This window comes from Spermophilus citellus (assembly GCF_964194105.1).
Source record: "Spermophilus citellus genome assembly, chromosome: 9".
Taxonomy (NCBI): domain Eukaryota; kingdom Metazoa; phylum Chordata; class Mammalia; order Rodentia; family Sciuridae; genus Spermophilus; species Spermophilus citellus.
Window position 1 is genome coordinate 128,632,382 of NC_138191.1, and position 140,448 is coordinate 128,772,829.

At 47.9% G+C, this 140,448-nt stretch overlaps 6 protein-coding genes across 10 annotated transcripts; 2 read left to right on the forward strand and 4 right to left on the reverse strand.

Annotated features, from left to right (window-relative positions):
* The first annotated feature begins 14,798 nt into the window (after window positions 1–14,798).
* Window positions 14,799–25,217, forward strand: AGMAT (agmatinase (putative)). Its single transcript, XM_081306017.1, has 7 exons — window positions 14,799–15,339; window positions 17,092–17,294; window positions 19,381–19,429; window positions 20,784–20,979; window positions 22,171–22,350; window positions 23,203–23,287; window positions 24,871–25,217. The coding sequence occupies exons 1-7, from the start codon at window positions 15,068–15,070 to the stop codon at window positions 24,942–24,944; spliced, it is 1,059 nt and encodes a 352-aa protein (XP_081162143.1). The 5' UTR covers window positions 14,799–15,067; the 3' UTR covers window positions 24,945–25,217.
* A 1,522-nt stretch (window positions 25,218–26,739) lies between these two features.
* On the reverse strand, window positions 26,740–66,200 carry DNAJC16 (DnaJ heat shock protein family (Hsp40) member C16). 5 transcript variants are annotated; one of them, XM_081306014.1, is made up of 15 exons: window positions 66,081–66,200; window positions 63,927–64,111; window positions 59,521–59,587; window positions 55,947–56,283; window positions 45,090–45,274; window positions 42,366–42,470; window positions 41,207–41,365; window positions 37,270–37,400; window positions 35,127–35,310; window positions 33,943–34,125; window positions 33,723–33,799; window positions 32,301–32,381; window positions 32,044–32,142; window positions 30,024–30,194; window positions 26,740–29,343 (listed from the first exon to the last, which is right to left on the reverse strand). In XM_081306014.1, exons 2-15 carry the CDS (start codon window positions 64,091–64,093, stop codon window positions 28,944–28,946), a joined length of 2,346 nt encoding a protein of 781 aa, XP_081162140.1. In that variant the 5' UTR covers window positions 64,094–64,111; window positions 66,081–66,200; the 3' UTR covers window positions 26,740–28,943. The 5 variants fall into 5 exon arrangements, with proteins under 5 accessions (XP_081162140.1, XP_081162141.1, XP_081162138.1 ...); XM_081306015.1 differs by lacking the exon at window positions 66,081–66,200 and adding an exon at window positions 65,902–66,021 and having other exon boundaries at window positions 26,740–29,340; XM_081306012.1 differs by lacking the exon at window positions 66,081–66,200 and adding an exon at window positions 65,902–66,021.
* A 5,181-nt stretch (window positions 66,201–71,381) lies between these two features.
* CASP9 (caspase 9) lies at window positions 71,382–92,094 on the forward strand. Its single transcript, XM_081307331.1, has 9 exons — window positions 71,382–71,659; window positions 74,777–75,128; window positions 83,107–83,141; window positions 83,932–84,108; window positions 84,472–84,561; window positions 85,557–85,704; window positions 89,909–90,088; window positions 90,636–90,745; window positions 91,748–92,094. The coding sequence occupies exons 1-9, from the start codon at window positions 71,528–71,530 to the stop codon at window positions 91,835–91,837; spliced, it is 1,314 nt and encodes a 437-aa protein (XP_081163457.1). The 5' UTR covers window positions 71,382–71,527; the 3' UTR covers window positions 91,838–92,094.
* Window positions 92,095–92,098: 4 nt separating this feature from the next.
* On the reverse strand, window positions 92,099–105,502 carry LOC308656331 (chymotrypsin-like elastase family member 2A; the record flags this gene model as incomplete). The annotated part of the gene is made up of 8 exons (XM_081307332.1): window positions 92,099–92,885; window positions 95,809–95,961; window positions 96,665–96,810; window positions 98,613–98,749; window positions 99,217–99,342; window positions 100,576–100,673; window positions 105,090–105,178; window positions 105,463–105,502. The coding sequence occupies 8 exons, from the start codon at window positions 105,500–105,502 to the stop codon at window positions 92,868–92,870; spliced, it is 807 nt and encodes a 268-aa protein (XP_081163458.1). The 3' UTR covers window positions 92,099–92,867.
* A 12,748-nt stretch (window positions 105,503–118,250) lies between these two features.
* LOC308655376 (chymotrypsin-C-like) lies at window positions 118,251–123,432 on the reverse strand (the record flags this gene model as incomplete). The annotated part of the gene is made up of 7 exons (XM_081305484.1): window positions 118,251–118,591; window positions 119,437–119,582; window positions 120,875–121,011; window positions 121,685–121,807; window positions 122,738–122,835; window positions 122,932–123,023; window positions 123,393–123,432. The coding sequence occupies 7 exons, from the start codon at window positions 123,430–123,432 to the stop codon at window positions 118,391–118,393; spliced, it is 837 nt and encodes a 278-aa protein (XP_081161610.1). The 3' UTR covers window positions 118,251–118,390.
* Window positions 123,433–128,687: 5,255 nt separating this feature from the next.
* Window positions 128,688–133,389, reverse strand: LOC308655586 (chymotrypsin-C-like; the record flags this gene model as incomplete). The annotated part of the gene is made up of 7 exons (XM_081305642.1): window positions 133,246–133,389; window positions 132,785–132,876; window positions 132,591–132,688; window positions 132,015–132,137; window positions 131,205–131,341; window positions 129,780–129,925; window positions 128,688–128,933 (listed from the first exon to the last, which is right to left on the reverse strand). Exons 1-7 carry the CDS (start codon window positions 133,283–133,285, stop codon window positions 128,688–128,690), a joined length of 882 nt encoding a protein of 293 aa, XP_081161768.1. The 5' UTR covers window positions 133,286–133,389.
* Window positions 133,390–140,448: the final 7,059 nt, after the last annotated feature.

Here is a 140,448-nt window from a genome sequence, read left to right on the forward strand (position 1 = left end):
GATCCTCAGCACCACATACAAAGATGTTGTGTCCACCGAAAACTAAAACAAATATTTTAAAAAATTCTCTCTCTCTCTCTTAAAAAGAATAAAAATAAAAAATAAAATTTGTTCTTCTTAGATTTACATTACAGTAGAGTGTATTTTGACATACACATTCGCGGAGTATAAATTCCCATTCTTGTACATGATGCCGAGTTCCTGGTTCCGCTGGTCATGTATTCATATATGAAAGTAGGAAAGTATGGGATTCATTCCACTGTCCTATTACCATCCCCTCGCCTTCCCTTCATTCCCCTTTGTCTAATTCAATGAGCTCTATTCTCTGACCCCCACCCCTTATTGTGTGTTAGCATCCATATATCAAAACATTCGGCCTTCGGGTTTTTGAGGATTGGCTTATTTCCCTTTTTATGATAGTCTCCAGTTCCATCCATTTACCAGCAAATGTCATAATTTCATTTTTCTTTATGGCTGAGTAATATTCTATTGTGCATATATACCACATTTTCTTTACCCAGTCATCTGTTGAAGGACACCTAGGTTGGTTCCATAGCTTAGCTATTGTGAATTGAGCTGCTATGAACATTGATGTGGCTGCACCTCTATAGTATGCTGATTTTAAGTCCTTTGGATATATGCTGAGGAGTGGGTTAAACGGGTCAAATGGTGGCAAACCTAGTTTCTGAATACAAAGACAGAGCAGTGAAGGTTAGCACACTTTTGTTCTATTTACAAGAGAAGAAATTTCTCAAATTATATAGGAAACATTTGGGTATCCAGAAACCCAGTGTAATGATTTATAGGCTTGATGGGATTTCATTTATATAAAAGTTTACTGGAAGGAAAGTGACCACAACACTCGGAGCCACCAAGAGATCTTTATTACAGCAGTGCAACAGAGGAGAAGAAAGAGAAAGAGAAGGGGGGGGGGAGAGAGAGGGAGAGAGAGAGAGAGAGAGAAAGAGAGCGCAAGAGAGAGACAGAGAAAGCAAGAGAGAGAGCAAGAGAGAGAGGGGCCCGGCAGGAGGGAGTTTTTATAGCCCAAATCTAATGGGGCCTCTGGGTCTGCAAGCTGCCTTGTTGGCACGAGGGGGGTTAAGTGTTCGGCCTTGAGCAGGGGGTTGAGTGTTCAGCCTTGAGTGGGGGCTTGGGCCTTTGGGCTTGAAGCAAATAGTTGATAAAGAACCAGACAGAGGGTTTGAGTGGCCAGGTCATCCTGCAGCTAACTTTGTTTGGCATGCCCTGCAGACAACTTACTCAGCCTGTCCTGCACCTAACATTTACAAAAACCACTATATTGGAATTATGAAACTCAAATGTCTCAAGTAAACTTTGACTCAGATAAAGAACTATGGTTTTCTTACAGTTTGTTGTTCTTGGAGTTCACTGAATTGTTTGAATTGCTGAGGTTTTAATTTTCATCAAGTTTGGGAGAAATTTGAGGTCTCCAATTGCACATGCATTAGGCCACTTGATCTGACCTTGAATTCAATGATGCTTTATTCTTCCTGCCTCCTCTTTCTTTTGTAACTTACTAACTCTTGGTATCCTCTATTACTGTGCTTTTCAAACTTAACTAATTTTATTTCTGTTTGTGGTGGGGTCTCTCCTGGGGCCTCATACATGCTACACAAGAGCTCTCTCTCTCTCTCAGTCAGACTTACTAAATCTTTTTTTTTCTTTTCTTTTTTTTTCAAAGAGAGAGTGAGAGAGGAGAGAGAGTGAGAGAGAGAATTTTTAATATTTATTTTTTAGTTCTCGGCGGACACAACATCTTTGTTGGTATGTGGTGCTGAGGATCGAACCCAGGCCGCACGCATGCCAGGCGAGCGCGCTACCGCTTGAGCCACATCCCCAGCCCCAGACTTACTAAATCTTATTTGGTTTTGTTCCGTTTTGTTTTTTCCTTTTGGTTGTGGGGTTGAACCTAGGGCTTTGCACATGCTAAGCATAGACTCTACTGATTCCTAGCCCAAACCTACAATTTTGGGGGGCAGTGTTTAATCTACCTTTAATCCTGTCTCTTGTGGTTTCAGACATTATAGTTTTCATCTATAGAAGTTCAATTTTATCTCTTATGTCTCTAACATTTGGAACATGGAATATAGTTATGGTAACTTTCAATGTCATTGATGCTAATTCTAACATCTGTGTCACTTCTGGCTCTCTCTCTCTCTCTTTCTCTCTCTCTCTCTCTCTCTTTCTTTCTTTCTTTGATACCAGGAATTGAACTCAGGGGCGCTTAACCACTGAGCCATGCCCCCAGCCCTTTTTAATATTTTTTGACACAGGGCCTCACTAAGTTGCTGAGACTGGCTTTGAATTTGGGATCCTCCTACCTTAGCCTCCTGAGCCGCTGGGATTACTAGCATGTGCCACTGCACCTAGGGTGTCCTGGGTCAGTTTTAATTGATTGCCTTGTCTCTTCATCATGGGTTATATTTTCCTATCTCTTTGCTTGCCTGGTCATTTTTTATTAGTTGCCAGACATTTTGAGTTTTGAGTTGATTGGTCCTGGGTATTTTTGTATTCCTGTAGATCTTCTTGGGGATGCCATTAAGTTACTTGGAAAAATTTTTACTCTTTTGAATCTTTTAAGATTTGTTAGGCAGAACCAAAGCAATTCAAATTATTTTCCTAAGGAAGACCTTCATAAGTACTTTTCCCAGTGCCCCATAAATTATGGGATTTTTCCAGTTCAGCTGGTAGTAATAGGTGTGATCACCAGACACCCTTCCCTCTAATCCTATTATCATCTCCTCCTCCTCCTCCTCCTCCTCCTCCTCCTCCTCCTCCTCCTCCTCCTCCTCCTCCTCCTTTTACATGGTTCTTGTCTATTTTGCAGTGCTGGGATTGATCCCAGAGCTTTGTGCATCCCAAGCTCTTGCTTTCCCACTGAGCCCCACAGTACCTCTTTCCCAAACCTCAGCTAGCTTGCTTGCTTGCTTCCTTCCTTCCTCTCTTTCTTTTCTTCCTCAGGATCTTGCCATGTCACCAGGCAGGCCTTGAACCCTCAGAATCCTGAGTGGCTGGGATTGCTGGTGTGCACCACTCTACCACGGGGCCTGCACAGTGGTTTCATTAATGAGGTTCTAGGCATAAAGTTAGTTAGAAGAGATCGAAATAAAACACACAGACAGTACCTTATTTATATTGCTAGGTCCGAGACGGCTCACCTCTCTGGTTCCCACCTCTAGCCGCCCAGCAGGGCAGCGAGGATTACTCTGGGCTAGCAGGAGAGAGAGAGAGCGAACACGCCTGGGAGTAGCCTTTTATTTGGGGAACAAGAGATTCAGGGGAGAATTCCATCCAATGAAGGTTGAGGGGGGGCTGCACTCCAAGGTCAGGGTCAGTGATTGGGTCCCCGGGGTCAGTGGTCAGGCACACCCAACACGGATGGGCTCTCTCATCAGGAAAGGGTCGGGAAAGCTTCGACACAGCCAAAGCGCCTCAGGCCCTTATCGGGAGTCACCCAATCACGTGTCAGAATGGCCCCTGACACACCACCATGCCTGCCCAAGGCGTTTGCTTACACACAGGTGCCCAGCAGTGGTCTGCTGAATTCTAGAGGCATGTCCTGAAAGAGTAAAAGAAATTGAAGTTAAAATGTAAAGGACCAGGTATTGTAAAGTTTCTAAGCTGCAAAGCCTGAGTTAAAATGTAAAGGACCAGGTATTGTTAAGTTTCTAAGCTACACTCAAAGCCTGAAATTCCTGTAGCTGTTAGGACAATTCCTGGGACTGCCCAGTAGATAATCCCCCCTGACCACTTAGTTGCTTAACAACTTGGACCCAGTGCAGCTCAGCACGTAGGCACCTCAGGGTCCAAACCAATCAGTTTGAATGTATTCCCCTCCTTAGGACTGACCTATCACTCCCGCCGGACCTGTTCCCGCCAATGAATGTGCTAATCATGTTTGAGAGTTGTTCTTCGATTTTCCCGCGCCTCATGATGATTTGCTCTGATGTATGCAAAACCCCCGCCCTCCCCCAAAAGTGTACTTAAGCACTGCTTAGCCCCTGCTCGGGGCTCTTGGCTGCTCTCCCTTCTTGAGTGAGCCTAGAGCCCCAGCACGCTGGATCCTCAATAAACCCCCTTTTGCTGTTGCATGAGTCGGTCTCTTGGTGGTCTCTTCGACGGTCCCTTACAGTCCTTTACCCGCCTCTGGGGTTCTCTCCTGGCCCCCTCCTCTCTGATGCTCTAGCTGCCTCTGCCTCCTTGGACTCTCAGCTCTGCTCAACTCAAGGATTCCACCGAGTTCTGCTTCGGGTTTTCCTTCTGTGCACGGTAGCCTGGGAACTCTCAAGGCAGTGAACTGGGACAATAATCGCACTGATCTTTTTTTTTTTTTTTAAAGAGAGAGAGAGAGAGAGAGAGAGAGAGAGAGAGAGAGAGAGAGAGAGAGAGAGAGAGAGAGAGAGAATATTTTTTGATATTTATTTTTTAGTTATCAGCGAACACAACATCTTTGTTTGTATGTGGTGCTGAGGATCGAACCGGGCCGCACGCATGGCAGGGGAGTGCGCTACTGCTTGAGCCACATCCCCAGCCCGCACTGATCTTATTTGTCGTCCATTTTCAGAACATTACTTTCCTCTGTGGCCCAATGTCCAGTGGGTCTCTCTCTCTCTCTCTCTCTCTCTCTCTCTCTCTCTCTCTCTCTTAATTGTCTTTTGTAGTTGTAGATGGACAGAATGCCTTTATTTTATTTGTTTATTTTTATGTGGTGCTGAGGATCGAACCCAGGGCCTCACGTGTGCCAGGCAAGTGCTCTGCCCCTGAGCCACAGCCCCAGCACCAATGTCCAGTGGGACTTAAGAACTTTTTTTACCTTTCTTTCCTTTTTTTGGTCCTTCTTTTCTTTGTTCTACCAGCAAAGTAAATAAAATCTGTTTCTTTGTCTCTATTTCTGAAAGCAGAAGTCCAAATATCTTGCCCATCTGCAACACTTGGAACACCCCCAAATCACTGCATATTGAAATTTCTTTTCTTGTTTAGTGTATCTTTATTTTATTTTATTGTTTTGTGGTACTGGGGATGGAACCCAGTGCCATCACACATGCTAGACAACTGTTCTACCACTAAGCTACATCACCAGTCTGTTTTTCTTTTGGTTTTGAGATAGGGTCTTTTTATGACACCCAGGCTGACCTCTAACTTAAGATTCTCCTGCCTCAGCTACATGAGTAGCTGGGATTGTAGGTGTGCACCACTGCACCAGGCTGTTGAATTTATAACCAGTTATTTCCAGGGGAAGAAAGCTTTTGTCCTGCTTTCTACCCCTGGCAGACTGAACCAATGCCTGGCACTTGGCTCATGCCCAGTGAGAGCTGGAGTAGATGGATAAACTATTTTGAGCAAACAGCTGTTGATGAGCTTATGGTGATTTCTTGCAACATTTGCTGATGGGCTTTTGCAATCTTCTTCTTGTCTGCCAGCAGAAAAATGGAAGCCAGGCAAAATGGAAATTTCTGAGATTTGTTATTCATGATTGGAATTATCTACAAAAATGTACCCTTTAAGGACTGGGGCTGTAGTTCAGTGGTAGAATGTTGAGGGCTACAGCGGAGTCTGGATGACACATGGCATTCTGCCAGAAGGGAGTGGTTGAGAGGTGATGCCAGGGAGCCATTGAGGTGATGATGGTTATATTAAGCTGTGTATTCAGTTGTATATGGACCCCTGCTGTCCGGCCATAGGGTGGCTCAGGGAATAGGGTGGTTCCTGCTGCCTCTGGCCCCGCTACTTTGGAGTTCCAGTGGAGTTCTCCTGGAGGTCTGAGTGGGGTAGGTGTGGAGCCTGGGGGGAATGTGCATGGAGTCCTGGTGGAGTTCAGGCAATAAAGTTTCCTATTTGAACATACAAGTGCTTTATGGCGGCAAGGTGATTTGTGCCCAGCCAGACTGCTGCAGTAGAACTTTTGCCTACCATGTGCAAAGCCCTGGATCTGACCTCAGTACCCGCCCCCGCCCAAATAAAAAACCAACCCAATCAAAAACTGCTTCATTTTAGCTTGGTGCTGTAGCAGCTACTCAGGAGGCTGAGGCAGGAGGATGGATTGAGCCCAGAAATTCAAGGCCAGCTTGGGCAACATGGCAAGAGAAGTCTACAAAAAGAGCTCCAAAACAATTTTTATAGTAGCTTTGGGAAAGGTGTTAACACCGGGGATCCATTTGTCCCCTTCTTAGTTCTTCAGTAAGTGATGAGGTTCCTTTTCTACCAATCTCTCTGACCTAAACCAAACAGGTCAGGCCATCTCTAATTGTCCTGGTACAATAACATCATTGTCTTAGCATTTTGGTTTCTTATCAAACATAAATATTTTACAGGGTAATCAGAAGTGCAAATGAAAGTATGTCAACCATTGAATTCAGAAGAAGTTGAGATGTAAAGGCAAGTTGTAAAAGAGAACAAATATTTTATGGTCTCACTGATTTTGTTAGACCACAGGACACATTGTCTCACAGGCGCTTGACTTATGTGAACCTGAAAGGGTAAAGTTTCTAAGCTGCAAAGCCTGAATTAAAATGTAAAAGACCAGGCATTGTAAAGTTTCTAAGCTGCAAAGCCTGAATTAAAAAGTGAAAGACTAGGTATTGTTAAGTTCCTCTGCTACACCCAGAACCTGAAATTCCTGAGATAGTTAAGACAACGCCCTACTGGCCATTTAGCCTAGGGCCCTGTGCAGCTTGTCAGGTAGGCATACAGGGCTGGAACCAATCAGTTTGAATGTGTACCCCCCTTAGGAGTGACCAATCACCCCCGCCCGACCTGTTCCCGCCAATGAATGTGCTAATCATGTATGAGAGTTGTTGTTCAATTTTCCCACGCCTCATGCTGATTTGTTCTGATGTATACAAAGCCCCCGCCCTCCCCAAAAAGTGTACTTAAGCACTGCTTAGCCTCTGCTCTGGGCTCTGGGCTGGTCTCCATTCTTAAGTGAGCTAGAGCCTCAGCTGAATTGGATCCTCAATAAAAATCCCCTTATGCTTATTGCATGAAGCCGGTCTCTTGTGGTCTCTTCCTCCAACATTTCGCTGGTCCCTTACAAACCCTCTATCTGAACTTCAAGCATTCTTATCCTCCAAGCACATACAATGTTTTCTTCCTTTTTATTGCTTAGCACACATTGGCTTAAAGAGGCATTTTTGTCTAAAACACAGTTTCCCATGTGTCCTTTAAGTTACAGTCCCTTTAATCATCAATTATTGAGTATTCAGTCTTACTAATAACTTGAGTCAGGTCTATTTAGTCAGAGTATATAGTTTAAAATTAATAATCATCCTTTGCATTTGTCTAATGCCTTTCTCTCTAAGGAGCAGGTTGATGGTGACAGTATGTCATCACTGGGCAGACAGGAAGGATAAGTGGCAGTTCTCACTTTGTAGACAAGAGGAGCTACTCAACAGTAGCTAACTTAGGTGGGTGTGGTGGAGCATGCCTGTAATCTCAGCCATTTGGAAGGCGGAGGCAGAAGGATCCCAAGTTTGAGGCCAGCCTCAGCAATTTATCGAGACCATGTCTCAATAAACTCAGTGGTACAGTACACCTGGGTCCGATCCCTAGTACCAAGAAGGGGGCAGGTAGAAGCAGCAACTGAAGTCCTTAGAGCCATGAAGTGCCATCTAAAGCAATTGTATCTGAGACTGGCTGGAGCTTGGAAAAAAAATCTCAGTGTTTTCTTCAAGAAAACTTTAAGAGTGGGTGCAGGGGTGCACACCTGTAATCCCAGGGCCTTGGGAGCCTAAGGCAAGAAGATGGCAAGTTTGAGGCTAGCCTGGGCAATTTAGAGAGACTCTGTCTCAAAATAAAAAAAATAAAAAGGTCTGGGGATGTGAATCAGTGGTTAAGTGCCCCTGGATTTTGTCCCTGGCTCCCCCCCAAAAAAAAAAAAAAAAGAAAAAATTAAGGGAGGAAGGATAAACCTAACTCCAGCAAAGCAATAAAAAATAAATACATAAATAGTTAATTAAAATAAAATATTAAAAAAATACAATTTTAAGTGGTGTAAAGACTACATTAAGATAGCCTAATATGTATTAAAACTTCGGAGGTGTCAGGATGAAGTCAGATGACTCGGTTATTTTTGTTTATGGTTTGAGAGGCGTCCATTCTTTAGGGTCTCTCCTAAAGTTACCTTGTTACCATAATCTCAGGTGTCAGTTGAAGGGGACAGATGTAAATTGTGTCATAACTGTGATATAAACTGTCATCTGATTGAGTGAGGGAGAGCTCTATCCACTGTCTGAATTCCTCTCTTCCTCTCTGTTAGCAGATCAAGCAGAGGTTTTTCTGGGCCTTCTCCTGGCTTGACATTGAAACTACATAGCAGTGATTTTTCTCCCCTTCAGGGATGGGTCTTTAGATAAATCCATGTTCTTTCCTCCCTTTCTCTTGCTCTAGGAGGCTTATATTATTATTACTTTGTGTTTTTTTTTTTTTTTTTTTTTTGGTACTAGGGATAGAACCCAGGGGAGCTTAACACTGAGCCACATCCCCAGTCCCTTTTTATTTTTTCAATTTTGAGACAGGGTCTTGCTAAATTGCTGAATCTGGCCTCTAACCTGGATTGTCCTCCTCAGCCTCCTAGGTGGCTACATTTACACATGTAAATGAATGGCAGGAGGCTCATTTTAGACAATGAGGGAGACAGACAATGAGGGATAGACAGGGCCAATAACTTTGTATCTGGAGAAAAGTGGTGAGATTAATCTGGTTTCAGATGTTCATGGGTCATGCTGAACTGAGACTGAATAACCAATCACATATTCAAATAATACACACTACTCACTTTCTCTCTCTCTCTCTCTCTCTCTCTCTCTATATATATATATATATATATATATATATATATATATATATATATAAAATCTTTTTTTTTGTACCAGGGATTAAATTCAGGGGCACTCAACCACTGAGCCACGCCCCCATCCCTCTTTTGTATTTTATTTAGAGAGAGGGTCTCACTGAGTTGCTTAGCCCCTTGCCGTTGCTGAGACTGGCTTTGAACTCGAGGTCCTCTTGTCTCAGCCCCTCGAGCCCCTGGGATTGCAGGTGTGCGCCACCATACCCGGCTCACACTGCATTCTGTATTAAAAATGGTATTGTTGGAGGTAACTCCATGTGAGTTTGTGAACTATACCATGAGGTGTTGTTGGGTGTATACCCTTATAGGCAAAATAAACAGCTTTGAATCCGAGACCTCACTCACGAATGCTAAGTAAGCACTCTACCACTGAGCTACATCCTCAGTCCTTCTTTAAAAATTTTTATTTTAGCCTGGTGTGGTAGCACATGCCTGTAATCCCAGCAACTATGGAGACCAAGAGAGGTAGACCTCAAGTTCAAGGCCAGCTTTGGCAATCTAGCAAGACCCTGTCTCAAAATAAAAAATAAAAAAGGACTGGATGAAAAGTGGTAAAGTTCGGTGGTAAAATGCCCTTGGGTTCAATCCCTGTGGGAGACCAACCTCACATGTAACTGAGTTAACTCCCCTGCTGGGGCATGTGGCATCAGGCACCCATGCTGCTAGACTGCCAGGCTCTTCTAGGGTTCTAGTGACCGTCTTCTTGCCTGGGTGTGTCTTGCTACAGCCCCATGGGTGGAGTTATGCTCACCTGTTCCCTTGTAATATAACCCCTTGCCCCGTTTAGGATAGAATCTTCCATGGAAGTGCCTTGTGTGTGTCCCCTCCTCTTACTGTACCCTTGGGTGTGGCCTACCCAGGTGTCAGTCAACCTGCTGACAGTGGACATCATGAAGACAGACTCAGCCCCCTGAAACCTGACCCCTTGCCTCATTTGAATAGCTTCTCCTCGATAAAAGGGGTCAGCACAGCACGTGCTCTCTCTGTCTTCCTGGGGACCCTTAAGGTCAGAGGAGCCATCACAGCAGCCCCAAAGAAAAAGGTATTTGTGTTTCTTGTGTGGTTATTTTGCACAGCCCAGTCAGCCCATTTCAACTGGAGTGACCCCTGAGCGTTTTAGTTGAGAAGAGAAACCCTGCAAATCCCCAGTACCAATACAACCATAAACAAACAAACAAATAAATAACTTTGAGACAAGCTCTCACTTAGTTTCCCAGCTAGCCTCAAACTTATGATCCTCCTGCCTCAGCCTCTTTTTTTGTTCTTTTTTTTTTTTTTTGGTGGTGCTGGGATTGAACTCAGGGCCTCGCAGGTGCTAGGCATTACCTCAACCTCTTGAGTCCCTGGGATTACAGGTGTCCGCCTCTGTGCCTGGCTGGATTTGGACACACTTGGATGTGAGAGATTCTTTTTTTTTTTAATATTTATTATTTTTTTTAGTATTCTGCGGACACAACATCTTTGTTGGTATGTGGTGCTGAGGATCGAACCCAGGCTGCACGCATGCCAGGCGAGCGCTCTACCGCTTGAGCCACATCTCCAGCCCCTGTGACAGATTCTTTGCTTGGTCAAACTTTATTCAGGTTTCTGAATCATCTTCTGGGCCTTTTTGTGTATTTTCTTATAAAATCAAGTTTTAGCAAAGAACCCTACAAAGTCAATTTAGCAAGAACTCCATACTGTGGATATCTGATCATTCTCAGTATCCAATCAATTCCCGCAGGTGAAGTCTGCTCGCCCCCGCCTGTCTTCAGCGAACATCCAGCTAGGTCGACTGAGCCAGGACACTCCTTACCCTGGGTAAAGAGCATTTCCTCTCGGTCACTCCATCGACTGTCCCCCATAACCCGCTCCTTGGCTATAGCCACTCACCATGCTGTATTGGCTGGAGCCGGATCTCTGTCTCCTCTCTGCAGAACCCTATTGCAATAGTCCCATACCCATTTCCACAACCCTAAGTGAAGTCTTCCTTCCCGCGCCTTAGCAAGTGTGATTGAATTCATTTTTCTTTAACATAGGCATGTATTCCAAATGGCATGGTTTGAATGTGGTTCATCCCTAAAGGTCTCCAATGGCCATGTTAGAGGCGGCAGCAACTTTAAAAGGTGGGGGTGTATTGGGCGGTAATTAGGTCATTTGGGGTCACTGTGAGAAGGGATTAATGTAGTTCTGATGGGACCCAGTTTGTTCCCAAGAGAGTAGGTTGTTATAACAAGAGCAAGACTGGCTTCCTGTTTCTTGTTCTACCATTGTGATAGCAACCCCTGTGTAGCCCTCAGCACGGGGCTAACCAACAGGGATGTCCAAGCCTGGTCTCTCAGCCTCCTGCTGAGGGCCATTGCCAAGTAGGAATGACGCATCGAAATTTCCTTGCCAGCGTACCCCATGTTAAATGGACTTGCCTTGGGATTTCGCTGTTGACATTGCATGTAAGGTGACCTTGCTCAAGGAAGGCGGATCCGGGTTTAGAGCTGATCAGGTTTGAGGAAGTATCCCGGTCCTTGGGTTTAGGGCATTCCCGGTTTAAGACAATAGGGGTTTTAGGGAAGTTGGAGGTTGAAGATTATTGCTGCCCGGATTAGGGTGTTCCTGCTGCTTGTTCCCGTTGAGTTCTCGTGAGATTCAAATGGGATATTGGAAAAAGCCTCGTGGAGTAGGTGAATTGGGCAGCAGCAGAACTGGGATTGCCCGAGAGCATGTGTGGAGGCCGGTGTTGAAAGGGTAAAGTTTCTAAGCTGGAAAGCTTGAATTAAAATGTAAAAGATTAGGTATTATTAAATTCCTGTTACACCCAGATTCCTGAGATAGTTAAGACAACGCCCTACTGGCCATTCAGCCTAGGGCCCTGTGCAGTTTGTCACAGGGCCCGAACCAATCAGTTTAAATGTGTACCCCGCTTAGGAGTAACCAATCACCCCCGCCCGCTCTGTTCCCGCCAATGAATGTGCTAATCACCTCTCAGAGTTGTTGTTCAATTTTCCCGCGCCTCATGATGATTTGTTCTGATGCATGCAAAGCCCGCCCCCGCCCTCTCCAAAAAGTGTACTTAAGCTCTGCTTGACCTCTGCTCTGGGCTCTGGGCTGCTCTCCCTTCTTGAGTGAATACGGAGCCCCAGCGCGCTGGAACGGATCCCTAATAAATCCCCCTTGCCATTGCATGAAGCTAGTCTCGTGTGGTCTCTTTCTCCGATGCTTCGCCGGACCCTTACAGTGTGAGTTCGGGAATAAAGATTGCTGTTTGAATCTACAAAGATGTGGTGGCTCGTGATTCTGTGCCAGCCAAGACATTGGCAGCCTCCAAAACTGTGTGAGTTTTCTTATAAGTAGCCAGCTTCAGGCATTTTGATATGGGAAGAGAAAATGAACTAATACACTAAACATGATAAAAAAAATATCAATTTTTTTTTTTTTTTTTTTGGCCAAGGGTGTAGCTCAGTGGTACAGCACTTGCATAGCTCTATCAGGAGTAAGAAAATGATACACTCAGGACAAATGATATGAAAGACATAGTAGAATCTGTGTCTGGGATTGGGGTCTCTGGTAAACTGCATGATTGTGGCCTGCTTGGTGACTAGGAAGTTTCTGTGCAAAGACACAGGATGCCTGGCTGCTATAGCAATGTACTTTACAAGGAAACTCTGTGTTGGAGTCTTTATCAGTTTCAACCTTCACCTCAGGCACACAGCTCCTGGGAATATAGGGACCTGTAGGTATTCTGACGGTGGAAATGTACAGGGAAGCGTTTCTCTGGTGAGCAAACTCTGGGGCTGTGGGGGGGGGGAACAGGTGCTCTGTCCTCCACCCTCGGAATGCCCAGCAATTTCTCTTTGAAGCTAGTAAGATAACTCTACAGGTGCAGTATCTAGTTACTATGGTAATGTCCTTAGAGAAAAGAGGGCTGTCTTAAAGGGCCCGGACTTTGATCTCAATTATCTAGCACCTGGGATTAAAGGAATACTAAATAATAATGTAGTCAGGGTACTAAGGAGCTATGGAACTTTTGATATAAAGAAACCTGGCTGCTTGAAGGGACGGCCACTCTTTTTCTCTTCTTCCTGCCTCTGTATCTCGTCTCTGTGTCTCTTTTTATTTTCCTTACGGAAAGAAAAATCAGGAGAAAGAAAATGATACACTTAGGACAAATGATATGAAACAAATAGTAGAATCTGAGTGTTGACAATATCAGAAATTGTTGAATTTGTTCTGGAAAATGTTCAGGACTCGCCGAAAGGTCTCTTGCAACAATGAACTCATTATTTACCACTAGAGAACTTTGTTCTGGTCCTGCAGAGTGGAGGCTGGGGTGATGTGGGTTCAATGTGTCATCTTTGTATAGAGGTTACAATTTAATTCAAACTTGGGCCATCCAATGTCAGAGATTAAAAAAACACTGAATGGGTCACATAGTTCATCACAGTCACTCCTTTCCTTCCCTGGTGTATTTTTCTTCTTAGAAATAAAGAGGATAGCAGATTAGTGGACTTCTGGTTCTGTGCCCTGTCCCAAGTCCTTTTAAATCTATTATTTATTTATTTATTTTTGCGTGTGTGGCCCTGGGGATCAAGCCCAGGACTTTGTGAATACTAGGCAAATGCTTTATCACTGAGCTACACCCTCAGCCCTCCTTTGAAAAAAACAAAGTTAGGTCTGGGCACGGTGGCACATGCCTGGTAATCCCAGTGGCTAGGGAGGTAGAGACAAGAGGATCACAAGTTCAAAGCCAGCCTCAGCCACAATGAAGCGCTAAGCAACTCACTGAGATTCTGTCTCTAAATAAAATATGAAATAGGCTGGGCTGGGGCTGGGGCTCAGTGGCAGAGCGCTTGCCGAGCACAGGTGAGGCACTGGGTTCAATCCTCAGAACCACATAAAAATAAAAAATATTTTAAAAATACAAAATAGGGCTGTGGATGCGGTTCAGTGGTCCGTGAACTTTGTCCTGGTCCTGCAGGGTGGAGGCTGGGGTGATGTGGGGTTCAATGTGTCATCTTTGTATAGAGGTTACAATTTAATTCAAACTTGGGCCATCCAATGTCAGAGATGAAAAAAAAAAAAAAACCACTGAATGGTTCACATAATTCCATCACAGTCACTTTTGGTACCAGTTCAATTTCTGGTACCAAAAAACCCAAAATTAGCTGGGCACTACCCTGCCTGTAATCCCAGTGGGGCTCTGGAGGCTGAGGCAGAAGAAAAGAAAGTTCAACACCAGCCTCAGCAAAAAGTGAAGCACTAAGCAACTCAGTGAGACCCTGTCTCTAAATAAAATACAGAATAGGGCTGGGGATGTGGCTCAGTAGGAGTGTCCCTGGGTTCAATCCCCAATAACTACACCCCCTTGCCCCCCCTCCCAAAGTTAGCCAGGCATAGTGGCACACACCTGTAATCCACCCAACTCCAATCACAAGTTTGAGGCCAGCCTCAGCAAATCAGCAGGACCATTCTCAAAAACTAAAAATATATAATGGCCTGGGGTTGTAGCTTAATAATACAGTGTCCCTGTGTGCAATCCCCAGTAAAAAAGAAAAAAATAAATAAAAAATAAAGATTAGACTGCTTCCTGAGAATTCCACTTTTTTTTTTTTTTTTTTTTTTTTGCCGGTACTGGGGATTGAACCCAGGTGTATTCTACCACTGAGCCACATCCCCAGCCTTTTTTTTTTATGTATTTCTTTATTTTTCAGACAGGGTTTTGCTAAATTGCTGAGGCTGGCCTCGAACTTGGATCTTCCTGCCTTGACCTCACCTGTCGCTGGGATTACCCGTGAGCGCCAAAGCAACCAGCTCAGACATGTCTTGATACATTATTGTTTAAAAATGCATTTCCATTTCCATTGCTTAATGAAAGATCTCTTTTCCTTCAAACCTTTTGGGCTTTAAAAATGATACTCCGAATGGGAGAAGAGCCAGCCAGAGGCCAGGTGCGGGGGGACGCAGGGCGCAGCTGGGGCAGGAACGGTGGCAGGAGCTGGGAGCCCTGCTGGCTGTTTACAGACGGAGCCAGAGGCTGAAGTTCAGCACGCGCTGGGGGCAGAGACGCTGATCCCGAGGCCCTCCCCCGCCTTTGATCCGCAGGGCGCCCTGTCCTTTGAGCCCGGCGGCTCCCTCCGGGCTGGCACTCTAGCCTTGCGGGCTAGTGGGACCCTTCGGGTGCACTCTGGTCCCGTGGCCTCGCGGGCTCGGAAGCGGGCGGGCGACATGCTGCGTCTGCTGGCGTCCCGCTGCACCCGGGGCCTGGGGTCCAGCGTGCCTGCGCGTCCTGCCACCGGGCTCTGCCTCCCGGGGCGCAGCCCGAGCCGCCAGGCCTCCGACATGCCCCGGAACCACCCGCCCAGCTCCGAGTTCGTGGCCCGCTCGGTGGGCATCTGCTCCATGATGCGCCTGCCCGTGCAGACCTCCCCGGAGGGGCTGGACGCTGCCTTCATTGGGGTGCCCCTGGACATTGGGACCTCCAACCGGCCCGGTGCGAGGTAAGGTCCCCGGCGTCGGGGTTGGGACATGTGGCTGGGACTGATTATGGAGCGTGGAAGGCGCGCAGACAGACACCTCCGCTCACCCTGGGTAGGTTAGAAGGCGGTGGCCCGCTCCAAAATGGTTTGGGAGACCTTTGATTCCCCTCCTTCCTCCACAAGCCGTCCAGGGCTCAACACGTGACTGGAGGGCTGGTCCTCATCCATTGGTCAGGAGGGGTTTCTGGAGCCCCCTCCTGGGACTTTGGTGGGATGGAGGATGTGGGTACCTTCTCTGCTCTCTCTACCTGGCCTTACAGTGGAAGGTGACATTTTGTTTGAGAACAGAAACTGGCTGCCCCTTCCCCAAATCTCTAAGTATAACTGACTGGGGGTGTTGGGGGGAAGCAAAGAAGCTCAAATTAAGGAAAATTTCTCAGGATCAAATAGAGAAAGTAAAACCCCTTTTCCTAATTATTGAGCATCAGCAATTTCTAATTCAGCTCTTCGAATCTGATTGTAACTGTCTGAATAGTCAAAGTCTTATTTTATTTATTTATGTAGGTACTGGGGATTGAACCCAGGGGCACTTTACCACTGAGTTACATCCCCAGCCCTTAATTGTTTGTTTTTTGAGACAGTCTTGCTAAATTGCCAAGACTGGTTTTGAACTTGTGATCCTTCTGCCTCATTTTCCTGAGTCACTGGGATTACAGGTGTGGCCCATAGGCCCAGCTCCAAAGCCACCATTTATTATTTAAATGTCAGGCACTTTGCATAGATTACCTAATTTCTTAGAACAAGGATGTGAAGTAAATACCATTATTATCATATGGATTTGGAAACTGAGTCTTGGAGAGATTAAAATATTATCTAATGTCATTTAATAAGTGGTGATGAGTGGGCCCCTAACTCTGTGTTTTTATTTATTTGCAGAACTGGGAATTGGACCCAGAGATGCTCTACCACTGAGCTATATCCCCAGCCCCCCCACCACCACCACCATTTTTTTGAGGCAGGGTCTTGTTTGATTGCCTAGGCTGATCTAGAATTTGTAATCCTCCTATCTCATCCTCACCAAATTGATGAGCTTATAGGTTGCGCCGCCATGTCCAGCAAATTTGTACCTTTAATTTCTTTAATATACAACCTAGGGCTGGGAGGTAGACAGCTTACTTAGCATGCACAAGACCCTGTGTTTGGCTCCCAGCACCGCAAAAAGAAGGAAAAAAAAAATATAGGGCTGGGGATGTGGCTCAAGCGGTAGTGCGCTCGCCTGGCATGCATGCGGCCCGGGTTCGATCCTCAGCACCACATACCAACAAAGATGTTGTGTCCGCCGAGAACTAAAAAATAATAAATATTAAAAAATTCTCTCTCTCTCTCCCCTCTCTCTCTCTTTAAAAAAAATATATATATATATATAAAATATATATATAATATATATATTATATATAATATATATTATATAAAATATATATTTTATATATATATATATATATATATAATATATATATATATATAAATGATCAGTGGTTCTCAGTAGGGGTGGGTTTGCACCCAGGGGACATCTGGCAATGCCTAGAAGTATTTTGCTTGTCACAACTTGGGGGAGAAAGTGCTACTGACATCTAGTGGGTACAGGCCAGAGAAGCTGTTAAACATCCTGCAAGGCAAAAACCCGCAGAAGAGACCCCAGCTGGCAAAGCCTGGCCTAGCAGAGAGAGCTTTTGCACCTGGGCATGGGGCTGATAGGTGATTCTTTTCCTCCAGATTTGGCCCCCGACGCATCCGGGAAGAATCTGTGATGCTCCGGACAGTCAATCCTAGCACGGGGGCCTTGCCCTTCCAGTCCCTCACGGTAGCTGACCTGGGCGATGTGAATGTCAATCTTTACAACCTTCAGGACAGCTGCCGGCTAATTCAAGAAGCCTATCAGAAAATAGTAGCAGCTGGTTGTGTTCCTCTGACCTTGGGTAATGTCTGCTAGGGCGAAGGGAGTTCTCTGGGCTCATTTGTCATTCGCTTGAGTACTGATACTTCTGCAGAAGATGGTAACAGTAGGAAAGAGAACATTCTAATTCCTTTATTTTAGTCCCTGGGGACAGGATATGTAAAATATTGGAGTAGTGTGGCCGGTAGAGCTGGTGGACTAGGGGAAGGCGGATGAGGCCTTTGCTTTGGTGTATAATTTAAAGGATGCCAAAAAAAAAAAAAAAAAAAAATCAGCAATCAAAATGAATATGGCAGGATAAATATTACCAATTTTTCTTTTTTTGCCTTTGGCTCCAGCATGGCTGGAACAGCATGGTTACTGATCTTGTCTTTATTTTTATTTTTTGGTCATCACAGATTTTTTTTTTTTAATCTTTTGTAAGGTTAGGGGTAGAACCAAGGGCCTTGTCCATGCTTGGCTAGCAAGAGTTCTACCACTGAGCTATCTCTGCAGCCCTGCATTGATTTTGATCTTCAACAATACTGTGTTAAGCCTGGCATAATGGTGCACATTTATAATCCCAGCAGCTTGGGAGGCTGAGGCAGGAGGATTACAAGTTGGAAGCCGGCTTCAGTAACTTAGTGAGACCCTGTCTCAAAATTAAAAGTAAAAAAGACTGGAGGTATAGCTCAGTGGTGGAGCACTCCTGGTTTCAATCCTCAGTACAAAAATAAACAAGCAAACAAACAAACAAAAATCTGTGTTAACATAGGATCGATCTTTTACTAAGTGCTAGGGCTTCCTTTAAATGTTATACCCCATGTGTCTCACCATCCCAGGCCCGGGGAAGGCTGCCAGTAGGGACTCCCTGTGACTTTCCAAGGATTTCAAAGACAATGTTCATCATGACTGTGGGGAGAACTGCAAAGGGTGCCTGTCCTGGTCAGGATCCTCATCAACCCGTAGGGTGACTTTCCCTTCACCCTCCTCCACTCTCACTTTCTTATTTCTTTCTTCTCTGATTTGTAAATAGTTAAAATGACACAGAACCTTTTCTAAATATTCCAATTTATTTTTGCCAAATGAGAGGTCCTAGTCTGCACAGCATGGTGGTAGGGACCTTGGCTTCTAGGTGGAAGGTTTGAAATCTCAGCTCTACCTTTCACTAGCTGTGTTACTGTATCCACTGCTTGGTGCCTCGTTTCCTCGTTGTGAAATGGGCATAGTAATAATGCCTACCCATTGTATTGTGGAAGAAGTATATAATGAATGGGCATACAAGATGCCCATCCTAGCTGGGCATGATGGTGCACACCTGTAGTCCCAGCGACTCAAGAGGCTAAGGATGATTGCACCTTGAAGACAGCCTCAGCAATGTAGTGAGGCCCTAAGTGACTTAGTGAGATTCTGTCTCAAAATGAAAGGGGCTAGGGGATGTGGCTCAGTAGTAGAGCACTTGCCTGGCATGTGAGAGGGTGTAGGCTTGATTTCTGCCACCACAAATGAACACATAAACTGCCCATCATTGTGCCTGGCCTATTTTAGGCTTAAATAAAATATTAACTATTGATTATTATTTTTTAATAATTTTTTTAATATTTATTTTTTAGTATTTGGCGGACACAACATCTTTGTTGGTATGTGGTGCTGAGGATCGAACCCGGGACGCACGAATGCCAGGCGCGAGCGCGCTACCGCTTGAGCCACATCCCCAGCCCCAACTATTGATTATTAATAATTATCAATAGTAATACCTTCGTAGGCCTGCACTGCTTAAAAGGGTAGCCATTAGCTACATATTAAGTTTAAATTAATTAAAATATGCAGTTCCTCAGCCACCATATTGGCAAGCGCTGACAGAACATTTCCATCATCACAGAAAGTTCTCTTGGACAGAGTTGTTCTAGGGAATTACTTGTAAGCAATTCAATTCATAGATTCATCTAATTTTCTCTTTTCAGTGACAGTGACATCTTAAGCATCTCTCTACTGACCAAGATCTCTCTTTGGCTGTGTTTTTAGACCTCTAGTCCAGCTGAAAGGGAGGCAGAATTGGCAAACTCGGGGTTGTTGCACATGATCATCTTACTCATGTTCCAGATGTTTCTCTATTTTATGCTTTGCAGGTGGAGATCACACAATCACGTATCCTATATTGCAAGCACTGGCAAAAAAGTAAGTCCCAAATGGCTTGGCCAAGTGAGGTTTCAAGATTCAGGAGCTAAGGAGCAGCGGTTTGCTGCCAGGTGGTATTGGGTGACTGCTGTGGACTCAGGTTATTGGGAGTGACAGGAAATTCCCAACCAACTTGCTTCTGAGATCAAAGTGAAGGCTGAGGGGCTGGGACTGTAGCTCAGTGGTGGAGCGCTCACCTAGCTCGCGTGAGGCACTGGCTTTGATCCTCAGCACCACACTAAAAATAAGTAAATCAAATAAAGGTATCTACAACTAAAAAAATTTAAAAAAAAAATTAAGGCTGAGCTCCAGGTGTGTCTGTCAGTCTCTGGCCCTTCCCTTGGCCCAGACCTGCTCTGGTGCGTGCCCGGCCCTCTCCACTGGCCTGTTGGGGAAGGCAAGCCCCTTGTGAAATACACAACCCCAGTTCACTTTGGTTTCTGTTTTGCTTCAGGGGCTGAATACAAATTGTGACGGGCACAGCAGTGAAGGGCCCCTGTTTTCTCGTGCCAGGGCCCCTTTCACAGGCAGTGTCTTTTCAGGGATGAAGTCAACCAGGGACTGACCAGTTTTGGCTAATTTAGTTGGAGGAGGAGACAGAGGGCTGAGGCAGTGGGTGGCAGCTCCAGAATTAGTTTTTGGGAAGGGAGTATGGGCAGCTTTGCGGCTGGAGGTACATGGAGACAGATCCTGTCTCCAAGCCGCGCCTGCCTCCCACTGGCAGGCACCACATGTCCCCGTGGGGAGCCCTCAGGGTTGCTGATGGTTCTGGAGAAGAGCCGGCTCACAGCTCCCTGTTGGTGCCGCAGTCGGAATCGCCATGGCTGCTTGGTCTGGCCTTCATCTGAGCTCTCTCCCGGCCTCTTTTATTTATCCATTTATTCATTTAATTTTGGTTCTGGAGGTTGAATCCAGGGTGCTTTACTACTGAGCCACACCCCCAGCCCTTTTACTTTTTCATTTTGAGTCAGGGCCTCCCTAACTTTCTTAGGGTCTTGCTAAGTGGCCAAGGTTGGCCTTGAACTTTCAGTCCTCCCGCCCAGCCTCTGGAGTTGCTGGAATTACAACTGCCACCCTGTCCAGCCCTCCAGCCCTCTGAAGGTGCAGCAGTACTGGATGGGAGACCCTGGGTGGTAGCCTAATTACAGGTCTCTTTCTGCCTGGCTGCTCTCTGTTTACCGCTGCTCTGAGATGCTAAGTGATTTGAAGACACAAACCAGTTGGCACGTGGGTAGTTGAGGCCAAGTCTCTCCTCTGTGACTCTGAACTGTCATCAAGTTTTGGCGACCTGAAGGGTGGCTGTGCTTGGGCCCCACAGGGATGTTTGGCCTCTAAGCTGTCCTGTTGTCCTCAGGTATGGCCCTGTGGGGCTGCTGCATGTGGACGCCCACCTGGACACAGCCGACAAGGCCCTGGGGGAGAAGCTCTACCATGGGACACCCTTCCGGCGGTGCGTGGAGGAGGGGCTCCTGGACTGTCAGCGGGTGGTGCAGATTGGCATCCGGGGCTCTTCCATGACCCTGGATCCCTACAGATACAACAGGAACCAGGTGACAGACTGAATGCCCCCCAACTCCTCTCCGTTGCCTATCACGTGGCCAGGGCTTTGCTAATCAAGTTCAAGGTGGGGTCAAAGGGCTGATTTTGCTTCAAGAGGGTCATGTGGCAAAGAGGAGTGAGGGTGCTAGTGTTAGGGTCCGGCGGAGCGTCGGAGAAAGAGACCACACAAGAGACTGGCTCCATGCAATTGGCAAAAGGGGATTTATTGGGGATCCATTCCAGCGCGCTGGGGCTCTGTGCTCAAGAAGGGAGAGCAGCCCAGAGCCCAGAGCAGAGGTCAAGCAGAGCTTAAGTACACTTTTTGGAGAGGGTGGGGGGCTTTGCATACATCAGAACAAATCATCATGAGGCGCGGGGAAATTGAACAACAACTCTGAGACAGGATTAGTCCATTCATTGGCGGGAACAATCTGGGCAGGGGTGATTGGTCACTTCTAAACGGGGTACACATTTAAACTGATTGGTTTTGGAGCCTAGATGCTTACGTGCCATGCTACCTGGAGCCCTTAGCTATTAAACAACCAGGGAATCAATGGAGATATTTACTGGGCAGTTCAGGTATTGTCCTAACAGCTACAGAGATTACAGGTTCCGGGGGTAGCAGAGGAGTTGTAACAATGCCTTGTCTTTTACTTTTTAGCCCAGGCCTCGCCATTTAGAGACTTTACAATGCCCGGTCTTTTACACTTTAACTCAGACTTTTGCAGCTTAGAATCAGCTTAGAAATTTTACCTTTACACTAGTAAGGCAGAGGAGGCCTGTTTGGGGGCTGGGGAGGCCAAAAGAAACAACCAACCTTTCAGGAAAGAGGTGGGGGTCCCAACACAAGGGACCCCCACCTTCTGATTTCTCATCCTTGCCACTTGGTAGAGTGGCTCTGGGGTCAACACAGGATAAAGATCCAAGTGGGAAGACACCTCCCTTGCTGTTGGGGCTTGCCAAGGCAGTGTTCTGGACAGAACCATCCAGAAGGGGCTCTTGTGAGCAGCCCAGGTTCTGTCTCTTGCCTTAGCAAAGCTTCCCTCTGCTCCCTGTTCAGTGCTTAGCTTTGGCCCTGCTCCCTCCCCTTACCTGTGAACCAGGGACAGCAGTGGAGGCCGAGAGTCGGATGTGATGTGCCCATGAAGAACTGAGCAAGGAGCTGGCCTTGACCTCCTGCTCTTCCATTGCCCCCTCCTCAGGGCTTCCGTGTGGTCATGGCTGAAGACTGCTGGATGAAGTCGCTGGTCCCTCTGATGGCGGAGGTCCGGCAACAGATGGGAGGCAAACCCCTTTACATCAGCTTTGATATTGACGCCTTGGATCCTGCCTATGCCCCGGGGACAGGGACGCCTGAAATTGCTGGTCTCACCCCTAGTCAGGTAAGGAGCCTTCCCCAGGAAGAGTCCTGGGCCAGGGGAAACTTGACACCCCACTCTCCTAGGACTTGTAGTCTTTAGTATCAGGAGAGGATTTCATGGAACTGGACTTGAAACCAGGGGTGCTCTACCACAGAGCTACATCCCAGTCCTTTTTATTTTTTGAGACAGGTCCTCACCAAGTTGACCAGGCTGGCCTTGAAATTGCCAGCCTCCTGTCTCAGCCTCCCCAGTAGCAGGGATTACAGACGTACAGCACTGTACCTTGGCTGCGGTGCCCTTAGAATTCAGAAATTGGAAGGATTTCTGAAACAAAATCCTCACCCTCTGCAGATCCTCCTTCTGGGCTTCCTGCCTGCAGGATGGAAACCCTTTCCACACCATCTTCCTACCTGCCCTCCCTTGTCCTGTCTTCAGGCCACACCTCACTACCTGGGCTCCTCCCATCACTGTGTCTACCCCTTCTTTCCCTGGGCCTGGGATGTCCTTCTTTTCTGCATGAGCTTAGCCAAGGCCTTGAAATGTTTCCACATTTCGGAAGCCTTCTTCCTCCTCCTCCTCTCCAGGCTGTTACTTGTGCTTTTTCTATTCTGGACTTGCTTTTCTTAAAGCCCTTCATACACGACATTGAACAGATTGGCCTGTCTCATCATCAGTGAGGCTCAGGAGCAGGGACCGGGCACTAGTTATTCGTGTCTCTGGGAGGCCACCCGTGTGGCTGCAGTTGATAAAAGCAGGAATTCTAAGGATGGGCATGTGCCCAGAGCAACCTATGGAATCTTCTCCACTGGTCATTTTTCTAAGTTAATGATTACAGTAATGACAACTTACTAGTATGGTTTTAATCTTGGACAGGCTCTGGAGATCATCCGGGGCTGTCAGGGCCTAAACGTGGTGGGCTGTGATCTTGTGGAGGTTTCCCCGCTGTACGATCTCTCTGGTGAGTAAGCAGGAAAACTGACCTGTGGGCAGCTGCTGGCTCACGTTTTCTTTGGCATGGAGGATTGAACCCAGGGTGTTCTACCAAAGAGCTGCATTCCCTCAACACCCCACTCCCGGCCCTATTTTTTTTTTTGAGAAAAAGAAAAAGAAGATTTACTGCTTTGCTAGCAAAGGAGAAACACAGGAGACTTCTGTCCCAGAGGCTAGAGGCTGATTCTGCCCATCAGTAGGAAATGGGGAGGGGGAGGGTGGGAGGGTTTAAGGTGACTCTAAGGCTACAGTCCACTGGTCTGTTGAGTTGTAATCCACTTGTTGATTTGGGAGATAGTCATTTCTGAGATCTTCTGGTACCAGCCCCAAAGCCTAGATTACTTCTTTCCTATGGTGGGTGTGTACTCAGGGACAGAAAATTGTGCCTAAAATGGGGAAGAAAGGCAATCCCTTTTCCCCTGGATTAGGGAGGAGCATCGAGGGGAAGAGAACCACATCCATTTAAAAAATCAAGTTGCAGTGGCAGAGCAGCAAGGGCTGCTGTATTCAGAGCATAAGGTGGCCCACTGTGGCATGTCCCCATTGCCAGTTTCTACATTGCATTTCTATGGAAAAATGGGCGACTACGTCTCCAAGCTGCTTCTTGCTGAAAGAGGGTGAAGTTGGGGGAAGTACCCCAAAGCCCTTGTTCTCTATCAGTGGGGCACTTCCCTGCCTTTTTTGGAGTCAGGGTCTCATTAAATCGCCCAGGCTGGCCTTGGACCTGTGAACCTTCTGCCTCAGCCTCTTGGGTAGCTGAGGTTAGAGGTGTGCACCACCACCTCCAGCCTGGGGAACCTGCTGAGTATGTCTGACAGGGGAGAAAATAAGCCTCTATAAATATGAGCAGCAACCCCGATAAAACCCTGGAGGTGCCAGGTATTAATAGCTTGCCCACATCAGGAGGAGATGGGTGCCTCTGATACGTTTTTTTTTTGTGGCGCTGAGAATCAAACCAGGGCCTCATACATGCCAGGCAAATGCTCTATCACTGAGCCACAGGCCACATCCCCAACCCTAAAAAGTAATTTTTTTTTTTTTTGTGGTGCTGGGATTGAACCCAGGGCCTTATGCATGTGAGGCAAGCCCTTTACCAACGAGCTGTAAGTAAGTTCTTAAAGCATAATGTTTACACACAGTGGGGCGTTGGCTGGTTAAGATCTTCCAAGCAGGTGCTGTCCTAATAATTTAAATTTATTTTTGTTTTTTCTTTTGGCGCTGGGGACTAAACTCAAGCCCTCGTATGCACAGGCATGTGCTGTGCCACTGAGCTACACCCCCAGGCCAATAATTTTGATTTAGAAAAGCTCATAAAGTTAGGCCTATTAACCTCAGAGGATAGATGTAATATAGTACATGCCGTTATTATAAAATTTCCTTTTGGGGAAAAAGATCTAAGTGTAAACCAAGAAGCTTCTGAATTTCAAATACTATTTCTACTTGTTGCTTGAGGAGGGCAGACTGCCAGGGGGGCACCCTCAGGGTGGGAGTTGGGGGGAGGGCAGCCGTGTGCCCCACTCACCCGGTCTCACTCTTCTGCTTTTGTCCTAGGGAACACAGCCCTCCTGGCGGCTAACCTGCTGTTTGAGATGCTGTGTGTTCTCCCTAAAGTGGCAACTGCCTGAACCTTGTCTCTTCTAGACAAAATGGATGCACTACCAACCACTCCTCAGGAGCTTACTAGCCAGCAGTCCGAGTACTGAAGAGGGTAGGCCAGGACAGCTTGCTGCTCAGGGTCATTGGTGGCTATAGAACAAGGACATTCAGAATTCTAACCCAAACACATTTCTAAGGGTTTCAATTGACTTTAAAAACTGAGGCATTTGACACTGCTTAGGTTTTTTTTTTTTTTTTCTTTGATGAAAGATGGAGGAGGAGAGGAAGTAGAGGGAGAATTTTACTCAAGGTCATCTAAAAATGGGATGAAGGAATAAAAAAAATTATGAAAGGATAGTGTACAAAGACTCCACATTTCTATACTCTTCCTTTAAGATAGAGCTCCTTTGAGGAGCTCAGAGCTGCATCTTGGTTTATTTATTTATTTATTTGCGGTGCTGTGATTGAACTCAGGGCCTCACTCATGCCATCACTGAGCCACATTCCCAGCCCCCGCATCTTGGTTTCAGGATCACTGAAAACATAAATGATCTTTGAAGAAAACAACATGCAGTTCCTAATAAAGAAATGTCCCCAGAAGCCCAGATAACATCAGCTGAGCCCTTGATGGACCTTCTAATCCACTCTCTAGGAGACTCAATTTTGCACTATTTACTTTAAGCCAACACACTCTCCTGGCCAGCAGTTCCTGAAATCTGCAGCTGGGCTGTGCTGATCCCAAGCGTTGCTGAGAGAAACTTCAAGATGATCATCTTGCAGTTCAAGAGCTACCCACAGTCATCACACATTAAAATAGTTTATTTGTTTCCAGTCTGTAATATTCTTAAAACAATATCAGCTTCAGTGCCTGTTCACAATACAAAAAAAACAAAACTTAAAAAACAACAAACAAAAAACCCTAAAACATAAAAAAGACACAATTTGCCAAATAAGTTATTCGTTCCTAAGGGTATCAAAAGTGCAAAATAGTCACCTTCTTAGTTATGTCTCCCAAGTACCATCATCTTTCTGAATAAACTCAACAGGGTCAGCAGCTGCCATATGGCGTGTGTTTTTCAAGAGACAATGTAAGTTGAGGCTAAGAGTGTTTTGCATGTTTCTTTATTTTGCAGTGCTAGGGTTGTAGGCAGGTGTAGCCACTCCCCAGGCCCTGTATCAGCTTTAGTAGCTTTTTTTTTTTTTTTGGTGGCGCTGAGGATTGAACCCAGGGCCTTCTGCACTAGATGCAAGCACTCTACCTACTGAGCTGTATCCCCGCCCCTGCATCAGCTTTTAAGTTCTATTTTAAAGGGACCCAAAACAAAACAAGGCTGGGTGTTTGTTTCCAATTTCTATTCCCAAACAAAGCAAATCACTTAACAATAGTTCCCCTGTCTTTCTACACCAGGGAACTCTTAAGCACTAATGGCAGCTGCAAACTGATTAGGATGATAATAAGTAACAGCTAGAGTAGAAGAGGATGTGAATCAGGAGGAGTTCCACCTATTTGAAAACCACAACCCAGCTCTCCTGGGAGACCAGGATGCCTCCCAGGCAGGGCAGTCCTGCTGGTGGAGAGGAAGGGCCAAGGACGTCAGTGTTAGACAAATACCTGAGTGATAAACAAGTATTTCTGAGATGGGAGTGTATTCTACAAAGACTCACTTCAGGCTAGTTCTCATTCCTCTGCTAAATATGATGCACAGTCTGTACAGACCAGAAATACCCACCTCTGAGAACTCTATCAGCGTTGATATTTGAAGACTAGAGAGTTACACCCCAACTGGGTTCGGTGATTACGTACATCAGAATGAGAAGCGGTGGCACTGGCTGAGTGTGACAATGGCTCATACATTTGACACAAAATAAAACTCATGGAAATAACATTCAGGAGGAAAGGCTTGCATGGTTAAGGATAAAGCTCCCTAGCGTCCTTGTGGAACACATCTACCAGCCCCCGACAGAGCTGCAGAATTTTTGGACTGAAATATTTGCCGGGATTATTGTCAACTCCAGTCACCATTTTCCTTTCCTAGTGCAAATGGAAAGTGCAGTGGTCTGTAGGTGCTCTTCATTTTAATGGTACAAAAAGGGGGGAAAAATCGGGGGGAGTTTTTGGTTTTCCATTAGTACCAGAAATTAAAAACAAAAGCCTGCCAATGGAACAAAACACTGTTCACATGAGCAACAGGCCATAAAAAATCCAGACAACGGCAGGGCACAGTGCACCTGTGATCCCAGTGGCTCCAGAGGTGAAGGCAGGAGGATCACAAGTTCAAAGCCAGCCTCAGCAACTTAGCGAGGCCCTAAGCAACTTAGCGACACCCTGTCTCAAAAAATAAAAAGGGATGGGAGTGTGGCTCAGTGGTAAAGGATCCCTGGGTTCAGTCCCTAGTATCCAAACAAAACAAAACCCCAGAAATTAATTTGAAGGACTGGTGTATCAAAGAGCTAAGGAGCTCCCGGGGCTGGGTGCCACGAGACGGATTCTAGAGTGAGCATCCACTTCCAAAGGATCGTGGGAAGAATGAAGCCCTGGCAGTGATTTATTTATATTTAAATAAAGCTCTAGACTGACTCCATGAAGCTGTATGAATTCCTGGGCTCATATGATTTATTATTTATCACTGTAGCTCAAGGTTTAAATTATTAAGGATCCAAGTGGCTTGGTTTAAAGCAATTATGATTAAAGAAATACTAACTCAGTAAATGACCCATCCCTGATTTTTGCCCTTTACTCTACAAAAGGGCATTTGCTTTGACAGACAGACCACTCTTGGAAATTGTCCAAATTCCCGGTGGTCTGGCCCTAAAAACAAAGGCCTGCCCTCAAGGGGCCCAGAGCCCGTGTAGAGTGTGCAGCAAACCCAGAGCTGACCGACGAGGGAGAGGGGAACAGCCAGGGGCAGAAGGCAGGCTGCTTGCAAAATGGGCCTAGAGTCCGTCTGAGCTCACCTGTCACAAAAGACGACTTGAAGACAAAGCATTTTTTGGGTAACAGTGTTCAAAATACAGTTGTTGAGGGTTTAAGTTCCTTGATACAAAGATGTGTCTAGAGTGTTACTAGACAGACGCCACCGGAGTGAAGAGCTTCCTCCCCGACTCTGGCAGGCAGGAATAATCTGTTTTCAGTCTGACATCTACTGGCTTTATATAGCAGCTTATCTACGTTCAGAGAACAAGATCACATGTTATGGCTCCTAATATCCACACCCTACAATCACAGGCAGAAAGGCATCTGAGAACGTACAGGTCAACGGCTCAAAGTCATGACAGTGCTCTTGCTGGGCAGACTCCTCCCCGGGATGGGGGGTGGGTGATGTGATGCTCACAAAGGATCCCTCTAGCCGCTGCCCAGACCTCCCTTCCCCTGGCTGGGGAGGAAAACCAGGCTCCTATGCGGAGACCCCACTAGACCCTTTCCTTTCAAAGCTGTGGCTTGCAAATTGCTGTGGGGGATCCCCCGCAAGATGCACTTCTTACCACTGACTCCCAGAACCACCACTGTGCATGACACTGCTTGGCACCAGGCCTCGTTCAAGGGGCAGGCCGAGAAGGCAAGGTGGTGGTCAGGGTGGGGAGCATGCGCCTGGGCAGAAGCTCAGCAGGGGCCAGCGCGGGCCTGAGGGTGCGCAGGGGCAAGTGACTGGACTTGTGGGACAGGCTCCTGAGGTTCCGTCTGGGTGCCGCTGTTTCTCCAATGAAGGGCCAGGAAGGGGCAGGTGGTGTGAACCCGGGACAGGGGCAGCAAAGAGGAGGGAAGGAGCAGTCTATTTAAATAGTGCGGCATTCAACTGAAGTCAAAAAACCCAAAGGGAAATATTTTGATCTAGAGAATTTGAACCTGTAGCGTGTTTCCCTCCCAGGTGAGGACGGGAGTGAGGGCCGGACGGAGAGGTTCTTCCCACCACTGTTCTAAAAGAGTAATCTAAAATCTATGCTTTGTCCGTGGTGATTGAGTCCTGAAAAATACCTGTTCCTGGGGCATGTTAAAAAGCTGGAGAGTTCACATTTCTTTCTGAAGCCTCTCAGTCTAGCTCGGGCCAGGAGGGGATGTAGAACCTCTGCAGGGACCCTTCCAACAGACGCTCCATCCACAGGGACAACTTGCTCAGCTTTCCCTTGATGGGCCGGGGTCCCAGGCCGCAGGAGGGTCTCCCCCGAGACTCGCCCAGGGGGAGGGAGGGGTCGAGGTCACCGCAGGACCCCATGGCCTCCTCCTCTTCCACTGTTTTTTGGGGTTTGAAGAGGCAGAAGTATTTCTTGTGGCCGTTCAGGGCCAGGACGTAGCCAGTGTAGTCCCGCTCCAGGAAGTGCTTGTCATACTGGTTGGGGATCGGGGCTGCGTCTTGAGCAAATTCCAGTAAGTATTCCAGCCACTCTCTGTGCTTGTCCAGGCTCAGGAAGGAGAAGTGCAGGCAGCTGCTGCTGTGGGGAGAAGGGGCGGACTCAGGGCGCTTCCCACGCCAGTCAGACTGGAAAGGACAGGAAAAGGAGGGGCCTGGACACAGGAAGAAGCCCTAGGGCCTGTGACAGTCCCTTGGCTCACTCACCCGCCCCCACCCATTGCTGGCTCAGAGAGTGGCGGGGACAGTCTGTTTTCTGAAGGGCTCAGGGAGCAGCATGGATTTCAAGCTCTGTTCTGAACAGAGAGATCATGAAAGTTGAGGGGGAAAAGAGGGCCCCCGTGATGGCCCGATGTGTCCAAGACCTCGCTTCATGGATCAAGCCCACAGCCACAGAGGAGTGGGCACGGTGGTCCCCGGGGGCCCTTCACCCAAAGGTGTATACCTGCTCCCTCTCTCCCTTCGGCTTCCACACCCCCGCAGACTCCTTGAAGGCGGTAAACTTACAACCCCTCAGGAAAAAGAAAACTTGGGGCTCTGACCTCTCGTCATTTCCCAGATCTGCCCAGGTTCCCATGACTCCCCAAAGTATCTGACCAACTCCTCCCCTGATAGGCGCTAATAAACCCTACACAGCTCAGCCCTTCGCGTAGCCAGAGCCAGTTCCCTCTGGAAATTGTGCCCCTCCACTGCTTAGCAAAGCATCTCTGATCCGCTGAGGTCTTTTCCTTTCTGGGTTCTCTTTCCTCACACCGCGCTTACCCAGTGAACGAGTACACCTCCAGGGCAAACTTCTGCAGCAGGCTGTTCTTGGTGGAATTGGACAGGATGAGGACCACGTTCATGTGGCCTGGCCTAAGGCGCACCAGATTGCTGGTGTATGTCACATCCGTGAGTTCTGTTACCTCCACGAAGCCTTTCTTTGGAATCTTGCTGTGGGGAAACGGGGAGAAGTTAAGATGTTACCAGGGCAGCTGATGCCGCTACTTTAAAAGGGAACAAGTTGAATGATACGCTGTGTTTTTTTTTTTGTACCAGGGATTGAACCCAGGGGTGCTTAACTACTGAGCCACGTCCACAGCTCCCTTTATTCTATTTTTTCATTTTTAGACAGGGTCTTGCCGAGTTGCTTAGGGCTCACTAATTTGCTGAGGCTGGCTTTGACCTTGGGATCCTCCTGCCTCCATCTCCTGAGCTGCTGGAATTACCGGTGTGCGCCACTGCACTTGGCTGAGAGGCTGTATTTGAACCAGACCATGTTATTTAATAATGACTCCGATGTGGCAGGACAAGACAACCTTGATTTAGTAAGTAGCCCTTGGCCTACAGCAGCCCTTCTCCCGAGGCTGAAGGGTGGCACTATGGAGGCAGCCATTGGTCTGCTTTGTCGCAGAGACCCAGGTCCGTCGATGTTGGTTGTGTGCTCTCAACAGATCAGTCATCAACACTATTATGAATTATGGTGACATGCCACTCTGCTTCTGGGTAATCTACCACCTTCCTGGTTGTAAGTGTGGGTTGCAGTTTTGGCCTCCCATGTGCTGGGCAAGCACTCCTATATCTCTGGTCCTTTTTACTTTCTGAGACAGGCCTCAAACCTGTGATCCTCCTGCCTTGGCCTCCTAAGTCACTGGGATTGCAGGTGTGTGCCACTGTACGTGGCCTGATGTGCTTTTTCACTTCCTGCCTTCATTATTACATCTGTGACTGAGAAAGCAAAATCCCAGGGCATAAAGTAAGTAGGTCGTATGTCTAGAAGCCTAGGAGGTCTTAGCGAACACAAGCCAGCAGCTGCCTTTCCTGGATAGGCTGAGTATCCTCCATCTGAAATGCTCAGGATGAAGCGTTTCAGGTTTCAGATTTTCCCATGTTTATTTTATTTGTTTGTTTGTTTATTTATTAAAGACAAACATCACTTTAAAAAAAAATTTTTAGTTGCAGTTGGACATAACACCTTCATTTATTTATTTTATGTGGTGCTGAGGATCGAACCCAGGGCCCCGCATGTGCCAGGCGAGTGCTCTACCACTGAGCCACAACCCCAGCCCTAGATTTTTCCATGTTTTAAAATATTTGCATATTGGGGCTGGGGATGTGGCTCAAGTGGTAGCGCGCTCGCCTGGCATGCGTGCGGCCCGGGTTCGATCCTCAGCACCACATACAAACAAAGATGTTGTGTCCGCCAAAAACTAAATAAATATTAAAAAAAAAATTTGCATACATATAATGAGATATGGTAGGGCAAGCTCCCAAATCTGCTTTTTTTTTTTTTGATACTAGGGATTAAACCTAGAGGTGCTTTACCACCGCTATACATCCCCAATCCTTTATACTGTTTGAGACAGGGTCTCACTAAGTTGCCGAAGCTGGCCTTAAACTTGGGATCCTCCTGCCTTAGCCTCCCGGGCAGCTGGGATTACAGGTGTGTGCCACTGTGCCCAGTTACACCCAAATCCAAACATGGAATTAACCTATGTTCTGTGTACCCTTTACCCACATAGCCCAGAGGGAACGTCACACTGTGTGTCTGGTGCACCCGCATTTTGACTATGACCCGTCATACAAATCAGGTATGGAACTTTTTACTTGTGGTGTAAGTTGGTGCTAAAAAATTTCAGATCCTGGATCATTTCAGATTCTGGGTCTTAATCAGGGGCGCTCAACCTGTATTCCCATCTCCCACTCAGGAGCGGAGCCAGTCACTCTACACACTCGTGTCCTGACACTGCTCGGGGATCTGCGGGGCGGGCGCCCAGGGCAGCGGAGGTGGTGTGGGAGAAACCTGCTGTTCTCCTTGGTGAAGCTCGGCTCAGTCTTCCCAACCTTCTCAGGGGCTTCCTCTTTGTCTGGAGGGTGGGACTCTCGCTCGTCATTTGAGTCACTAAAGAAGGAAAAAGGATATTGTGTGTATAAATGAACACGCGACGACCCCCAACATGATGACAATAATAATGCACCAGCAAAAAATGTGGGGAAAAACAATGAAAAGAAATTTTATGAAAAAAAGCACCTAAGCTGTGGGCAGCCCTCTGCACTCACCTGAAGGCCTGGACCATGACTGTGCCGAAGAGGATGAAGAGGGCAGAGAAGATGAGGGACAGGAGGGGCATCATCTCCCGCCTGAAACCAAGAGCACAGCTGGGTGAGTGCCTGCGCGGTGCCGGGCTTTAGTTTCTTCTCTCAGTTCTCAGAAGAAACCAACCCAGCCCAGAAGCCGTCATCCCAGCAGACAGCGCTGCTTCTGGGGCGGCGGGGAGCGGGAGGTCGTGCCCTCCGAGTCCTGATTCAAACAGCTCATTCAGGAAGTCTGACTGGGGATCTCAGTGTAATGGGTTGTGCTTAGGAAGCTCTGTGGGGGACACGACAGGATAAAAAGGATTTAAATTGTAAATGTGGACCAACCTTCTGATGCTGAGATATCAGTGATTAAAACGTCTGTGGAATGATCTCAACTTTATTATATGTATGTATTTTACATATTTATTATATATAATATATATTCTTAACCTTCATTTATTTCTATGTGGTGCTGAGGATCAAACTCAGTGCCGTACAAGTGCTAGGCAAGTGCTCTATGCTGAGCTACAGCCCCAGCCCATCTATATCTATATCTATGTGTGTGTGTGTGCATATCTATATAGCTATATATCTATATCTATATATATGTGTGTATATGTGTATATATATATACACATATACATACAAACAGCCAGATAGAAAGAAAGAAAGAATAATCCAGATGGGGTCACGGCATGGAGCAGGGAGGGAATAATGGTTTTACGCGATTTCCCCCAGGGCTGCTGTTCTAAAACTCTACGCTCTTGCAACACCCACCAAAGGCGTGCCATCTTTCAGGGGCCCTGCTGGGTGCCAGGAATTAGAAGTGTGAATTCGAGGTGGTTCTGCCCTTCAGGAGAAAAGGGTAGAACTGCCTCTTCACCGAGAGGCAGCGTGGGCATCCTGCTGTGCCCACTGCGCTGCTTCACTGGTGCACCTGCAAACGGACTCCACGTGCCAGGCCTGTGCGGAGCACCAGAGGCCCTAGCTCTGCTCTCTGGAAGGGCAGTGGGTCATCTTTTCCCAGCCAATGGGAAAGATTCATTGGCAAATTTTTGAAGTTGCTGAAAGCAAGCAGGTGAGCAGTTAATGGAAACTGTAAAAGTTCTTCCACTTGCTTTGTTAAGTGCACACTGAAATCAAAGTAGGCCGGGCATGGTAGTGCACGCCTGTGATCCCAGAGACCAGCAGGCTGAGGCAACTTGGCAACACCCTGTCTCAAAATAAAGTGAAAAAGACTTTGGATGTAGCTCAGTGGTAGAGTGCCCCTGGGTGCAATCCACAGCTCTGCAATTAAAAAAGAGAAAGAAATAGAACTCCAGGGAGGATGGGCTCTTTCCAAAAGAAAATGGGTGACGCTGGTCTCAGCAGATGAAGGGCACCCCACCCCAGCATCATTCCTACCAGTTGCTATGGAATATGCCGTCCCAGCAGTCGGCCAAGTAGTCAGAGGCAGAGTAGAGCCACCGGAGGAGAAAGATCTATCCAGGGAGAAAATGGACATGGTCAGCACTGACCAGAGGAGGGTCCCCACCCCACAGCACTGAGCTGCTGCGACACTCTGCTCTTAGCAGGACTTAGTCGCTGGCCCTGGCAGCCCACCCTCCCTGGTGATGATGCTCACGGGAGCAAGTTCGTCCCTTAGGTCGGGGAGCACAGCCTCAGAGGACAGAAGAGCTGGGTCTCTCCGCAGTTGGTCGAGGTGACCCAAAAGGATGAATTTATCACTCTCACTCCCAGTCCAGGGATCTTCCAGGGTTTTATACACCACCCTTCCTGCCGTATTACGTCTTTCCAAAATAGACACCTGGGAGACAAGGAGAGAAAAATCATGAGAAGTCTCAAAAGCATCATAAGTTATAGTTGTCTGTATTTTTGCAGGGAGGATGGATGAGAGAAGTCGGCAGTAGGCTCAAACATAAATGCTAAAGAGTCTAAAATATTTGCAAGAGATTGAAATCTTTCTCATAAAAGGAGTGGTTATTATTTTCTGAGACAGGGTCTCATTATGTTGCTCAGGTTGGCTGTGAACTCTGAAGTTCAAGTCATTCTTCTGGCTCAGCTCCCAGAAGAATCATTATCATGGTGAATTTTCAAAAGCTTTTGTCAAAAGTTAAAGCTCTTTCTTCCCCCTCAAGAGGCTTCGTTCTATAATTTAATAAATGAAACCTTAAGTGTTTTTTTTTTTTTTTTAGTTGGCAACGGACCTTTATTTAATTAATCTATTTATGTATTTGTTTGTGGTGCTAGGCCCGAACCCAGTGCCTCACGCATGCTAGGCAAGCGCTCTACCACTGAGCCCCAGCCCCAGTCCCCCAAACCTTAGTTTTTTAGAAATTTTTTTAATGATTACCAAAATGAGAACAGAGAATTTCTTTTTTCCCCCAGTGCAAGGGATGGAACCAAGGGCCTAGGTAAATGCTCTACCACTAGCTACATCTCCAAGAGGAGAACGCCATGCTTCTGGAGAAGAGGGAAAAAGGAGAAATCCATTAGGATGAAGCAGAAAAGGCAGAAGGCGGGGGAACTTGCCAGGAGTACCATCAGTGCCTATGGGTTTGTAAAATCTGGCATCTTGGATTCTGCAGACCAGATCTGGGCAACCTGATGAGATGGGCCGATGTACCTTAACCTTTACTCGCAGGAGAGATGCCTTCTGTGGAGGCCTAGGCTGACCTCTAGGAGGTAAAATGACCACATGGAAGACTGTTGTCAGAGTAGCCTTACAATGTCCCCCAGAAAGAAGGAAATGGAAGTGAGGGCAGTGCTTGGGAAGGGGCTGGGTCAAGAGAGAATCCGTGGGCTCACCGCTGACTTCCCCTGAAATGCCTCGCTGTCCGGCAACAGGGTGCGGGCAAACTCCTGCTGCCGCCCACTGTGGACGTGTACGAACCGCACAGTGTCCTGCGTGTTTGCCAGGGCAAAGGACAGGAAGGCCTCGAAGGGTCTGCTCAACTTGGGAGCCTCGGCAGTCAGTAAGACCACACAGTACCTGCATGAGAACGAGAGAGAGGACTATAACTAGTTCCTGGGCAGAATCTGCTATCCATGATGAAGGGTAGGAGGAGTCACTTTACAGAGTGAAGAAGATATTGTGCATCAGGAGAGCTGCCATCTCTTTTTTAAATTCATTTTTTTGTGATCCTGGGGATTGAAAGTGGTGTGCTCCACCACTGAACTACATCCCTGGTCCTTTCTTTTCTTTTTTTAAATTCTTTTTTTCTTCATTTATTGCCTTTAATATGTTGCTGAGTCCACCCCAGGGGCAGATTTTTTTTTTTTTTTTTTTAATGTGGTGCTGCGGATTAGAACCCAGGGCCTTGTGCATGCAAGGCAAGCACTCTACCAACTGAGTACATCCCCAGCCCTCTTTTTATTCTTTATATTGAGACAGGGTCTTGCTAGGTTGTCCAGGCTGGCCTTGAACTTATAATTATTTTGCCTCAACCTCCCAAGTAGCTGGGATTACAGGCGCCCATCATTGTGCCCAGCTTGCGAGCTGCCATCTCTGAGACTTCCAAGTCAGTAATGACCTGTTCCTTTTCCAGACTAGTAATGTTCTCCCCACACCCAACTCCATAACATCTAGGAATTTCTTTTAGGCAATTGGGCCTTGATCCTTGATGCAGAAGGTCCTTTTATGGAAGCCATCTTGTCCCAGTTCTGCTACCACAGGGAAGACTAGTTGAATCTATCTTAGGACAGCGGCCACCAAACCTCATTCTGAAGGAGCTTCCTTTGCAAGGTTCCAATGTAAGCTCAGCCATTCATTCTCCTGAACATTGACTGAGCACCTGCTACATGCCAGGGAAGACAGAGGACTTCCTTGCCCTCAGAGGTCACGTTCCAGTGAGGAAGACAGAAAACAAACAGATTTCACAATAAACAACCAGTGCTCTAAGAAAGAGAGGAGAAAGGGATATAGAGAGGCCAGTGTTGGGGGAGGTCATGGGTTGGTGAGGGAAATGGCACCTGAGAAGGTAACACTTCTGCAGAGACCTGAATGAAGTATGCACAAGAGGCAACAAGGCCAGAGTGTACCGGGTGGACAGAACCACAGCATGAAGACCCCAGGATGGAGAGTGATGGGTTTGGGTGTTTGAGATCACGGCTGGTGTGTGGAGAACCTGCCTGGAGCAGAGGAGGAGACAGGCGCAGAGGCGAGCAGGAGGCTGCATGGGAGACGGGGCCTGCTCCAGGGCCGCAGCGGTAAGGAAGCCAGGAGTGTGGGTTTGGAACACGTTTTATGTAAATGACAATCCTTATAGTTCAGGACACTCTTTAAAAATCTAATTAAAGTCTTTTTTTTTTCCTTCTCTCTCAGACTATAAAGGAATTGGCAAAGTCTGAAAATACAGGGGGATTTTTAAAATTTAAACAATATTTTCAAACAATATGATCAGATACCTTTTACAGATAAAATAATCCTAAATTTAAAGCCCCACTGATTCATTAATTGTACCTAACTGAAAAAGGTATACGAGACATTTCCCTGTATTTCCAGGCTTTTTAGACACTCTGCACAATCACATTCCACATTCTTTACTGAAATCACAGGCTAATCATTCTGACATTTCCTCTGCACCCTACCTCACTTTCCCTATCATTTAACTGTTGTCCTGGCTCTCTCCAGACCTCCAGGGACTCACCCTGCATGCATGCTCTGTAGGGAGAGGAACAGTCATGCTCATGCTTCACTAAGGGACCTGCCTCCTGACACCTGCTAACATCTGCTTGTCTGTCAGGTTCCAGCTAAAGTGTTACATCTTGGTGTGCTCTGACCCCGAGGCCAGGCTGGCACAACCAAAAATTTGGCCCTAAGGTACCCTGGTTGAAAATACCCACTAACATCACAGCTGTTAATTGACAAATGAAGAATAAATGCTGTCACCAGGTGGGTGCTCAGTTCCCCTGTAGTAAACTCCAAGAAAGGAAAAGCCTTGGGCCTTACTTCCTCTGTCGGTGAGATCGTTTCACTGGGCAGAGCTCATGGAACAACTTCTGGCTGGTAAGCCTGGCTGCCAACAGGTACTTGTTTTGGGTTAAAAAGTCTTCAATGACCTGCTTCTTCAGACCTCGAGCCTGGGGGAGAACCAAGAAGCAATTAACTGGATTCAGTTTTCTCACTGCAAGTTGACTTTACTTAAAAGACTAATAAAAACCTGGTGGACCCTGGCTAAAGTAAGAAAACCGGGTTAGATGGGCCAGTCTGAGTAAATGAATACCTAGGATGACCTAGGCCAACCATGCAGGATGAGATGGAATGATGTTGCTATTTGGGTCAAAGCAAAAGTCAAGGGGTCTTTCCATAGAGAACTTCTGTAGGTTGTTTCATGCCGACAATTTAAAAAGTCAGTTACTTTGAATTTTAGGCAAATATATTTCCATTCAGGATCTGTAGCAAGCTATACAATTAAAAATAAACTCCCAAGTAACAATGTTACTACACGTTAAAGACAGACTACAAAATCATATGAGAGCCAAGTGCAGTAGCACAAGCCTGAACGCCTGTAATCCCAATGGCTTGGGAGGCTGAGGCAGGAGGATCGAAAGTTCAAAGCCAGCCTCAGCAATTTAGTTAGGCACTAAGCAATTCAGCAAGATCCGGTCTCAAGACAAAAATAAAAAGGGGTGGGGCTGGGGATGTGGCTCAAGTGGTAGCGCGCTCGCCTAGCATGCGTGCGGCCCGGGTTCCGGGTTCAATCCTCAGCACCACATACAAACAAAGATGTGTGTTCACCGAAAACTGAAAAATAAATATTTAAAAAAAAAAAATTCTCTCTCTCTCTTAAAAAAAAAAAATAAAAAGGGGTGAGGATATGACTCAGTGGTTAAGGGCCCCTGGGTTCAATCCTCAGTACCAAAAAAAAAAAAAAAAAAAAAAAAAAAAAAATCACATGACGACTGTTTTATACATTTTGAAGGACTGAAATCAGAGGCAGCAGGTTCATAGAACATAATGTGATTAAACTAAACCTTAATATGAGATAAGCTTGGGTGCGTTCAGAGTGGCATGGCCGCAGACTAAAAATATGAATCAGACTAAAACTTAATATGAATATAAGCCAGAAATCCATTTTTATGTTTGGAAATTAAACACACTTTGAATAAGCCACTTACCTAAGAAAAAAGCCTATCAGATATTAGAATACATTTAGAATTAAAAGAAAAATACTGTCAAAATTACTACTTGGGAGGCTGAGGCAGGAAGATGGCTTGAACCCAGGAGTTCAAAGCCAGTCTAGGATCTAACAGATGTGAAACACAGCTTAGGATAAGAATCTACAGCTTCATGGAGGAACTCAGTCACTAAGGAACAGAGAACTTCTTGAATCTGATAAAAAGTAAAGTATCTCTGAAAAGCCTTCTGAGAAATACTTATTGAGGAACTGCCAAAAGCAGTTTAAGATTAAACACAAGGTGCCCCTCCCGTCACACCATTTCTCATCTATACCAGAGCTCAGTGCAAGAAAGGATCAAAAAAAAAAAAAAAAAAAAAAAAAGAAAAAGAAAACAGGGGGTGGAAGAAGCAGCAAAATTGTCATTAATCTCAGATGATACAATAGTGTATTTAATAAATCCAAAAGATGACAGAGATCAATTTTTTAAACCAGTAAGTGTTTGGCAAGAGTGATGGATGATCATGCAGCATCAGTATTTAAGTCAACTATATGTTTTATGCCAGCAAACTGAAAATGTAACAAAAAAGATTCCCTTTCTAATAGCATGAAAGTATGAGGTATCAGAAATAAGTTGAGAAAAAAAATTTCTTCACAGGGAAAATCATAACACCTTAGGGAGACACACACACAAAGCACCCAAGCAAATCCCACAGAGTCGTCATGTTTACAGGCTAGAAGGCTCAGATTTGTAAAGATCGATTTAAAGAATTGGTACAAACTCCCCAAACCGATTGTGTTCAAACTGATTTAAACAATCAGTACAAACTCTCGATACCCCAGTAGATTTTTTTTTTCTGTTTCTTTTGATGTAACCTGATGGACAGAATTTAAAATATATATAAAAAAGTACAAAAGACTAAAAATAGCCAAGATGCTTTTTGAAGAAAAACAAAAACAACCCCCCAAACTCTCTCAAAAAAACAAACAAAACACCCAAACTTCCCCAGATGACAAAACAAAGGATATGATTCTCATATCGACTTTCACATTTGTTCTGACCAGAACTTTGTGTGTGTGTGTGTGTGTGTGTGTGTGTGTGTGTGAGAGAGAGAGATATTAAACCAGGGGCACTCTATCAATAAGCTACATGTCCAGCTCTTTTTAAAATTTTTTATTTTGAGGGGCACTGAGGATCAAACCTCAGGTGCTCTACCACTGAGCCACATCTCTAGCACTTTCTAGTTTATTTTCAGACAGGGCTGGCCTTGAACTTGTGATTCTCCTGCCTTGACCTCCAGAGTCATTGGGAATACAGGGTGCAGTGCTAACATTTTATTAGGCTCAATATCCCACCCTACTGATTGCCAGGGCTGAAACCCCACTTTCCACAGATAATACAGTCGGAAAAGGGAGGCTTGTTTTCAGATATCTGTGACTATTCTTTGCTATATCAAAACTCAATTAATGGTAGTTTCTTTAGGGTTAATTGCTGCGTTGACACAATAAATGCTGGATAGTTTATCAATTACATTTTACTTAGAATGGATATTTTTTCATGTTCTATTTTAGTAACACTCCTGATTCTAAAATATCATGCATTGGTCACTTGGAATATTTGTTCAATGACCTTCAGTACATTGATATGGTTAATTATACCTATTGGAAAAAGAATCACATCGCATTGATGGACCAATCTAATCAGAAAGTTCTGAGGAGCTGTCAATTTGCCAATGTAAATTTTCTGTTTTTTTTTTTTTTGTTTTTTTTTTTTAAAGAGAGAGTGAGAGAGGGGAGAGAGGGAGAGGGGGGGAGAGAGAGGGAGAGGGAGAGGGAGAGAGAGAGAGAGAGAGAGAGAGAGAGAGAGAATTTTTAATATTTATTTTTTTAGTTCTCGGCGGACACAACATCTTTGTTGGTATGTGGTGCTGAGGATCGAACCCGGGTTGCACGCACGCCAGGCGCTACCGATTGAGGGACACCCCCAGCCCCCAATGTAAATTTTCTGAACTTCAAATTTTCTTGGAAGTCCGAATTTTATCACTGGCAATGGATGCCATCAGTTGTTTTCATCAAGTTCCAGCCTCACTCCACTCATCTTTGCAGAAATGTTTTACAGAGCCCTGATTCCTGCACAGGTGCTGACAGCTTTACCCACTGCTGTTTGTCCTGTCAGTGCAAATGTCACCACAGTGAAATAGGCAAATTATGTCTTGGTGTTATCATAAAGTCAGCTTTCACCTCAGGTTCCCTCTTAAAGGGTCTCTGGAACTCCCAAGGCCGTGACCACATTATGAAACTGCTGTTCTGTTGAACTCAGGTGCAGCAGGCGACATACGATATTCATGGCAACACTGCTCCTCAAAGCCCCCCAGTGGCCACTGACAGAAGTATGAATTAATAAATTCTAACGTAGTCAAACTACAATATAGCCGGGAAAGCAAATTACTTAGACTACAGGAAACAACTGGTGCTACCAGTGTTACTTATGCTAAGCAGCTTGCCTTGGGAGAGTTTACGTTAAGTATATAGTTCTTTTTTTTTTTTTTTTTTTAATTTAAATTACTGGGGATTGAATCTAGGAGTGCTTTACTTCTGAGCTACAGCTCCAACCCTTTTTTTGGAGACAGAGTCTTGCTGAGTTGTGGAGGCTGGCCTTGAACTTGCAATCCTCCTGCCTTACCTTCCTAAGTCACTGGGATTACAGGTGTGGCCACCAAGCCCAGGTAAATGTGAAGTCTATCTTGAAACATGGAGATTCTCACATACCTGGATCATGTCAGCCGGCTTGTTTATGTGCTCTTTAAAGATCAAGATGGTGGGGGCATATACATTGATGTTGTACTGCCTGGTCATCTCCTCCACCCCTCTCAAACCGACATATACATATCCAAATGACAAATAATCTTTGTATGCAAAAGCGGTCAACTGTGAGAGCATAAGGGAGAAGAAAATGAAGTTTATAGCATGCCATCTAAGGTACAAATCAAATGGCAAGTTGACATCAATGGGTGGAGATGCACATCCCCACACAGCCCCACCAGGTCTTTTACACCCTCCCACACCTCCTGAATGTCATGGCGTTCCAGCACAAAAACTGTACCAATAAAAGTAAACAGCTATTTTTTTTTTCCACAGATAAAGTAAAATAATCATTTTATTGAGATTTGTACTAGATCTAAGGCTGAGATGTTTGGAGAATTATGTCAGAAGGCAGTGGATGTGCCAATGGATGGGCACTCTCCTCTCATCTCAGGTCACAGTGATGACAGAGGTGAGTGGGAAGTGTAGTCCAGGGTCTCACAAAGAGCAGGTGTGCAGTGAGACCAGGGGCAAGCTGGATGTCCGCTGTGAGCCTCAGCTCACATCTTGGTCTCTAGAATATGGATAATATTCCTACCCCTAGATTCCTCTAGGGACGGAGGGCACCTGGGGGCGGAGAGCACTCGCACATGAGGTGATCAGAACCATGAGGTGTTCCATGGGCACCGGTGAGGAAAATGTCTGGGCTTCAAACATTTCTCATGCAATTAACTAGCACAGGCTCAGTGTCCCTTGTCTGAAATGCCTGGGACGAGTGTTTTGGATTTTTTCAGATTTTGGAATATTAAAATATACACAGTGAGACAGCCTGGGGGCAGGGCCGAGCCATGACACATCTGATTTGTTCCATATCCCCTGGACACACACAGCCTGACAGTAATTTTACGCAGTATTTCTAGCGCACCTGCATTTTGATGGTGCCCTATCCACGAGGTCGAGTGTGGAATTTCCCACTCATGGTGCCATAAAAGTGCTTAGATTATGGAGCTTTCAGATTTTGGTTTTATGGGTTAGGGAGGCTCAGATTCACTTGTACTTACAAAAAGACACACAGGTTACAAGTGTTCCACCTAAAATATAAGAACACTTTACCAGATATAAGTACCTTGTACAGCAGTGGCACAGTAGGCCCCTGGTCGAACAGAAGGACGTGCGGTTTATTCTCTTGCTGCCAGCCAGAGAGGAATCGGATGTAATTTTTATTTGTAACCTTAAATTGAAAAGAGGACGTTAGTTTCAATATTTATTCTTTTTTTTTTTTAAAGAGAGAGAGAGAGAGAGAGAATTTTTTTAATATTTATTTTTAGTTTTCGGCAGACACAAAATCTTTGTTTGTATGTGGTGCTGAGGATCAAACCCGGGCCGCACGCATGCCAGGAGAGTGCACTACCACTTGAGCCACATCCCCAGCCCTCAATATTTATTCTTAACAAATATATTATACTCCTGTCATAAAATAAATTATACTCCTGTCGTAAAATAAATTAAAAAACTAGATATGTGTAAAAGATTGTCTGCAATACGTAAAAAATACAGACAACTTTTTTCTTCCCCTGGTACTGCAGATTGAACCTGGGGGTGGGGGTGGGGGGAGTTGTGTTCAAGCACGGAGCCACTTCCCTAGCCTTGCCCTTTTCATTTTTTATTTTGAGACAAGATCTCACTAAGTTGTGCTGGCTGGCCTCGAACTTCTGATCCTTCTGCTTCAGCCTCTGGAGTTACTGGGATTACGAGCATGCACCATTGCACCCAGCTGATTCTTGCTTAATGGTAGAATGTAATTTTTTTTCCCATGGTGGGGATTTGGTCTCCTGCATGCTAATAAGCAAGCATGTACTCTACTACCAACACCTGAGAGTGTACTTCTTAATCTACTAAAGCCAAAGATATTTGATACTTGCCATTTTATTTATTTACTTATTTTTTGGGGGACGGTACCAGGATTGAAATCAGGGGCACTCAACCACTGAGCCACATCCCCAGCCCTATTTTATTTAGAGACAGGGTCTCATTGAGTTGCTTAGCACCTCGCTGTTGCTGAGGCTGGCTTTGAACTTGTGATCCTCCTGCCTCAGCCTCCCAAGCCGCTGGGATTACAGGTGTGCGCCACTTCGTCCAGTTGATACTTGCCATTTTTAAATGGCATAAATAAAAATAAGGTAGCCCATCCCACTGTACATCAGGTAATTTCACTTAGAAGTTCCACATTTGAATTGTTACTTCCAGGTTTCTTGCAGGGCCTGGAGGAACTCTGAGGCTCTCCCAGCCAGGTTCCTGCAAACCCATCTAACCCGCTCACCAAGGAGCCTGCGGCTCACTCCCTCCTTTTCTCACCTACCTGCCAAACTCACTATAGGTACCATTTCTGTAAAGAAGCCTTTTCCAATTCTTAGGATGGGCTCCCAAACACTCCAAAGCCCAGGAGCTGCTCAGAAAGTGTCTTCAACACTATTCTATACCTGGCACTAAACAGATTTTTTTTTTAAATACATTTTTTAGTTGTAGATGGACACAATACCTTTATTTTATTTATTTATGGTGCTGAGGTTCGAACCCAGTGCCTCACACATGCTAGGCAAGCCTTTACCACTAAGCCACAGCCCCACCCCAAGAACAGATGTTTTATAAATGTCTCAGAACTTATCGTAACAATCTCTCGTCTTTTTAGGAGCCTGTGATGCTCTCTGACCTTTTAAGCCAACTCCAACAAATCTTTCTCCTGTGGATAACCCTGGTGGGACAGTCAGTAAACAGCTCAGGTAAAAATATTGTAGAAATTTTTATAATTCCTCTCTGGTATTGTGAATGAATGAATTACTTAAAGTACAATAAGAGCCCTTTCCTAGTTGCTTTGATCCCTATCCTAACACACTTGGAAAAACATTAAGGTGCTTAAATACACAAATCAAAAACTAATATGAGGGCTGGGGATGTGGCTCAAGCGGTAGCGCGCTCGCCTTGCATGCGTGCGGCCCGGGTTTGATCCTCAGCACCACATACAAACAAAGATGTTGTGTCTGCCGAAAACTAAAAAATAAATAAATATTAAAACACTCTCTCTCTCTCTCTCTCTCTCTCTCTCTCTCTCTCTCTCTCATAGTTCAGGACATCTGTTATTAAAAAAGTAAATAAATAAAAAAAAATTTTTTAAAAACTAATATGAACTGTTTCTTTTTTTTTTTTTTTTTTTTAGTTTTTTTAGATGTTAATGGACCTTTATTTTATTCATTTACTTACACATGGTGCTGAGGATTGAACCCAGTGCCTCATACATGCAAGGCAAGTGCTCGATTACTGAGCCACAACTCCAGCCCTGTATGTCTGATTTCTTTAGATCAAGTTTTTCTTCATGAATTTCATCCATATTGTTGTATCAAAATAATAACTGAGTTCATGGAATCTGGTGTTTTCTATAGATATGAACATTCAATGCATGAGCAAATGTAATTTTATTTGAATATTTTCACAAGACAAATAACTCTGCATGAACCAATTCATGAGCCACAAAGAAATCTTTTATCCTATTATGGGATCAAATTTTTTGTTGTTGTTGACTAGAAAACAAGTAATTTTGGCTCAAATGAAATTTTACCTATAACAAGGTAAAATCTGCAAGATGCTTATTAACATGAATGAATTTGTTCAGTCTCTGTACTTCATCTGTTTCAGTCTCCTACAGTCTTCATTTAAATGATTCATTTTAAAGTGATCAATTAATATATCTTATTCTGTTCAAAATGAAACTCAGGTCTGAGAGTGTCACAGGTAGACTGTGGGCAGCCAGGCAACTAGTAAACCACTTCCTGCCATATTCTCCCCAGGTACTCACCTTCTCCACCAAGTTCCCTGGAAGAAGGCTTTCTACAAACTGCCGGAGGTTCTCACGAACAACTGCATTGTGGAAGAAGGAGATTTTCCCATTTATGATTCCTAGGATAGAGGGTGTGCTGTGTGCTCCCAGGTGATGGGCCAGGCGTCTCTCGTACCCAGCATGGACCACGCCGATTCCCACACCTGCAAAGTATGAAAAATTTACATGTAGGCTCTGTGTGCCCCACGGCAGCTGGGAGAAACACTGACAAGGAAGTTTTCAGTGTGAAATTAAAACTGACTTAGCAGGAGAGAATTTCCTCCCCCTTCCCTTCCTTCCCTGGTACTGGGGATTGAACCCAAGGGTGCTCTACCACTGAGCCATATCCCCAGCCCTTTTCCTTTTTTAAGACAGGGTCCTGCTAAGTTGATAGGGCCTTACTAAGTTGCCCAGGTTCACCTTGCTTGCAATCTTCCTCCTGCCTGAGCCCCTGGGGAGCAGGGATCACAGATGTGCACCACTGCACCCGGCAGGAGAGAGCACCATTCTAACAGGCTGGCTTGTATTTTCATTGTTGAAATTCTAGATTGGTCAGTTTTTCTGCAGAAATGGCAATATTTATTTATTTGCTTATTTTTAAAATATTTTTTTAGTTGTAGATAGACATAATATCTTTTTTAAAAAAATATTTATTTTTTTGTTTTAGGTGGACACAATATCTTTATTTATTTTTATGTGGTGCTGAGGATCGAACCCAGTGCCTGGCGCATGCAAGGCAAGCACTCTACCATTGATCTACAAACCCAGCCCCACAAAATGGCAATATTAAGAAGCACATATATCTCAAGTCTGTTACTTCTAATTTTGGGAATATATCATGAGGAAATACTTAAATGGTGAAAGAACAATCTGTACACCATGCTCCTACCCATAAAGAAATAAAACCCATGAATAACCTGAGTGTCTAACAACTTAGCATGGTAAAAACCAAACCTATGAATTGTCAACAGAAAAAAAAATCACAGTCCTCTAAGCTTTGGGAACATATCATCATCATCATCATCATCATCATCATCATCATCATCTTGGTACTGGGTAGTGAATCCAGGGTGCTTAAACACTGAGCCATATCCCCAGTCCTATTTTGTATTTATTTAGAGACAGGGTCTCACTGAGTTGGCTTAGGGCCTCGTTAAGTTCCTGAGGCTGGCTTTGAACTTGTGATCCTCCTGCCTCAGCCTCAGGAGCCACCTTGATTACAGGCATTCACCACCATGCCTGGCTTATAGAAATTATTTTATTGAGATATTAGTAAAATACAGATTCCTGGAAAAATAAAAGAAACTATAAAGTTAATATCACTTGAAAACCCACATCACACTTGACCTGTTAATATTTTGGTATCTGTCGATATTCTGTATGTACAGTATGCCTAAAATAAAGTGGGGGTCATCTGATCCTTATTTCCTTAATAAGAATAACTTCTCTTGTTCTTTGATTCAACCAATGTATCTAGAGGGCTAGTATTCTGCTACTCACTGGAAGATTAATCTACTCACGTGAAAGATTAATGGCCAACAAATAACAAGTGAACATTTTCATTTGGATGTTTAATAGACTTTTAAAATTAATTAATTTATTTAGTTTTGTGGTGCTGGGGATTGAACCCAGGGCCTTGTGCATGTGAGGCAAGCACTATACCATCTGAGCTATATCCCAGCCCCTAACAGACTCTTGAGCTTCAAAGCGCAACTCCTGATCTACGACTGTTCAGCCCACGCCTCTGCCACTTCAGCTGGTGACTCCCTCGTTCCTGTTACTGGAGCCACACATCTGAGGAGTCATCTTCCACTTCTCCAACTTCTCACATCCCACGTCCAATCTGTCAGCAAGTCCTGATGGTTCTCTCTTCAGAGTGTGGCCAGAATTTGACTATTTTTTTTTTTTAAATCGCTTCTATTATCCCGAGTCACCCCCTCTCTAGCCTGGGTGGCTATACTAATCTCCTAGATTGCCTTTCGGTTTTGCCTGCTTTTCTTTTTCTTTCTTTCTGGTTCTGGAGATTGCACCCAGGGGTGCTCTACCATTGAACCGAATCCCCAGCCCTTTAAATTTTTTAAATTACTTTTTTTTTTTTTGTAAGAGTCTTATAGTTACACACAGTTGTTGGGTTCATTCTGACAAACTCATACATGTATGGAAGCCCTTTTTGATTTTTATTCTGAGACAAGGTTTTGCTAAGTTGCCCAGGGCTGGCCTCAAGCTTGCCATCCTCCTGTCTCTGCCCCTTGGTGGCTGGATCACAGGCCTGCGCCACATGCCTGGCTCTGACAGTCTATTCTTAACATAGTTATTGGGTGGTTCCTTCTAAATCATAAAAATGGTTCACAATGCTCTTCAGCTCAAACCCTGCAAAGACTCACTCATTTCACTCAGAATAAAACCCATGATCCACAAACAGGCCAACAGAACCCACTGTGCTGTGGTTCCTGGTCCCCTCTGCCTTGGGTCCACTCCTCCTGCAGCTTGCTCTGTCCCTGCACTTTTGCTCCTATTTGAACGCTAGCTAGTGTGCTCCTGCCTGGGCCTGGCGCTGGCGGCGCTTGCTGGGGTGCCCATCTCCCCTCTCACTCCTCATCAGCTTCAAGGAGCTGCTCTTAGCCACGGGTCAACCTGGCCCAGTGTGTGAAGCAGCACTCCCCACGTGCTGCGGGGCCCAGCACCCTGCTTGCTTTCACTCCTGTCACAGTGCTTACTGTGTTCTTCCCCATCCCTGCCCCCCACCCCAGTATTGGGGATTGAACCTAGAGGTGCTCTCCCGCTGGGCTCCACCTCCAGCCCTTTTTGACACAGTGTCTCACAAAGTTGCCCAGGCTGGCTTAGAACTAGCGATCCTCCTGCCTCTCCTGCCTCTCCTGCCTCTGCCTACGGAGCAGCGCAGGCTTACTGTTGTCTTTTGTGGTGCTGGGAATGGAACTTAGGGCCTTGCAGGTGCTAAGCACGTGCTCTACCACTGAGCTAGACCCTGGCCCCTGCTACCTTCTTCTAACATACAACAGGTGCCACCCTTTCTGTTGATTTTTATTTATTTATTTATTTTGGGGTACTGGGGATTGAACTCAGGGGCACTCGAACACCGAGCCACATCCCCAGACCTATTTTGTATTTTATTTAGAGACAGGGCTTAGCACCTCGCTTTTGCTCAGGCTGGCTTTGAACTCATGATCCTCCTGCCTGCCTTTTCCTTCCAGAACAGAGGCCTCACGAAGGCAAAAATCTTTGTTTCGTTCACTGATGTGTACCTAGCTTCAGAAGAGAGCTGGGCAGAGCAGGGCACACTGGAACTGGGTCATCAAGCTACCTTGCTAGTGCCCTACTGTTATCCACTGAAGTCATAAAAGCGAAAGGAAACACAAAACCGATTTCCCTACTCTCACCCCTACACATATCTGTACTGCACTTCCGATGACAGGTATTCAGGAGTTTCCCTAAACAGCAAGAGATCTCCAGAGGTCACCAAGGCGGGGATCCTATAATTCAAACCAGTTCTGATGCCACCTCTCTACCTGGAGAGCAGGAGCTCCCACAGGCTCAGGGCCGGGTCCCACAGCACTGCTCCCACGTCAGAAGCCAGCTCAAAGCCCCTGGCTGTGATCTGCACCCCTGCCCGACTGGCTCTAAATCAAGGGTTCCCATGATCCTGTCCTTCACTCTGATTAATTTGCTAGAGTGGCTCAGAGGACTGCTTACCTATTTATTACAAAGAATACTATAAAGGACACAGGTGACAAACTGCAGGGAAGTGACACAGAGAGCAAGGCATGGGGAAGGGGTATGCAGCTACTGCCTGCCTGGGCGTGCCCCTCCAGCACACCACATGTTGGCCCCCAAAAGCTCAGGGGCTTTATGGAGGATGGAGGGAGGGCTGAAGCTTCTAAACTTGTAGTCATGGCGTGATTATTTTTGTCCAGCCCCTGTCCAGGATCCCATCCAGAGTGGCCGGGAGACGCAGCACTGTTATCACAGGGCCGTGAGGACTGGCAAGACTTAGGGTCTCAAGTCACAGCAAACAAGTTTCCCCTGACTCCTCTATCTTCAAATTCTCACACTAAGGATTCTTTTCCTCTTTTTGGTGGGCACTAAGGATGGAAGCCAGAGCCTCTCGCATGCCAGGCAAGCACTCTGCCACCGAGCTACCCTCCCCGCTCCTTAACTTCAGGATGCTGTGCATGTGTATATGTGACACTAGGGACTGAATATAGGTTGCTCTACCACTGAGCTATTTTGACAGCCCATTTTATATTTTTATTTTGATATAGGGTCTCACTAATTGCTCAGGTTGGCCTTGAACTCGCGCAATCTTCTTATTTCAGCCTCCTGAGTTGCTGGGATTACACACAACTTCAGGATTCTTAAAACAAGTTGAGAGAGGCCAATAGCAAGTGAAATCATTTACATATACTTGTCCTGATTCAGCAGGATCTGGCTAGATGACAGACAGGCCTGCCCAGAGGCCAATAAACTTGAGCAACATAGCTTTTGTGTATGTGGTGCTGAGATCTGGGTTTGATCAAACCCAGAGCCTCCCACATGCCGGTGAGTCCTCTGCCACTGTGTCACCTCTAGCCCTTAGTAGCAACTTAAAAGAAAAAAAGTACAGGGGACATCTTTCAGTGATGTTATTTCTCATATGGACCTGTGTTTCTGGACAATTTGTATGCCCTGGGAAATTAAAAACACCATATTTTCTCCTCTTTTTGAGAGCCTTCCTTCTGAGCAGTGCTGAACCTCTTGGCTACGCCTGTATTTTGAGGTGCCAAGTGATCCTCGTGCCATTGCGGAGCCCCACACACACAGTGCATCCTTTAGGGATGTTCCTTCCCCCACTCAGTACACTTACATAAACATTTATTTTTTTCCACCTCTGAATATGCCTTAAAGGGCCAGTGGAGGAATCCACAATTGTCAAATCTGGCTAAAAACAAACCTGCTGCTAAACAAACCATGAAGATGCAAAATGATGTGAAATAAAACCAAGAAAACAGAATTAATTGCTATTAAAAAATATATATATATATCAATTTGTACGCAATTTTTTCTCCTACATTATATGAGATTGTTATACACAGCAAACACTTGAAAGAGAGGAATTTTTTGCTTTTTATTTTTGGTACTTGGGATTGAACCCAGGGGTGCCTTACCCCTGAGCCACATTCTGAGTCCTTTTTGCTTTTATTGTAAGACAGGGTCTCACTAAACTGCTAGGGCTGGTGATCCTCCTGGTGAGCACCCTGAGTAGCGGGATTACAGGTATACACCATCACACCAGGCTCTTCTTTTTTTGAGACTAGTTCTCACTATGTGGCCCAGGCTATGAGCCTCTGGGTTCAGGTGATCCTCCTGCCTCAACCTCCCAGGTAGCTGGACTATAGGCATACACCACCACCCCTGACCAATTTTTTCATTTTAAATAAGAAGTCATGGTGAATAATCACTGCATGGGCATCCAAATGGGGTCTCCCTGCATTGATATTTAATTTCAAGGTACTCAACTTAGAAATCAAGTATCATTTCATTACTCTTCTGCAACTCCCAACAAGTACTAGTGTGCTGGGATGTTTTCACTGTATCTCTTGAATTTTCTGGGAGTACATACCAGGACTTCTTTCTCTTTTTTTTAAATACCAGGGATTGAACCCAGAGGTGCTTACCCACTGAGCCACATTCCCAGCCCTTTTTTATATTTTATTTAGAGACAGGGTCTCATGGAGTTGCTTAGGGCCTTGCTAAGTTTCTGAGGCTGGATTCGAACTTGTGATCCTCCTGCCTCAGCCTCCCAGGCCTCTGGGATTATAGGTGTATGCCACCGCACTGGGCCGGACTTTCTTATTTCTGAATCAGTGCTCACAGTGTGGTGTCTAAGAGGGTGAGACTCCTGGGTCCTTACCCCACCATTGTTGTTTATTGATAGTGTGACCTTGAATCTATTCCTTAACCTTCTTCTGCCTGTTCTTACATTCATAAAATAGGGACAACAATAGCCTCTCCCTCACTGGGTTGCTTTGCAGATAAAGATAATCCATACAAGTGTTTAGCACAATGGAAGGTAATGAAATGCTCAACCAGTAAAATTATTACTACATATTCTTCAGTGCCTAATGTAATAATTGGCACACAAAAATTGATAAGAAAAAAGGTTTAAATGAGAATATAAACTGGGTGTGGTGGCACATGCCTGTAATTCCAAGGATTCAGGAGGCTAAAGACAGGAGCATCACATGTTTGAGGCTAGCCCGGGCAACTTAGTAAGACCCTATCTCAAAATAAAAAATGAAAAAGGCAGGCTGGGGGGCTGGGGATGTGGCTCAAGCAGTAGCGCGCTCGCCTGGCATGCGTGCGGCCCGGGTTCGATCCTCAGCACCACATACCAACAAAGATGTTGTGTCCGCCGAGAACTAAGAAAAAATAAATAAATATTAAAATTCTCTCTCTCTCTCTCTCTCTGTCCCCCCTCTCTCTTTAAAAAAAAAAAAAAAGAAAGAAAAAGGCAGGCTGGGGTTGTGGCTCAGTGGTAGAGCACTTGTTTGGCATGTTCGAGGCCCTGGGTTTGATCCTCAGCACACATAAAACTAAAATAAAGATATTGTGTCCAACTGCAACTGAAAAATAAATATTAAAAAAAAAAAGGACTGAGGAGATGCAGTCAGTGGTACAGCACCCCTGATTCAATTCCCTGTACCAAAAAATAAAACAAACACAAAAAACAGAATGTGGGACAAATTCCCTGGTCCCCCTACCTACTCCTCCTTCAGCAGTATGTTGTTCTGCATTTGCAAATGCGAGGTCCATGTTAATTCTCTGCATACACTAAGGGGTGCACTCCCTGAGGCTGGGGATGGCGCTGACCATTTCTGGGCCCTCCTTCCCGGGGCAGCTGTTGATGACGGCTGCTTTTCTACACTGGTTATTTCAACGTTGCACAGCTGTCGACTGACCCTAAAGAGTCGTGACACCGCTGCTCCAGGCAGAACTGTTCTACTTCCTCCCCATGCTGCATTTTAGGGACCAATTCTAAGATGAGGTCCAAGCTTCCCCAGATCACTCAGCTAATTCTGAGACTGTGCTGCTCCTGTCGATTCAAAATAGAAATATTCTTTTTTTTTTTTTAAAGAGAGAGGGAGAGAGAGAGAGAGAGAGAATTTTTAATATTTATTTTTAGTTCTTGGGGGACACAACATCCTTGTTGGTATGTGGTGCTGAGGATCGAACCCAGGCTGCACGCATGCCAGGCGAGCGTGCTACCGCTTGAGCCACATCCTCGGCCCCTCAAAATAGAAATATTCTCTCAGCAACCTCCTAAGGTGTGGTATTACCTCCTAGATGGGGAACAGCCATGGGGACGGTCCTGACCTCATCTCAACGTCACCAAACTACAACCAAGTAGAACCAGCTGTCAAGAATCTTCAGCCAATGTGAATGTTCCAAAAGGGAAAATGTCCTATAAACCTAATTAATCTAACACATTTTTAAAATTAGTTGTTGGTGGACCTTTATTTCTTTTTATGTGGTGCGAGAATTGAACCTAATGCCTCACATGTGCTAGGCAAGTGCTCTGCCACTGAGCCCCAGCCCCTAACCTAACATGTTCAACTTCCCGTCTTCCAGAGCTGCACTGATAACGACACAGGGTATGCGGCACACTTGGTGTACGCGAGCTGGCGTCATGACTGTGCCTGTGTGTGTCACGGTGACCACTCAAGCAGTAGTTACTTCTGACCACTTCTCCCCTGCTGACTCAGCTCTTGACTGTATTCTCTGAAACCTGGTAGCTCAAGTGCAGAGTTCACCTTGACCCCTTTCTCCTCTTTTCTCATGTCTTACATTTCAATGGTTCCAGGAGAGCCTGCACTTTCCATCTCTCTCTCCCTGCTGCCCTGTCCAGGTCAGTGGCTGCTCTCTTGCCAGGGCTGGAGCACTCCTTGCCTCCATTCTTACCTTCCTCAAATGCCCTTCAAATGGCCTTCCCAGCGGGCTTTCTGAAGTGCAGATGTGATAACGCCACTCCTCTGGGTACAGACCCTATCCTGTACTACCGGCCTTATTACACACTACAGCATCAAGCCCAGCTCCCCTGGCCTGGAGTCCAGGCTCCTTCCTGCTTGGCTCCTCGCTGCTCTTCCTGCTTCCTCCTCTTTCACCCACGCAGCCTCGCCCGGCCACGATGCTGCAGCTGGTCTGTGGGTGCTCCTGTTTCTCTGCTGCCCTGCTCCTGTGGCTGGACGCCACTCCTCACTTTTCTGCCCAGCCAGCTTCCAGCCCTCTTCAAGGCTCAGTCAGTTCAACATAAGTCAAAAGCCGTGCTCTGCAGTTAATCCGTTGAAGATAGTGGAGTAATTCACCTAAGAGAGTTTTCAAAAGGGGTTTGTAAAACAGACACTTAAAAAAATTTTTACTCTGGGGGGTGGGGTTGTGGCTCAGTGGTAGAGCGCTCACCTAGCATATGTGAGGCCCTGGGTTCGATCCTCAGCACCATATATAATTAAGTAAATAAAATAAAGGTATTGTGTCAACTACAACTAAAAAATATTTTAAAAAATTTGTTTTACTCTGGTGTAAAGCATAATGGTGCATGCCTGTAATCCCAGTGACTTGGGAGGCTGAGGCAGGAGGATCAAAAGTTTGAGACCAGCCTCAGCAACTCAATGAGAGCCTGTCTTAAAATACAAAGGGTTGGGGATGTGGATAAGTGGTGGTGCCCATGGACTCAGTCACCAGTACCACCCCTGCCCACCTCCAACCCCCAAGTTTACTTTGGTAAACCATAAAACCCAGTTAATCAGAAATTCCCTAAGTTTCATTTATTAGGTGCTTAATATCTATTAGGCACTTGGCATAAGTTTTTCTCATTTAATCTTCATAATGATATGGCTGGTTTGACATTATTGCTCCTGCTTTAGGGGTGAAGAAACCTGGGTTAGGCAATATTTCAAAAGGATATAAAGACAGTAAATGACAAGTTGACATGTGAACACTGGTCCACCTGATCTCTAAGCCCACAGCCATGACCACTGTGCTGTGCTGCCTCACACCACCTGTGTTTGTCTGGCATGTTTAAAATTCAGTTTGGGCCCTGATTTGATTTTGGTCCTAACCATGCAGTGGCTTAGTGTTTATGCTCTAGGACAACATCAGCTCCTGGATTAGTTATCAGTATACCACTGAGCACGGCATAAGACATACCTATGCCTTGTGATGAAGGAGCTGTTTGATTCTGTGACTTCCACCTGATCTATACTCTCATTCATTCACAGTTGGCCACACTAAGCATCCACTGACAGCCCACCACATGCCAGACCCTGCTACACTCTGCCCCTCAGCTTCTTCCAAGGGCAGCTTCAGTCAGTCTCAGGAAAGCACCCCACCAAATCTGAGTACCCAAGTGCTTCTGGACAACAGGTTCAATATCTGCTGTAAAATAAATGAACCAATGATTTCCAGCAGTCTGCTCTCTCCAGAGAAATCCAGGCCCCTCAGCCCCTAGGGTTGAGTTTGTTCCCTTTTAGGTACTGAGGAACTGGTCTGCTAATGCCTATAAAACACAGCATACACATACTTAATTCAGTAATTCCAACTTTTAGGAAATAGTAGAATCACTACTATCTTCCTGGCACTAAGAAGTAAATATGTGTGAAAGAGAGGTTAATGTGTACCCTGCAGCTATTGCAGACTGCTATGGGCTGAATGTGGGTTCTCCCCAAATCCTTACGTTGAAGACCTCACCCCATTTATGATGCTATCTGGACAGGGGCCAAAGGAAGAAAATTAGGTCATGAAGGGTGACATCCTCATGATGGGATTATTGGCCTTATAAGAAGAGATATGAGATACAGCAAGATGGCCGCCCATAAGCCAGGAAAAGAGTTTTCACAAGAATCCAACCAAGCTGGCCCTTACCTTGCCTGGACTTACAGTCTCCAGAACTGTGAGAAAGAAACCTACTGTTCAAGCCACCTAGCCTGTGGTGTTTTATTGTGGCAGCCTGAGCTAAGAGTGAAACTTTTAGAAGAAATTCAGTGAAACTGTGCCCATTAAGATGAGCTCTAATCCGAAATGACGTGTCCTTACAAGAGGTAAAGATACAAAAAAAGATGCTCAGAGAGATGACCCTGTGGCCCCACAGTGAGAAGCTGGCCATCTGCCAGCAGTGAAGAGGTCTCAGAAGAAACCAAATCTATTGACACTGGGGTCGCAGACTTCTAGCCTTCATAACTATGAGAAAATAAACCTCTTCTTTAAGCCACCCAGGCTGTGGCACTTTGTTAAGGCAGCCCTAGAAAACTCATGCACAGTGAAATGACAAGTACCATAGCATCTGCAGTACCCACTGGCATTAAAATTGATGCTTGAAGATAGGTGTGGTTGAACATACCTGTAATCCCAGTGACTCAGGAGGTTGAGGCAGGAGGATCACAAGTTTGAGGCCAGCCTTGGCAGTTTAGTAAGACTGTGTCTCAAAATAAAAATAAAAAGGGCAGGGTGTGTGTGTGGCTCAGTGGTAAAGTACCCCTGGGTTCAATGCCCAGAACCAAAATAAAACAAAACAAACCCCAATACTGGGGGCTGCTATAATCAACCATAATTAATTTGTTAGCTTCTTTATGTGTTAGGTAGGCATCTAATGTATCTATAAAGCTTCCAATCAGTAATGCAAAATCAAAGCAGCTTACACATCTACCCTCTACAAAAATGCACCCTTGGAAAGCACTGATCACCATGAACCTGTACTGAGAAATCATGTTCATTGCTCCCTTCCCCCAGAGACCCATAAAAGTCACCTGGTGAATAAGTCTCCCCCAATGGAGAGAATTATCTTACCCAATCCTTCCAGTTCTTGGACTACTTCTTTCCAAACAGGCTCGATATGGATACAACTGAAGCACCAATCCGAGGTGATCTTAATGAGGTAGGGTTTCTTGAAGCTGTCTGGAACTACTTCGTTCACATAGTGGGAAAAGTGCAATAAATACTTCTCATCGATGGAGTCCCGCCTCTCAGAATTGAAAGGAAAGTGAAAGAAGGATTCATCAAAATAAAAATTCTCATGGAAATGGCGGAAGCGATATTCCCGTTGCTGCTGCTTCTGGTAGTCCTGGCTCTCCCCAGCATCGCCATAGTGGTCATAGTGGGATCGCTTTTCTTCATTGGAAAGAATCTATAAAGAAAGAAAGAAAAAAAGATGAGAAATCTAATCCACAAAAAGGTTAAACCAAAGGACTTTTCTCTAGCAGTTTGAGAAGCAGGAAGAATATAAATGTAGAGAATAAGACATGATTAGACATTCTAAACACACAGTCTCAACATACGAGAAACTTCTCTCAAGAGAAACAGGGCAGGGTGGGGGATGGTGGAATGAGATGGACATTATCACCCCTAGGTATGGGTAATAATGGTGTGACTCTACATCACGTACAACCAGGGAAAGAAAAGTTGTGCTCCGTTTATGTAAAAAAATAAAATTAATTAGAGAGAGAGAGAGAAAGAAACAGTGAAGAAAACTCAAGACCGATGTGTTTCAGGTGTTCAGATACTCATGCCTGTGTCGGCATTAAAGACTTTGATCTAGGCAGTGAGCCCTTCAGTAAAATAGATTAAACTTAACATAGCGTTGACCCCCAGAGCTCAGTCACAGGAAAACTAACTTGGTCATACTTTAGAGGTTGGAAAGTTCAGATCAAGGTAGGGAAAGCTGTGAATCCCAAAGAGTAGCCACAGAATTGAGTCCAGGGCCTGTGGGTTGGTTGACTTTGTTTTACCTAAAAATGCCTTTGACATCTAGCATTCGAGAATCTGTTTAGGAAGATGAGTCAAGCTGAGACAGGTGGGCTCTTAGGGATAGAGCAAGAGAACCTTACTAGATGGAGACCCAGATCTATGAGCATGACCAGCCATGCTTGTCACTTTAGTTAGGTGAAGAAAACCTCCAGGGCACGTTTGTACCAGATCAACCAGAACAAAACATAATCGATATAAATGTCACCAGATCCACAGACCTACACAATGTGCCCACAACTGATTATGGCTGGACTGCTTACACATGAAACACCCTGAACCCCGGATATCAAATGATTGACACAGAATTTGATTTTCACAAAAGTATGCCTGGGAATCCGCACTTCTCTTCCCAGCAAAATCCTCCACATAGAGGGCTCATTCCTCGCCCTGCCTCTGCTTCGCTGCCCTTTGACCAACCTTTGCCTGTGCCCTCCTTCCCACACCCTCTCAAATTCCTCTTTTCCAGGCTATAAGAGTCCATCTGGGAGTTGGAGAATATCATGCTAAGCAAAGTAAGCCAATCCTCCAAAACCAAAGGCCGAATGTTCACTCTGATAAGTGGATGCTGATCCTTAATGTGGAGGAGGGAGGCAGGGAAAATGGAGGAACTCTGATTGGGCAAAGGGGAGGGAAGGTAGGGAGGGTGCATGGGGGCGGGAAAGATGGTGGAATGAGACAGACATCATTACCTTAGTAACATGTGAGATGCTACATTGTGTACAATCATAGAAATGTAAAGTTGTGCTGCAATTGTGTATAATGAATCAAAATGCAACTGTTGTCATATATACCTAATCAAAAAACAAAAAACAAAACTCCTTGAAAGCAGGGAGTGTTTCATTTGTCACTGTATCCCACACCGAATGCCAACCTTAACATGGATGAGGTCTCAGTAGATCCCATTAAATGAATTAATGCCTATCCACTGAATTCATGACGCACATTTCTATTTATGTTGCTCCATAATGTCAAACATCTCACTTCACTTTCAATATCTGGATAGATAATAAATATGTCGGGCTGGGGATGTGGCTCAAGCGGTAGCGCGCTCGCCTGGCATGCGTGCGGCCCGGGTTCGATCCTCAGCACCACATACCAACAAAGATGTTGTGTCCGCCGAGAACTAAAAAATAAATATTAAAAATTCTCTCTCTCTCTCCCTCCTCTCTCACTCTCTCTTAAAAAAAAAAAATAATAAATATGTCCATTCCAAAAAAAAAAAAAAAAGTCGGGCTGGGTTTGTAGCTCAGGGGTAGAGCGCTTGCCTTGCATGTGTGAGGCGCTGGGTTTAATTCTCAGCACCACATAAAAATAAATAAAGATATTGTGTTCATCTAACAACTATAAAAATTTAAACACACACACACAAAAAAAAAATCCCCCAAATAAACAAACAAACAAAAACTATCTGGGCCAAGTCAAAGTTACACTGCCTCTCAGAAGGGACCTCCTTGGACCCCTGTCTGGTAACAAACCTAGGGGCTCAGTTGTATTTGCTGAAGAGCATCCTCTATCCAAATTGGGAAGCCAGGGAATTCTCTATTAAGCTCATCCCAGACCAAGCTACTCGAGCTGCTGTGCTGGAAAATTAATGAAAACCTTGTGTTTAAAGGTATCTGGGCACTGTGTCACTGTTAATAAACATAGGCGCAATGATGGTGATTCTTTTTGTTGGTACTGGGGATTTAACCCAGGAACACTTAACCGCTGAGCCGCACTCCCAGCGGCCACCCCCCACTTTTCTATTTGAGACAGGGTTTTGTTAAGTTGCTCAGGGCCTTGCTAAGTGGCTGAGGCTGGCATGAACTTGTGATCCTCCTACCTCAGCCTCCCAAGCCAATGGGATTATAGGCGTGTGCCAGCACACCTAGTATGATTCTTTAAGGTGAGTTTCTATAAAGGTAATAAAGACACGTTCTGGGTAATTTTACAATTCTAATTAAACCTTTAAAATAGGCAGGACTTGGGCTGGGGCTCAGTGGCAGAGCGCTTGCCTATCATGTCTGAAGTACTGCATTCAATTCTAGCACCACATAAAAATGAACATATAAAACAAAGGCATGCTGTCCATACACAACTACCAAAAATTAAAAAAAAAAAAAATGCAGTACTTAGCAGGGCTCGGTGGTCAAGATGGTGCAGGCAATCCCGGCGGCTCGGGATGATCAAAGCCAGCCTCAGCAACTGCGAGGCGCTAAGCAACTCAGTGAGACCCTGTCTCTAAATAAAATACAAAATAGGGATGGGGATGTGGCTCAGTGGTTGAGTGTCCCTGAGTTTAATCCCTGGTACTCCACCCCCCAAAAAAGGCAGGACTTGGGGTTGGGGCACGCACAAGGCACTAGGTTCGATCCTCCTCAGCAACGCACAAAAATAAATAAACAAAATACAGGTATTGTGTCCCTCTAAAGCTAAAAAACATTTAAAAAAAATAAAATAGGCTGGACTTTTTAAGAGCTGATGATCAGGCACATGATTCAACATAGTGGATGTGGCAAGTAGGTTTTCTCCACCATTTTTCAGAAACCGGGTCGGAGCATGCTTTTCAGAAAGGACATTCTAGAACTGACCACCCAAGTCAAAGAACTTGTGGCTGCACCACAGGTTGACATAGTACCTCGTAAGCCTTGCTGATCTGAATGAATTTGTCTTCTGCTCCAGGGTCTTTGTTTTTGTCGGGATGCCTGAAACACAGACGGGCAGCCAGTGAGACAGGGTTTCCTTCTTTACCCACAATTACTTAACATCCTTACATACACAGTTCACCACATCAGAGGCAAATGGAAGACGTTTTGTTAGGACAGTTTCCTAAAATAAACGGTAGAAGCAATCATTTGCTTCACATGGCTATAATAAATGAAATTTCGAAATAGGCAATTTCCTCCCAGCTGGGCAAATTTTCAAAGTGCCAGATAGCATGGCACTTCGCCGAGATGGGGGACACGTGCCTGTCTTTGCTCTGCTCCCCAACGCTGCTCAAGTGGGTTCAGGCTAAATCACTTATCCTTGAAGAACAGGTGTTTTCTCTCAGGACAGCAGTGTTCCCTCATGTTAGCTTGATACTGATGCAGGTGTGTCTTGTGACAGCGCAGGCAAGCCTAAGAAACGGCTTTAAGGTTCTGTGATGAAAGTCATGCAGGTTTCCAGCAGCATCTTGCTGCTAACTTTCAAATTAGAACACTTTAGTATTCATCAGTACTCTGGTCGTCCATTCTGCCTTCTACCTATGAAAGGATAATGACTTTCCAAGGCCACGTGTTTAAGCTGTGAAAACGTCTATCATTCATGCAAGGTTACTTCAACTGATATGAACAAAATCTTCAACATTTGATGTTATTTACAGCTGGTGATGAACTGTCTCATCTTCTTAAAGTCATGTATCATTCTATGCCCCTTTTGTGTTTATACTAATTCCAGCTTTGGGGCTTTTAAAGCCCTGGGGAGCTGGGGCTAAGTTTACTTCCATACAACCCACCAAGATCTAAATCTGTGTTTTGTATAGATTAATTTTTCAAGACACCCTGTGTAATAAAGAGTTTTATTCTTTATGTAACCTTGTTTATTAACCTCTAGTAAATCTCCCCTAGCAAAGGTCCTGGAAAGGAAAATAATTCACAGGAAAGCAAATGACTAAAACACATCATGTGTCTTGGAATAATAATTTTTTAAAAAACTACAATTTGACAAACTTATTCTAGCCAGAATATGCTTCAATTAATTACACCACATATTCTGGTCTCTCTAAAAACAAGGAAACTTCAAAATGGTTCCTCTTGAATGAGGACATCATGCCTCCTTCACTATTTAACCCTTGTTATGGATGTTAGTCAGGGAAAAAAATCCTGGCTAGGTGTGACAAAAAGAGCATGACTTAAGGAAGTGAGAGGGCGGCTCCACAGAAGGGTTCTGAATGACAAACAAACAAACAAACAAACAAAAACAAAGTGTTTCCAATTTCAAATTCAGGCTAAAGGCTGAGTAGATAAGATTATGCAGTCACACAAATAATTTAACAAAAAGAATTTGGGGGAGAAGGGTAGAAAGGGATTTTTTTTGGGAGACTGAAGCAAAATCTCAAGGATGGCTGGCTTAGGGAACATGGATCCTGCGACAAGGTGGCCAAGGCTTAAGAACCAGGGAGAGCACAAGACAGTGTCAGCTTAGAAAGAGCATTTTCCTAAATGTGGGAAGATACCGCAAAGTTGAAAACACTTAGAAAAGGATAAGTTGAGCCTTAAGAAAGTATCTCCAATGCTGTTTTCAATGAATATGAAATTATCTCATGAGCTGTTAACGATAGGCAACCTTTAAATTCCAGTGAAGAGAACAGTGTGCACGGTACCTCCTGGCTATCGAGGAGGTACCTTGGCCTTAAACACTAAAGGAATAAAAACAAAGACAGAAAAATACAGCAGAGAACAAGACAAAATCATTTAACCACGCAGTTGCCTGAGCCATGCCATACCAATTTGTTTTTCTTGGGGTAGAAGGACCCTTTTATTTTGCTAATATGGATGACAAATGAAAAGTACCTAGGAGAAAACTTAATTATTGGGAAAGAAACATAGTTTTCCTGAGAGGAAAAAGATAATTTCAAGTGGTTTCACCAAACAAGGGAAGATTCTTGTGAAGTCTAAGAAATGGTTAGTAAATCACTTAGTAAAATATGATCTAACAACCACTTCTCCCTTCTACAAGGGAAATACAGCTTTTTTCAGTGTATATGAAACCATTATGAAGTGAAATAGCAAACTGTTCCAAGTGATAAAATGCTGCCATGACCAAAGCTGCAGAAAATAACAGTATAGTAGAGACACAAAAGTAAAATAAAATTTTAGATTTTCACTAGATGACACTATATATTTGTATGGTGATGAATTACTCCTAGAGAGAATCTAATTAAAGAAGAGAAGCATATGACTCATTTAATTAATATCATAACACCCCTTTCAGCTCTGGAAGACAGAAAAGTCAAAGCAGTACAATTTAATAGGTCCCATGTCCCCAAGCTATCTTTTCTGCTCTGAAACTACTACGCGAGGCTATTCCCTGTCCAAGTGTGTACATATGGATTAACTGCAGATTTGTATACTTTGCCTTAAACACAAAGCAAGAGTTTGAAATGTTATTGAGAGCAATGTACGTATATACGTGTGTATATATGTGTGTGTGCACGCACACATGGACACACACACACACACACGTATTGGTACTGGGGATTGAGCTCAGAGATACTTTACCACCAAGCTATATCTCCAGCCTTTTAATTTTTTTGAGACAGGGTCTCACTAAATTGCTTAGGGCCTTGCTAAATTGCCAAGGCTGGCCCTGAACCTGTGATACTCTCAGACTCCCAAGCTGCTGGGGTTATAGGTGTGTGCCACTGCATCTGGCTCAAAATCTTATATTTTAAACTCTTTTACCTTTATTGCAACCAGGCCAATTCTAAGATACATCTGCTTATTGAAGAAGAATGGTGCCAGGCAGAGTCACACTCCATCACCCACACGTGGCAGCTCTGCTCCTGCCCAAGTCCCTCCTCCCCTTCAGATCCTTCCCCTACAAACACTAACCCACTCACCCATACTTTAAATGATTAAAAGCAAAAAAAAAAAAAAAAAAAAACCCAAAAACTGCAAAAAGACCCCTCCCCCCCAAAAAAATACTAACGGCGCAGAGATCAAACCATGGAACTGAGAGGTAATGTACCTTTACAAACCCAAGCCTTGATTTTCTCATCTGTACAGCAGGGCAAATGATATCTTCTTTCATGGGTTAATGATAAAATTTCTTTTTTTAAAAATATTTTCTTTTATTTATTTATTTTTATGTGGTGCTAAGGATTGAACCCAGTGCCTCATACATGCAAGGTAAGCACTCTACCACTAAGCTACAACCCCAACCCCAATTATAAGATTTCAATGAAATAAGATGCATAAAACTGAAGGCTAGTATACAGTAGGTGCTCAATGACAGCACCTATTACAAGCTTTTCTTCACTGCTGATGGTTGGTTCAACCTGTGTCCTTTCTAACCTTTTTTCCCCTCTCCCTGATAGCTAGATAAGCTACATAACCAACAATTCTTCTGTGTCATAGCCAAACCTTTGGTGGGAGAAACCAATGATGTCTATCCAAAATAAGTTTTAGATTTATTGTTATTCTGCCAACAAACGAAAACAATTATTTTACGAAAATTTTTTTTCTTAATAGTTATGTACTCACTTCCTGAATATTATTTTTTGAAATGAAGGCAAAAAGCTCTTGAAACTTTCTCTATTTTTCTACTGGGAATTGAACCCATGGGTCATTTATCAGCTACAACCCCAGCCCTTTTTATTTTTTTTTTAATTTTGAGACAGGGTCTGGCTAAGTTGATCAGGGCCTGGCCAAGTTGCTGAGGCTGGCCTTGAACATGTAATCCTCCTGCTTCAGCCTCCTAAGTCACTGGGATTACAGGTGTGCCCCACTGTGCCTGGCTCTAAACTGTTTATTAAAGTTGAAAAATTAATAATTTAGGGCTGGGGAGGTAGGTCAGTGGTACAGCACTTTCGTAGTATGTGTGAGGGGTCCTGGGTTGAATCCATAGCACTTTAATTTTTTTAAGTGAACATGATATTTGTGTTCCCCTTAGCAATTATACTAATAAAGAATTGATTTATGAATAACATATCATGGGAAGATTAGCTTACCCACTGTTGATTGCATTTTTTTTTAATCAAAGTTTCTTCTTACTTTAGTTTAACACTAAATATGCTAACAGTACTAAGGGAAGAATTTAAGCCAAAGTATTCCTAAAAGGAAATTCATAGTAAATATCATCTTGAATCTTACCACTAAAAATTGTAGTACATAAACATTAGTTCTACATAAATATTCTAGACAAATATGTATATATATATGTGTATATATATATTTTTTGAACATAGAAACAGAGACAGATATAAGCCAATTATGAATGAGGCTTCATTCCTTTGCTGACTTCTTAGCTTATATTAAACTTCCATTTCTTTGTTTCACCTACCATTCCCGGGCGAGCTTCTTATAAGCCTTTTTAATATCAGCCTGACTGGCTGTTCGGCTGACCCCTAGGATTCTGTATGGGTCAAAATCCAACGCAGACAGAATTTGCAGGATCAGAACCAGAACTATCAAGAACTGCCAGGAAATGCTCAATTTTTTCACTTCCATTTCTCTTCCTTTCCAGAGCTGAAATGATTGAAGAGGCAGTAAGTTTTAGTGGTAGAAACCTGGACAGTCTTGCTTTTCAGGTAAAAGTATAAGATATATAGATGAAAAACAAAATAAACAAAACCTGTTTTGCGGGAAATATGTCAAGCTGTTTGACCGTATCTTTTAAAATCAACAATCTCACTACCACTCTTGAATATCACAATTAAGAACGATTATAGATGAAGATAACAGCAACTCTCTAGAATCCTTGGATTAGAAAAGCTTTAAAAATGACTGAAAATGAGATGAAGAAATAAGTGAGTGTGAAAACATTAGTAAGATAATCAGGGCAACTATACCTCAAATACATTATTTCATCTACCCTGACAGAAAACTTAAAATATGTGGTTTAAGATGACTTCACTGAATATGTTAAATAAAATCATGAAGTCACAAGATTTACCATGTGCTGAACTATAGAGTGAAATCACTATGCTGTTCTTGGGCTTTCAGTAAGTACAAATATAAAAGTGAAATACTCTAGGCAAGTCTCAATATGCCTCAAGTTTATGTTTTTCTCATCATGTCCCTTCAAACTAGGAAAAAAAAATCAAACTGCTTTTTAATTTAATCATCACCAATATGGTCATTACAAATGAAAACTTTGGATGAGAAAAAGCAGTTGCTATTTAGTTTTCTACATAAAGGAGAAATAATGGCAAAGAGTGAAGAATAGGCCTGGTTTTAAAATGTCTTTCGCTCTATCTCTGGTGAGTGTAGTGATTGAGTTCATTGTAGATTTTGGAAATATTCCTGGCGGTTTCATGAGCATGTTAGGGCTAGTATCACAGACATTCACATCCCAAGATTATGATCTGTGTTTACCTTACAATGCTTTTTCCATGGGTCACATGTGTCTTGACATCTCATAAGCTACTATGTGTTAAGGTTCAAGTGTGTAATGTGATGCTTTACTCAAAAGGGGCAAAGCTTAACAGCAGTGGATTTTTGATAAGTGGAAGACTAATGCTGCCTGGGAATCCCCACAAAATTGATTAATGTGATGACCAATGCTCGGAATTGCATGCAAGCCGAATCAAATCCTAAAGCAGTTTCTTCCTAAAGACAACCTCTTCTGTCCTAAATCAAAAACAAACAAACAAACAAACAAAAAAGCGAAGGCGAGGTGGTTACTGGTTAAGCACATGGGCTTGGGAACCAGACTCTACCGTCCTCCGCCACTCTGTGACCTAGGACGAGTTACTTAAACTTACTAAGCCTCAGTGTCCTTATTCATAAAAGGGGAATGAATATCACCACCTGGAAGGATCGTCACGGGGGGTTAAACGTATGTAAAAGACGAAGCAGAGCCGACAGTGAGGGGTGGCATTAGCACTAGTTCTGCCACGCAGGGCTGCGCTGCCTGATTCAACTGTGTCAGTCCAGTCCCTTCAGTTAGAGGTGCGGGGCGGGGGCTGTGAAGTTCTCTGCTGACAGTCTCGAGCTCCACGGTGCGGGCCTCAGGGCAGGAAACCACCTGCCCAACAGGTAGGATGCCCGCCCTCGGGGCAGCATCCCCCGGACCAGGCGGCGGCTCCCGGGGACACGCTCTAGGTCTCAGCCGGGCCTCGAGCCACAGGTCGCAACCTTCCAGGAGGCGGCCCCCTCCCCCGCCGCCCCCGAGAGCCCTGGGCTGGGCCCTGTCGGCTCTCGGTTCCCCCCGGGCCCAGTGGGGACCGGAACGAGAAGGAACTGACGGGAAATCCCTGAGCCTGCCCGGCCCCGCCGCGTCCGCGGCTCTGCGCGTCACGCCGGGAAGGAGTTACCGGGAAAGGGCACCGGCCCAACCGGTTGCAGCGTCCGCACTCCAGCTAGTCCGCCGGGCCGGGAGCTTCCCGTCCACACCAGCGCTCACCCCAGCCTGGGGAGGGGAAAGAGGCGGGGACCCGGCAGAGGGAAGGCACGTGATACTTAAAGGGCCCGTGCACCAAAGTCAGAGACTGACCTGAGTTAGATATGCTAGTTTGCGAATATATTTTGACCCTTTCTACCCGCCGTGGTCGCATGGACCTGGCGCGGTTGCTATAGAAACGAGGCGCACTCTCTGGCTGGATCCGAAGGGTTGATCGTGACCAAAGAGACCCAGACGTGCCTCCTAGCGAGGAGAAGTCGCTATGCATTATGGGATGCCTGGAGGACCTCCCGGATTCACAGAGGGTTTCCACTCCTACCAGGAGATGGCCCTCGTCTAGCAACAGTTACTAAGATGGGGAAGCAATAGCTGGTCCCTGTTCTCTTTAACCCTATTCATAGAATCCTGGAGCGTCAGAGTTGCAAGAGGCCTTAGGGATCCTTTTCTAGTCTGACTCCTCCGTATGCTGAGGCCCAGAGAAGGTCGGGGACTTAACCAAGTCCTAGAATCCAGGACTCCTGGTCCTGTGTACATATCGGGAGCTACACTCTAGAATGTGGAGGCACAAGTGAATGAGGTGAACTTTTTTTGAGCCATCAGAGGTCCTTTGGGGGCACGAAGAAAGCTTTCATATTGCCCTGTTCTTGTTGTGGTGTGGACTAATCAATAAAGTCAATAAGAGTATAAGTTGTAGGTACAGGTTATAGACTGATCCTGGGTGTGTAAAGCAATTGCTGTGGTAAAACTACCTGATCACTTGTAATAGTTCCCTCCTTGCTGGAGCAGCAGGAATGGAGTCACTATGGCTATAGGAGCAAACAGGTGTGGCTGTAGGGACTCCATCTCAGCTATTCTAGGCTCCACCTTAGTTTTTCTGTTATAGCTTCCATGAAGAGACAGTTGCAGGACCCATTTCTGAGAAAACAAAATGAAAGCTGTTTTCTGCTAAATTCAAAAAAACATATTGTCTTCTGTACTTTGTTCCCCACAAAATGTACTCAACCCAGGATATGGTGGTCTTGGTGACCTATATGACTTTGAAGTAGATTCTCACCCCAGCTGACCACCTGTTTGACTGTTGTCTAGCACTTGCTGGACCCAAGATGAGGTTGACTGAGTTGTTTTGCTAACAGCTTTCTTTTTAAAATTTTTAAATTTGTTTAATCTTATTATTTTTTTTTTTTAGCTTCTGTAACTTGCTTGCTTACTAACTGAAAAATTCCATAGATGTGGTTTTCCTCCTTACATAGCAAATTTCCCTCAGAGGGGGCTACTGTTCTTTCAGAGGGTCACTTGGACTCTGTTAGACTCAGCCCCTGGACAGGTATAATTGGCAATATAGGTAAAATAAAAATTCTTCAAATGATTTCAAATTCGGATTTGGTGTATTTTCTGAGCAGTCTCCCCACAACATTCTTAGTTTTCTATCATTTGCATTTATCACTATTTATCATGCTATACCTTTTATTTGTTTATAATTTTTATGATCTATCTCCCAACTGCAATGTAAGCTCCTGAGGCAAAGGTTTTATTTTGTCTGTGTGGTCCTGGAGGGGGATCAAACTCAGGGCCTTAGATATGCAAAGCTCTGTCCTGAGCTACCTCCTCAGTCCTTAAAGGATCTTATCTGTGTTGTCTACATCTATATTCTTTGTGCCTGCACAGACCTTGGCACATGCAGTCTCCAATACTTGTGAAATATGTGAAAGAATGGAGCTGCCTTTGATTTTCTCCAGTATTGGGGACTGAATTGAGGTTCTCAGTCCCATGCTAGGTAAGTGCTCTAATCGTTGAACTACACCCCAGCCTCTGAGCTACTGTTCTGCAGCTCAAGTGGTTTCATTTGTTAAGTCAAAATTAGTTGTTTTGGACTGAGCGTGGGTACTAAACCCCAACAGATCAAAGCAGTCTCTGTAAGCAAAAGTTTTGCTCAAAGGAGGAAGGCTGGAAGTGGGAAGCAGGCCTCAGATCTGCAAGCTCTTTCTTATTCAACGGCAGAGTCAATAAGTGGAACAACTTGTGTGGCTCATTTTCACGGTGGAAAATGGTGAGGGCTGAAACAAGGGTCTGGGTTATCCTCAGGATGGCAAACTTGCGACCCTAAGGGATGTCAAGGGGAGACATGAAGAATGTCCATGTGCTAATGCTGTTTTCAATGCTTAAATCACTCAATGCAATTTGACTCTATAGGTTCTTTTTTTTTTAATCATTGATTAAGAACCTAGTTAAGAACTTAATCAAGATTAAGAATTAGATTATTAATCAAGAAAATGACAACCTTTAGTGCTGGGCACTGCAGTAGACATAATCAATTCAAAACAAACAATTCTAAGTTAACCCTAAGCACTGCAAACACACTTAATCATGACAGACTCATGCCAGACATTCCCTCTGCACACTCAGCTTAAGTGCCAAGTCTAGAGTCTCAAGTCTTAGAGTTTAAGTCCAGCAGATGCACACTCACTCAGGCTGCAGTGATCAGGTCAGGAACTCATGGAGGTTTCTCCTGGGGTGGAGCTGATGGCTGGCTGAAGAGAGAGTCCTAAAGAGAAGTCACCATTCTCACCAGGGTCTTCACTCTTGGTTTTGTCAGGGTTGTAGAGAGTGGCTTGTCCTTATCAGGCTATGCCTGATTCATACTGGAGGGCTCTGGAGGCTGTGCCTGGTGGACCTGCAGGTTTATTTTAAACTGGAGTTACTTAGGCTGAGGCCATTCTTAGGTTAAGGCCATCCTTACAGTTATATATAGGCTTCATTTGGTGGTGACAGGAGGGTAGTTTCTGGGGTTCATTGTATTGGGGTTGGCTGATACCTTAGGGTGCGACAGGAGTGTGAATAGGGAATTTCCTGGGGCTTATGGTATTGGGGTCTGGTGCCAATTAGGTTCTTTTTGTGCTACTTCCCTCTGGCTGAGGCCTGGACTTTTAAATGACAAAAGTTTCACTTTTACCCCAGAGAAGGAGGACAGGTGGGGGAACAGTTGCAAATAGTGGAAATGTCCTTGGACTTATTATTCTGAATATCCTTCAGTCTCTCCAGCCAAAATTCCGACACCAAGCCAAAGCTAAGCTGTTTATCTGACCTGAGAAATCAGGAGAGAGATAATAGCCAATCCCCCAAACAGGCCAGTTTTAGCCAACATGATAAGTCTCCCTTGTGTGTGTGTGTGTGTGTGTGTGTGTGTGTTGCTGGGGATAGAACCCAGGGTCTTGTGCATGCAAGGAAAGTACTCTATCAACTGAGCTATATCTTCAGCCCCAAGTCTCCCCTGTTTTAACCTGTGTAAGGAAAGTTGATGAACTCAGCCTAATTCCATTTTAAGATTGGGAGCCATCTTGTCACAAAGTCATGAAAAGATAATTTCTATTTTATTATAAATTACTGAGATTTCTAAACTTGTTTGGAATTCCTGTCCATGCTCTGAATACACCCATTCCTGGCTCCCTTTAATCAGATAACAACCCTCTCTAAAACCTTAGTGGTACCTCATAAATCTTGGCTCCCCTTGATCAGATAACAACTCTCTCTGAAACCTCAGCAGCACCTTGTAAATTCTGATGTTGGGATCTGAATTTACTCCCTACCTTGAAATATCATGCCCTGTAGATCATTAAGCTGCTATCTGCCCTTGTAATATGTTTGCCAATACCCTGTTGGCTGTAAGTTCCCAAGACACCCCCCTCTGTCACTTTTTATGCTATATAAACCTTTTCTTTCCTGAGAGCTGAGCTGATCTCTAGCCCGATCTCTAGCCCAGCTTTGGAAGACACAGCTGCTGGCCAGTTTTTGTGTACACAATACAAGCTTTCTTTAATTTGATTTAAAATTGGAGTCAGTGGTCTTGTGTTTGCGTCCTGGTTCAACAGAGTAACTTTGAAACAACTAATCTGCTCTGTTTCCTCTTTCTGCTTTCCTTAACTTTGGTTTGTCTAGAAAATCAACCTCCCCTGCTCAGTTTATCAGAATGTTCATTCCATTTTATGGGATGAAGTGTTTCCTGATTTTAGAATCATGAAGCAAATTGAGATCTTACAGTATTTTTGTGTTTTGACATATTCCAAAGTGGATTCTTGATTAAGAGTGTATTGTCAGCTGGCCGCAGAGGCACATGCCTGTAATCCCAGCAGCTCAGCTCTGGAGGCTGAGGCAGGAGAATCTTGAGTTCAAAGTCAGCCTCAGCAAGGTGAGGTGCTAAGTAACTCAGTGAGACCTTTTCTCTAAATGAAATACAAAACGGGGCTGGGGATGTGGCTCAGTGGTCGAGTGCCCCTGAGTTCAAGCCCCAGTACCCCCCTCCAAAAAAAATGTGTAGAGTCAAGTCCAGTGTAGTGGTGCACGCCTGCAGTTCCAGAGACTCAGGAAGCTGTGGGGGATCTCAAGTTTGAGGCCAGCCTGAGCAATTCAACAACCCCATCTCAAAATAGAAAGGGCTGGGGATGTAGCTCAGTGGTAGACCTGCGTTCAATCCCCATACCGTAGGGATGAAAGTGTGTGGAGAGTCAGGTTAGGGTTTGAGTTCTGCATATCTCTGCCTGTCTTTGACTTCCCTTCCCTGAACCCCAGTGTCTACATCTGTATATCAGGCAAAGATTTTTTTCTCTGGCAGGATTTAGTCAGGGATAAGTGATATAAAGCTTGTAAAGTGAGTAGTACAAAGGTGGCGTTTAGTAGACGCTCAACAGAACTAGTTTTGAAAAGTAGGAAGAAATGAGCACAAGAAAACTATTATCGTTCAGAAGACTAGATTTCTGCCAGTGTTTTTTCTTGGTGGGATGTGCTACGGTGGGAGGGAGGGAAGGGGGGCTTGGAGACTGTGTAAGGTAGGCTTGGTCGGATGAGACACACGCCTTTGGAAGGTAAGCGCCAGATCCGAGTCTCCGGGAGGAATGGGAGCGGAGGCAGGCGGCTAGAGGGGAGCCTCACGCTGGACGGGGCTGAACGCGTCAGGACAGACAGGGCTCTAGGCCGGGCTTTCCCTTTTGCTAGTCGTGTGAGTGCCCGAGTCTCTATAAAAAGGGTCATCGTGCCAAAGGCAGGGAGAGGAGAAGGTGCAAAATCGCTTACAGTTACCTGCACGCGGCAGCGCGGGCCGCAGGAGGGCCCCGGAGGGGAAGCCCCGACTCAGGGGCGGAGCAGTGGCCTCGGGGTTGACCCGAGGGCGGGGCAAGGGTAAGTAGGCGGCCTTGGTGTGGGGGCGGTTCCAGGGGGCGGGGAAGTGACGTAACCGCACGCAGGGGGCGGGGTTAAGGCTCAAGGGCGGAGAATGACGTGGGGGCAGGTCCTGGGCGGGGCGAGGGCGGAGCAGCGTCATGGGTCGGGTTGTGGGGCGGGGCGGTAGGCTGGGGGCGGAGCCAAGTGGGCTTGGAAGTAGCTGTGGCTCGGCCTAGGGGCGGGCTCCCGGGACGCGGTGCGGTGCGGGGGCGGGACCTGCGGAGGGCGCGGGGCGATGGAGGGGCGGGGCCGGCGGGGCCTGCGGCGCGCGGGGCGCGGCCCCGCTACCCGGAAGCTGGCAGGGTCCCGGGTTCAGCGTTCTGCCGGCCATGGATGAAGCGGACCGGCAGCTCCTGCGGCGCTGCCGGGTGCGCTTGGTGAGGGAGCTGCAGGTGGCCCCGCTCTGGGACGCTCTGCTGAGTCGCGAGCTCTTCACGCCCGACATGATCGAGGACATCCAGGTACGCGTGTGTCCCTGCTCGTCTGCGTTCTCTGCTCCTTGCGCGGCGCGTGGACGTTCACGTCTCTGGTGGGAACCTCGAGGATGTGCCAAGAAGGCTGTAGAAGCCACCCCTTGGCCTAAAGGCCCCGCTCCCGCCCTCCTCTCTCCGCGTTGCACATACGGTGCCCATCCCTCTTGGGGAGACCCCGAAATCCTGCAACGGAACCAGAGAATCCCAGGCCCCCCTGGTTGCGGGTCTGCTAAAGCGATTCGACGCCCCGCACGGTCAGCGCTGCCACCACGCGCGTGTCTTGTGAGGAGGAGGCTGTGTGTTTTCATTCGGTAGCACTGAGGTTCTGGACGCCCACTGCTGTCCCCCGAGAGAGTCAGATCCTCTGAGAAATGGGGCAGCAGTGATATTGCCCGAGGACGAAGCGAAACGGTGTGTGAAATGGGGCGGCGCCAGGCGTAGACAGTGCCCGTGCCCTCTTCACCCACCTCGTGCATGAAGTGAGAGGTGTTGAAAATGACGGGCCCTGATGCGGGGGATGGATGGATTAATAAAGGCAAACTTGAGGCTTTCTAAACAAGCACTTTCACATCTTTGCCCAGTTTGAGCCTCACCACAGGCCTGCAAAGATACAGGAAGGAGTATTTCCCACCATGAGGTGAGGTGGGTGTGAATGGCCAGCTGGAGGCCCCTGGCTGGTGCCCCAGGGGCTGCTTTACAGGCCAAGGCTCCATCCTCTGCATCATCCAGGAGCTTGGCCTGGTCCTGAGAAGGCATCTTTAATAGGATAAAGTGGTCCAGTGTCGGGGCTGGGGATGTGGCTCAAGCCGTAGCGCTCTGTCTCTCTCCCTCTCTCCTCTCTCACTCTCTCTTTAAAAAAAAAAAGTGGTCCAGTGTCATATGGGTAATTACCAGTTAATAATAAAAGAAGTATCAGGAGAACCTGTTCTGTGGTCCATACTGGGCAGTGAAAGTGGTTCAAGGCCATAGTCCTTGCTTTCAGACACATGCACAGGGACCACAAGCTAAAGGGAAGGCCCACAGGTGGACACTAGAACAGCCTCTGCCCTCAGCCTCATCTGCTGAGTGTTGCTACCTTTTTCAAATTTTGAGAGAGGCTGGGAATCTCAATTTCTGTCATTTTTTCCTTGACTTAAAATGTTAGCAACAAATTCAAATTTTTTTCAAGTAACCACAGGTGGCCGTTTTGCCACCACTGGTATGGCTGGTATAAACACACAGGCTTAGGACCTAGATGAATCTGGACCCCCATTCTGGCTTTGTTACGTGCAGGTTGAATCAATATCTTGTATCCAAAATGCTTGGGACCAAAATGTTTTGGATTTTGGATTTTGGGAGATTTTTGAAATACTTGTATGTAAATAATGAAGTACCTTGGGGATGGAACCCAATTCTAAATAAGAAGTTCATTTATGTGTCATATATATACCTTATACACATTGCCTGAAGGTATTTATTTTCCCAAAGTGATGCACAATTAAATAATTTTATTGTTGTTGACTATGTCATTATTATTACATTAAATATATTTTCTTATGTATATGAAACTTTCAATATACACCAATAACATGCTCATTAAAAAAATTATAGAATAAATACCCATGTACTACCCACTTTAAGAAATAAAATAACCACTATCTTTAAAATACACATTCATGTCCTTCTCCCCCAAAGATAATTTTTAACATAATGTTTTATGTAATCTTGTGCATGAAATAAAGTTTCATAATGTGAATTTTTCCACTTGTATCATTTTTGTGCTCCAAATATTTAGGATTTTGGAGCGTTTTTGATTTTCAGATTAGGGTTGCTCAGTCTGTATTAGTGAATAGCAAAAAAAAAAAACTAAAACAAAAAACTTTTGGTGACTCAGTTTCCCTCACGAGTAAGGTGAAAAAGTTGTAACTTAGCTCTTTGAAGTGGTTGAGGGGGGAAAATGAAATGATGCATCTAGTATCACCATTAGTGCCCAGAGAAATCGCAACACCACTGTCTGTTTGCAGGAAGCCATTTTGCCAGAGACACTTATCCTCCCAGTAACATGTAGGGCTATTGTTCAGTTTAGTAGCCATTGGCCACATGTGGCTATTTAAATGGATATTAAGTAACTAAAATGAAATAAATTAAAAGTTGGGCTCCTCGTCTGTTTGTCCCAGGCACTCAACAGCCACAAGTGACTGACAGCTGGCATGTCAGACAGCTCAGATGCAGATTTGCAGCTCCATGGAAAGTTACTTTGGACAGTGCTACAGTAGAGATGGTGTCATATCCCTGTGGATCTTGAGGTCCCACCTCTATTTTTGTCCTGTGGATCCTGAAGACCTTGTCCAGTGTCAGGTCTCCAAGAAAGGGCAGCAGATAACCAGTATCTTGTCTTCCGCCTGTTCTGTGTCAGTCTTGATCATTCTGTCCTCAAGTCCCACCCAGTCAGTACCTATGTCCTGTGGCTTCTCCCTCCTGATCTGTCCTCATTTCTCTCCATTCTAGCCATTTCTGGCACCTCCCGGTGTGGCTGTGGCTCACTCCTTTCCGTTGTCCTCCCTGTCCGCAGGTGACTTTTCAAAAGTCAGATCTCACTCTGTCGCTTTGGTTGCTCCTCACAGCTCTCAGAATGAGTTCTAGGCCTGGCCACACAAAGGTCTCATCCCTCACCACTACCCACCTCCTCCCTTCGGTTTCTGTAGTTCACCGTTCATTCTTCATCTTCCCTGGGGTCTCGGCTAAGCCTTCCCATCCTGGGGCCTTTCCAGCCCCCAGGGCTGAGTTGGCTGGCGGTTGTACCCTGACAGCCTCGTGGGCTTTCCCTTGCTGTGTCACCGGTGCTTTTCCTCCCTGTACCCCCACTAGATGTTTGCACCTGAGGACTGACCCTGTCCCTGCTGTGCTTTTAGCACGTAGCACCATGCTGGGCACATAGCATGTGCCTCTGAGATGCTACGTGACCAGATGAGCAAAGGCTGCAGAGGAGCGTGGGCTCACGTGCAGCTCAGTTTCTGCCTGGTGGCCTGGTTGTCTATAGACTTCTGCTAGGTGGGAAATGGGGCACAGGTGAGGCCCACATGAAGGTGCCTGAGGTAACGTATGTGTGATCTTTCTCTCCAACAGCTGGCAGGCTCTGGGTCTCGCCGGGATCAGGCCCGGCAGCTGGTCATAGATCTTGAAACCCGAGGGAGGCAGGCCCTTCCTTTGTTCATCTCCTGCTTAGAGGACACGGGCCAGGACACACTGGCTTCATTGCTGCGGACAAGTCAGCAAGCGGTAAAGCGGGATCCTGAGGCCGTCAGATCCCTGGACCTTGTGCCAGAGGAGCTGCGTTTGATGATGCTGGATCCAGTGAAGCCAGCCTCAGGAAAACTCACCCCGGTGGTGCTGGGGCCCAGGGAGCTCCTGCCAGCTAAGCTCAGGCCAGAAGTTCTCAGGCCAGTGGACGTTGGTTCTGGAGAATTCAGGGATGCCCGTGAGTACTGAGAGGGTGGTTGGTGGGTGGGCATGATGCGTGGTCACTGGTGACTGGGTACGGCTAGGTAGGCTGAGGTTCAGAATTCAATCATGGTGTTGCCTTACTGAGTGCTGATAGGTGGAACATTCTCGTAGGTTTTCAGAGACATAATTTTGGCAGGTGCTGAAGTTTATTTTGGGTGTCCCTGGTTTTGATCAGAGTGTTGAAGCCCAGCTGTTCTGGATTTGCCTTTGGGTCGTGGTGAGTAGCTTGGACTAGCCCATGGCTTGTGGCAGAAGGGGGTCAGCCTAGCGTGGCGTACACCCTGACCTCCTTCCCTCACAGCAGCCCTAAAAGGCAGTATTTAGTGCTGTCTGTCCTGAGTGACAGGAATGAAGCCAGGTCCAGGGAGGTGAAATATTTGCCTGAAGTCACAAGGTTACATCCAGTAACATGCATAAATCCCCGGAGTGCAGCTGGATGATTCTCTCCACACAGGTAACCACTGACCAGTTCGTCATGGTACAGAATATTCCAGTGTCTTAGGAGACTCTTTCCGTTTGTCCCCCTTCTCAGTCTAAGGTAGTCATTTGTTCCAGTCTCTGTCATCACTGATCCCTTTTGCTTGAAGTGCAATGTGAGTGACATCCCATGTGTGAGTCTGGAGTCTCTGGCTTCTTCCTGTCATATCTGTGGGATCCAGTCACTGTGCTGTGCGGTCAATACTTCATTCCATGCGGGTGGTGTCAACTCCTATTCTGAACAGCTTAGGGTTTATCTAACCTCCTGTTGGTGGTTTATTGTCAGTTAGGGCTTTACCTCCAGGGATATTTCATGTCCCCCACCCCTACCTCCAGGCACTCTACCACAGAGCTATTTCTCTAGCCCATTTTATACTTTATTTTGAGACAGGGTCTCACTAAGTGTCCCAGATTGGCCTTGAACTTAGGATCCTCTGCCTCAGCCTTGTGTGATTACAGTGTGCACAATCTCACCTGGCATGTGCTTCCTCTTCTGTGACTGCCTAAGGGACCCCTGTGTGGCATTGAGCTAGTAACAACAGTAGGGTTAGGTCATCCACTGCTTGCTGTCTGCCAGGTGCTTGCATGATTTAATTTAATCTTTCCAACTCGGGTGAAGCAGGTGCTATGGTTCTCCTATTTTACTGTTGAACAAAGTAAGTTACAGACTTGGAAATGATTGTCCCCAAATCGCACAGCTGGTGTGAAGTGGAAATGGAAATGAAATGGATTGCTGCCCAGGCCACCCTGCTCTGCCTGCACTGCTCTCTAGCCCTGGCAGCGGAGATAAGCGGAGATAAGATAACACTTGAGGTCACGCTGTATTCTCAGCTCAGTGTCTGTGTGAGAGGATTTCAAGCAAGACCCAAGACTTGATCAAAGAATAGTGCAGTTTATTAAAAGAGGAAGAGGATGGGGAAAATCACCCAGGGAGAGGGTAGGTGCACTCAGAGGAGAGTGACAGCTCACTTCCTGGTGTCCCAACTTTTATTGGGGAAGGAGGGAGTTTGTTAGATCCTGCCCAGGTGTCACCTCTGGGCTTGGGGTTGACCTCAACCGAGGGCATCTCTTGGTGTCTTGGCCTGGCTGACAGGTCCTAATTGGAACTGGTTTTGCAGAGTTTATGGTGGGTGGGCTCCATCTCCAGCACCAGGCTTTCCCAGGTCTGGGAATCACTGCTCTGTGCTGCACAGGGTGGTGTTAAGAGGTCTAGGCGGTGTGCCCTTCTGAGCAAACATACCTTTGTCCTCCCTTGACTATATATATCTCTTTCTCTTGCTGTTAGAGGAATAGATTATAGGGCTAAGGTCAAACCAGGCGTCCTGAGATAGCTACCTTTTCAGACCTTAGGTGCCACCAAAGCAGGGCTGTGGATTGACCAGTTTGTTCTGTGCTAAGTACTCAACTCCTGCAGCTTCGTGTGGGCCGCTGTGTGTCATTTGTCCCCCCCTCCTGGCACACGTCTCTCTCTGACAGGGGACGTTGTTGTGGGGCGTTGCTCAGAAAACACATGAAGTCCCAGTTTTATCCAAATTGAAGAGTCTTTATTTAGCTGCCTGGCCATGACTGCTCCCCCACAAGACCCATAAGTGTCTCTGCAAGGAACAGTCCCGAGCCTGAGCATTTTAGGATAGTTAAAGGCAAAAACCACATCCGGGTTGCCGTATCTGCAAGCAAGCAGGTACAGAAGCTGAGCTGGGCAGTTAGCGAGACGATGCAATGGGTACGTTGGTATTTCCCACAGGACTTTCCAGGTTGGCATGGCAGCAAGCCAGCAGAAGGGAAGAGGGTCAAAATGACCCTAGTTCAGTGCATGTTAGAGAATGGTTACTAATGTCTAGACAGTCAATCTTGAAAAGGTACGTTGCCCAAGAAAAATGGAAACGAGGGGCTGGGGATGTGGCTCAAGCGGTAGCGCGCTCGCCTGGCATGCGTGCGGCCCGGGTTCGATCCTCAGCACCACATACCAACAAAGATGTTGTGTCTGCGGAGAACTAAAAAATAAATATTAAAAATTCTCTCTCTCTCTCTCTCTCTCTCTCTCTCTCTCTCTCACTCTCTCCTAAAAAAATGGAAACCAAAGAGAACAATTTCACATTGTATAAGAATTGCTATTTTGTGTTGCCAAGTCTGCTCCGCTAGGTGACTATTAGTGGGAACAGAGGTGGGCTTTCCCATGGGAGAAGCCTTTTGTACATGATAAAGAGTCTCAGGGTAAAATGGAGTCTGGCCCACAACAACGTATATCTTCAAAAGAAATCGTGGTTATCCCTCTGATAGATGCTACCAGCTTGGCTTTCAAATATGTGTTTTATAATCTCGTGAAGTGAGGGTAGAGGTGATCCTTCCTCCGCGTCCTTGCCAACAGTGACCGCCCTTTTTGATGCCTTACACGTTTTCCTGTGAGCCGTATGAGAAGTGCTGTCTGTCCTGATGACTGTGACTTCAGACAGCCTGCTAAAGCAGAGCAGCCAACAACATGAGGAAGAGAGGTGCTGGAATTGTTCTTTTTTTTTTTTTTTTAGAGTATTTTTGCTTTGCTTTGTTGTTTTGTTTGCTTGTTTGTTTTTTTTGTTGTTGTTTGTTTTCAGTGCTGAATATTAAACCCTGTGGCACTCAATTTCTTTTTTTTTTTTTTAAAGAGAGAGTGAGAGAGGAGGGAGAGTGAGAGAGAGAGAGAGAGAATTTTTTTTTTTAATATTTTTTTTTAGTTCTCGGCGGACACAACATCTTTGTTGGTATGTGGTGCTGAGGATCGAACCCGGGCCGCACGCATGCCAGGCGAGCGCGCTACTGCTTGAGCCACATCCCCAGCCCCTGGAATTGTTCTTATGCATTATTGCCCGGCTAGGGAAGAGGCAGGTAAAATACAAAGTTCCCATGTTGCCGTCTGGTTCTGAGAAGTGTCCGTTTGAGTCATTTAGGACCAACGGTCTGGACTTGAAGTGTGCTGTCCTAAGGGTAGATGGATGATACTAGTGATAATAGGATCACCTTAAATATGAATATCACTTTACTGTGCATGCTGTTTTTTTCTAGGTGGTCTAAACTGTACCATGGCCATATGCGGTGGTGCACACTCCTGTAATCCCACAACTCAGAGGCTGAGGCAGGAGGATCATAAGTTGGAGGCCAGTCTGGGCAACTAAGTGAGATCTTGTGTCAAGATAAAATAAAAAGGAACACACGTTATATACAGAGATATGAAAAATTGTGCTTTATATGTGTAATAAGAATTGTAATGAAAAAAAAAAAAGATAAAATAAAAAGGGCTGGGATGTAACTCAGTGGTAGAACACTAGGTTTCCATCCCCAGTACCAAAAAAACAAAAGCCCCAGACACTAAAAACCTCAAGAAGTAAACAAACAAACGATGCCGGGTAGTGGCGGGCAGGGAAGCCCCTGTTATCACCTCCAGTTTGTAGGGGAAGAAGGGCCTCTGAGAGCAGGTCACATAAGGGCTCCAGTGCAGCACTGGGCTCTGACTTCTGGTGCTTGTCAGTTGTCCTTTTTAGGTGCTGGGCATGAGGTCATGGGCACTATCCAGGGTTTCCTTAGGTGGATTTCATTCTGCAATCGAGGGTAGGAACATCTGGGCTATGGCAGCAGGGCCACTGGCAGGACTTCACAGGGCCTTTGCTGAGTCGGCCTGGGAAGGGTGCTATAGGAAGGTCAGTGTGTCTGAGCAAAGAGCAATTTTTATTTTGTCCCCCTCCCCAGGGATGTTTGGCAGTGCCTAGAGGTACATCTGGTCATTACAGCTGAAGGTGAGTGGGTGCTGCTGGCATCTGGTGGGTACAGGTTGTGGATGTGGCTGTACATCCCATGACACATGGGACAGCCATACAGAATAGAGTAACCCAGCCCAAAATATCAGGGTGCTGGTTAGTACCCCTGCTGCTCTGGAGCAGGAGTGTAAATAAAAACAAAAATGGCCACACTCAGTGTTACTGAGCTGTCGATTATGGCAGGACTGATGTGCCCATCAACTGGGAACTCACCACAACCCTGATGCTGGCAGTTGCTTCTCTCATCCTGGGATACAGATGGGGGAACAGAGGCTCAGAGACTCTGAGCAACTTGCCCAGGGTCATGCAGCAGATAAGTGGCAGGGCTAGGATTTGAACCTTGGCTCCAAGATCTCACTCACTCCATCTACTGCCTCAAAGAACAAATGGCTCATCTTCTTTCTTGTCTCCGTTTGTGTGCCACCAGAGCACGTGGCTTTGTCTCTGTACACTGGGGGGAAATGCGTTTGCTTCAGAATGGAATGAGCTTTTAAAATGGGATGGATCGGTGGCGGGTGCTGGGGTTGTGGCTCAGCAGTAGAGTACTTGCCTTGCATGCACGAGACCCTGGATTCCATCCTCAGCACCACATAAAAATAAATAAGTGAAATAAAAGTATTATGTCCAACTACAACTAAAAAATAAATATTAAAAAAAAAATTTGATGGCTCATGTGTGGCTGCTTGTCCTGGCCAGGGTCTCCTGCAGTAGGGAGCTGGGAGAGCTGTTGGTGGCTGTATCAGGCCGGGTTCTTCTGAGAAACAGGATCAACAGTCTCTGTGTAAATACGCATCTAGAAAGAAACTTATCATAAGGAATTGGCTCTTGTGATTATGGAGGCTGAGAAGTCCACGACCTGCTGTCCCCAGGCTGCAGACCCAGCTCTGCAATCCTGGTTCATGTAACTCTGGTTCGAGTCCAAAGGCCTGAGAACCAGGCGCACTCAAGTGTCAGTCCCAGTCTGACGCTCCAGCGTCAGGCAGAGAGAGCGAATTTCCCTTCCTCCGCTTTTTTGTTCTTCTCAGGCCCCTGGGGGAGTGGGGGAGGCCTGCCATGCTGAGCGGGGCCCCTGCTCTGCCCAGTCCACTGAGCCAACCGTCTCCTCCAGAAGCTCATCACAGACACACCCACAGGTAATGGCTAACCAGATACCTGGGCACCTTGTTGCCCAGTCAAGTTGACACAAAAATTAATCACCACCATGACTTTCTCTGCCCGTGCCCTACCTGGGTTGGAATTTTCTTGAAAGTAGAAGTTGGCTGTTCACGCTACCTGGCCCCTCACCTGGCTGGTGGCTGTTCTCTCCTCTTATGGCCACTCAGGCCCTCTGAGCCTCTGATTCCCTCTGGCTCAAAGGGACAAATGACAGCACTTCCTTGTTGGAAGCACAGCTCCGAGGGTGAGTGAGGCAGCCCTGGGAAAGGACTTCACCCAGGGCCTCACACTGCCTGAGCCTGGATCCAGTCGGTCAGCTCGCTGCCTCTGATTTCTGAATTGCCAGGGCTGCTGAGGGGCTAGTTCTGCACCTCCCCTTCCTTCCCTGGGTAGCAGAGAGGAGCAGTCACATGCCGGTTTTCTGTTCTCCCGACTAAAAGGCTCAGGGGTCACTCTAGTTAAACTGGGCTAACTGGGCTGCACGAAATAACCACCAAGAGACACAAATACCTTTTTCTTTGGGGTTGCTGTGACGGCTCCTCTGACCTTAAGGGTCCACAGAAAGAGAGAGAGCAAGAGCACGCGCTGACCCCTTTTATTGAGGAGAAGCTATTCAAATGAGGCAAGGGGTCAGGTTTCAGGGGGCTGAGTCTATCTTCATGATGTCCACTGTCAGCAGGTTGACTGACACCTGGGTAGGCCACACCCAAGGGTACAGTAAGAGGAGGGGACACACACAAGGCACTTCCATGGAAGATTCTATCCTAAACAGGGCAAGGGGTTATATTACAAAGGAAGAGGTGAGCGTAGCTCCACCCATGGGGCTGTAGGAAGACACACCCATTTCTGTGACTGAGCGCCTCAGCACCCAGCTGGGGAGTGTAACTCAGTCACCCGTAAGGTTGGTCTCCCACAGTCACAGCTCAAGTTTTAAGTTGGAAATGGTAGCTGGGTGCCATGGTGCACACCTGTAACCCCAGCTACTGGAGAGTCGGAAGCAGGAGGATCGTGAGTTTGAGGCCATTGGGCAACTCAGCGAGACCCTGTCTCCAAGTAAAAAAGGAAAAATCTGGAGTGTGGCTCAGTGGTAGAGAATCCCCTGAGTTCAGTCCTCAGTACTGAAAAGAGAAAGGAAGGAAGGAAGGGAGGGAGGGAGGGAGGGAGAGAAAGGAAGAAGAGAAGGAAAAAAGAGAGGGAAGGGAAGCCGCTGACCGGCTTGGATACTCCCCTTTTTACTGGAGACATGGGTGTGTGCCAATGACTCGGGCCATCAGACTGGTTCTTTTGTGCATACACTTTACACTTAGCCATGGGAGTGCATTCTCCCCACGTCCACGGAACAAGTTTAGAGAAGCTGCTCTTGGGCTGGAGATGTGGCTCAAGCGGTAGCGCGCTTGCCTGGCATGCGTGCGGCCCGGGTTCGATCCTCAGCACCACATACAAACAAAGATGTTGTGTCCGCCAAAAAAAACTAAAAAAAAAAAAAATAAATAAATATTAAAATTCTCTCTCTCTCTCTCCCTCTCTCACTCTATCTTAAAAAAAAAAAAAAAAAAAAAAAGAGAAGCTGCTCTTGTGCACAGGTCCCTGTTGCTGCTGGCCCCTCCCACTTTCCCCTGGTGTGTGAGTTGAATTGCTCCTTCCAGCGCCTGCAGCCTGTGAGCCCCATTCGGAACCAGTGAACTATTTGATAGTGGATAATGGTTATATTTTTGGGGGTGAGTGGAAATTTGGGAATGAGCAAACATTCTCAGAATGAAGCCTGCAGACTAACAGGAGTCCTTGGGCTAGATCAGGCCATTTCTAATTTATAAAGTGCATTTAAAAGGGCAAGGGTGTAGTTCCCATCAGGGTCCTGGTGGGAGCCCTGAGCCATAAGTGGCACCTTGGCCAGAACACAGCAGGGCACCACTGTCACCCCAGGCAGCACTGTGGCCTCCTTGCTTCAAAAGGAAAGAATGTCTCAGAGCTTTACAGGCTGGCGGTCACTTGAATTCTTGCTAATTGAAATTATAGAGTCATCTTCACTCATTGATTCTCCTTCCACAAATATTTCTGGAGGACCCACTGTGTGCTAGGCCGCGGACCCCACAGACCATGGGCATCTGCTGCCTGGAACGTCTCTGACCCTTTCTGTTTTGGGATTTCACGTAAGTGGAGCCCCGTCTACAGTCCTCAGCGTCTGGTGTTCTGACGCAGCGCCTGTTTTAAGGCCGCCTGTGGCACCGCGTGTGTGGTAGCCCGTTCTGTGGTGGGCTGTGTGGCTGCTTGTCAGTTTGTGTGTCCATCAGCCTGTTGTTGGGTTGGTAGCTTCGCTCAGGGGCTTTATGAGGAGGCCTCTTGGAGATGTGGCCAGAGGCTCAGGGTCTGTGTGTGTTCGACTTTGTTAGAAACTTCCACTCAGTTCTCCACGGTGGCTGTGCCACTTGATCCCATCACCAGCAGAGCGCGGGGTCCCGAGTCCCGGCGTGGTCCCTTGGCCTTTCCCTGGGGCCCCAACACTCACGTTTCTCTTTCTGTCTGTCTCTCCAGATGCTCAGCAGCCGTCGAGGGGAAACGCAGATTTGGTGAGTCTCCATGAGACTAGGGGCCTGTCCCTCTCATCAGCCTCGCCCCTTCCCTGCAGCCGTCAGGAGTCCTGGGGACCCAGCCCAGTTGGGGAACGAGGTTCTGACCTGGGCTTGGTGCTCACTGAAGCCATCGAGCGGGCCTGCTTCACCCCAGCGGTAGAATCAGGTCCCACCTAACGGGATGTCGTCAGCACCGGCCGTGGTGCTGTTCCATGCCAGGACACTCGAGCTCTTGTCCCCACCTGTGTATTGTTGGGTGGCTCCTGGGCGCTGCCCTGGGATGGAGGCCACAGGGAGCCCTCAGTCTGGTCGGGGAGGGAAGCTCGGCAAGGGAAGGCGCAAATAAAGGGCAGCAAGTCCCAGAGCAGGAAGAGGCAGCTGTGGGAGGGTCGCGGGGGCTGGGTCGGGGGAGGTGGCCTCCGCCTCTGGGGCCAGACCTGGGCGAAGTCTGCGGACAGAGCTGCCTCATGCCCGCCAGGTGCACCTGGGTAAGAGCCACCGACTGGTGTGTGGCACCAGTGGGTCACAGGCTTTCTAAGCCAGCTGCTCCGTCCCTGAGCACAGAGTCGGGAGCCTGTGTCTCTCGGTAGAGGGGCAGCCAGTGCCCGCCCTGCGGCTCCCTGGGTCCCTCTGTGTCCTGGAGTCCCAGGTGGGGCCTGCAGTGGAAGGGATCCCCATGCTTCTCCCACCTCTCAGCTGTCAGCCCCTGAGTGAGAAGCAGGGTCACCTCCTCCAGGAAGTGGGACAGCCCCGCTCACATTGGTCCTGTCCCCTGTCCCTGGGGCAGGCGTATGTCCTGCGCGCGGACCCCTGCGGCCACTGCCTCATCATCAACAACGTGAGCTTCTCCCGCGCATCGGGGCTCAGCACGCGCCTGGGCTCCAACGTGGACTGTGAAAAGATGCAGCACCGCTTCCGCTCGCTGCATTTCACCGTGGAGGTGACGTGCAACCTGACTGCCAAGGTACAGTCACCTGTCACCGCATGTGGGGGAGCCGAGGCGAGTGGGCAGCGCTTTGTAGGGGACCCTGGGAGCAAGCTGGGGACTTCCCAGATGAGCACTGCCCCTGTAGGACCATGGGGTGTGGCCCAGGGTGACACTCAGGAGGGCATGAGGCCTGCTGCCTGCATGTGACACGTGCCTTAGTGTCCCTGTCTAGAAGGCCAGAAGAGTCCCCTGGGGGGCTGCTGTGGGATTACAAGAAGGTGCCTGTGGGATTACAAGAATTGGCCCTTGGAGGCAGGGCGAATGCTGGGCCCTGTCTTCTGCGGCAGGCGGGTGGCCTGATGGCCAGTGCTCTGGCTCACCTGCAGCCTTCCCTTGTAGAAGATGGTCCAGGCTTTGGTAGAGCTGGCGCAGCGGGACCACCGTGCCCTGGACTGCTGTGCTGTGGTCATCCTCTCCCACGGCTGTCAGGTAGGAGGCCTCTCCCCGACCCTGCTCCCTGTCAGGCACAGGCGAAGCTGGGCGAGAGGCCCTGCAGGACTCTTGTCCCTCATGTCCACTGCACCCTCAGCTTTGTGAAGAACCCTGCAGCCCTGTCCACCTCTTGCTGTTCTCCCAGGGGGCCCCGGGTGGGCAGCCTCCTGAGAGAAGCCCGCAGGACACGAGGGAGGGGTGAGCTGTACTCTGGAAGCTTCCACCCGGTTCTGGGCGAAGCTGTGTGCGGCTCTCAAATCCTCAGGCCCCGGGACACGCTTAGGGCTTGGTCAGTGATGTGCTGACTCACTGTGGCCAAGCCCCGCCCCTGCCCGGGCCTTGGAGTCCTCATCTTTTATTCTGGGGGTTGGACAGCCCAGCAGTCACCCCTGTGGCCTTCAGTGTGTTTTCAGAACACATAAAAATCAGGATTTCCCCTTCTTGGAAACCATCACGGTCTGGCCTGCCAGCCTGCCATCCTCCCAGAGCGGAACTCTGGCCTGTCGCCAGCAGGCGCTACCTTTTGGGCCTTTCACTCACAGTGTGGCAGCAGGGGTGTCCCCTGAGCCCTCATGAGAAGTCTCAGGCCCCATGTGGACCTGTGTCCAGAGCTTTGACAGGTGGCCATGTGATTCTGTGCACAGGAAGAGCCCTGGAGCAGCAGCTCTGACTGCTCAGACCCTTGGGAGGATGACTGGGCGGGGACAGGGATCTGCATTTCCTGAATGTTCTGAGTGATGAGGATGCCGCTGGTCCAGGGATCACACTTGGGGGGGCTTCTGATCTAGCGGCAGCTGGCCAGCACTCTTGATAGCTGGCCTGTCCAGGGACAGATGGTGCTCAGGGTCCTTCCAGGATCAACTTGCTCTGTCACAGTCAGTCCAGAGCCCCAGGGGGAACTTCTGAGTGTGTGGCCCCCACAAAGCCTCTGGAAAGGCCACTGGATTTCTGCCGTGGTGACTTGGTTTTAACCAGGGTCCTTGGTCTTCTAGGCCAGCCACCTCCAGTTTCCGGGTGCTGTCTACGGCACAGATGGATGTTCTGTGTCCGTTGAGAAGATTGTGAACATCTTCAATGGGACCAGCTGCCCCAGCCTGGGGGGGAAGCCCAAGCTCTTTTTCATCCAGGCCTGTGGTGGGGGTAAGCAGCCCTGATGGGGAAGGAGCCTCTGCCCCTCCCATCCCCAGCAGCACCTCCTGTGTCCACAGGGCCGCTCCAGGCAATCAGAGGTACCAGGCACGGTCCCTGCTGCAGGGTGGCCGTGCTTCACCTGTCCAGAGGAGGCCCAGGCTTGTCTGCTCTGAACAGGGTGGTCTTCATTTTACACTGCAGTAGCGTCACAGGCTCTTGTGACTTTGGCAACTTCAGAATTTTGGTAAAAACAAAAGCAGTGGAGAGAGTGGAAAACTGTCTTTCTGTTTTCCTGGTTGTCTTTCCTCTGACCTTCGTTTCCACTGTGGGGGGGGACTGAGGCCACAGCTGAACGACAGGGAGAAACCGAAGAATCTAGCCATTGGGATTCCCCAGAATCCGGGTCTTGGTGATTTAAGAAACCTAAAGGATTATTTGTAGTTTTGCTTTATGCTGTGTCTCACTCCATTTTCTGTTACGTAATCAAATACCACACACTGGGTGATTTATAGAGGACAGAGGTTTGTGTAGCTCAAGGTTCAGGAGGTGAAGAAGGGCAGGCTGTGGTGCATGGGAGGGTCTTGGTGCATGTCAGCCTGGCGAGAGTGTCACAGAGAGAGACAGAACAAGCTTGGGTCCCTCTCCACTTCCTGATTTTTAAAGACTGGATCTCGCTAGATTGGTCTTGAACTTACATGTTCAAGTGATCCTTCTGCCTGTGCCTCCCCAGTAGTTGGGACTACAGGTGTATGCTGCTGCTCCGACTCCTCCCTCCCTCCCTCTCTCTCTCCCTTTCTTTCTTCTATCTTTCATATCCGGGATTAAGTCCAGGGGTGATCTACTACTAAGCTACATCCCCAAAATTTATTTTGAGACAGATTCTCACTAATTTCCCATACTGGCCTCCAACTTGTGATCCTCCTGCCTCAGCCTCCCAGGTACCTAGAATTATAGGCATGTGCCACTGCACCTAGCTTATTTCCTGGTTTTCATATAGAAAAGAAGCCGGGTGTGATGGCAGCACCTGTAGTCCCTGCTACTTAGGAGGAAGGCTAAGGCAGGAGGATCATTTGAGGCCCAGAAGTTTGAAACCAGCCTGGGCAATATAGTGAGGCCCATCTCAAAAATCAAAACAAACAGACCAAAAAAAAAAAAAAAACTAAAACTAAAAAGACAAAAGAGGAGTGCTGCTTTCCTGGCTTGGTTATGGTGGTGACAGTGGGGAACGCCAGAAATTCTGTCCCAGGTGTCCCTTCTGCCTGGACTCTCCAGGGGTTGAGACAGTTGAAAGGCCTGTCATTTCCTTGTCCCTTTGCCGGACCTGTTAGAGAAGTGGGCACCATCATCCCACACAGCTGCCCAGCCCACCCAAGGGGACTCTACAGCACGAAAGCCACCACAAAAACAAAGCAGAACTCACTGGAGCAGCAGCGGGACAGGCCCCCGGGGAGTTTCTTTTCTGCCCCTTCTCCCCATCCGCTCTGCTGCCTGGTGTTCAGTGCTGCTGCCACACGGTGGCGCCACATCAGCCGAGAACAGAAATGCAGAACTGTCCCCATTCCTTGCAGGGTGTCCTGTTTATGTGCGTCAGAAACTCTGCCCTGCATTTTGGTGACTTTCGTAATGCTGTTTTAGAACTCAGTTATAATTTAAGATAATTTTAAAATGCCACAATGTTATCCACCCCTTCATTGAGAGGTGGCACAGCTCCAGGGCTGAACAGCAGGCCTTGAAGTCAGTAACTTGGTGTGGAGTCAGTGTGACACAGCACGGCACGTGTGGTCCACGTGATAAAAGCCAGGTGGCTGCCTTGAAGAGGCCCAGCTGTCAGTTTTGGGGTGACCCCCTCTTGAGTTCAGACACCAAGCAGAGAAGGCACATGTACCACCTAGTTGTGGTTGTGGGTTGTGTGTGGAGGGAGCCCTCCTCCTGCTGTGTGTTTATTCTGTGCGGATTAGTCTTGCTCTATAGGGAGTTTTGAGTTAATGAGGCTAAGAACCAAGCTGTGCCTACAGTGCATAACCCTGAAGGCCAGGCCTTCACATCAGATTTGCAGTGTGAAGACAACACGTGTGTGGAGATGCAGCTGGCATTTCTGTATGACTCAGCCTCTCCCCTTTCCCACACACCCCTGTCTTTGAGCCCACTTTGTCCTTTCATTTTCACACAGTCTCTGCTCATCCCTGTCTCCTTTGGTCCTCCTTATGGTCTCTCCCACATATTAGTCAGTTTTCTGGTACTATAATAGAATACCTGAGGTTAGATATTTTATAAAGAAAAATGGTTTACTTGGCTCATGGTTCTAGATTTTGCCCTATGTTTTCTTCTAAGAGTTTTATACTTTTAGGTCTTAAAATTAGGTCTTGATCCAATTTGAGTTAATTTTTTGTATATGGTATTAAGGAAGGGTCCAACTTCATTCCTTTGCATGTGGCTATCCAGTTGTCCTAGCAGTGTTTGTTAAATATTGTCCTTCCCCCCTTGAAAGGTCTTGGCACCCTTGTGAAGTATCATTGGACTGCATTGAGGCTCCATTCTAGTCTGCTGGTCTCTGTGTCTGTCTTTATGCCAGCACCCCTCTGTTTTGATTATTTTAGTTTTGTAGTAAGTTTTGAAGTCAGGAAGTTCTCCAGCTTTATTCTTTTTTATTTTTCCAACATTGTTTTGGCTTTTTTGGAATCCATTGAGATTTCTTTTGAATTTTAGAATTTGTTTTTTTATTTCTGCAAAAAACATCATTGGGGGCTGGGGATAGAGCTCAGTTGGTAGAATGCTTGCCTCGAATACACACAGCCCTGGGTTCAGTCCCCAGCTCCACCAAAAAAACAAACAAAAAAAAATCATTGGGATTTTGACGGGAATTGTATTTAATCTATAGCTGTGTTGAGTCATATTGATGTCCTAACAATACTGTTCCCTAACTCATAGCCATGGGTAGTATTTCTATTTATTTATGTTGTTTTTAATTTCTTTTAGTTAAATTTTTTTCAGTTGTTAATGGTCCTTTATTTTTATTTATTTATATGTAGTGGTGAGAATTGAACCCAGTACTTCATGCATTCGAGGCAAGCGTTCTACCACTGAGCTATAGCCCCAGCCCTGTTTTTAATTTATTTCAGTAGTGTTTTGTAGTTTTCATTGGTTAATTCCTAACTTTTTGTTTTGATGCTAGAATTGGTTTCATAATTTTCTTCCCTGATTGTTCATTATTTGGTGTATAGTTCACTGCACGTGTGTGTGTGTTGACTTGTACCCTGCTCCTTTGCTGATTTCATCTTTATCAGTCCTAACAGTTTTCTTGGTGTAATCTTCAGGGTTTTCTACTTAATTAGATCAAGCCTTCTGTGAACAGAGGAAGTTTGTACACAGGACGCCTTTTCCTTTTCTTGCCTAATTACTCTGGTTAGAGTTTCTAGTACCATGTTGCATAGCAATGGCAAAAGCAGTAATTCCTGCCTTGTTTCTGACCTTGGAGGAAAAGCTTTCAGTCTTCACCATTGAGTACAATGTTCACTGTGGGTTTTTCACATGTGGCTTTTTTGTTTTTAGACCTTTTTAATTGGTATATTACTTGTGCATAATGGTGGGGTTTGTTATTATATGTGTGCACAAAATACAATGTAATTTGGCTAACGTCACTCCCCCGCTTCCATCTTCTCACCCTCTGGGTCCCTTTCCTTTATTCTGCTGATCTCACATGGCTTTTATCATATTCAGGTAGCTTCCGTCTGTCCTTAGTTTGTTGTGTTTTTATCAAGAAAGGTTGTTTGTTTTATCAAATGTTTTTTTCTGTGTCGCGGGAGAGGGTCATGTAGTTTCTCTCCATTCTGTTGGTGTGCTGGGTTTCACGGATTGGTTCTCAGTGCTGAGCCATCCTTGCATTCCAGGAGTAACTCCCCCTTGGCCATGGTGTGTGACCTGTTTACTGTGCTGCTGAATTTGACTTGCTAGTTATTTTATTGAGGACTTTTGCAGCAATGTGCATAAGGACTGCAGTTATATCATCATATCTTAGCACCTGGCTTTAATATCAGGGGAATGCTGGCCTTGGAGAATGAGTTAGAGAGTATTTCCTCTTAATTTTTTGGAAAAGTTTGAGGATTGGTGTTAATTTCCCTTTAAACGTTCAGTATAATTCACCAGCGAAGCCTTCAGGGCCAGGGCTTTTCTTCTGTGTGTCTTGGTGATGAGTGCTTGTTTCTGCTTCCTGCAGAGCAGAAAGACCATGGGTTTATGGTGGCCCACGCTTCTCCTGGAGACAGGGCCTCTGGCAGCAACCCTGAGCCAGACGCTGTCCCCTTCCAGGAAGGCCCGAGGACCTCTGACGAGCTGGATGCAGTGTCGAGTTTGCCCACACCCAGTGACATCCTTGTGTCCTATTCGACCTTCCCTGGTGAGCGCATCCCTGGGGGTCTTCCCATCTGCCCCACAGGCAGCCATGCTGTGAGGTCCTGGTTCTGAACCTTGCTGCTTCTGTGACCCCAAGCAAGTTACTTCACTTCTCTGAGCCTCAGCTCAGGGCAAAGTGGGTGAGATGCCTGAGGTGCACAGCCACTGGGTTGGGGTGCTTCTGCCTCACTCTCCCCCAGCTCTGCCTCAGCCTCCTCCACTTTAAAATGGGAATAGTAATCCTACCTTGGGGTTCTTGGGGATCATCCAAGGAGCTGGCGCATCATGGAGCACATGGAGCCTGTCACACAGGAGGAAGGCAGGCCTGAGACGTGTCCTTCTCTCCCACGTGTTGTTGGGCTCTCAGAGCCTCGGTTTCCTTGCTGGGAAAACAGTCGCAGCCAGGCTCAGGAGGTGATCACGAGGTTGAAGTAAGGTCACCGGTGTACAGGGCCACGGGGACGTGGCTCCTTCCGCTACAAGCAGATGGGCCCCAGTCCGGAGGTGGCCCCCGCAGCTCTCCAGTGGAGCTCAGTCTCCTCTTCCCGCAGGTTTTGTCTCCTGGAGGGACACCTCGAGCGGCTCCTGGTACATCGAGACCCTGGACAGCGTCTTCGAGTGCTGGGCTCACTCTGAAGACCTGCTGTCCCTGCTGCTCAGGGTGGGTGCATTTCACTTTGGAGGGCAACATGTCCTCCTCAGGGCATGGGCATGGGCGGGCGCAGCACACCAAGCCCACACCAAAGGCAAGGGACAGGTGGCCTTGTGTGCCTCTGAGCCTTGGGCTTTGATTCTGCCTGCCTGCAAGGGCCACGCCCCCTCGCTCCCTCAGAGCCCCAGGCCGAGAGTCCCCGTTGACATAGCTGTCCTTGTTGCCACAGTGGATGGCTCAGTGAAGGCTGGTTGTGGGCCCCCTGTCCCCTCCCCCCATGGCATAGTTTTTACTCTTGACCCTGGATGCCCCTACTGTGCATCCAGGGCTCCAGGGAGTGACAGACAGGGAAGGGCAGGGCGGCCTGACAGGCTCGGCCCGGCCCGCTCCTTGGAAACCCCATCTGGAGCAGCTGCTTCTTCCAAGGGTCCCAGAGTATGTGGCTGCCTCTGGGCCCTCCTGCTCCGCCCTGGTGTTCTGCGCCATGAGAAGGGGCTTTAAGGGGTCGTGCTTGCTTCTGAGAGAGGTTGTGGCCTGAGCATAGCCGAGCAGAGCCAAGGCCGCAGGCAGCCACCTCCCACAGTGCCGGGAGTAGGCGCCACAGCCCTGGGTAGGTGACCCCCAGAGGCCACCAGGACTCCTGGTCTAGTCTCTTCTCTCGACCTTTCTTCATGTGAAGCTTTTGTTCTGATTTGAACTTTGTGAAGTTGTGGGTTTTGAAATTTTGAGTTTTGTGCTCTTTAAACTTGTAGTAGTGCTGGGTGTGGTGGCCACACCTGTAATCCCAGCGACTAGGGAGGCTGAGGTGGCAGAATGGCTAGCTCGAGGCCAGCTTCAGCAACTTAGACCCTGTTGCCAAAAAAAAAAAAAAAAAAAAGTAATAATGTAGAGAGGCGGTCCAGCCCCAGCTCTGCACACCACACACCCCGGGCCCATTTGGTGCTAGCCTCCCAGCCTGGCTGGCTTCAGCTGAGAACTGAACTCTGACTCCCTGTGCTTTCCTTCTTGCAGGTGGCAAATGCTGTTTCAGAGAGAGGAATTTACAAACAGATTCCTGGTTGTTTTAATTTCCTCCGGAAAAAACTTTTCTTTAAAACTTAAAGGGGCCGGGATGCTCACCCTGCCTCATCGTTATCCCAAGACCTTCTGCTGCGGTCCTGGAGGTGGAGAGGCCCGGCCTCCTACAAGTTGAGGGTTCTGTGGCCTGTGCAGGGCCTGCTCCTTCCCAACCCCAGAGGGCAGCTTCTGGTCTGGAGGCAGATGCCAACTGTGTGGAAAGGAGCAGAAAGTCATGGACCCACAGGACCTCTTCATCAGTGGCCACTCCTGGATCTGCGACCCCATGTTCTCCCTGGAGCAGGGCCAAACGGCCCTTTGCTGTGGGCCTTCCCTGCCCTGTTCCTGGCTCTCTCCCTCCAGATACAGGAGCATCCCTCCCCAGTCCTGAGTCATGCCAACCAAAAATATCTTCAGACATTGCCAAATGTGCCCTGGGGGACAGAACCGCCCACGCTTGAGAATCATCCATCTGCAGGGATTTGGGGCTACAAACCAGCCAGCATTTCTCTTAAATCAACAAGCTCGGGCTCTGGACTCTGGCAGCAGGGGCCTGGGAGTTCTGAGTGAATTTCAGAAATTTATTGCATTATCTAGTCTTCACAAACAGCTCTCAGGTGAACATGGGCCCTCTGGCCTGTCTCCCCGTTTTGCTCTGGTGCTTTGTACTTCCTCATAATGGAGACTGCCTGTTTGAGAAAGTGGTCTTATTCCTCTTGATCCCCTCCAGGGGAGAGGTGAGACCACAAGCGCAGAGGGCAAGTCTCTTGTCCAGGGGAACATGGTTACCAGATCTGGCCAGATCCAGGTCTTCCAGGTTCTGACCCCTGCTTCCCATGTGCCTTCCTTGCTGAGGGACCCCATCCAGGTTCAGATGACCGTGCTGTGCCCTGCACAATGCTAGGCTTGCCCAAGCCCGCCCTGGCCCTGAGCCCTGCTGTCCTTGTTTGCAGGACCATGAGGTTTGGATGGTCTGCTAATAAGTCACACCTAGATGTGAATCGTGGTGATTGCTACTTTATTAGTATTTTGCTTCTGCCATCTTCCCAGTTCTGATGTCCAGAGGCTTCCTTGGTTAGTTATTTGCAATGACCTGCAGGACACACACAAGAAAATAAGCCAGTGGCCCGTGCCGCAGTGTCTCCACCTGAGGAATTCTGATGACATTTGGGAGAGAAAGGGGAGACCACAGCTTTTCATTGACTCCTGGGGTCTTACAGTAAATAGGGGTCTCAGCCTGGAGTCCTGTTTGGGCTTTAGATCAGGGGCCTGTTAACCCCTCAAAATCATATGCAGATGTGCGTGGGCTTAGATTTTATTTAGTTTGTTTCTCAAATCCAAAGTGCTGTTTGTGAGGCACCTGCGACCTGCCTTCAGAGACTGTTTCCCAGATTCTATTCAGGCTTTTTTTTTTTTTTCTTTGGTGCTGGGGATTGAGCCCAGGGCCTCTCACCTACTAAGCACCTGCTCAACTACTGAGGTGTACCTCCAGCCCCTGAACACTTTACTATGATGATCCAGGACCCACTGAAGCTTCTGGATCTCTGCAGCACAGATCCTCAGGCTGGTGTACAGGATGTGTGTGCAGGGATGTTCACCGTAGCAACGTAAGGGTGAGAAACAGGAAACAGAAGCCCCTCTCCTCATGGTGGGAATAGGGAAACCAGTTACCACTCAAAGGAGTGACCTGGGTCAAAATGTGACAGGGGATCAAGTGGAGAGCTAAGTGGCAGATCAGGAGTTGGACCCTGTTTTTGGCTAGAAGTCGGAGCATCGTTGTACATCTGTAGGTATTTTTTATATGCACACATAGCCCAGGTCACGAGCCTGCACTGTTAGCAGTGACAATGTCTGCAGAGTAGAGACGGAAAGTGAGGGAATGTCATCTTTTTTACCTGATGCCCTTCTGTATTATTTTAATATTTTTATAAAGAAATGTTTTACCTTCTGAAAAAGAAAACAAAGCTAGTGACTGCTGAAGGTTCATGTGTTGCTGTCATCCAGGGGACATCTGTTGAGAGGGTGGGAGTTCCAGGCCACCTGTCTCCTCCCTGCACCTGCCTCTCGTGGGCAGCTCCTGACCTTGACCCACCACCTGTCTAGGTTCACCCAGCAGGTGCTCCCAAGCACCCCCGGGCTTTAGCTATTTGTGCCTCCTGCTGCTCATGGTGTGTCCCTGGCCTGGGACCCCTGCAAGGTGCTACCAGCCTCTTGCAGCTGCTGGGACAGCCTTTGCCAGGGGACAGCTGACTGCCTGACTATCTACTGCGGAACCCGTGGCTGAGCATTGGTGCCGCCCTGGGTGCTTTGGGGTGGATGCAGCCTCCATCCAGCTGCCACCCAAGGTTGGCTTCCCATTGATCCCCCTGCCATCTTGCCCGCTCTGCTGTGCTGCTTCTGGGGCTGGGAACAGCTGAGGCTGGGCAACACATCAGGGCAGCTGCCCTGGGCCCTGCTTTGGGTCTAAAGGTGCTGCCAGGCCCAGCTGCACAGACTCACGGGGCAGCTGGGGCTGGAACAGCGTCCTAGGCCTTCCATTCAGTCAGCGAGGCCCTCAGCAGTGCTGGTGGCTCCTTGAAAGTGGCATGCAAGTGTCCTGCCAAATCCAGTCATGGCTCTCCAGTCGACAGACAATACCCCAGCATCAACACAACCTTGAAAATCAACTAACGGTTTTGGAATCTGGGGCCTGTGGCCACTTGGCCAAGCAGAGCCCAAAGGCGGACAAATGAACATGGAGCCACCAAGCAGTCTGGGCCAACTCGGAAGCAGCCACCTGCTCATTTGGACAGCATGGCTTTCCTCATGTGGCCAGGCTCACGCTGCAGTTTCCTATTTTGTTTTGTAACAGAGTGACAATTTAATTCAATTGAACAGTTTCCTGCAGATTAAACTTAAAATGAGATCAGATGCCAGCTCCCTCCTTTGCAGGCTCCGCCAGAAGCACCGCAATCCCCACTTGCTCTGGCTCCTGAGAATGCGGAGGAGCCTTGGTGGAGTTCAAGTCCCACTTTACAGAAGAGCAAACCAACTTGGTGGCAATGCTGGGGTGGCTTAAAACCTGCCTCCGTGGCAGTCTCTCTCCCTCCTGGCTTTGGTCCCCAGACAGTGCGCCTCCTCCACTTGCCCCCAGAGTCCCTTTCTTAGGGATGAGTCTTCCTGTCATCCAGCTGCTTCTAATCACTGGTGCCAGTGATGAGGATGATTATTTTTTGGGTATGGGGGATTGAACTCAGGGGTGCTCTACCACTGAGCCACAACCCCAGGCCTATTTTCTATTTTATTCAGAGAGAGGTTCTCACTGAGTGAAGACCCCCCTGCTATTGCTGAGGCTGGCTTTGAATTTGTGATCCTCCTGCCTCAGCCTCCTGAACCACTGGCCAGTGATTATTTTTTAAATTATTTTTAATGATTTTTATGGTTATTGTTGTAAACAAATTTGTTGGTTGTAATAAAAAATAGAAATTGTTGTGGAAGCTCATAGGAACACAGCTCTCTGGGGACATGTTCACAGTCACAGGAGGACCAACTCGGCCCCATTTGCCCACAAGCATCCCAACCCAGCCCTGAAAATGCTCATCCCAGGAACCCTCTCAGTCCTGGCAAACCAGGATGGTTGGTCACCCTACAGAATACTCTCCAGGGGGACTAATTTCTAATGATTAAGGTTGGGGGGTATCTCAGACCATTAGGTTTGGGCTTTGCAAATAAATATGGTCATTTATAGCACTGGATGGTGGGGTCTGGGCCCCCACACTGATAAGCAAAAATGAAATACCCCACTAATCCTAAGGAACTCACTCAAAATGCCTGAGGGGTGTCCTGTGTCCAACCTCCTTGGGCAAACTCACCCTCTATGTTGCTTTTCACCCAATTTGACATGCAGAAATTTTGGATGCGATTATGCAGCTTCCTCTGAGGCCCCCCCCCACTCCTTTGAGAGACCCTAGGTGGCATTTGTGGGGCCAGGTGAGCAGGGCAGGACCCATGGGGCTCAGGACTGGTCTGGTTCTTACCGTATTGATCCAGTCTATGTAGTTGGAGACCCTGGTGAAGACGGAAGGCTTGCGGTAGTAGTTGCAGCCGAGAGTGGACCCGAAGCTGACCACGCCGTGCACTTGCCACTTGCCATCAGCCGCCTGGCAGTTCAGGGGCCCTCCAGAATCGCCCTGAGCAAGAGTAAGATGAAGAGAAGGGAAGGGAAGGGGCTGCCCAGGGGGATCCCTGTTCTCAGGCACTCATGCTGCTCTGTCGTGGGTTGCCACAGCTCTGGGTGCAATGGTAGGACTTCACAAGAGCTGCATTTGTCCCTGGGTGTCCTGGGCTGAGCTAAGCACTTTATTGGCTTCATCTCCTTACAAAAGCTATGAGGCAAGTGTTGTGAGTACCCAGTTCACCTGAGAGGAAAACCTGGGGTGTTCAGAGGCTACACCTTGCTTGAGGTCCTGGCACAAATGATCCTGCAGAGCTGCACACCAGTTAGGCTGCTGAGCTCTTATCCACCACCAGCCACCTCCTCCCATGACAAGGAGTTTCCTGGGGCCTGTGTGGGCAGATTGAGGGCACACTTGGTCTGAAGGACATGAGAACCCCTTCCATCTCAGTCCCCACTCCACTGCAGAGCCCAGTTAGGACACCACCTCGGGATGGGATTGTGACTCAGTGGTAGAGTGCCTCTCTAGCATGCGTGAGGCGCTGGGCTCCATCTCAAGCCACCTTTTCTGGAGATTATAAGGACCAGATTCTGGAATGTCCAGAGGGGTTTCCAGTGCTCTGCCAGGAGGGGTGAGGGCAGATGCTGGGACCTCTGGGACCTCTCCCCGTCCCCAGTCCCATTTCGCTGTCGAGGGAGCCCTGACGTTGGATACTCACATTGCAGCTGGAAATCACACCGTCACCCCCAGCGCAGACCATGGTGGTCTTCACGGAGCTGCCCCACCAGCTAGCGCTGGAGCAGGTGGCGTAGTCCACAACCGGCAGCAGGCCCTGCTGCAGGATGTCGGGAGAAGCCCCATTGGCTGAGCGAGACCAGAAAGAACGGGTCAGAGGGACAGAGGGACTCCTGAGTAAGAAGGAAGTGGTGACACCTGTTGGGCTGTCCCTCTAGCCCCTTTCGCTGTGGCCCTTGACACTTTCTCCCATGGCTCTAATGGGAGCAGCCAGGTTTCCTATTCTGTGCCCTCACAGCTGATTGGTCAGTGTTCTGGCCGCTGCTGATTGGTTCGGGGGTGAGCACCTGACTTACGCTAAGCCAATGAGCTTCTTCTCCTGGGAATTTGGGCTGGAGATTAAGAATTCCCGCCCAGGGAGGACTCAGCAGTGGCTGCCTTTTTTTTTTTTTTTTTTTTCCCCCTGGAGAAAAGCTTGATGGGGACCCATCCAGGAAAGAAATTCCGAGGGCGTGCTCATGAATTTCTTCCAGGCTCCAGTTCCTGGTTCTGGCCTGTTCCTAATGGCTGGCTGTGTCTCTCTGCCCCAGGGTTGAGACTCTTCAATCCTTAAAATCTTAAAGCACACTAGTTGGAAAAAATCGTTGGTGTGGTCAGGGTAGCACTTTCCTAGTAGCCCCCTGTGACACTGCCACCGTCACATACTACCCCATCAGCATTACCGCCCCTACTAACGGAGAGGATAAGGAGTATTTTCATTCTTGCCCTTTACTAGGCTTTCCAAAGAGGCAGTCCTCACAGAAATATCAATAAATATTGTTTGATACATGGGACACTGAAATCAAGAGAAATTAAGTCCCTTGCCTAAGATCACTCTCACTGATATATAATTAACACTCGGATAACACCTGGCACCTTATCACACATGTCTTCTAGTCTTCACCAACAGAGTTTCCACTTTAAAGATGAGGAAACCAAGGTCCAGAGGGGGTTGCTGAGGTTACATAGTGATCTTCAGGCAAGCATTTGGACATCCCTGGCCCTGGCCACTCCACCATCTCACCATCTCCCTGCCCTGGGGTTTTCTGGATAACAAATAGGTGGGCACACTTGTATCTGATTTGCATGAGACGCCCCCTCCACCCTTCCTGCTTCTGCACAGTTTTCCTGTGTCCTTGGCTTTGAAGACAAGCTAGTCAGGGGCCGGAGTCATTTCTCCGAGTGCATCAATGTTGATGTACTCATCTGTCACTCATAGATTTATGTCATTATGAAAAAGAAATCCTTCTTCTGCACAGACCTCCCTAGAATCTTCTGAACCTCTGGTGATTTTATAAGGGACGGGTAGGTGCTCTGTCCCTTTTGGTGGCATATTGTCATGGGATTTCTGACCCTTGGGTTTATGTCAAAAGAAGACTCACGCTCAACCATGTTCTCAGTAGCAAGACCAAGTGGCCCAGGAGACAGGTTTGGATAAGCAGGGCGGGCGGGGGGGGGGGGGGTGTCCATGCAGGCTCCAGGGACCTCTGTGGAGCTCCAGAACCTTGAGGTCCCAGAATCTGTGCTGTTCTGGGCCCATCTGTGCTATGCAGAAGTGTCATATGGTCTCTGTACCTTTCATTCAATCCCAGTGACAGTAACAACTAGCACACAGCAGCTACTATGTGCCTTTGTTGCTGGTCTGAGTGCCTCCCTTGGACTATCTCCTTCAATCCTCTCTGGGATGTAGGTGCTGTTATTATCCTCGTTTCACAGATGAAGAAACTAGCACAGAGGCCAAGTAATGTGCCCAAGGTCACACAGCAAATAGTGAGAGAGCTGGGATTTGAACCCAGGCCGCCTTGGATGACTAGTGGGGTGAGAGACCCAACCTGACAGGTGACAGTACCTTCCTTCCCTGCCTGGACTGGGTGCTCCCGGCCAGCACTTACTCTGCAGCCTGCCCCAGCCTGTGACGTAGCAGGGGTAGTTCTTGGGTAAAATGGTGCCGGCAGGTGGGAGGCAGGCCAGTTGGATCTTATCAGTCAGGGTGACGGGTGTAGCCAGTTTGAGCAGGGCAATGTCATTCCTGGTCAGGAAAGAGACAGCTCAAGAGCATTAGCCAAGCAGGGCTTTGAAGAGTGCAGAGAGATTTCCCCGGGGTTAATCCCCAGGGAGTGTAGCTGGGCATCTTTGAAAATGTAAAAGACCTTGTTAGGAGGCTTTAGGGACAGGAAGTACAGAGGGACTGTGTCCTGCTCCACTGAGATCACCATCCCTGTGTCCCTTGTCATGGACTAGACGCACATGGTCAGTGATGGCCTGGGGCACACAGGGGCCTATGGGCTCAGGAGGCAGGAGACCCAGGTTGCTCCCCGAGTCTGCTCCCTGCCCCCCCATCACCCCCCCAGGCAACTTTTGCACGGCCGAACCTCTATAAGGTCAGAGCCCTTCCCCTCCTTACAGAAGGTGGAGATAGTGTAAGCCCATGGCCTTGGTGACACCCCGCCTGTGCTCCTGCCACCTCCACCCCCAGAGCCCTGAGACAGAGCATACCCTTGGGCCAGATTGTTGTTCCACTTCTGGTGTACAACAGCCTTGGAGACCTTGACGGCCAGGGAGCCCGCCTCCTCGGTGGAGAGGCTGTGCCGGCCCAGCACCACGCGATAGGTCCTAGAGGAGCTGGGAGGCACAGAGGGTCAGTCCCTTGCCCTTAGCCCCCCCCCAGGCAGGGACACCCAGGAGATGAGCCACTTGGGATGGGCCCAAGTAAGTGACGGCTGTATGAGCCAGTAGTGGGGCTTGGGACCTTGTCTTTTCCTGGGAGCCATCTGTTGGTTACTAGGTAGCATAAATGCCATAACATAAAACCCATCACCATGTGATAATTATAACAACCTTATACTAACTATAAACTGACTTAATAAAAGTTGTAATAATAGAAATCTTATACTACTCTGGAGGGAATGAGAAAAATAAGAGTCCCTTTTTAGTTTAATTCTCCACCCTTATTTTCTCTTGGGGAAACTGAGGCCCAGGGAGGGGTAAAGAGTCCAGAGAGAATCTAGAACTGCAGGACGCCTGGTTACCCGGCCTCTTTGTTTTTCCCACCCCCTCTGAAAGCCGGTGGGGGTAGGTTCAATTTCAGGGCCAACCCACGCCAACCCATGTGGAATGCTGAAGAGTTCCAGCCCAGGTGAGATAAGCCTCTGACATGGGGAGGAAGAGGGGGTCCTCTCATTTAATTCACACTACATTCTGTTGTGACTGCCAGGCGCCTGTGATCCCAGCCACCCAGGAGGCTGAGGCAGGAGGATGGCATGTTTGAGACCGGCTGGGACAATTTAGTAAGACCTTGTCTCAAAAATTAAAAATGGCTGGGGAATGTGTCTTAGTGGTAGTACTGAAAAAAACAAAAAACATTCTGTTATCTCATTTTTTTTTTCCAGGGGATATGTTAAAACTTAGAGAAGTTTTTTTTTCTTTTTTTTTAATATTTATTTTTTAGTTTTTGGCGAACACAACATCTTTGTTTGTATGTGGTGCTGAGGATCGAACCCGAGCCGCACGCATGCCAGGCGAGCGCGCTACCACTTGAGCCACATCCCCAGCCCTAGAGAAGTTATTTACACTGTGAAGTGGACCCAGTTCCAGATGGAGAGGCCACATCTGATACTCCCAGGAGGGCAGAAAGTGGGCCTCCCCATCCTCCACACCATCCCTCAGTCCAGCCAAGATTGTCAGTCGACCACAGACTGAATTACAGGTCATCTAAAACTTGTGTCTGGCCAGGCAAGTGGTTATTTGCAAGGCCCCTTTATAGTGTGGTTCAGGCCTTTGGGTCCCGTCTCTTGGAGGTGAGCACTGGCTGGTGGGGCGAGCAGCCTGGGTGACCTGGGAAAGGCAGTTAGTTACCTGATGCAGTGGGCAGCTGTCAAGACCCAGTTCTTGGCCACCAGGGACCCTCCGCAGGTGTGGCGCCACTGGCCATAGGCACTGTACTGCAGGGAGACCTGTGGAGAGGCACCTGTGGGCTGAGTTCTTCCGCTGAGAGCAGGTGAGGTGGCACCTCTCGCCCCAGGTACAAAACTTAAGGGGTGCCTGAACCTCAGTCATCAGGATAAAAAGCCCTTTAGTGCTTTGTAGAATATAAACAGTCCAAATCTACACAAAAAGGCATGATTAAACAATATTGAAAAGTTAAATAGACTATTAAAAATTAACTTCTGAACATCTTTCTGGGATATGCCCCTTCTTCGGAACTATTTCCTTAGGACACGGCCCTCCAATTTAATATGTCCAAACCCAAACTCTTAATTTCCCCCAAACCTGCTCCATCCTCAGGTTTCCCTGCACGGTCAATGCCACCTCCACTTTCCTGGCTGCTCAGGCTAAAATCCTTGGGGCCACCCTGGGCCCCTTTCTCTCTTACCCCTCACTCAAACCCAAGAGCGAGCCACCTGGGTGGCCCACACCTGCAATCCCGGAGACTCAGGAGGCTGAGGTGGGAGGATCACAAGTTTGAGGCCAGCCAGGGAAACTGAGAGACACCCTGCCTCAAAAAAATAAAAAGGGCTGGGGGTGTAGTTTGGTGGTCAGGTGCCCCTGGGTTCAATAACCCATACCAAGCAATCAACCCAAACAAAATCAAACCCCGTCAGCGGTAACTTTATACATGGAGAGAATGCTTTCCTTGTATCTTGACTCTGACCCAGATACCTCATCCCTTGCCTGGATGATATTCCAGTCTTCTGGGTTTTTTTTTTTGTTTGTTTGTTTGTTTGTTTGTTTTTTTGCAGGGAGTGGGGGGGGGGTGCTGGGGATGGAACCTGGGGCCTTATACATGCTAAGCACCCACTCTACTGAAGTGGCACCCCCTTTCTCCACAGAAAAGCCCTCTTCACCATGGCTGATTTTAGGACTGTCAGCAAAAGATTCCATGGTAGATAAACTTCCTATTTTCATGTCACCCTGTTTACTTGGCCACTGGCCGAGAAGATACCAGCACTCCAGGTGCTGGACACTCCCTTATTAGTTTTTCATAAACATATTTGAAGAAATGTGCAAACAAGGCCTCTGGCCTTGAGCTGGGCTTCACAGAGATGTCTACATTTTTAAGATAAGTTACAAATGGGCCCATGGTAACAGCTGGCAGGGGAGGAGAGAAAAGAGAGATGAAGCTCTCCCTTTCTCGGGTATTGTCCTTGAAGGGTTAACTTGCCCAGAACAGTGAAAGAAAAAGCTGCTTTTATGTGGACTTAAGCAGACTGTGAACTTCTGAGCCCCTCCCCTTACATGCTGGGTATAAAACTCTGAAACTCCCTGAACTCGGGGTTCAGGGGATTGATTGATTACAGCAAAGGCTGTACCCTCTGAACCTGGCTGCAGCCAAATAAAACTGTTTCCTGCTGTCTTTGGTGCCCTGCCTCATTTGTCCCTACAACACTACCACTGAGCTGCACCCCGGCTCCTAGTCACCTATCTTTCTTCCAGCTCCCACTTTGGCCCACCTCTCACCCCAAACACACAGCAGCCAAAATGATCCTTTCTACACATAAATCTGATTATATCTCTGTTCAGAACCTCCAATGTCTCCCCCTCTTGCCCAGTGAAAACTCAAAATTCAGGTGGTCTTCCAGGTCCTACATCACCTCTCTGACCTCAGCCTCCCACTCCCCTCCCCTTGGCCATGCTGACCTCCATCTGCAAATACACCAAGCCTACTTCTGCCCCCGGGCCTTTGCCCTGGCTTCTGTTTATAAAATATTTATAAAATATTCCTGCTGCTGGAATATTTTTCTCCCAGGTATCAACCTATCTCCTCCACTTCCTCTGGGTCTCTGTCCCAGGTTACCTTCTCTTCTGAAGCCTGTATGACTTTGGGCACATTTTGGGTCCTGATTGCTTTATATGGAAGATAGGGACCATAATGTTCACCATGCAGGGCCCTCAGGATGATTAATAATCACAGTATCCAACACTATGAATTTCCAATAATTTGACCGCTCACCTTGTGCCCAGCACCGCCCTAAGCTCAGAGTGTGTATTGGCTCATGCACAGTTAAGGCAGCTGTGAGCACGTGTACAATGTGGTCTGTGCCGTAAAGACTGTTAACTATTTCTAATACGATGTGTGCAAAAAGGTCAGTTTACTTGTGCCAGGCAAGCACGCTACCGCTTGAGCCACATCCCCAGCCCACATCAATTGGTTTCTCAGCACAAATACACTCTGGGTTTGGGGATCCCATAGGGGAGGGGCTGTTGCCCGTCTTCCAACTTCCCACAGAAAACAGTGTGAGACTGAAAAAGGTGAAAAACTAGCAAAAGTACACAGGGCCAAGGGTGTAAATTGGGGAATATCAGGCACCATTCTGTCATTGACACTTTTTTCTTTTTGCTGTGCTGGGGATGGAACCCAGGGCCTTCTGCATGACAGGCAAGCGCTCTGACACTGAGCTACGCCCTACACCCCTGTTGTCACTTCCTTAATCTAGATGCCATTCCCTTGGTGAAATATGCACCTGCTGCACGGGACCCCCTGGGCACTCATCTCTGACAGGTACTCTAACCACCTGGGTTAGAAATGTGCCCTGGGGGCTGGGGATGTGGCTCAAGCGCGCTTGCCTGGCATGCGTGCGGCCCGGGTTCGATCCTCAGCACCATATACCAACAAAGATGTTGTGTCCGCTGAAAACTAAAAAATAAATATTAAAAAAAATTCTCTCTCTCTCTCTCTCTCTCTCTCTTTAAAAAAAAAAAAAAGAAAGAAATGTGCCCTGATCCAGCTGGGTCTGTTCCCAGCCTGTTTCCATCAGTTACACTTGCAATTAATGTGTTTTGATAAGACACAGAGCTGATGAAATATGAGTTCAAAAATAGAGCTGTGGGGGCTGGGGTTGAAGCTCAGGGGTAGAGTGCTTGCCTAGTGTGCATGAGACATTGGGTCCCATCCTCAGCACCACATAAAAATAAATTAAATAAAGGTATTAAATTAAAAAAAAATAGAGCTGTGATTTATAGAGAAACTAAATGCTTGGAAGACACTGGCTATCCCCCCACCCCCCAAAAAAGGCAATTGAATTAGGTGTCTGTGAAAAAAGTGGAAAGAAGGGGGTAAGGGGTGGGGATGGGGCAGAGATGACAAAAGTCAGGACCAACTCATTACTCAGATTGCTTCAGGAGCAGCTTAAAGTTCTGCTCTACTTGGGATAGGGAGGCAGAGCATGAGAAGAAGATTACCACTAAATAGGGAAGAGAGGTGGGAGGGAATGGGAGGGAGAAGGGGAGTTGCACGAAAGATGGAAGGAGACCCTCATTGTTATACAGAATACATGTATGATGAGGTGAGGAGAAAAAGAAAAAAAAAGTGTGTCACATTAGATTGGATAGAGAGAAATGATGGGAGGGGAGGGGAGGGTAAGGGGGGAGATAGGAAGGGCAGCAGAATAGAATAGACATTATGATTGCTGTATGTATATAGGTGACTCTATGACCAGTGTGATTCTGCAATCTGTACAAGCAGAAAAATGAGAAATTATACCCCAATGATTCAAATGTATGAATTGCCAAGATCATTGTAATGTCATGTGTAGCTAAAAAAAAAAAAAAAAAAAAAAAAAAGTTCTGCTCTACTTGAAAGAAATGGACGTAGGTGCCATATTACAGGGGTTGGTTTTTATAAGAAAGTTAAGAATTCAAAAGATTGGTGAACAGATAAGTAAAATGTGTATTAAACATTTCTAAATCAAAGTAAAATGTTTAAAGCATACATGTAGGATTGAAAATGATTTTTCTATACCAACTTTTCAATTACTCAGTCCCAATTATGTCAGACAGGAGAGTTTCCTACATTTGTTTATGCAATTGTAAATTCACTCATCTTTGTGTGCCCTGTCACTAACAGTCTATAATGTGGGCCTGTGTCCCAGACAGTGTTTCAGTCTTGATTTCTGTATATTACGTCAAGGTAAGGAAGCATTTGTTTTCATTGATAACACGGAATTGAAGATTAATTTGCATAAGCAGCACTGATTGGTTTCATAAAGCATGGACATTTGCATAGATGGTGATGAATGGCTCATAAAAATAACAGTACTTGTGTAAGCAAATGTCTGATTGGTTAACAGAGTGAGACTATTTAGGAACTTGGGTGCAGGGGTAGTGGGGTGGTGCAGGGGTAGTGGGGTGGCGTGGTTCCTTATGGAAGCTGGAAAAGGCACCTCTTCCCCAGCCCCAAGGTTGGCCAAGGACACAAAAATGTGTGGGTTTTTTTTTTTTTTTTTTTTTTGTGTGTGTGTGAAGTTGTCCAAGCTGCCTTCTGAGGTCCCACCAATCCTCATCTCTGCCAGCATAACAGACCCCAGGGTGGGAGGGCAAAGGGGGGATGAGAAATGATGGGATGGGAGGAGGGTACAGAGTGGTTGACTCACCTGCCAGGGCCAGCTGTTGGGTGTCGCCTCTTCACCTCCAACCACCCTGCTCAGTTGGGGCAGGTGAGTGGGGAGCCCACAGCTGAGAGCTGTGGAAGGAGAAACGGGGGCGAGTACAGGAAGCAGCCACCCAATCAATGGAGACTATGCTTGCTGCACACCCAGCACCCAGATAGAAAAGCCTTGCTCTAGAAGGACCCGGAGAGGTCACAGTCCAGCCTGCTTTGCTTCTCTGAAACTCCACTCCAACCTTCCTATAACTACACAGGTGGAGTGCAGTGGGAGAGGGCCAGGTGGGGATGGAGGGCAGGGAGGCCCCCTTCCCAGTCCCACCAGGGGTTGGGAGAGCGGCGCCTCCGGGTGATGGGGTTACCTCCAGCCACCAACACAGACAGCAGTAGGGTCTTGATCATGGTGAGTCCGTGGGAGTTCTGGAAGGCCGTGGCTGAGCCCTTGTTTTATGAGCTGATTATCAGCAGGCGATATAGCAGGAGCTGCAAGATGGAGATTTTCCCAAAGCTCAATGGAATAAAAGGTTGGCGTCCAAATGTTTTTTTCCGTCGTCTTCTACCGTCATCCTGAAAACACACTGATAAAGATGCCAAAGGTAGCTATTGAAATGTGAGTTCTATCTACTTTCAAGAGGTTATGTGTGTGTCAAGAGAAGAAAATTATGGGTTATTGGTTCTTGGGGTTGCATTTTTCAAAGAAAAGATGAAACTGGCAACGAGCCCCCGGGCCCGTGGTTCTCGGGTTTAGCTACTGGGAGACATTGGATGATGTCTGGAGCTGTTTTGGGTCATTGGGGCTGGGGTTGGGGTACTCTTGGAATCTGGAGGGAAGAGAACAGAGAGGCTGATAAACACCCTACAATGCACAGGGCATAAGAAACTGTCCCCCTCCCAACGTCAGTGGTGTTGAGATGGAGAAACCCTGTTCCAGGCAATGCCATGGCTTGTGTGTGACCCAGGTTGAGTCATATAAGTGTCTAGGTCCAGGGTCACCTGTTTGTGAAACAGGGAGGGAAACATGTACCTAGCTTGTCTCAGAGCATTGGAGGATTTGCAAAGCATAGGGGAACATGCTTAGGAGAAGGGCAAGGTGGACCCCCACAGTTGGGGTTTAGCAGTCCCAGTGATGGGACAGAGGAGAGTGCTGGCAGAGGACAGCGTCCCTGGGGTGGATCAGATGTCTTTTGTTGTCTGCTCCTAAGACAACAGTGATTTGCATTTTTCCAAACTCTGTCTTCCAAATGGGATCAAAGCAAGAGCTTCTTAGGGGAGCAAATAAAGGCAGACACGCTGACACTCACCAAGCACCTTAGATACGTTAGATGCTGGCACATTTCTTATTTAAACCTTAGACAACCCTGCAAGAAAGTCCTTTATTTCAGATGAGGAAGGTGAAGCTCAGAGAGGTGAAGTGGCTAGCTCAAGACCACACAGCTTCTAAGCAGCAGAATGAAGATTCAAACCCAGGATGGTCTGATTCCAAAGCCATGGTCTGATTACTTGAGCTACTGAAGATGACATTCTGCGTGACATCTTAGTGCTGTAAAAGCCCCCTGTTGGCAAGAGAAGGGTGGAGAAAAAGAGCACGTTTTCCTGCTGGGCTTTCCTGCTCTTCCTGGGGCCTTAACTCCTGCTGTGGGCAGAGCACAGTGCCAGACAGGCAAGGTGCGGGTGAGGTGGCCCTGCTCCGTGATCACAGACTCTACTTCTTTCTCCAACCAGAAAAGCAGAGGGAAAAAAAAACTTCAGACATCAGCTGTAGACCTGGATCAAGTCTTTGCCTGCCAGTATTTTGTGAGATTGTGTTATGTGTTAGAATCTGGAGTCCAAGAACTTGGTAACCTCCCAAGGATCACACAGGGCAAGGGGACCTGGGCTGCAGAATCCCCCTTGGGTTGGATGTCAGAGGACCTGGCTTCTGGTCCCAGTCCTACTCCTGACTTCCTGTAACACCTTGGACCCTTAGACTATGGCAACCAGCTATTCCTGAGGCCTCATATTTTATCTTAAAGGTAAATGTGAATGTGGCATTCTGTATATGTTTGTTTTAATATAAAAACAGAGTTTTCCTATGTGAATCATTGGACAAACACCAGGTGACACATGCCGGGGACTTGCTGTGTGACCTTGGGCAAATCACAGAGGCGCTCTGGCCCATTTTCACAAAACAGGCATTATGGTTTAGATGTGAAGTGGCCCTAGGAAGAAAAGTGACCATGATTACTTGGAGTGACCAAGAGATCTTTATTGAAAAAAGGAAAGGGAGAGGGAGAGGAAGAGGGAGGGGGAGGGAGAGGGGGAGGGGGCTGGCAGGAGAAAGTTTTTATAGCCCTTTGCCGTGCTGCTTAAGTCTAATAGGGTCCCTGGGTCTGCAAGCTGCCTCGTTGGTGTGCACTGATTGGGTCACACAGTGGTGGCTACGGGTGTCGTCTTCTGCCTTCAAGTGCACTGAGCATAGGCTAGGTGTGGGTTGCAAACTGACAAGAGGAAGTAATGGGAAAAGGTGCCAAATAACCCAAAGGGCTAAGGAAGGGTGGGGCTTGGGTACTCAGTTTACCCTGCAGCTAAGAGCCCCCAAAAGCTCGTGTGTGAGACAATGCCAGAAAGCTCAGAGCTGAAGTGACTGGGTTCAGAGTCTTGACCTGATCCCTGATGGGGATTAACTGGGTGACTGTCGGCAGGAGGCTGTAGCTGGAGGAGATGGGTCCCTGGGGTTGAGCCTTTGGGGTTAATATTTTGTTGTGGTGAGAACTCTCTCTGTGGTTCCTGGTGGCCGTGTCCTGACCTCCTTTCTTCTACATACTTTCCCTCCGTGATGTTCTGTCTCATCTTGGGCCCACAGCAATGGGCTGGCCGTCTTTGGACTAGGACCTCTGAAACTGAGAGCCCCCAGATCAATTTCCCTCCTTAAAATTGCTCTTGTCAGGTCTTTTGGTCACAGCAGCCAAAAAGCTGACTGAAACAGAAATTGGTAGCTTGAAGCGGGGTTGCTGTTGGGACTAGCCTGGCCATGCGGTTTAGAAGCTTTAGGAGGTTTTTGGAGTTTGTGGGAGGAGTTTTGAAAACTTTAGAGATGCAAGCTGGAAAGGTTTTGGATTGTTGTAAGCAGAGTTTAAGAGGCGATTCTGGTGGGAGCTCAGAGGACCAGATTGCCGAGAGGACTGTGGACAGTCGAGACCTGGGTCATGAGGCTTCAGAGGAGGAAATTGGAGGAGAGGCCATTCATGTCAGGTATTGGTTAAGAAGTCGTCAACTTTTGCCCATGACCTGAGACTTTCTGTGAGACTGTGTTTAAAGGTGATGGACTAGGTAATCCGGCAGAGGAGATTTCCAGGCAGCAGAGCATTCAGGCCGTGGCATGGATATGGCCGGCAGCTTTTGGCCAAGTGTACTGTGATAATCAGGAGCAGAAAGCAAAGCATAAAGGTCTGAAAAGTTTGCAATTTGGCCAGAAAACTGCAAGTAAAACTGTGGCTAAAGAAGTTGGATTTGTTAAAGACATTATAGCTACTAAAGAAATGCTAAGTTCTTTAACCTGAGACAATAGGTAAAATGGCTTGAGGACATCTCAGGAACTGGCAAGACCACTCCCATCTCAGGCTCAAGGGAATAAAAGTAAAAATTCCTCAGAGAAGAGACCAGTGGGCACCCAGCTTGCACAGGGGGGCCTAGGAAGTTGCTTCACCAGGCCCAGCCACCCAGGCACTCAGAGGCTGCTGCAGTCCTGATCCCTGGAGGCTTGGCTATTGCTCAAGATGGAGGGAAACCTTGGCAGCAACCATGTGTGCTGGTGCTGTAGGAAAGCGGGATGCTGGGGTCAGGGGGTCATTGGGGGCTTCCACTGGACTTTCAGAGGAAGGCCTGGGAGGCCAGGCAAGGTGCAGCAGGGGTGGATTCCCTGCAGGCTGCACCTGAGAGGGTGACAGGTGGAGATGTGAGGAGGAAGCCAAAGCTGCGGTGGAGACCCCTCCCCCCAGATTAAGGAGACCCCCCTCCTCCCCAGATTAAGGAACGCCAGGCCTGAGGGAAGTCAGCGGAGGAAAGCTCCAGGAATCAAGCGAAGACAAGCCAAGAGAGAGGCCATGTGATGCCAGATTCATGGGACCCCAATAGACTTCCAGGAGCCGAATCCGATGCAATCATACGAGAGTCTTTATTGCAAGCTCCAGCCTGGACTCACAACCGTCCCAGGGACTGAGTCCTGGTCCTTTGTTCAGTGAGATTTTATAGGTTCTTGGGGATACTCTATGTGTCACAATGTCACACAGCAAATCATTTCACACCGAGGGGAAAATCAGACAACTCTTAACATTGATTAGCACATTACTGGCCTTAACAAGTTGTGTAAGGGTGATTGGTGAGTACAAGAGGGGGATTCCTTTGAACTGATTGGTTTAGGCCTCGAGGGGTTGCAAGAGTGTATATGCTAAACTGCTGGGTGGCCTAATCACGTTATCAATCACCGAAACTCCTGGGAGGGTCACCTGGCATTTCAGATCTGTTCCCTGTTTCACTCTGATTGGTTGTTGCTATGGTCCGAAATTAGGTCTCAAGCATTCTTTTGGTCTTTTCAGGAACTTGCATTTGCTGAGTCAAGGACTTACGACAAATGACTCAGCAGGGTAGCTACATGGCTAGGAACCTGGGTCATCCCTGCACCCCCACCTTTGGACAGGCCCTGCTCTGAAGTAGAGGCTGTTTTTTTCAAAAATGGAGTCACATCAGTTTCTCAGCCTGAGCCTGGTGGGCTGCAACCAGCAAAGCCACAGGGAGGAGCTACACAAGCCCTTTGGAGAGAATGTGATAGACCCAACCTGATCTTTTATTAAAATTGGGAGCCATCTTGCCACAAAGCCATGAAAAGCTAATTTCGGCTTTACTATAAATTACTGCAAATTCTGAACCTGCTTGGTATGCCTGCCCATGCCTTGAACTCACCCATGCCTGGCTCTCTGACCATATAGCAGCCCTCTCTGAAACTTTAGTGACACCTCATAAATATTGGCCTTCCCTGGCCAGACAACGACCCTCTCCGAGGCTCTAATGGTCCTCATAAATTCTGATGTTGGGGCCAGCAAAAAAAAAAAAAAAAAATGTAAGCTACCATTAGTGTGATGCTTGTCAGAGTTCTGTTATCTGTAACCCCCCTTTGTGTAACTTTCTGGGCTATAAAGCTGGGCTGCAGGAAAGGTGGGGTGCTGTCTTGTTCCCGCCGTTTTGGGAGGGAAAGGCAGCCCGGCCGGTCGAAATAATAAGCTTGCTTTAATTTGATTTTAATTGGAGTCAGTGGTCTTTTCTTGCGTCCTGGTCAAACAAATGTCATCATGCCATGTGTCCCAGATGCCTTTGGTCTTGTTTTGATCCCATCCCCTCTTTCTGTTTCCCTATTGTCCCTCATGGAATGGGAACGTTTGCCCCTTTTGACTTTTGGGAAATCTTGAAAATGGACTGACTGTATTTTGCATTGTGAGACAGACATGAGCTTTTGGGGGCCAGGGGCAGAATTATATGGTTTAGATGTGAGGCATCCCCAAAAAATTCATGTGTGAGACTGCTGAGAGCCATAGCCGAGTCCGAATGACGCATGGCATTTTTGCCAGAACGGAGTGGTGGAGTGGTTGAGAGGTGACGCCAGCAAGCCATTGAGGTGATAATGGTTAGGTTAAGCTGTGTATATTAGACCCCTGCTGTCCACCTCAGCCTGCTACTTTGGAGTTCTCGCGGGGATTCCCAGAGAGTTCCCATTGGTTGGGGAAGTGCTGGAGGCGGGATTTCCGGTTGGTGGTTCCTGGAGGAGCCAAGTGTTGTTTGGGAGAGTTCCTGGGGAGCGTGTGTGGAGTGTGCTGGTGGAGTTCAGCAATAAAGTTTGTTTCTCTTGAGTGGCTCGTGATTTGTGCCCAGCCAGACTGTAGAGGTGAAATGACTGGGTTATGAGAGCCTTAACCCCAATCAGTGTGTTAAACTGCTGACAAGGGACTAACTGGGAGGGAACTGTAGGCAGGGAGGTGTGGCTGGAGGAGGTGGGTCCCTGAGGGCATGCTTCTTGGTGGCCGTGACCTGGCTGGCTTTCCTCTGCCACTCCCTTCCACCATGATGTTCTGCCTCCCTCTTGGAGCCCTGTGGAATGCAGCTGGCTGTCTATGGACTAAGACCTCTGAAACTGAGCCTCCAAATAAGCTTTTCCTCCTAAAATTGTTCTCATCAGGTCTTTTTTTGGTCACAGCATTGAAAACGCTTGATTAAAACAACAGGGAAAGGAACGTTTGCCCTGTCTCGGCCACATTGCTGTGAGGATTTGAAAGGGACACAAAACAACACCCATATGGGCATATGCCAAAAAGTCACTCATTGGACCCCAAAATGGAAATCCAGGAGCAGAGCTCGTTTCAGGCACAGTTGGATTCAGGACTCTGATATGCTCCCAGGTTTCTCTCTGATTTTTGTCTCTACTTTCTCAGGTTCCATCAAGAGGCCTGTGGCAGCACCAGCTTCTGCCTTCCTTTGGGACCAGATCACTGCAGAATCTCTGTCCCAGCCTTTCTGAACTGCAGCTCTGAATTTGGGGCTGGATGACTGTTAGGGGGAGTGTCCTGTGCACTAGAGGATGTTTAGCAAGGTCTCTGTCCTCCACCCATCAGCACTATCACCCAGTGTAGTCTGTGACAACCCAAACCGTTTCCACACATTACCAAATGAACCCTGGGGGGCAAAATCAACCCTCTTCCAGAGTTCTCCCCATTTCTCTACTGCCCACCCACATCCCCTCAGGGCAAAGGGTCACAGTCTTCTGGTTGCTCCCCGCCCACAGTCCTGTAAACTCTCTGATTGGGCCGGCCTCTGGTCACATGACCATCCCTGAACCAATTGTTGTGGCGCGGGAGAGACCGCAGCTCATGGCGCATCCATTGGCTAGACCTGGAGCACACGCTCCCCTCTAGGTCCTGGGCATCCAGGCCCCGCCCCCCAGCAAAGCGCCAGGCTTCTGCGGTGGGAGGAGAGGAAGCAGAGGCTGCAGCCCTGTCCCAGTCTGGGATGCTGTTCCCCAGGTTATTTGACGATGTGGCAGTCTGCCAAGTTGTAAACTGGGCTGCGACCTTGGGGTTTCCGTGGGGGCAGATGTGAAATTCTCATGGGTTTATGACTGATTCAGAATGAGGCTTCCAAGCCACCTAGCTCGGGGCTCAGGGCTTGGCCTTAGATCCAGAGCTTCTGCACAGTGACTGGATTGGACCCTGGCATGTGGCCTGGTGCACAGGAGCTGGGTGGAGATGCAGAGCCCCCCACCCGACCTCTGCCTCCGCGTCTGCAGTGTATCAGTTCTCCAGGCGGCCCTGCTCCCCTCACGTTAAGGTTTGAGAAGCTCTGCACCAGGTCGCGGCTGGCTCCCTCTACTCCTGTCCCCATGCCCCCCACCCCCACCTGTCAAATAGAAACAATAACAATAGCATGGAGCCCTTCCTGTGCTGGCTAGAACTGAACACCTGTTATTCATCTAAGGCACTCAGGATAGTAAATGCACAATAAACGTCCACTCTTAGTTCCTTCTCAGGCAAACCTCGAGATCAGAATAGCACACAGATCTTCAGACTTTCCCAAGAATCCCCGTGGATTGGAGTGGGCAAACGTTTAGTAGAAAGGGCCAGACAGCAAATATTTTAGGTTTGCAGGCCACACGGTCTCTGTTGCAACCAGTCAACTTTGAAGTGGTAGGGCCAAGTGGCCATATGGGCATAGCCGTGTTCCAATAAAACTTTATTTACAAAACTGGGTTGGTTGTAGGCTCTCATTTACAGCAGCAACAGTGACCTGGAGTCCAGCACGCAGAAAGCACAGCGGTGAACTGTTTTGGAAGTCTCACTCTTCATCTCAAAAGCTTAATTTGAATTTGGTGACTTTTTTTTGCGGAGGTGGGTGGGTACCAAGGATTGAACTCCGGGGTTCTCAACCACTGAGCCCTATTTTGTATTTTATTTAGAGACAGGCTCCCACTGAGTTGCTTAGTGCCTTGCGGTTTCTGAAGCTGGCTTTGAACTCGAGCTCCTCCTGCCTCGGCCTCCCTAGCCACTGGGATTACAGGTGTGGGCGGCCTCACCCAGCTGAATTTGGCGACCTTGTCATAGAGCTGGGTTTATTCCATTGTGAAGTTCATTCTCTGCCTTCATGTGGCTCCTTAGCCCATTGCCACGTGACTCTTGGTAGACATGTGTCTCAAGCTGACAAGAGTGAGCTTCTGGGGACAGTCCCCCTGGACGTGCTGGAGGCTGAGGCCTGCTGGGAATGAGGCTCCCTCTCTCAGGGGACAAAAGGAGAGGGAAGACGTGAGACCAGGGCTTCAGGTGTGAGGCTGTGGCGGCAGTGAGTCCATCAATGCACAGCCCTGTTATTTCATTATCTCCCTAGAGGGACACAGGGCAGGTGTCCACTTGAAGATGGAGGCTCAGAAAGGTAAGTGCCTTGGCGGCTGACACTGCCTGTCACCGTTGGGGTTCAGAGCTGCAGCCCTGGGGTGCCCTTTCCTCTGCCCTGCTGTAATTTATGCTGTGAGTTTGGGTCAGAGGTGACATGGGAGTGGCAGGTGGCCCTGCTCCACCTCTCTATCCATGCCCTTTGCCACACCTCAGCACGGTGGCCTCCAGGGGTAAGCTGGAGAGATGCAGAGCCCAGCTGCCCAGGGTCCCACCAGGCAGCCAGCCCCAACAGGCCACCAGGCAGAGAAGCGAGGCCAGCCCGAGGGAGCCGGGCAGCCTCACTGATCCCTGGTTGGCCCCAACAGATGCTCACTGTGGCCCGCCACAGGGGCCTTGTGGTCGGGTGGTTGCACCCCACAATAGCTGATGAGGTGGCTGGAAGCTATGTGGAGCATTCTCCTCCTGTCTCCGTGTCCCTGGGCTCCCTGTCTGCGTCACTGAAGTTGTCAGTTCCCTTCAGCCCACCCCCCCCTCCCGCTGTCACTAGAGGACTTGAGCGTTGAGCGTGGGCAGGTCACTCGTTGCTGCACAGGCCCTGCAGTTACACTCCCTGGGTTTAAGTCCTGGTGTCCCGTCACTAGCTGTGTGATCTGGGGTGAGGTTTTAAATCACTCTGAGCCTCAGTTTCCTCCTCTAGAAAGGGGGATAATCATGGGGGTGTTCGTGAGGATTAGATGAGATAGTGTAGGCGAGGGCCCTGGGTGGTGCCCAGCAAGGTGTCCAAGTGCTCGGTACACACTAGTTACAGCAACCACAGCTGGACACCTAGTGGCATCGCAGTGGACCTTTGGCACAGGGCTCTTGGCACCCTGGCCAGACCCTCCTCTCAGGCAGGCGATGGAGGCGGAGGTGGAGGGTTGGTCTCTCTGCTCCCTGCCTTCCAACAGCCAGGTTAGGACCTCTTGGATAAAGTCCATGAATCCCAGAGGTCCCAGGAAGTCCTTCCTGAGCCTGCCCTCCCCCTCACCCAGTTTCTCTGAAAGTTCCTTCCAACCCAGGAGGGTGGCTAATAATGAGTCACCCCGGGTGCAGTGTTGCGACCACGCCAATTTATCATCTTCCAGCCCTGGGGATCAGAAAGCCACTATCTCACTGGACCAAAGTCAAGGTGTTGGCAGGGCTGTGCTCCTTCTGGACCCGGGAGGGAGGGCCCCGCCTCCTCCAGCATCTAGAGGTCACTGTGCTCCTTGGCTGGGAGCCCCCCTCCCTCTTCAAAGCCTTTAGGGAAGTATCTGCATATCTCTCCCTGACCGACTCCTGCTTTGGTCCTTAGGTCTCTTCCTCTTCCTCTTCCTTCTCCTTTTGGTACTGGGGATTGAACCAGCTCTACTGTTGAGCTACACCCTCAGCCCTTTTTACTTTTTAATTTTGAGATGGGGTCTCACTAACTGGCTGAAGCTAGCCTCCAACTTGTGATCCTCCTGCCTCAGCCTCCCCAGTTACTCAAATTACAGGTGTGCATCTCTGTGATCAGTTCAGGTCTCCTTTGTATAAGGACCCTGGGCCCAGCCATTTAATACAGGATCATCACCCCTTCTCAGGATACCTGGTCACATCTGAAAACTCCCTTTTTGCCATGTAGCATCATGTGCAAAGGTTTTAGGGCCAAGGGCATTGATTCTTGGAGACAAAGCAGATTTTGTCTCTAAGCCTGAGAGTTTCATACTCTTGTTAAATGAACAGGACTGTGGCTCATGATTCACTATGTATTAGCTAATAAATAATAGTTTCAATCATTTGATCATTGAAAATCATTCCCAAAAGTTCATATAGATTTGGGGCTGGGAAGTTTCTCAACACTTCAGTTTGCACCTCTTAGATAATGACTGAATCTCCCTTTCTCCTTTCTGTTACTGCTTCTGCCCAGGCTACATGTTTTTGGTTTACACCAATTGCACAAGCCTCTTAACTTGGCCTCCCTGCCTCCACTCTTTCCCCTCTTGCCTGCTCCAAGCCACCCTCCACATGGTCATCAGAACACTTCGTTGTACACATGACCTCAGCCTTTACCTCTCTCTTTCTGTGGGGCTGGGGATTGAACCCGAGGGTACTTTACCACTGAGCTACATCATCCCCAGTCCTTTTTATTTTAATTTTTTGGTTCTGCATTTTGAACACCCAGGGGCAATTCACCATGACCCACATCCCAGCCTTTTTTTATTTTTATTTTTTTGAGATAGGGTCTCACTAAGTTGTTGAGGCTGGCCTTGAACTTGCAATCCTCCTGCTTCAGCCTCCTGAGTTGCTGAGGTTACAGGCTTGCACCTTTGTGCTTGGCTCAGTCCTCACTTCTTTGTCTAAAACCTCTCCATGGCTGTCCTCTGAATAAAACCCCAACACCTCCTCTGCTCTGGCAAGACCAGCTGCTAGAGTTCTTTCTGTGTGGTAGCTGTGGCTTTGCTCAAGTTGTCCCCTCAGCCAGGAAAGTGACCTCTTCTGTTTTTTCCCTCTGATATGAATCAGGAATGGGTTGAGCTGCAAGTAACTGAAAGCCTACTACAGTGGCAAAAATGAATCAGGTTTGTTTATGTATGTATGTATGTATGTATGTATGTATGTATGTAGCAAGACATTTAGGAGAGACAGATTGCTGGCCTGGGATCTGTAACATGGTGGGGTCTGAGCTGACGTCCTTGCAGTTCTCTTGGCCACAAGGCAGCTTCCCTGGCTCTGGCCATCATGACTATATTCAGGACAAGAAGGGGAAGGCATAGCAGCAATTGTTTCAGGCCCCTGTTAGCAGGAACCATTTACTTTTCTAGCAAACTTCTCCTTACACAGCAGGATGGTGCCGCGTGGTAGTCAGATACATGGGTTTTGGAGCCAAATTACCAAAGTTTGGATCTCAGTTCCACCACTTTCTAGTTAAGCCACGCTGGGAAGTCACTGGCTTTCTCTGACCTCAGTTTTCTGATCTGTAAAATGGTGAATGTTGTTAATAACAGTCTAACTCATTAGGTTGTTTGGGGGGTATAGAGATAAATGTAAAACCTACAGAAGAGAGCCTAACACATACTAAGTGCTCAATCAACATAAGAGATTAATGGTGCTACCCTAGGTCAGAGCTGGGGACAGTCAATATTTAGCATTTATGATCTCCAACAGAAACAGACATGAGAGAAGGTGGCTGGGAACACAGTTTTGGTGGGGCAATCATCAGTATCTTCTGTACACAGATATCCTCTAATTAAGTGTTAAGACTCAGCTGGGGTGTCACCACCTCCAGGAAGCCATCCCAGACTCCTCCTGCCAGCTGACACTGGCTTCAGTGTCTCCAGTCTCTTGTTCTATTTTTGCATGCGTACTGAGGCATGCAGCAATCTGCTCCCTTAGCAGAACAGGGATGTTGTCCAAACAATCCTTGGATTCCCAGAACCAAGCAGGTGCCTGGCTCCTTGTGGAATCCATTTCTTGCTGAGTAAATAAAGTCTTTCCTGACAATCTGCTAGGCATCATGGGAGGGTGGGAGGCAGGTCCCAGGTCCTAACCTCCAGGAGTTGAAGTCTGATAGGGAAATAGAATAATTTTGGACCAATCAGAAAAGCTGTAGCTAAGGCTCTCCTATGAGGCCAGAGTCTAGGGCTGGGGACCACCCAGTAGATCAGCACTTTCCTAGGAGCACTACAGATTAGAAGCCCCAGTGGCCAAAGGAGGGTGCGTGCCCACCTCGGCTGTCCCTCACTGGACACTGGATTGCTTGCGTTTGTGGCCCTCCATCGGCCACAGGAGAGCTCCTTTCCCGAGCTCCTCAGGCTGTGTGTTCGGGGCCCTGGCCCCTCTTCCTCTGGGGGCCTCAGTTTCCCTCCCTGTCTCACATAGTGAGAGCTCCCCCTGGAGTCCCTGCAGATCTCGCCCTGTCAGGGCTCACCACAGGCTGCTCCAAGCACAGAGCCCAGGCCAACATCGCCTGGGGCTGGGGCTGGGGGAACCTGATGGGACCCCCTTCCCCAAGGGGCCAGTGGGGCCTGGCTTCTCTGGGCTGGGGAGCTGCTCTTGGGGAGAGCCCATGCTCCACCTGCAGCTGGGGCCCTTGAGGCCCCTCCAGACTCACTATGGCATCAGGATTGGAGAAGATGTCAGCTTATCAGAGCCACCTCATTCATAGCTTGGTCAGAGGAGGGGAAAAATGTTCCAAGTGTCCTAATCCTGGCCCCTCAGGTACAAACGCTGCCCCAAGACTCCCTTGCCTCCTTTGGAGGCCTTGCCAGCCTGGCTGAGGGTGTCTTGCAGTGGACCCCTGTGTAGACAGGGACAGCTCCTGGGGAGCTGGCCAGGCAGCAGGGAAGGGGAGGGGGGGGACAGAGATCAAGGTCCAGGCGACTTTCAGGGAAGGAAGTTTATTATTGCTCTTGTGGGATTGGCTGCCGCGGTTCCCAGAGACGAATCACAGCTGCATTTTCTGGAGGAGCAGGGGACAGTATTAGGCCTCTGGGACCTGCCACCTTCTGGGGCAGCACGAGGCTCTGCGGGTTCGCTGGCCTGGGGAGGGGGCGTGCATGGCACAGCAGGCAGCCCCTGACCCAGACAAGCCACCCTGGTCTCTGCCCCAGGACCCAGCCCCACTTGGCACTTCACTCCCACCTCCCACGCTAAATGGCCGCTGTGGAACCCGCTCTCGGCTGGGGACCCTGAACTCTAGGTGCACAGCTCCCTCTTGGGGGAAGGTGTGTCCTGGGCGGGGACCTAGGTGTGTGCTGAAGCCCAGGGACAGCTGGATGGAGCTCCTGACTGTGACCTTCACCGCGCCCAACTCAGGTCAGCAGCGGTGAGTGTTCAGTCAGCACTTCTCCAAAGAGAGGGAGGGGCGCGGGAGTGGGCGTGGTCAAGTCCCGGGGCCAATGAGCGAGGGCGTGGGGTGGGCGGGGCCCACCTGGTTGATCCAGTCGATGTAGGCAGACACGCGGGTGTAGACCGTGGGCTTCTTACGGACGTTGCAGCCCTTACTGGAGCCGAAGCTGACGATGCCATGCACCTGCCAGGCACCGTTCTCCGCCTGGCAGTTCAGCGGGCCGCCCGAGTCCCCCTGCAGGTGACCCCAGCAGGCATCAGTCCCCAGGCCTCCCCCAGGGACAGGCTGGGGACTGGGCAGTGGCTGGGGCGGGCATGTGCTGAGCTGTCAGCCTCAGTACCCACTGTTGGCCTCAGCCTGCTCCTGGTGAGGGAGGCACAGAAATGTGGCGTGGGGCTGCCTTGGCCTGGTTCTGGGAGTCCTGGGGCATCAGGATAGCCCTTGGTTGGCTGTGTGATCTTGGGATGATGTCAGCCCTCTCTGTGCCCTGGTTTCCTGGGTGTTCAGGTCTGCATGGCTAAGCCTCTGTGAGCTGCCCAGAGAAGGGCTGGGGCCTGGAGCCCTGTTGGAGCCTGGGCAGGACAGGAGGGTGGGAGTGGGGAGAGGGCGTGGGTCAGGAAGCAGGGCAGTCCCTGGTTATCTTAGAAGTTTTGTGGTTCTCAGACTCCCTAACACCCCAGCCTGCCTGGACTGACGCAGCTGGTGGCAGGGACATGCACAGAGACTTCAGTGAAGCTTGTTCTGTGGCCCTTTGACTCATGTAGTCCCCACAGCAAGGCTGGGAAGTGTTTGCTACAGCGCTTTCCAACAGAGGGAAGGCTGAGGTCCAGAGAGGTTCATCAGTCTGCCCCAGGTCACAGAGCTAGTAAGGGGTGGCACAGGCAATTGAATGCAGCTGCTCATGCTCAGCTCTCCTCCTGTCACCTGTGCTGGGGGAGTGGTGACAGGTTTCCCCTGAGCCTACCAGGCCCAGGCAGGGCTCAGTCTCCTGCCAGGAGAGATGTGGTCTGCCCCACCCTCCAGTGTCCCCAGTGGTGTGGCTGCCTGGAGCAGGGCCTGTGTGGGGTCTGGACACTCACGTTGCAGGAGGAAATGATGCCGTCGCCCCCAGCGCACACCATGGTTTTCCTCACCATGAAGAACCACCAGTCCCATCTGGAGCACGTGGCATAGCCCACCACGGGCTGCAGGCCCTGCTGTAGCTCGTCAGCGATGGGGCCATTGGCTGGGGAGGGAGGGAGCGGGCAGTGAGCAGGGAGCAGCCAGGCAGCCCTGCTCCTCCTAGCCCAGGCCTGCGGGGGCCAGAGCCTGGGGCAGGGTGCAGCTGAGTCCTGCTACAATTCAATAGGGACCACACAAGTGCTCTTTGGGACCCTCGCCCAGCCAAGATCTGCTAAAGGTGGGGAAGGGGTGCAGGGGCTACCATCAGAGCCTCAAGACACAGATGTGTGCTGGGTTGTCTGTTTTTTTAAAAAATTTAAATAAAAACATTGTGTGTGTGTGTGTGTGTGTGTGTGTGTGTGTGTGTGTGTGTTGCTGAAGATTAAACCCCAATGTGCTCTACCTCTGAGCTGTATTTCCAACCCTTTGTATTTTTTTTTTTTTTGGTATGGGGATGGAACTCAGGGGCAGTCAACCACTGAGCCACATCTATTTAGAGACAGGGTCTCAGTGAGTTGATTAGCACCTGGGCATTGCTGAGGCTGGCTTTGAACTCATGATCCTCCTGCCTCAGCCTCTGGAGCAGCAGGGATTATGTGAGTGTGCCACTGTGCCTGGCTGCCCTTTCTGTTTTTAATTTGGGAATGGGTAGGTTGCTAGACTGACCTTGAACTTGTGATCTTCCTGCTACTGTGCCCAGATTGAATTGTCTTTCATTGGGATTCTGGGGGTTGAATCCTCACTCCTTTCCCTGTAGTTCTGACTTTGGGGTTAAATATTTAAGGATCATTCTTACCCCAAGGTGTCCTAAGTAATGTTCTGAATCTGTTTCCCATAGTTTCATTTATTTGCACTTAGCATTATTTTCTTTTAAAAATTTTTTATAAAGATCTTTTTTTGTAGTAGTAGATGGACAGAATACCTTTATTTTATTTGTTATGGGGTACTCAGGTTGAACCCCAGTACCTCACACATGCTAGGTCAGCGCTCTGCACTGAGCCATGCCCAGCCCCTGCATTTAATCTTTTAATTCAGCTGCAATCTATTTGGGCATGGGGTATACCATAAGATCTAATTCCCCACCCCCACATGGCTTATTTAGTGGGCTTATATGTCACTTACAACATGCCAAGCCCTGCTGTAAACAAATCTATTTAATCCTTCCTGCACCGATTACATGCATTTGTTAACATCTGTCACATAGTATGTGCTTAATAAATATTAGCAGTTATTATTGTACAGTTCAAAAAGAGGTGAAAAGGTTCAGGCAGAAAGGAAGAGAGGTGTGTGTGGCTGCTGCTTGAGAGCTGCTTCCTCCAGGAAGCCTCTGGGGATTCCCCCTGGGTCTGTACTCACTCCAGAGGCGACCCCAGCCAGTGACAAGGCAGGGGTAGTCCTGAGGCAGCACGGAGTCCTTCTCTGGCAGGCAGGCCACCTGGATGGTGTCACTCAGCTCCACTGGCTCTGCGAGCTTGATGAGGGCAATGTCATTGCTGGAATCCAAAGCAGAGGGCATGAGTGGGCAGAGGGACCCTGACCTCTCCAGACTGTGCTAGGAGACCTGGGGTTGTGAGCTGTGGTCACGAAAAGGTGATCAGAGAGTGTCCTTAAGCATTCCAACTGTGAAAGGCAGATCAGAAGAGTTGGGGAGCAGAAGACTTCTCAACCATGGGGGGTGCGCGCCATCACAAATGGAGCGATCATAGCCATAGAAGAGGGGTGCTTATGATGATAAAAGTTGCCATTGCAATATTTTCCATGACCAGAATGGAGCCTGGCGACCCCAGACAGACCTGGCTTGATTCCTAATTGGCCATGTGCTGGGCTGTGCACCCTGGGGCATTTCTTAACCTCTCTGAGTCTTGGTGGCTTGTCTAGGGCTGTGGGGAGATTAACTGAGGGAGGGCATCTGTCAGGCCTGCTGCCATGTGGGTGGCCCAGACTCAGTTCAGGAGAGTCAGGGGAGGCCGTGTGGAGGGATGGGGTCTTCCTTCCAGGGGCACCTTCCTGGGAATGCTTAGGTAAGGATGGGATAGGAAGGTCCCCTGCTCCTCTTAGCAGAGCCTCATCACCTGCCTGCTGTGTGGGGGGACAGGGTGTGGCTGGGGTGGGGCAGGCTCTGCAGCTCCCTGTCCACGGCCCCTAACCCTGGGCAGGGGGACTCACCGCACCAGGAAGGAGTTCCACTTCTCGTGGACATAGATGGTGTCCACGCCCACGAACAGGGAGCCCTCCTCGTCCGCTGTCAGGTTGTGCTTCCCCAGGGCCACGCGGTAGGTCAGGGTGTTGCTGGGCAGGGAGGGGAACCAGGTCAAGGTGGCCAGTGGTCCCTGCCCGCCAGGGGTCAGACGAGGGGACTTGGGGGTCTGGAGGCTGAGTTGTGAGGCCCCTGTGGGACTCACTGGGGGATGGGCGTCTGTCTCGCTGCCCCTCTGCAGGACAAGGGTAAAAGGGCCCGAGACTTGGCCTCCAGGGACTGGGGTTCCAGGTGTGGCCCTGCCATTCTATCCAGGGGGCTGGACCACCTGTGCCTCCTCTGTAAGGTGGGGGAGCCCGGAGCTCACCTCCTAGGACTGCTGTTCGCTGGCCACCAACCTGTGCCGTGGCCCTCTTCCCACCCATTCTTGACTCAGCTGTGTGTCTCTGGATGCCACCGTAAAAGCCCTTCCAGTAGCTCTAACTTGCTTAGGGTCCAAGCCCAAGTTCATACAGGAGCTTGAATGATCTGCCTCTGGTTTCCTCTCCAACTCTCCTCCCTCCCTTCCCTGCACATTGTGCCCTGACTGATGCTCCTGCTTGTTCTTTCTCAAAGCTACCAAGCAGGCTCCCTCCTCCTGGCCACCATGTTGGCTGTTCCCTCCATGTGAAGTACCCTTCCCCAGATGGATGATATCCACTCCATTTCCTTCATTTCTCTGCTCCTATATCGCCTAGAAACCCAGCATTTTTAACATCTTCTGCCTCTTCTCCGTTAGATATTTCCTCATCCATCTGTTGCTCTACCTCCCACTAGAATATCAGCTCCCTGAGAGCAGACGCTGTGTTCACTGCAGTTTCTGAGCACACAGCAGGTGCACAGAAAGGTTCATTGACTGAATAAATGAACTCAGTGGATGTCAGTAGTTTATTGAGCCCAGAGCCTGGGGTGTGCAGTAGGTGCTCAATGAAAGCAGTTTCATGAGGCTGCCCCTGGGGTGATGTGGGTGTCATGTCGCTCACCTGATGCAGTGGGCAGCTGTGAGGACAAAGTTGCTGGAGATCAAGGTGCCACCGCAGGTGTGTCTCCAAGTGTCATCCTTGAGGTACTGGAGAGAGATCTGCAGGAGGGTGCAGAAGAGCCACCTGTCAGCCCTCAGGTCCTGGGGACCTTCACCTCCCTTTCCATCCAGCATCCCACTCTGCAGCACACTCACCTGCCAGGGCCAGCTGTGGGGAACGGCATTGTCCCCTCCCACCACCCTGGCTGAGAGGCTGGGGGGGAAGCTGGGGACACCGCAGCTGGAGGCTGGAGGAACAGGAGGGAGGAGGGCGGGTGAGTGGGGCTGGCTGCCCTCTGAGAAGGGCAGGGTGGGCAGGGGAGAGGCGGTGGCGGCTGGGCAGGACAGAGAGCCTCCTTGTTCTCTGGGCCTCCAGCCCCATCTCCAGTCCTCACCCGGGGAGGCAGCTTCTCAGCCCTGTCCTGCTGAGGTGGAGACAGGGTGGCCGAGCAGAAGGTGGCTCATCTGACCTTTGCTCAGTAGCCGGGCCCACCCTGGACCCCAAAGTGACTCTGCTGGTGGACGGAGGGCTCCTGTTCCTGTCCATGTCCCCAGGAGGCCAGTCTGAGCTCCCCAGTGGCTGAGTGCAGCCCACCCTGTCCCTGTCCCCAGCTTACCGCAGGCCAGGAGTGTAGCGAGAACCGTGACACCCAGCATGGTGAGGTGTTGGGGCTGTGTGGCCCTGGAGCAGGCAGAGGTCTTTATAGACAGGTGGGGGTGGGCCTGCCTGGTCAAGGCCGAGCCACCCCTTGGAGAGAGAAGCCTTTCCATGACCTTGGGTGGTTACTGTTTAATTTGGGCAGGAGCAGGGGCTGGCTTTCAAAGCATAGATTTTTCCAAATAATTTTCCGAATATCCTGGGACACAGCAACAGCTGAGGAGCAGGTTTTTTTTTTAAGTGTGTGTGTGGCGGGGCGTGTGCCTCCTGCTGTGTTGAAGTGTGTTTTTGAACTCTCTGCCTCATTCTTTTTAGTTATAGATCACAATTCACCTCCTAGTGCCAGGTTGGGCTTACCCTTTCCTGCAGTATCGCCCTGAGACTTGGAGGGTGAGGGACTGTCTGGGGCGCACAGCTGGGCAACAGTACAGCTGGGCTCTGCAGTCTGGCCCCACCTGGGGCTCCAAGGTGCAGATTATCATCACAGCTTCCTCTTTCATCTTTGCAGGGCCTGAGGTCCTCCCACTCCCACTTCCTGTCTCTGTGTCTTTTTTTTTGTTGTTGTTTTTATTTTTTTTTTTAGAAAGAGTGAGAGAGAGTGAGAAAGAGGGAGAGAGAGAATTTTAATATTTTTTTTTTTTTAGTTCTCGGCAGACACAACATCTTTGTTGGTATGCGGTGCTGAGGATCGAACCCGGGCCGCACGCATGCCAGGCGAGCGCCCCACCGCTTGAGCCACATCCCCAGCCCCTTGTTGTTGTTTTTAATCAAATTGATTTTCATTTTACCAAAGTAACGCGTGGTTGTTTCATAAAGAACCTGAACTGAGTAAAGATGTGCAAGTCAGACTCCTCTTTCGCCCCTCAGATGGCCATCTCCAACCACAGGCACGTGGGCTTCTGAACCTCTTTATCAGGAAACAAGTCCCAAGGAGACCAGAGGGTGTAACTCAGAAGACAACTTCCAGGGAGACTTGGGCTTCTCCTGGGGCTCCCCCTCTCTCGGGTGACTAGAAAGGTGGGTTGCAGAATCTCCCCAACCAGGCTGCAGTCAGGTCTGGGAGCAAGAGGATAAAAACAACCTCATGGGGTGGAGGGGGTGCCCCCTAACTTCTGGGGACTATGGATGGGATTTCAGAGTGCTGGGGCTGGGGTTGTGGCTCAGTGATGGAGCGCTTGCCTAGCACGTGTGAGGCACTGGGTTTGATCCTCAGAACCACATAAAAATAACTAAACAAAATAAAGCTATCGGGCTGGGGATGTGGCTCAAGCAGTAGCGCGCTCGCCTGGCATGCATGCGGCCAGGGTTCGATCCTCAGCACCACATACAAACAAAGATGTTGTGTCCGCCGAGAACTAAAAAATAAATATTAAAATTCTCTCTCTCTCTCTTTAAAAATAAATAAATAAATTAGTAAAGCTATTGTGTCCACCTACAATTTTTTTTTAAAAAAGTCACTAAAAAAAAAAAAAAGAATTTCTGAGCACAGAGTCTTCCCAACTCACACCAAGTGCCACAAATTTACATCTGCCACTTACCCTCATGTTCAAATCACAAAACCTTGGAACTAAAAGGAGCCACTTAGATGTGGGCCCCTCTGCCTGCCGATCTCTAAAATGGGCAGGTAGTACTGGATGGACTTCACCTGGTCTCCTCTGTGGGCCCTGTGCTGTGTTTAGGGGTGAACTGTGCCCACACAGGAAGGTAAACACAGCACCCTCACTTCCTGGCTGCGTGACCTTGTGCCTGTGACTTAACCTCTCTGTGCTTTCACACCTTCATCTATACCATGGGGATAAAGTGGTATCTGCCTCCTAGGGCTGCTTCTGGGGGTGGCAGAGGGTAGGGACTATCTGAGTGTGTGCTGTTATTGTCATAGTTGTCATCTGGTCCTTATCTGATCATCTGGTGTGCCCCATCTCAGAAAGCTAAGCCTGGCTTGTCAGCGAGCCCCTTTTTCCATCCATTATATTGCAAATTGCTTTATGAGCCATGAGTATAAAAGTGAGTGTAATTCAACTTGGACTACATTCATTTTTTTCTACTCATTTTATTTTATTTTATTTTTATTTATTTTTTGGAACCGGGGATTGAACTCAGGGGTACTCGGCCACTGAGCCAAATCCCCAGCCCTACTTTGCATTTTATTTAGAAACAGAGTCTCTCTGAGTTGCTTACCGTCTCCTCATTGCTGAGGCTGGCTTTGAACTCCAGTCCTCCTGCCTCAGCCTCTTGAGCTGCTGGGATCATAGGCCTGTGTCCCCAAGCCTGAACCCCTAATGATTTTAAAGAAATGGGAACACATTTGTGACCCCCTAAAGGTGGAGAAGCAGCAGGCAGCACTCAGAGAGGAGAACTCCATATTTTATTTTAACCCATCGGCCCAGAGGAAAACAAACTTTAAATTCTGAGCCCAGATCCACAGATTCTCACAAAATTTGGAGGTTATTTGGTGTCATCCTAGATCCAGCCTATCACTGGGGCTTTTTCCTCTTTTTTGAAAAAATTCTCACTCTCTGCGGCGGCAGGCCTGTGCAGGGTCCCTAACATGAAGCCTGCTCACAGAAGCAGAGAAGAGAGGCTGTCTTCACAGGCACCTGTAACGTTTCCAGAGGGAGCAGCCAGGCTCCCAGAGCAGCTGTTTACAATCCAAAAGGCAGGGCCCAGGGTTCTTTAGGCCTCCTGAGGGAAGGCTGAGGGAGGGGGAGGGCTGACAGGTGCTGGTCTCTCACCATAAGGTTTTTGTAATTTCATTTCACAACCAGCTCTGGTTTTGCCATCACAAAGGTACCAGGGCTCCAGGCCCCGTGCTCCCCCTACTTGCGGGGTACATACGTGCTCATTCCCGGCACCTGCTCATGGAGGGTGTCTGTGTCTGAGCAGCTGAGATTTGGGGACTTGATCTGTGGATCAAGTCTGCTCAGCCTGGCCTGAGGCACCCTGGAGAAAGCCATTCTTGCCTGGAGCAACTCTTGCTGGGCAGGTGCAGGGCTGAAGCTAGTCCTACCTACAGGACAGGATGATCTCAGTGACTCACACTGTGACACCAGGTTGGCTGAGCTGATTTTTCCGGTCATGATAAGAAAAACTGAATAAGAAGTTCCAAGGGGCTGGAGGCACCTTCAGAGGGAGCCCTGTGGGTGGGTGTCCTGGGATTGGAGGGGTGGGGCTTGGAGGGGGATCAGCTGGCATATGTTAAGAGGTGACTATTTTCTTTGCCTAGCTGTGAGGGGCTGACATGCTATCCATGCAGAAACCATGAATTAATCCACCCATTCTGCCCATATTTCCTAAGTGCAGGCCCTGGGCTGGGACAGAGAAGACCCTGCATAGCTGGGGGAGCTCCCTGGCAGCCAGGGCGAAGTGCTCCTTGGAGAGATGGGCCATGGCAGGAGGTCCATATGGGATGAGACTGGTTCTGGGTGGGAGCTGAGTGGGGTACAGGTTAGGAGAAGGCTCCTCCTCTACAGATTCCAAGTCCTAAAGGAATTTGAGGGCTGGAGGGAGTGAGGATGCTGGGATCCCTCCCCCACCCTGTTGGACCCCTGGATTTCCAGGGCCTGGAGTCCCAGCTGCCAGAGTCAGTCTGTGCTGGGAAAATAACCATGGGTGACGTGGAGGGGACAGGCTGAGGGGGTGGTGGACAGGCCCGGATGATGTCCTGGAACCTCAGGGGAAGCAGTGCCAGGTTGGGGGAGGGTGGGGGGAGGGTATGGGGGAGAGCCTGAGAGATGGGCAGGTGCCACTGACAGGTCCTGAATCATTGGCTGCTGGGACAGGAGTTGGGCACAGGTGTTGCCTCTCAGTGAGGCCCCTGAAGGCAGAAGTCTGCGGGGCTGGCAGGGCTCCCCCACAGCCAGGTGAAATCTGGGGGTTCAGAGAAGGTCTGGGGCTCATAGAGGATTGAGTTCAGTGTGGGAGTTAGAGTTTCAGTGAGTCTGAGGTCCATGGGGGTTCTATCTGGGGACGGGGCTGGGACTCAGTGGCAGAGGGCTTAATGATAGTTCAGAGCTGGCCCCTCGGCCAGGGCTGTGAGTGGGACTAGTGCAGGCTGAGCCCAGGCCTCCATGGCCTCCATATAGAGGCCCCTATGTCCAGAGGAGAGTGCCCACCTCGGCTGTCCCTCACTGGACACTGGATTGCTTGCGTTTGTGGCCCTCCATCGGCCACAGGAGAGCTCCTTTCCCGAGCTCCTCAGGCTGTGTGTTCGGGGCCCTGGCCCCTCTTCCTCTGGGGGCCTCAGTTTCCCTCCCTGTCTCACATAGTGAGAGCTCCCCCTGGAGTCCCTGCAGATCTCGCCCTGTCAGGGCTCACCACAGGCTGCTCCAAGCACAGAGCCCAGGCCAACATCGCCTGGGGCTGGGGCTGGGGGAACCTGATGGGACCCCCTTCCCCAAGGGGCCAGTGGGGCCTGAGCTTGTGCATCCTCGTGGGGCCTGGCTTCTCTGGGCTGGGGAGCTGCTCTTGGGGAGAGCCCATGCTCCACCTGCAGCTGGGGCCCTTGAGGCCCCTCCAGACTCACTATGGCAGCAGGACCAGAGGAGCCATTAGCTGATCAGAGCCATCTTAAGTGGCAGGGAGGAGTGTTTGAAGCGTCCTAATCCTGGCCCCTCAGGTACCCACGTGGCCCCAGGACTCCCTTGACCCATGAACAGCCCCAGTGGCTCCCTCCTAGGCCTTGCCAGCCTGGCTGAGGGTGCCTCTCAGTGGATCCCTGGTGTAGAGGGGAAGTCCCTGGAAGTTGGCCAATCAGCAATGGGGGACAGAGAGGAGCAGGAGGCACAATTCAAGGTCCAGGCCACTTTCAGGGAAGGAAGTTTATTATTGCTCTTGTGGGATTGGCTGCCGCGGTTCCCAGAGACGAATCACAGCTGCATTTTCTGGAGGAGCAGGGGACAGTATTAGGCCTCTGGGACCTGCCACCTTCTGGGGCAGCACGAGGCTCTGCGGGTTCGGTGGCCTGGGGAGGGGGCATGGCACAGCAGGCAGCCCCTGACCCAGACAAGCCACCCTGGTCTCTGCCCCAGGACCCAGCCCCACTTGGCACTTCACTCCCACCTCCCACGCTAAATGGCCGCTGTGGAACCCGCTCTCGGCTGGGGACCCTGAACTCTAGGTGCACAGCTCCCTCTTGGGGGAAGGTGTGTCCTGGGCGGGGACCTAGGTGTGTGCTGAAGCCCAGGGACAGCTGGATGGAGCTCCTGACTGTGACCTTAATGGCAGCCAACTCAGGTCAGCAGCGGTGAGCATATAGTCAGCGCTTCTCCAAAGAGAGGGAGGGGCGCGGGAGTGGGCGTGGCCAAGCCCCGGGGCCAATGAGCGAGGGCGTGGGCGGGGCGGGGCCCACCTGGTTGATCCAGTCGATGTAGGCAGACACGCGGGTGTAGACTGTGGGCTTCTTAAGGGTGTTGCAACCCTGTCCGGAGCCGAAGCTGACGATGCCATGCACCTGCCAGGCACCGTTCTCCGCCTGGCAGTTCAGCGGGCCGCCCGAGTCCCCCTGCAGGTGACCCCAGCAGGCATCAGTCCCCAGGCCTCCCCCAGGGACAGGCTGGGGACTGGGCAGTGGCTGGGGCGGGCATGTGCTGAGCTGTCAGCCTCAGTACCCACTGTTGGCCTCAGCCTGCTCCTGGTGAGGGAGGCACAGAAATGTGGCGTGGGGCTGCCTTGGCCTGGTTCTGGGAGTCCTGGGGCATCAGGATAGCCCTTGGTTGGCTGTGTGATCTTGGGATGATGTCAGCCCTCTCTGTGCCCTGGTTTCCTGGGTGTTCAGGTCTGCATGGCTAAGCCTCTGTGAGCTGCCCAGAGAAGGGCTGGGGCCTGGAGCCCTGTTGGAGCCTGGGCAGGACAGGAGGGTGGGAGTGGGGAGAGGGCGTGGGTCAGGAAGCAGGACAGTCCCTGGTTATCTTAGAAGTTTTGTGGTTCTCAGACTCCCTAACACCCCAGCCTGCCTGGACTGACGCAGCTGGTGGCAGGGACATGCACAGAGACTTCAGTGAAGCTTGTTCTGTGGCCCTTTGACTCATGTAGTCCCCACAGCAAGGCTGGGAAGTGTTTGCTACAGCGCTTTCCAGCAGAGGGAAGGCTGAGGTCCAGAGAGGTTCATCAGTCTGCCCCAGGTCACAGAGCTAGTAAGGGGTGGCACAGGGAATTGAATGCAGCTGCTCATGCTCAGCTGTCCTCCTGTCACCCTGTGCTGGGGGAGTGGTGACAGGTTTCCCCTGAGCCTACCAGGCCCAGGCAGGGCTCAGTCTCCTGCCAGGAGAGATGTGGTCTGCCCCACCCTCCAGTGTCCCCAGTGGTGTGGCTGCCTGGAGCAGGGCCTGTGTGGGGTCTGGACACTCACGTTGCAGGAGGAGATGACGCCGTCGCCCCCAGCGCACACCATGGATTTCGTCACCATGTAGCTCCACCAATCCGATTTGGAGCAGGTGGCATAGTCCACCACGGGCTGCAGGCCCTGCTGTAGCTCGTCAGCGATTGGGCCATTGGCTGGGGAGGGAGGGAGTGGGCAGTGAGCAGGGAGCAGCCAGACAGCCAGGCAGCCCTGTGTCCATCCTAGCCCAGGTTGGCGGGAACCAGAGGCCTGGGACAGGGTACAGCCCTCAGCCAGCCAAGGATCTGCTAGAAGGTGGGGAATGGGTGCAGGGGCTACACTCAGAGCCTCAAGACACAGCTGTGTGCTGAGTTGTCTTTTTTTTTTTTTTTAATTCAAATTAAAAACATTGTGTGTGTGTGTGTGTGTGTGTGTGTGTGTGCGCGCTGAAGTTTAGACCCCGGTGTGCTCTACCCCTGAGCTTTATCTCCAACCCTTTGTAATTTTTTTTTTGTATGGGGGATGGAAATCAGAGGGATGGAATTCAGGGGCCTTAGACCACTGAGCCACATCCCAGCCCTGATTTGTAATTTATTTAGACACAGGGTCTCACTGAGTTGATTAGCACCTGGGCATTGCTGAGGCTGGCTTTGAACTCATGATCCTCTTGCCTCAGCCTCTGGAGCTTCTGGGATTATGGGTATGCCACTGCGCCTGGCTGCCCTTTCTATTTTTAATTTGGGAATGGATAGGTTGCTAGACTGACCTTGAACTTGTGACCTTCCTGCTGCTGTGCCCAGATTGAATTGTCTTTCATTGGGATTCTGGGGGTTGAATCTTCACTCCTCTCCCTGTAGGTCTGACTTTGGGGTTACATATTTAAGGATCAATCTTACCCCAAGGTGTCCTAAGTAATGTTCTGAATCTGTTTCCCATAGTTTCATTTATTTGCATTTAAATTTTTTTCTTTTTTAAAATTTTTATAAAGATCTTTTTTTGTAGTAGTAGATGGACAGAATACCTTTATTTTATTTGTTATGGGGTACTCAGGTTGGAACCCAGTACCTCATACATGCTAGGCCAGTGCTCTGCACTGAGCCATGCCCAGCCCCTGCATTTAATCTTTTAATTCAGCTGCAATCTATTTGGGCATGGGGTATACCATAAGATCTAATTCCCCACCCCCACATGGCTTATTTAGTGGGCTTATATGTCACTTACAACATGCCAAGCCCTGCTGTAAACAAATCTATTTAATCCTTCCTGCACCGATTACATGCATTTGTTAACATCTGTCACATAGTATGTGCTTAATAAATATTAGCAGTTATTATTGTACAGTTCAAAAAGAGGTGAAAAGGTTCAGGCAGAAAGGAAGAGAGGTGTGTGTGGCTGCTGCTTGAGAGCTGCTTCCTCCAGGAAGCCTCTGGGGATTCCCCCAGGGTCTGTACTCACTCCAGAGGCGACCCCAGCCAGTGACAAGGCAGGGGTAGTCCTGAGGCAGCACGGAGTCCTTCTCTGGCAGGCAGGCCACCTGGATGGTGTCACTCAGCTCCACTGGCTCTGCGAGCTTGATGAGGGCAATGTCATTGCTGGAATCCAAAGCAGAGGGCATGAGTGGGCAGAGGGACCCTGACCTCTCCAGACTGTGCTAGGAGACCTGGGGTTGTGAGCTGTGGTCACGAAAAGGTGATCAGAGAGTGTCCTTAAGCATTCTAACTGTGAAAGGCAGATCAGAAGAGTTGGGGAGCAGAAGACTTCTCAACCATGGGGGGTGCGCACCATCACAAATGGAGCGATCATAGCCATAGAAGAGGGGTGCTTATGATGATAAAAGTTGCCATTGCAATATTTTCCATGACCAGAATGGAGCCTGGCGACCCCAGACAGACCTGGCTTGATTCCTAGTTGGCCATGTGCTGGGCTGTGCACCCTGGGGCATTTCTTAACCTCTCTGAGTCTTGGTGGCTTGTCTAGGGCTGTGGGGAGATTAACTGAGGGAGGGCATCTGTCAGGCCTGCTGCCTTGTGGGTGGCCCAGACTCAGTTCAGGAGAGTCAGGGGAGGCCGTGTGGAGGGATGGGGTCTTCCTTCCTGGGGCACCTTCCTGGGAATGCTTAGGTAAGGATGGGATAGGAAGGTCCCCTGCTCTTCATAGCAGAGCCTCATCACCTGCCTGCTGTGTGGGGGCACAGGGTGTGGCTGGGGTGGGGCAGGCTCTGCAGCTCCCTGTCCACGGCCCCTAACCCTGGGCAGGGGGACTCACCGCACCAGGAAGGAGTTCCACTTCTCGTGGACATAGATGGTGTCCACGCCCACGAACAGGGAGCCCTCCTCGTCCGCTGTCAGGTCGTTCTTCCCCAGGGCCACGCGGTAGGTCAGGGTGTTGCTGGGCAGGGAGGGGAACCAGGTCAAGGTGGCCAGTGGTCCCTGCCCGCCAGGGGTCAGACGAGGGGACTTGGGTTCTGGAGGCTGAATTGTGAGGCCCCTGTGGGACTCACTGGGGGAGGGGCGTCTGTCCCCCCTTTCTTCATTTCTCTGCTCCTATATCACCTAGAAACCCAGCGTTTTTAACATCTTCTGCCTCTTCTCCGTTAGACATTTCCTCATCCATCTGTTGCTCTGCCTCCCACTAGAATATCAGCTCCCTGAGAGCAGACGCTGTGTTCACTGCAGTTTCTGAGCACACAGCAGGTGCACAGAAAGGTTCATTGACTGAATAAATGAACTCAGTGGATGTCAGTAGTTTATTGAGCCCAGAGCCTGGGGTGTGTAGTAGGTGCTCAATGAAAGCAGTTTCATGAGGCTGCCCCTGGGGTGATGTGGGTGTCATGTCGCTCACCTGATGCAGTGGGCAGCCGTGAGGACAAAGTTGCTGGAGATCAAGGTGCCACCGCAGGTGTGTCTCCAAGTGTCATCCTTGAGGTACTGGAGAGAGATCTGCAGGAGGGTGCAGAAGAGCCACCTGTCAGCCCTCAGGTCCTGGGGACCTTCACCTCCCTTTCCATCCAGCGTCCCACTCTGCAGCACACTCACCTGCCAGGGCCAGCTGTGGGGAACGGCATTGTCCCCTCCCACCACCCTGGCTGAGAGGTTGGGGGGGAAGCTGGGGACACCGCAGCTGGAGGCTGGAGGAACAGGAGGGAGGAGGGCGGGTGAGTGGGGCTGGCTGCCCTCTGAGAAGGGCAGGGTGGGCAGGGGAGAGGCGGTGGCGGCTGGGCAGGACAGAGAGCCTCCTTGTTCTCTGGGCCTCCAGCCCCATCTCCAGTCCTCACCCGGGGAGGCAGCTTCTCAGCCCTGTCCTGCTGAGGTGGAGACAGGGTGGCCGAGCAGAAGGTGGCTCATCTGACCTTTGCTCAGTAGCCGGGCCCACCCTGGACCCCAAAGTGACTCTCCTGGTGGACGGAGGGCTCCTGTTCCTGTCCATGTCCCCAGGAGGCCAGTCTGAGCTCCCCAGTGGCTGAGTGCAGCCCACCCCGTCCCTGTCCCCAGCTTACCGCAGGCCAGGAGTGTAGCGAGAACCGTGACACCCAGCATGGTGAGGTGTTGGGGCTGTGTGGCCCTGGAGCAGGCAGAGGTCTTTATAGACAGGTGGGGGTGGGCCTGCCTGGTCAAGGCCAAGCCACCCCTTGGAGAGAAGCCTGTTCCGTTAAGTCCCTTTCCTTGACCTTGGGTGGTTACTGTTTAATTTGGGCAGGAGCAGGGGCTGGCTTTCAAAGCATAGATTTTTCCAAATAATTTTCCGAATATCCTGGGACACAGCAACTGCTGAGGGACAGGTTTTATTTTTTAATTTTTTTTTTTTTTGGTGGGGGCCTCCTGCTCTGCTTGAGGTGTGTTCCCAAAAACTCTCTGTCTGCCTCATTCTTTTTAGTTATAGTTTATTGTTCACCTCCTGTGCCAGGTTGTTCTTCCAGCTTCTTGCAGTATCTCCCTGAGTTCTTCCAACAACCTAAGGCGGGTCCTATTATCTGCTCCTTGAAGATGAGGAAACTGAGACTTGGAGGGTGAGGGACTGTCTGGGGCGCACAGCTGGGCAGCAGTACAGCTGGGCTCTGCCATCCTGCCCTGCCTGGGGCTCGCAGGTGCTGACTGTCACAGGTTCCTCCTGCGTCTCTGCAGCACTGCTGCCCTCAGATTCTTGTCTCCCTTCCCCCTGGGCCCCCACCACTGGGCTTGGCTGCTCCTGCACCTGCCCCTACCCCTGCCCCAGGGCTGGGGTGGCCTTATTCAGGCTCCCGGAAGGTGCTGGTTGACCAGATTCCTACCTGAAGCCACTTAGATGTAGGCCTTTCAGCCTTTCTATCTCTGAAATGGGAAAATTGGACCCTATGGACTCTGTCCTCCGGTTTTGTGACTTGAATGTCAAGGTCAGGGTCAGATCTAAATTTTTGGTACTTGGTGTGGGTTGAGAAGAGTCTGTGCTCAGAAATTCTTTTTTGTTATTATTATTGTTTTTATTTGTTCTACTTAGCTGTACCTGACAGCAGAATGCATTTCAATTCATTCTACACAAATGGAGCGCAACATTTCAATTCTCTGGCTGTACACGGTGTACAGTCGCACCATTTTACAATCAAGCGTGTGCCAAGGTAATGATGTCCGTCTCATTCATACGTCTTTTCTATCCCATAACCCCTCTCCACCCTCCCCTCTGCCCAATCCAAACTGCGTCCATTTTTCCCATCCCCATCCCCCATCAAAGATCACCATCCACTTATCAGAGAAAACATTTGGCCTTGGTTTTTTGGGATTGGTTTACTTGGCTTAGCATAATATTCTCCAGCTCCATCCCTTTACCTGCCAATTCCATAATTTATTCTCTTTTAATGCTGAGTAATATTCCATTGTGTACATGTACCATAGTTTCTTTATCCATTCATCTATTGAAGGGCATCTAAGTTGGTTCCAAAGTTTACCTATTGTGAATTCAGCTGCTATAAACATTGGTGTGGCTGGTTTTAAGAGTCCTTTGGCCATAGACTGAGGAGTGGAATTGCTGGGTCAAATGGTGGTTCCATTCCAAGTTTTCTGAGGAATCTCCATACTGTTCTCCAAAGTATTTTCACCAATTTGCATTCCCACCAGCAATGGATGAGTGTGCCTTTCCCACTACATTCTCTCCAACACTTATTATTGCTTATATTCTTGATAACTGCCATTCTGACTAGGGTGAGATGAAATCTTAGAATAGTTTTGATTTGCTTTTTTCTAATTACTAAAGATGTTGAGCACTTTTTCCATATATTTGTTGATGGCTTGCATATCTCCTGAGAATTTTCTGTTCAGTTCCTTAGCCCATTTATCGATTGGGTTGTTTGTTTGTTTTTAAAATATTTTTTAGTTGCCAATGGATTTTTCACTTATTTGTTTATTTATATGTGGTGCTGAGGATGGAACTCAGGGCCTCACCCATGCCAGGCAAGCGCTCTACCACTGAGCCACAACCCCAGACCCGGTTGTTTGTTTTTTTGGTGTTAAGTCTTTTGAGTGCTTTATACACCCTAGAGATCAGTGCTCTATCTGATCTGCGTGTGGTAAAGATTTGCTCCCATTCTGTAGGCTCTCTCTTCACCTCACTCACTGATTGTTTCTTTTGCTGAGAAGAAGCTTTTTAGTTTGAATCCATCCCATTTATTGATTCCTGAATTTATTTCTTGCGCTTTAGGAGTCTTTTTTTTTTCTTTCTTCTTTTTTAAAGAGAGAGTGAGAGAGGAGAGAGAGAGAGAGAATTTTTAATATTTATTTTGTAGTTCTCGGCGGACACAACATCTTTGTATGTGGTGCTGAGGATCGAACCCGGGCCGCACGCATGCCAGGCGAGCGAGCTACCGCCTGAGCCACATCCCCAGCCCAACTTTAGGAGTCTTGTTAAGGTAGTTGGGGCCTAATCCAACGTGATGAAGGTTTGGACCTAGTTTTTCTTCTCTTAGATTGGCGGGGGGAGGGGGTCCCTGGTCTAATTCCTAAGTTCTTGATCCACTTTGAATTGAGTTTTGTATATGGAGAGAGAGAGAGAGAGAGAGAGAGAGAGAGAGAGAGAGAGAGAGTGTTTTAATTTCATTTTGCTACATATGGATTTCTAGTTTTCCCAGCACAATTTGTTGAAGAGGCTGTCCTGTCTCCAATGTGTGTTTCTGGCACCTTTGTCTAGTATGAGATAACCATTTATGCGGGTTGGTCTCTGCCTCTTCTATTCTGTTCCATTGGTCTTTGTGTCTGTTTTGGTGCCAATATCATGCTGTTTTTGTTCCTATCGCTCTGTAGTGTAGTTTAAGGTCTGGTATTGTGGTATCTCCTGCTTCACTTTTTTGGTAGAGATTGCTTTGGCTATTCTGGGTCTCTTATTTTTCCAAATGATTTCATTATCGCCTTTTTTTTTTTTTTTACTTCTATGAAGAAAGTCATTGGGATTTTAATATCAATTGCATTAAATCTGCATAACTATTTTGGCAATGTGGCCATTTTGACAATATTAACTCTGCCTATCCAAGAGCACGGGAGATCTTTCCATCTTCTAAGGTCTTTTTCAGTTTCCTTCTTGAGTGTTCTATAGTTTTCATTATAGAGGTCTTTCACCTCTTTTGTTAGATTGATTCCCAAGTATTTTATATTTTTAGGATGTTTTGAGTGGCATAGTTTTCCTAATTTCTCTTTCAGCGGATTCATCACGTATATATAAGAATGCATTTGATTTATGCAGATCGATTTTATATCCTATGACATTGCTGAATTCATTTATTAGTTCTAGAAATTTTCTGGTGGAATTTCTTCTAAATACAGAATCATGTCCTTGGAAAACAGTGATAGTTGGATTTCTTCTTTTCCTATGCGTATCCCTTTAATTTCTTTTGTCTGTCTGATTGCTCTGGCCAGAATTTCAAGGACTTTGTTGAACAGAAGTGGTGAAAGAGGGCATTCCAGTCTTGTTCCAGTTTTTAGAGGGAGTGCTTCCAATTATTCTCTGTTTAGAATGATATTGGCCTTGGGCTTAGCATCGATAGCTTTTACAATGTTGAGGTATGATCCTACTATTCCTAGTTTTTCTAGTGTTTTGAACATGAAGAGGTGCTGTATTTTATCAAATGCTTTTTCAGTGTCTACTGAGATAACCATATGATTCTTGTCTTTAAGTCTATTGATGTGATGTAATACATTTATTGATCACCAACAATCTTGCATCCCTGGGGTGAATCCCACTTGATCATGGTACACTATATTTTTAATATGTTTTGGTATGTGATTGGCCAGGATTTTATTGAGAATTTTTGCATCTATCATCGGGGATATTGGTCTGAAGTTTTTTTTTTTTTTTTTCTCTTTGATGTTTCATCGTCTGTTTTTGGTATCAGGGTGATGCTAGCTTCATAGAATGTGTTTGGAAGGGTTACCTTCTTTTCTATTTCATGGAATATTTTGAATAATATTGGTATTAGTTCTTCTTTGAAGGTCTGGTAGAACTTGGCAGAGAATCCATCAGTTCCTGGGCTTTTCTTGGTTGGTAGGCTTTGATGGCGTCTTCTATTTCCTTGCTTGAAATTGATCTGTTTAAATTGTGTATGTCCTCCTGATTCAGTTTGGGTAGATCATGTTTCTAGAAATTTGTTGGTGTCATCGAGATTTTCTATTTTATTGGAGTATAAATCTTTAAAATAGTTTCTAAGTATCTTCTGTATTTCAATAGTATCCATCTTGATATTTTGTTTTCCATCACAAATTTCAGTAATTTGAGTTTTCTCTCTCCTTCTCTTTGTTAGCTAAGGGTTTATCAATTTTATTTATTTTTTTTCAAAGAACCAACTTTTAGTTTTGTCAATTTTTTGAATTATTTCCTTTGTTTCAATTTTATGGATTTCAGCTGATTTTAATTATTTTCTGTCTTCTACTACTTTTGGTGTTGATTTGTTCTTCTTTTTCTAGGGCTTTGAGATGTAATGTTAGGTCATTTATTTGTTGACTTTTTATTCTTTTTTTTTTTTTTTTTGATGTCTAACAGTAAACTCCATTTCTTTTCTTTTTTTTATTGTTGGTTGTTCAAAACATTACATAGTTCTTGACATATCATATTTCACATTTTGATTCAAGTGGGTTATGAACTCCCATTTTTACCCCGTATACAGATTGCAGAATCACATCAGTTACACTTCCATTGATTTACATATTGCCATACTAGTGTCTGTTGTATTCTGCTGACTTTTTATTCTTTTAATGAAGGAGCTAAATGCAGTGAACTTTCCTCTTAACACTGTCTTCACAGTGTCCCAGAGATTTTGATATATTACATCGATGTTCTCATTTTCCCCTAAGAATTTTTTTATCTCCTCCCTGATGTATTCTGCTTTCTATTGCTTATTCAATATCATATTATTTAGTCACTAGGTATTCTATTTTTATTTTATCATTAATTTCTAATTTTATTCCATTATGATATGAAGGAAGCAGGGTAGTATCTCTATGTTTTTGTATATGCTAAGAGTTGCTTTGTGGCTTAATATGTGGTCTATTTTATTTTATTTTATTTTTTTAAAGAGAGAGTGAAAGAGGAGAGAGAGAGAGAGAGAGAATTTTTTAATATTTATTATTTTTTAGTTCTCAGCGGACACAACATCTTTGTTGGTATGTGGTGCTGAGGATGGAACCCGGGCCGCACGCATGCCAGGCGAGCGCGCTACCACCTGAGCCACATCCCCAGCCCAATATATGGTCTATTTTAGAGAAGGATCCATGAGCTGCTGAGAAGAAGGTGTATTTGCTGGATGATCAATGGAATACTCTATATATGTTTGTTAAATCTAGATCATGGATTGTATTATTCAATTCTATAGTTTATTTGTTTAGATTTTGTTTGGAAGATCTATCTAGTGGTGATGAGAGAGGTGTGTTAATGTCACCCAGTATTATCATGTTGTGGTCTAATTGCATCTTGAAATTGAGAAGGGTTTGTTTGATATCCGTAGAAGCTCCATTGTTTTGGGCACGGATATTTATGATTGTTATGTCTTGTTGATGTATAGTTCCCTTGGGCAGTATATAATGTCCCTCTTTATCTCTTCTGACTAACTTTGGTTTGAAATCCACTTACCTGATATGAGGATGGAAACCCCTACTTGTTTACGTGACCCAGGTGAGTGATATGTTTTTCCCATCCTTTCACCTTCTTTTTCTATGAGATGAATCCCTTGAAGGTAGCATATGGTTGGATCTTTTTTTTAAAAATCCAATCTGCCAGTCTGTGTCTTTTAATTGATGAGTTTAGGCCATTAACATTCAGGCTTATTATTGCGACATGGTTTGTATTCCTGATCATTTTGGTTTATTTTTGGTTTTTAACTTGAGTTCGTTTCTCCTTTGATTGGATTTCCCTTTAGTGTAGCTCCCCCCTTTACTGATTTTTCATTGTTGTTTTTCATTTCTTCCTCATGGAATATTTTGCCGAGACTATTCTACAGTGCAGGCTTTTGCATTGTAAATTCTTTTAATTTTTGTTTATCATGAAAGGTTTTTATTTTGTCATCAATTCTAAAGCTTAATTTTGCTGCATATGAGATTCTTGGTTGGCACCCATTTTCTTTCAGAGCTTGGTATACGTTGTTCCAGGATCTCCTGGCTTTGTCTGGGTTGAGAAATCTGCTGAGATCCAAATGGTTTCCCCCTTTATGTAATCTGAAGTGTTTTTCTGGCGGCTTTTAAAATTCTACCCTTATTCTGTACTCTAGGCAGTTTTATTATAATGTGCCTTGGTGTGGATCTGTTGTAATTTTGTACATTTGGTGTCCTGTAAGCCCCTTGTATTTAATTTTTCAATTCATTCTCTTTTTTATTAGTATTTATTTTTTTAGTTATATTTGGACTTAATATCTTTATTTTTTTTATTTTTATGTGATGCTGAGGATCAAACCCAGCGCCTCACATGTACTAGGTGAGTGCTCTACTGCTGAGCCACAATGCCAGCCCCTCCAATTCATTCTTCATGTTTGGGAAATTTTCTGATATTATTTCATTGAAGAGATTGTGCATTCCTTTGGTTTGTATCTCTGTGCCTTTCTCTATCCCGATAATTGTTAGATTTGGTCTTGTCATATTGTCCCATAATTCTTTGGAGGTTCTGTTCATGGTTTCTGACCATCTTCACTGTGTGGTCAACTTTGTTTTCAAGATACATATTTTGTCTTCATTGCCTGAGGTTCTGTCTTCCAAGTGATCTAGTCTGTTCTTGATGCTTTCTATTGAATTTTTTATTTAGTTTATTGTTTCCTTCATTCAAGGATTTCTGTTTTGTTTTTTTCCAGCGTCTCTCTTTCTTGAAGTAATCTTTTGCTACCTGTATGTCCTCTCTCATCTCATTGCTGCCTGTACTTGCTCTCTCAATTCATTCTTTGCTTCGCACATCATTTTAATCGTGTACCTTCTGCTCTCCTTCCCTGACATTCCAGCTCTGTGCTGTCAGTGGATCTACCGTTGTATCAGCGTGGCTTGTTTCAGGCACTTTCTTCCCGTTTCTTCATGTCGTCCGTGTGTCTTCCTGTCTCACAGTGTGGATTCGAGGTATTACAGTTTCTACCGTATAATCTTGTAGTGTCCCTGCAGGTAACCAATACCTTGCCTGCAGGAACCTGGAAGATGGTCTTGTAGGTCCTGGCTGTAGTCACTTGTAGCCACCCCACATGTTAGTAGATGGGGTGCAACGTGGTGGGCCCAGG

What these genes read in the sequence shown, in the direction of transcription:
- DNAJC16 (XM_081306014.1), bottom strand. Translation starts at nt 64,093, where the DNA reads ATGGAAGTGAAAAAATTGAGCATTTCCTGGCAGTTCTTGATAGTTCTG. An exon ending in CGATCTCACCGACAGAGGAA is followed by an intron (nt 35,311 to 37,269) that starts GTAAGGCCCAAG and finishes GTTCTCATGCAG; the next exon opens with GTACTGTGTGGTCTTACTGA. An exon ending in GAGGTGTACTCGTTCACTGG is followed by an intron (nt 29,344 to 30,023) that starts GTAAGCGCGGTG and finishes TTCTCCCCACAG; the next exon opens with CAGCAGCTGCCTGCACTTCT.
- CASP9 (XM_081307331.1), top strand. Translation starts at nt 71,528, where the DNA reads ATGGATGAAGCGGACCGGCAGCTCCTGCGGCGCTGCCGGGTGCGCTTG. An exon ending in CGTGCAACCTGACTGCCAAG is followed by an intron (nt 84,109 to 84,471) that starts GTACAGTCACCT and finishes CTTCCCTTGTAG; the next exon opens with AAGATGGTCCAGGCTTTGGT. An exon ending in GTCCTATTCGACCTTCCCTG is followed by an intron (nt 90,089 to 90,635) that starts GTGAGCGCATCC and finishes CTCTTCCCGCAG; the next exon opens with GTTTTGTCTCCTGGAGGGAC.
- AGMAT (XM_081306017.1), top strand. Translation starts at nt 15,068, where the DNA reads ATGCTGCGTCTGCTGGCGTCCCGCTGCACCCGGGGCCTGGGGTCCAGC. An exon ending in TTGTGTTCCTCTGACCTTGG is followed by an intron (nt 17,295 to 19,380) that starts GTAATGTCTGCT and finishes TATGCTTTGCAG; the next exon opens with GTGGAGATCACACAATCACG. An exon ending in ACAGATACAACAGGAACCAG is followed by an intron (nt 20,980 to 22,170) that starts GTGACAGACTGA and finishes CCCCCTCCTCAG; the next exon opens with GGCTTCCGTGTGGTCATGGC.